Source organism: Mus musculus, chromosome 14 (genome assembly GCF_000001635.26).
Source record: "Mus musculus strain C57BL/6J chromosome 14, GRCm38.p6 C57BL/6J".
Taxonomy (NCBI): domain Eukaryota; kingdom Metazoa; phylum Chordata; class Mammalia; order Rodentia; family Muridae; genus Mus; species Mus musculus.
The window spans coordinates 86,207,795-86,351,973 of NC_000080.6; the positions used below are offsets into that span (position 1 = coordinate 86,207,795).

At 39.4% G+C, this 144,179-nt stretch overlaps 4 long non-coding RNA genes and 2 pseudogenes across 5 annotated transcripts; 4 read left to right on the forward strand and 2 right to left on the reverse strand.

The window, feature by feature from the left end:
- The first annotated feature begins 38,175 nt into the window (after nt 1–38,175).
- On the forward strand, nt 38,176–54,248 carry 4930529K09Rik (RIKEN cDNA 4930529K09 gene). Its single transcript, NR_040457.1, has 4 exons — nt 38,176–38,299; nt 50,977–51,220; nt 53,533–53,703; nt 54,166–54,248. It is a non-coding gene; the product is annotated as an RIKEN cDNA 4930529K09 gene (long non-coding RNA).
- Nucleotides 54,249–56,347: 2,099 nt separating this feature from the next.
- On the reverse strand, nt 56,348–92,124 carry Gm32815 (predicted gene, 32815). 2 transcript variants are annotated; one of them, NR_166899.1, is made up of 4 exons: nt 91,824–92,124; nt 86,835–86,974; nt 63,846–64,016; nt 63,040–63,232 (listed from the first exon to the last, which is right to left on the reverse strand). It is a non-coding gene; the product is annotated as a predicted gene, 32815 (long non-coding RNA). The 2 variants fall into 2 exon arrangements; NR_166898.1 differs by lacking the exons at nt 63,040–63,232; nt 63,846–64,016 and adding an exon at nt 56,348–58,020.
- Gm41220 lies at nt 57,972–63,840 on the forward strand. The gene is made up of 2 exons (XR_874874.1): nt 57,972–58,068; nt 63,734–63,840. It is a non-coding gene; the product is annotated as a predicted gene, 41220 (long non-coding RNA).
- Nucleotides 92,020–100,404, forward strand: Gm32860. Its single transcript, XR_383673.4, has 4 exons — nt 92,020–92,136; nt 95,024–95,167; nt 98,833–98,923; nt 100,096–100,404. It is a non-coding gene; the product is annotated as a predicted gene, 32860 (long non-coding RNA).
- A 3,090-nt stretch (nt 100,405–103,494) lies between these two features.
- Gm23926 lies at nt 103,495–103,591 on the reverse strand (annotated as a pseudogene).
- Nucleotides 112,491–113,069, forward strand: Gm4350 (predicted gene 4350; annotated as a pseudogene).

A 144,179-nucleotide genomic window follows, 5' to 3' on the forward strand; every position in this document is an offset into this window, starting at 1 on the left:
GCGTGCGCCACCACTGCTCGGCTCCAGCTCTACTTTTTACTATTGCTCTTTACATACATTTTTAGAACCAAATTTTAATTCAAATTCTTGTATACAAACATTGATGATTTCCATTCTGCACCCATTTTGCACAGTAAATATTTTAGTTTCTTACAACTAGTTACAACATAAAACCCAAACCAAAAATGAAGAAATGATGATAAACACTAGCCAACAGGTGATTTCACCCCTACCATTGCTCATTATGGATGCTGTTGGGGGTCTTTCCATTATTAAAACAAATTTGTCAATTAATAATTTCCATTATTCCCTTGACAGTAGTAGCCACCAGCTATCCATTTGGACTTAAGGCTCACTCAAAAGTAGGGAAATCTTGTACTGAAAACATACTGAAACCAGATACAGCTTCTGGAGCTAATGCAGTCATTGGCATTAGAAAAGAATCTACTACCACTACTTTGCTAGACCAACATAATTCTTTACTTCATTCCATATCTTGTCCTTTTACCCACAGATAAGAAGCCTCAGGGGCCAGCGACAGGTCCAAAGTGGATTCCAGTTCAAGGGAAAGTCCCAAGGGCTGACACTATTACTGAGGCTATGGAATTCTCACAAAAGGGGACCTAGCATGACTGCACTCTGGAAGACCCAGCAAGCAGCTGAAAGACCCAAATACAGATATTTGCACCTAACCGATGGACAGAGGCAGCTGACCTCTGTTCCTGAATTAGGGAAAGGCTGAAAGAAGCTGAGGAGAAGGACAATCCTGTAGGAGGAGCAGCAGTCTCAATTAATCTGGACACCTGAGATCTCTCAAACACTGGACCACCAAACAGACAGCATACACCAGCTGATATGAGGCCCCAAAAACGTGTACAGTAGAGGACTGCCAAGTCTGGGTTCAATCAGAAACGATGTGCCTAACCCTCAAAAGACTAGAGGCACCAGGGAGTTTAGAGGTCAGGTGGGGTGGGGGTGGGGGACATCCACATGGGGATAAGGGGGTAGGAAGAGGGTATGGGATATGGAACAGTCAGAGGTTGGACAGAGGGAGCATAAAATATGTGTAAAAAATAAATAAGTAAATAAAGTTTTTTAAAGAAAAGAAGCCTCTCCTAACAGCAAATGGAAGCCATCACAGAAAACCACAAGGCAGATATCAAAGGATCATGGGAAGCCCAGCCCTAATGGATGCTTCCACAGTTCTTGCATCTTTGACTCCTGAACATCAGGGAGTCTGGGTGAAAGATTGTAGGAGCTGGAATATGAGGAAATATATTGTGAAACACTCTGATAGCAATGGATGCATAAACAAGAACAGAATGATAGCTGTGTTAACATGAAAAGAGGGGAGATGATGTGAGCTCCGACTGCTAGACAAAGAATGAGAGGCAATTATCGATTGTGGGGGGAAAAAGAGTTACCTAGTTACCTTCTCCTCAGGATGAACCCCCTCATCAGTTATCTTATGCAAAGTGGGCAAACCTAAAATCACATAAACACAACAACAAAAACAAATACAAGGTTATATTTATACATTGGTACACACACACAAACCTAAGAATAATAATCAAAGAACAAGAGTTATCAATTTGAGTCTGGGTGTGGAGGTTACATAAGAGTATTTAGAGACACAAAAGAGAGGAAGTGAGATTATTCTATTTTCATTGTATATAATTGTAATATGTTAAATACGTATAAATACAATTATGTATGCTAACTATATAATATTGTAATATTATATATTTCATTACTATCATTAAATAAGTGATATGATGAATGAAATTTCTGAAAGCTCACACATGGACTTTGAGAACTGTAGCTATGATTTCTTGTAAGGGATGCTGAATAATGTAGGTTTCAGGTACGATGTCTCTACTTTTTGAAACTCCACTCCATCCCTAATATAAACTACAAATTCTTCAATAATCCGCATAACTGAAATTAATTTCATCTCATCCCACCATAAAATATCGTATTGTGTCTTTGAGACTTAAATATTGGTTAAATGCAAAGAATAGTGCTAAGCACAGAGATGGGTGCTATATGAATGTTTGACAAATGTATTAAATAAATAAGTGTGTTTTTTTTTAAATAATCCAGATCTTTTTTAACTACTCAAAGCACAGTAATGTTGACGGTTTAATTACAGAAAGGACAAAAAACACATGTCAGTAACTGTACCCTAAATGCCTAATACTATGAGATGAACATACAGAACTGTGAGGATTGTATAGCTGGGATAGCAATTACACAAGAGGAAAACTCAAATAGTGGATACCAACATTTCTCTATACATTTCAGGGTTCTCCAATAGTGCCAAGAAAGGGCTTCTTGGATTCTCTTTGAAGCAGGAATGGTGATGAAGATTTGAAGTAAGGAAACATACAGGATGTTGTCATAATCAGAGCGAGAAGGAGGAGCCATGAGTCAGCAGCACCTCATAACCCACTGCTGCACACAGTCTCACTTTACATGCATGTAAAAGCCCCAGACTTTCCTTCAGTAATGTTATTTGTAGGGATAAAGTCTCTTGCATTCTCTTCAGGCTTTTCTCAAAGTGAAGATCATTACATGTCTACTATCCCCTGAAAACATGATCATTCATTCCTAAAACAATGCTGTTGCTATGAAGTATATTCCTATTACCAAGGCAGGATTGGGTGGAAGATGAATCAAGATCTAGCACTGCATTTGGGGGGGGGGGGTATTTTATTTTATTTTATTTTATTTTATTTTGCTTCAGACTATATTTACTCTTGGGTTAATGTTAATGTGATGTGGTTTCTGCCATGGGCTTGTCTTGCTCTTGCTCCCCAAGGTATACATATTCTTATCTGTATAAACTTATCTTTCTCAGTCCCATTTTCTCCTGGTGTCTCTCCACTTTCGAGAAGTTTCTAAAATTTTATCTCTACATTAATAAAGAGGTCCATTGTTGAGTTTTATAACTACTATTAAAGCATAATATTAGATGAATAGATACTTCTTTTATTATAATTCTTAGGTTAAACTGCACAACGTACCAACACTAGTAATCTCTTCTTTATCTATGGAAGCCTTCCTTTAACCTAACACAATTGCTGGCTACTGGAGCAAAACCATTGGCCATGGTAATTATCTTTGCTTTTCCTTTGTTCCATTGTTTCTCACATACAAAAAAATCAAATTCCAGTTTCTTCCAGAATGGGTTGGTGAATTCTCATGTGGCCATTGAAATGTTCATCAGACTGCTTAAATCAAAGGACCTGGGATCATAAAATGTCTACTTTCCTATGAGGCTAAACACTCTCTCTGTCTCTCTGTCTCTGTCTCTGTATCTGTCTCTGTCTCTCTCTCTCTCTCTCCTTCTTTGTCAGAGTAACTGTGTTATCACATGATAAAGATCTAAGAATACTTTGAACTATCAAATATACTAGTTATATTGTGCCTAAGCCCAACTGTGCCTAGAGTCCAGCTTTATATAGTCATATTTGACTTAAGTAACGCAAGTATACAGTCCACATGACATTCAGCAACACTCCCTACTGCTGCCACAGAGGGATTCATACTATCAATAAAGCAAAAGCATAATGCAGAGGAAGCTATCACATTTATTTACATAAAATTCAGTAATACTCAGACATACTACCATCCATATGCAAGTGTGCTCTATTTCCATAGAAACATTACCACATTATTGCAAAATAATATACTGAAGGCAATGCCTGCATTTGCAAATTATACCTCCCATTCTTTTTACTCCCTCAAATAAACTATGGGCTGCCATATTTACTCATTTGTCATGGAAAACTAATGAGAGTATAAATGTAGCCAGCTATGAAAAATAAATGCCCAACAGCCCAGTGTAGGTTATGTATTAAGACAAGGGTTATATGCAGGCAGGTTGTTTCTGTAGGGAGTTTGTCCCCACAAATCTTCCAGCATATATAGTGTTACATAACAGATTGCTCTGTCAGGGCTTCTGCCTCTGAATTCCAGGTGTGCTCAATTTTGCATCTGTTACTTCGCAAATGCATCAGACATGAACGGCAAACCATATGGCTTCCCTTACCGGACCTACATTCAATCATGAATATGCACAAATTACTGGCATACAGGCCAGTGCCATCTGAAATTGCCAAGAGTGAATGGTATTGGGTTGGGTGAGCAGACATAACTCAACATGAGTACAACAGCCCTGAATGTACTGTCTGTTGCTTCCCAGCTGACCCTGATCTATAGTGTCTGGATAACAAATGTGCACATTTAGAATAGCCTGTTCAGTTACCGCTCTGTGCTGGGAATCAAACAAGTTACAAATAGCCCCAAGACCAAATACAGTAGTGACACACAGTAATGGTGTCATTATCAAGCAATAATTCTGAACCTATCACTGACTCCCACTAGTAGTAAAAATGATAGCCTGTAGCAAAGTGGTCACTAGCAAGGGTATAACAAATTATGCTTAATACCTTGGTTTTACCTTCAATTAGCTTTGTGTGAGTAGGTGAGCCATATTGTGTCTGGGTCTATATGAGAGTCCTCATGATGCACCTTGAATGTGTGTTTCTGGTCCCTAGCCCCTACGTAAAATAATAAGTTAAAATATTCATCAATTTAAATGTTTTTTTTTTCCTGTGTGTGAGGTCAGAGAACAACTTGTAGGAGTTGATTCTCTCTACTTACCATCTGAGTCCCAGGGACTGAACCTAAGTCATCAGATATGGTAGCAAAGTCACTTCTCCAAGCCGTCATGTTTCTTTGTAGATTTGTTTTCCTACTGTCCCAGCTGGTGAACTATTATAAACTAGGTCTTTACCGAGTAGCCCTCTTTTTGTACCACTGTTGTGAATCTCCAAACCTTTCTTTAGACCAAGATGCCTTTTTAAGAAAGGAACAGTGGACTGCCCCATTACATTTCCTCAAGCGACAAAGGGGCTTTTGGAGAAATGCTTCTACTTGACCTTTTCCAAGCAAGAAGAGAAAATTTTCTGACCATGCATATTCATGGTGCCTTTAAAACGTCATTCACAGAGGCCTTAGGAGTTGCTATTATAACCGAATATCTAGTGCATATTATAAACAATCCTTGACGTAATTGCAGATTACAAAACTTTTCTCATTCCAGGAAAAAAAAAATATCATGCTTGCGCTATTGGTGTTTTTATATAAATCTTTATTTATTTTATAACAACAAAATATGAAGAGAGCCAAACTGTAAAACTCAGCCACAAACAAAATTAATGAACACTATGTACTATAACATTATGTAACTATATAATAGCATTTAAAACCTGTTTGATTCTATGGTGATTAGGAATATTGTAAATATTAACCCCAATTTTAAGTAAAGGGAATTAGATCTGAAAGTCCAAAACTAGAACCATTGCTAACAGTTTTAGGAAAATGTGTGTATTATCAGTAGGACTTTGAGAGACATGATAACATGTTCATGTTAATCAGAACAAGTAATACAGCTCCCAAAATCACTGCAACATTTAGCTATCTCAGTTTCTCATGTATGGCAAGAGTGGCTGTATGTCAATGTTATTTACTTGTTATCAGTTTAGGCAATGAATTGTACAGTCAAGAGAATCATATGCTTTCTTTCTTTTGGCCAATTCTATTGATTTAGTTCTTTCTAGTTGGCAGATAAATTCAGCTTATGTAGCAGCAATTATCCAGAGGGAACATTAATAAGATCCAGAAGATATAAGGATCTTGCTTAGCCCCCCTGGACTAACCTTAAAACAGATTTTGATTCTATTTTTTATTTATGCAAGATCGAAATCTCTGTGGCCCCACCTCGTTAATCTTGGCTGCATTGTTACACTTTACTGCTACAAGTATAGCTTCCATAAGCATAGATTCATCCTTTATCTGAATGATTTAAAAATAGCTGTTTGTGTTGGGGAGCAAGGGCTTGACAGACTTACAGTTCTCATTCAGGTAAAGTCAAATAACAGAGGGAGTCATGTCAGAACTTTTGAAAGTGGGCATCCACTTCAGAGAAGCAGAATACTTTGTGACAGGGGTAGGTTGACCCATTGTAACTGATTCTACTTATTACACCACCTCCTGACAGTTTGCAATACTATAGCACTATCTTATACTTGCAATTAATTGTAAAAGAATAAATTGAACAGAATAGTACCAAATGGACTCTACTCTTTAGCCATGTTGTGAGCAAAATGGTCTATTAATCTAAAGGTCAAAGAGGGATTTGTTGCCATAGCACTAATAATGAGTATCATCAAAGTTCTTAACTATTTGGCCATTAGAATTTAATTCATGTGTAGTAGTTATTGCATGTCTTAGTATTATTGTGTTCCAAGTCTATAGAATTTATTTACCTAAATAGACAAATTTCCAGTTAATGCACCTTGCTGTTTAAGAATTCCTCCTAGAAAAGGGAGAGAGCAACAGATCATCAACATTGTGCAGCTTCCAACATAATTAACACTTCATTCTTAAATTACAAGGAACTCATCTTCTCTAGACATTTGATCTCCGTGGAGTTGATGTAATGAATACCTACATGATCCTAAAAAATGCTACAATATCAAAATTAGAAATTCTATTATTTTGATACGCTTTTTTGAAATTTGTAAAAATAATCTGCAAAGAACTTGGTAATACTTAGATGTTGTGAAACCAGAAGGAGAAAAGAAAAGAATTACAGGAGTTGTAAAGTGTAACATATTATTTAATCAAATTGCATTTAATTTTTATCTTTAGAGATAAAAGAACAAGATAAAATTAAAACAAGCTAACTAATAGATAGAAAACAAGAAGAAACTTTAGTCTAATGATGTGCTAAGAAAGTGATTGAATAATAAAAACAAAAACTTAACCAAAGATAAAAACCTGAAAGATAGATGCAAACCATGGCCCTTAAATTTTCAAATGCTTGATGGTGAATAGTCTGAATGCCTCAGAGGTGGTCACCTTTGATACGGTTATTCAGAATTTAGGAAATGAGAATTTTTCAATCTTCTGACAATTGTTTATGTGAGACTGTTAGGATTATACCAACGATTGTTCTTCTCTTTTTGATTTTTGATTTTTTTTTTTGGCTTGATATCCAGTTGTTCAGAATAGTTAAGTCCACCAACTTCCCTTACCCTTAGATATGTCCATGTTCCTCCATTTGTCCAATGTGATATAAGTAAAGGGTATATATAGAGAGGGAGATGAGATGCCCCAAAATACAGCCTTGTATTTCATGCTATCATAATGTATACATGTATGTCATGATGATCATACATGTATATCATGTAAGATCAGCTATGCAAGATCTATATATATATTCTCTTATATATATTCTTATATATTCATATGTATATTGACTATTTGAGAATATATATATTTGAATGAGGGGTACCTGTGCTGTACTTTGCTCTCTTCTGTATTTGCTACACCTTCTTGTTTTCTGAATATCAGCACAGTGATGGAAACTAGACTAGCCATTCTGAGCCATCAGGTCACCTCAAGAATAAAAGATTAAAGCAAATAACATATCACTGGGACAGAAGAAATCTGACTGTTGATACCATATCAGCCTTGAAATTTTCTTAGATTGAAAAACAATAAACACAACTCCATCTTGTCTAGGCCATTGCTATTTTACATTATGCTCTGTTTGCTTAACTATAAGCAAGAGCAGAATGTAATCTCTTCTGGAATATATCCATAATCATGCCAGTTGACATAGTCTCAATTTATTTATTCAGATTGCAATCTCAAGCAAAAATGTAGCTGTTGTTTAGAAGAAGAAACCCAACTTACAGAACTGCCTTTTCATCAGCATCTCTCTTCAGCAGTGCTTTTTTTATAGTAAGAAATTAGTTTTTATCTTTAGCTCAAAATAAATGCTTAACATTTTGCCAAAATGAAACCAAAGATGAACCCTTAAAAGAAGGGAGGAAGCACATTTTTCCTTCGCTGGCGAAGCCAGTAAGGCAGACATTGTGACTGTGACGTGGCACGTTTCTGCTCTCGGGACTAATCTAGGCAAACAACAAAAACAAAAAAGTCTCCCCTACTTTTGCTCTACTGCCAGCTGCATCTATCGGGGCTGTGGCTGGTAGGATAAAACCACAAACAACCATCCTCCCTCGGAGGCAGCATGGCTGAGGTTTTGTGGTGTCTGGTAGAGAGGCACTAGGGGGAATTACCCACTAGGCCCTGGGTGCTGGTCATAGCCCACCCCTTGCACTTTATCACAGGGACGTCTTAAAATTGAACTTGAGTGTCAGCAGGAATTTCAGATTCACCTGAGCAATGTGGTAGACAATGTATTCATGTATTCGTTATAAAGCAGGCAGGTGCCATTAATACCAGATGGGATCTCTGTTCCCAGTGGAACCTCTACACCTTCCAGGGTGATGCTGGCCGAAGGGTCAGAGGTGGTTTTTTCCAAACCTTTGACACTATGCTTGCCCTTGGTTAACTTGCTGATATGTGAAGCATGCTTGAGTTGGTACATGTTTCGAAGGGCAACTTGTCCCAACAGTATTAATCCAATCGGGTCTCCCTGAGATGTGTGGCAGTAGTTTGCACTTTTAGACACCATATCGGCAACGTAGAACCCTTTCCCAGACATGTAGCCTGTCACAAGAGCTTCAGGTGAGGCTATCCGCAGACCCTGCTACAGTCTATGTTTCTCAGTCTATGTTTTGATGTTCTCTGAACTACTAGAACATTAGAACAACTCTTTTACAACTGGATTGAATTAACAGTCATTATTTGGGGAGTAGCATGAACTTTGAGAAAGGACATATGCCTGGAAAAATTATGGATACTTAAACTCTCAGTCTTTGGATTACCAAGTAAGAATAATGCAAATCAGACTTTCCAGTCTGATCTTGCAATGGGTGAGTTAATTTGATACAGTAGAAATGGTGAAGAAAATGTATTTTGATCTCAGAACAATGCTCAATTCTGCAGTTAAGATAAACTATGACAGGGCATTATCTTAAACCCATCTTTTCCTGTGTGGTAGTCCTCAATAAGGGTGTAAGGCTGATGAGATTGTCTGAGATGCTCCACAATAAAGCCTTGCAAGATCATATCAAGCACATGAGTGTCCCTTACTTCTTGAGTTGTATGCATCAGTCCACATAAAGTTATTATGAAACTACAAAATTCTATGGGGCAGTAAGTTATATAAAATACATTAAAATACGGAATAATGAGACTTCTTTAAAGTTATTAAATGATCCTACCCGGATAGTGATATTCCAATTTTCCTACATTATAGGAAAACTGTGATTTTAAAATATCTCGAATATAACAACACAGAAGCCACCACTTCTGTCTATGAGGTATCAAACATAAGAACAGCAAAACAAAATACTGTCATTATCAACCCACTGATGGATCTTTTCTGTGATGTCCACAGAACTCAAGATTCAAACCAGAGTATTTGTGTAAGCTTTGAATGGGATACAACTTTGTTTGCTGGCACATTCCAAACCTTAGATATTCCTAAGAAGTGTGGTAGAGAATGAATCTTGCATAGGAGACAGTAGTAAGATGCCATCATCCTGGAGAGCAAGCTAAGATTCTAAGGTTAGTGCTATAGTGGAGGATCATATGAAGTTAGTGCTATACTGGACTCTGAGGCGCAAGGAAAAAAAATACAGTATTACTGCTTTAAAGTTTTTGGTATTTTCATCATTACTGAAGCACTTATTTTGTTTATATGACATTGGGATTGCTGAGTTTTGATTGCTGAGTTTATATGCTCATCCTTAAATCTAGCACTCAAGGTAAGAGTGTGTGAAGATCAATAACATGGTCTCACTGGGTCTGATCTGGTCTTAACCTGTGTTTCCAAATCAAGCCCACCATTTTGTATGACTCTGTCACTCATGTGCATTTCTAGATCTTATCACATCTGAAATACAATACCAGTTGATGCTTTCTTGCTTCCCATCATTATTGCGTAACAGGGCGGGCCTGTACCATGCACAATTCCTGAAGAGATACATAGCAGGTTCACAACAAACCATCCCTGAGGTAAGAGCCATATGGATGCTGCAAATCAAGCAAACTGTAAAAACAGTGCAGCCCTATGGAGCGGTTCATTTTTATAAAAGGAAAATTAGCAGAACTACTAAAATCTGCAGATGCTAATAGGAACCAGCATTTGTGCTCTGCTGGCTCTGGATTACACAGCAGCATCCCCAGCCAGGCCAGGGCTCACACACACACATTTCTGCTTAACTCAAAGCTATAGCAGAAGTCTAGACTGACGCTTTTCTTTGCCTCTAGCAACTGCTCAATGTTCTGTTGGATTTTATTTGGACTTATTATTTGGCTTTTGGCTGACCACCTTAAAAGAGCAGCCCGCAGCAACAGTAAACATTGCTTCCTGCATGAGACCTGTAGGACCATTCTATCAACCCTGAAACGTTCTTCCCTAGGGAGGACACTAAGCCAGGATGTACTTCCCGCAAGGATGCACACACAGACATGAGATAGCACACACATGCTTTTTCATTAAATGGATGCCGTCTGAAGAACCGAGATTGTTGCCACAGAACAGCAAGTATCTTCAGGGACAAAAACATTACTTAAATGTAAGATTTTTGTCAGGTAATGGCCTCGTGATTTTCAAAGCAGGTCACAATTGCTGCCATTGGTGATTATAGGGTAGGGTGCGCATGCTTAGTGGAAAACACAGATTAGGTGCATAAGGGAGGTTGAGTGTCTGAGAGCGCTGACATGCAATGAAAGGTTGTTTTTTAAAAACCTTGGATTTTTGGGCCTGACAATCAGCATAGTTAGAAAGGAACTTAATTGCACTATTTAAGATTAGGAAAGGAGGAACAAACTTATCAATTCCGAGCTTAAAATGCCATCACACCAATATGAGAATAACTATTCATACGAAGAGTGCAGCAAGAAAATTTAAAAACCAATAAAAGGAAATACTCTGCACACAGTGGAATTCAGGGCTCCGGGAGATCAGAGAGTCAAACGCAGCAGCTGTATATTAAAAGAAGGCTGAATAATTTTATGACCACCATAAAAGAAGAGACAGGATTAAACTGCTATAAAAGTTTAGAAATAAGGAAAAACTTCATAACGACAGAGGTAGGTGAGACCCCAAAGTGGGCACAATGCAAGAGTTTCAATTTGCCATAGTGTCCTCAAATTAATCAAGCTTTGTCACTCAAAGTGTTAAGCCAGCTTTCTTACCCTCTTACACATTGCAGACCACAATAACGCATCCGAGCATGTTACTTAATCCATAGTTCACCTCTCTCTAGTAGCCAACAATGAAGCATGATTTTCTCCCTGGTAACTGGTAACTATTAATTGCCTCACACTCCTTACTGCATGATTGTTGAGTGCTGGTACATTAAAATTGTCCCTGCATCTGTAAGAATTATAAAACCTACAGTGCCTCTGCATATCCATATGACTGGATAATCACAGACACTGGAGGAAGTCAAGGCACAGCAAATATTAATATCTCTCCTTGAAAAAAATGAGATGAGCTACTTTATTTCCTCTCACATGATGGTACACCCTCATGTACACAAATGATGTTCATCCACTAGGACAGCCTGGTGAGTCTAGTCATTAATCCATCTTCTTGTTCTGTCAATTGGCTTAAATATTCTGCCACATGTAAAATGGTGACCCTTTTCTTTATAATAACCTAATCTCTTAGAATGATAGGAGTTCATAAAAGTATCATTTGCTCACTTAAAACAATCCTGCATCCTAGGTCTACATTTTAACATCCTCTTTCCATGGGCTTCTGGAAACCATGTTGGCATCTATGATATACTAAGAAAAAAAGTGAGGAAAATTTAGTGTTACTTATTTGCTACTTCCAATCATCATTGTTATACCAGTGTTCAGAATTCCATCCATCCTTTTCAAAACGTTATGAGCACCTTGTATATGTGAAGATACACAGCAGAGAAGCAAACACTTACGCCTTCACTGTGTTTAGGTTACAATAGTGAATACATCAAATAAAATTACTAAAAGAATTTATGGAATGTTAAATACCTGCCATGTGTTAATTATTAAATGAGAAAGAAGTACACAGATTCATGTAAGGAAGTGAATTTGAATAAAGTGTTTAGGTAACCCATCCTAGAGAAGATGGTTACTGAGTAACATTTCTGATTGGTATATAGGAAATAATCATGCAGACATGTGAGGGAAGACCATTTCTAATAAGTCAACTGTGGATGCAAAGGCCTCGAGACAGAACCAGGACAGTGTGTTTCTGGTAAGAAGTAAGAAAACTGTTACGATTCATATAAATGATACCAGTAAGAAATGAAGTCAGAAAGGCCCTGGGAACTGTAATCTAGTGTCTGACTAGATGTGGAGAGTCACATGGGTAGGAATGATATGTACTAAGTTAGAAATTGCAAGATCTTTATCTCCTTGGTAGAAAAGAAGCCAATGGGGCAGGTGAGTCAAGGAAAGAGACAGAAAGATCTGTTAAGTGTCTACTGTACTCTTTGGAGCAAGTTCCTCAGGAGGTACAGCAAGGTGGCAAGAATTTAATGTATCTATACTAAATGCTGAAGGTCTAATCAGAACAATTTGAGAAGAATCAAATGTAAAATGATGGACCATGAAAGTCAAGGACAAAACACAGACTTTTATTTGAAACTAATAGGTGATAGATTTTGTAGTATTTAAGAAGTAAGAAGTATCTATAAAGGGACAATTGGAGGTGACAGAGTACAAGAAAATCTTCAGTGTGTAATGGTTAAAAGCCATCTCAATTGAATGCCTCATGGTCATTTGTGTATCTAGATAGGTGCATTTGGATATTGTAATTTAAAGGAGTGATTCAGGGAAGAAAAAAATGTAAACTCACAAGCATGTATACATGTTCAGAAAGTCATGGCAGACTTTCCTTCAACTGAAGAGAGAAAAGTAGTAGATGTTTAAAAAATGAAGTAGTCCACTTTCGCACATTTAAAGACTTAAGGAAGCAAAGGGACTCAGTAGAGAAGTGTCTAACAAGATAATAGGAAATCTAAGCCAATGGATGCCTCAGTCATCAACTCATCTCAACGATGAGCTGTGTCAACCACTTGTGAAAAATCAAGTGAGATGATGGCATCTGAGCAAGAATGTTTTGGTTTAGTGATGAGAATGTAAAGGACTTAACCAAGGCCAACTGATGATGTGAATAAGTTCCATCCAGAAGGGAAGGAAGTCACTTAAAAACTGAGTTAACAAATTCAGGTACTCTAAAGGAGAATGCTCAACATCTACAGGACAGAGTGGGACTCACAATATAATAATTATTTCTATCAAAGGTATTAGCACACCAATCACCAATATTTTATAAATCTCTCCCATCTTGTAAAATTTTAATATCAATCATTTAATCTCACCAAAATTCATTAAATATTTATGCAAAGGTAGCTGTTTTCCCAGAACTTGATAAACTGGAGAGACAGACTCCATTCCTCATACGCAACCTGACCCACCCCAACAATTTCATTTCCTTTATGCTGATTTTCTCAAACTGCTTAATGCTGAAAGACTATGGGGTTGTACTGCAGCCAATGGAGAAAAGACACAGACATAACCTGTATTAGAATATAAAGAAAGTGAACAGTCTGTACTGGTATACTTCCTAACTAGTTTGGGTTATTGCATACCCTTTGTTCAAATGAAATTATCTTGCTGAGTTACTTTTGCCTGTATTTCTTTGTACAAGACCAAGAATGTTTGTTTCCAGTAAAAGAAGGGTGCTTATAAATATTGGGGAAATAATAACATATGGTAATCTTATTAGATTATTTCAAAAGAGAGAGGAAGATGTTTAGGCAAAAAGAAAAAGTAAAAAGAAAGTAAGTAGGAAGGAAGGAAGGGAGGGAGGGAGGGAGGGAGGGAGGGAGGGAGGGAGGGAGGGAGGGAGGGAGGGAGGAAGGAAGGAAGGAAGGAAAGAAGGAAGGAAGGAAGGAAGGAAAGAAGGAAAGAAGGAAAGAAGGAAAGAAGGAAAGAAGGAAAGAAGGAAGGAAGGAAGGAAGGAAGGAAGGAAGGAAGGAAGGAAGGAAGGAAGGAAGGAAGGAAGGAAGAAGAAAGAGATGATGATGGTATCACTAAAGTTCTGTCTTTGAGTGGGGAAGGCATGATGGCATCAAATTATATCTGGAATGCTGTCTTCCTGGTACATCAAAGGTTACTTGCAGGGATGGTAGGTTATTCAGAGTAAGACATAAGTAGGTAATGAAAGCATGTGGAGGTTTTCTTCTGACTCTATTTATCTTATCAGTGAAATACAAGGATGAATTGTCAGAAGAAAGTAACTATATAAAGACCTTGCAGATTCTAAAGGAAAGTGTACGTGAGTGAGTGTGTGTGTGTGTGTGTGTGTGTGTGTGTGTGTGTGTGTGTGTGTGTGTGAGAGAGAGAGAGAGAGAGAGAGAGAGAGGGAGAGAGAGAGAGACAGACAGACAGACAGACAGACAGACAGACAGACAATGTAGTTTAGATGAGGACATTAAATACATTGGTAGGATGAAGGATAAAGTCTGCAATGATGTTAATGTTCAACTTTGCTATTATTTGGTTGATTAGCTTGAGGACATTGTTTGTCTGTTTTTGAGACAGACTGTGTGGCCCTAGCTAACCTGAAACTTGCTACATAGGCCAGGCTATTCCCAAACTCAGAGATCAGGCTGCCTCTGCCTCCTGAGTCCTAGACTCAAAGGCAAGCACTGCTCTATACAGCCCTGATCTCATTTTAGGCTAAATTGGCCACCCCTATGTGTGTTCAGAAGGATTATATTGTGATTTAGCTAAATGAGCCCTAACAAAAAGAAGGAGAGCAAGGGAGTTAAAAGTGTTTGCAAGGAAATGAGTATAATGGTTGACTACAAAATTCAAAATTGATCGGGGATTAGGAAAGGAGGTTAGGAATGAAGAAAAAATAATAGACTGTGGGAGGCATTGGACGATGACTGGGCGTGAAGTAATTGAGTAAACTGGGGAGATAAGGATGGGTGGTAATCAGTTAATGAAATGTTTGAAATTGAGTTAATGGATGTGTCTGAGTAAAGAATTCATCAAGATCAGGGCCACGGGAGGTTGTCTGGGGTAAAACTGGGCCAAGAGATTGAGTATGTGGAGCACTGGGAAAATCCTGTACACGGATTTTAAAATAATTAAGATTCTGACAAGAGTGGTGCTGGGTAGAAAGAAAAGGCTTGGAACTAAATCTTCAGAAAAAGGGAAGGGCTTCCTCAAAGGGATGAGTGTGGCAGGCGAGGGTCTTCACAACAAAAGGTACAATGTGGGACAACTACTACCTGACAGCAGGAGATGTAGAGCTGACAACTTTTAAGAAAGACAAATGTGGGAAACGTGATCTAGAAGTAGTAAAAGACCTAATTGCCTGCCCTCTCTTCACTGGGTGTGTGAGAGAAGAAAGCATTATACTGGAAGGAAGTGTGGCCAAAGTGATTATAGCAGAAGTTCACGTTCTGATTAGATGGAAAGAGTGAGGGAAACTTGCATAGGAAAAGCTGAGGACACAGGGATGTATCGGTAGCCCCTTTATTCCTGGAGAGGTGAAGTATTTGAGGATATGGAAAAAGAAGTGAGCGTGAGGGGCAGGGATGATTTGAGAGTCGATTCATCTCAATACTGACAAGTATATCATACAAGTAACTGACAGGGAAAGAAGTGAAGTTCAGAATGGAATTGGTCCTCCTGGTTCAAGAAACATAATGAAGGAAAGATGGGAGCTTTGTAGTATAAGAAATGATTTCCAGAGCTTGCTGAACTCCAAGTCTCCCACCCCCTTATCTCTTAAAAATGGAGGCAGGGAAATTGCAGAGAGGCAGTTTTCTTTCTAAGAAACACCTATACTCTTATTCCCTGCTTCTTTGCATCAGTGGAGGGACAGCCATCTTCACTGCTCTACCCCAGCTAGTATGACTTCCAGGTCCACAGGTTTACAGAGGCAATGAGGAAAGATCTTCTGGCCTCCCTGTAGTCCCTTATCAGTGCTCAGCAAGATCTGTCAAAGCTGTGGCCATCCCCGCACTCAGGCCCAGAGGATGCCCTCTCAGAAGCTGCCAAAAATGGTGACTCCCATCAAAATGGCAGCACCACGACCTCATCTCAGCTTGTAGCTGTGTCAGGAGCTGTGCAGTGACAATACCTTTCCCGCCTCAGCCAATTGCTTATGAGGAGCTGTCCACTGTGGAGACGCCTTCTCTCCTGCCTCAGCTTATTCCACATGAGCTATCCATGGTGGTATATCTCCTTTCTTTTTTCTTTCTCTTTTTTTCCCCCAATTTTTTATTAGGTATTTTCTTCATTTACATTTCAAATGCTATCTCAAAAGTTCCCTGTACCCTTCCCCTCCTGCTCCCCTACCCACCCACTTCCACTTCTTGGTCTTGGTGTTCCCTTGTACTGGGGCTTATAAAGTTTGCAAGACCAAGGGACCTCTCTTCCCAATGATGGCTGACTAGACCATCTTCTGCTACATATGCAGCTAGAGACACGAGCTCTGGGGGTACTGGTTAGTTCACAGTTGTTCTACCTATAGAGTTGCAGACCCCTTCAGCTCCTTGGGTACTTTCTCTAGCTGTTTGTTTGTTTGTTTGTTTGTTTGTTTGTTTGTTTTGTATATCTCCTTTCTGCCTCATCCAGGTCTGTGTCTCAGGAGCTGTCTACAGCTCCTCCTCCGGCCTCATCCCAACCCAGAGGCCCACCACAGAGATGGTGCCTCAGCAAAAGCTAGTTGCAGTCTGGAAGGACTTCCCACCCAAGACCAGGGGCCAATGGACGCAAAGGGGATTGAAAAAGGCGACCAGTCCCTAAACAGGAAAACCTACCAATCCCTGAGCTCCCCACAAAACCCCACCAATCCCTGAACAGGAAAATTCAGAAATCCCTAGGCTCCTCCAAATCAGGACTCAAATCCAATCAATTATCAACCTGGAAATTTCTGCCCCCAAAAACTCCACCACCCACCCACCCACTCCAAGAAATCTTACATAAACACTGCCCTTTTCCAATTCCTTGCTGCCCACTCCCAGGACCTGAGAGCAGCCATTCCAGAATTTGTCCCTCCACACTCTGGTCCCTCTAATAAATCTCTTTCAGAGGGTTTCTTGCCTGTCATGATTTTCATAGGAAGAATCCAAGAAGAAAAAGAAGCAATGGAAACACAAACGGGGGGAGGGGTAACAGTGCTGAGGCTCCTTAGCTCCTCAACTCCACTGGGGATATCCTCCCCTGAGAGCTGCAAGGCTTCTGATGGAGAACCTTCCTCTTGGAGTTAGGTGTTTCCTGAACTCCCGTGTCTCAGAATGCCTTTCCACTGTGACACTATCCTAACTCAGAGTTGTAAGGTTCCTGAGTCTCCATGTCTCAGAATAACTTTCATCAGGGCACTGTTCAACCCTAGAGTTGCGTTCCTACCCTACCCCTGTGCGTCAGGATGCCCTTTCACTGGGATACATTTTTAGTCCAGAGCAGTATGGTTTCTGAACTTCCAAGTCCCAGGATACCCTTGTACCTGAGCAGAAACATACTCCCCACTCCTGCTGACAGAAGCCAAGGTTTGGGGAGAGCAAAATAGTAGGAAAGCCTTGGGATGAATTTGAAAGAAAGTCCTTAATACACCTATAGAATACAACTTATGAACGCATCCCCAAACCAGTTTCAGTGAAATGGACTATTGAAAGCCTTATAACCAATAATATAGACTATGAGTCTTTCCTTTGACCTGGCTTGATTTGTTGGCTATTAAAATAATTTCTGGGTGATGACACATTAGTTCCCACCTGAGTACATGGGAGGGGAGATAGTAATAAACTCCAAAGGCTGCCCCAGATAAGATTGTTTAAAAAAAATCTACAGGAGAGGCAATGAAGTTTGTGCCTTCTTCAAACACTTTAATATGAATGTTTAGTGTTTTAAGGCAATTATGCTTCATGAGAAATTTTTGTTTGCTATATTTGACAATTCTATCACTGAAGGAATTTTAGAAAATCAACAACTGTTTCTATAGATAGATAGCTTTGTTCTATGAAAAGTGAAAAGTCCCAAATGAATATATCTGAGAAATACCGGGAAGTTTTCAAGCCTTCTTTCAAGTTCCACATGTCACAAATGGAGCTGTGAAAGAGAGAAATACACCTGAATGAAGTCAACAGCTAGCTAGGGTGTTCCCTCTCTGCATTGTGCTCTATGATCCATTATTCCCTGTGTCGTCCCAGCTTCAAAGGATGCTTCAGGGAACCGAGAGGAGAGCAGTACCAGCAGACAGGACAGATTCTGTCAACTTTAAGAAGGTCATGGAATCAGAGGGGACATCAGGGATGATCTCTTGGACAATATTTCCACGTGTCTGTAGCTATTCTCTGATATAGATCTTTGTAAGTATCTCACACTAATTGGCAAAGTTGAAAAACAGAAAATTGAAGAAATCGTTATTTTTAAAAATTATTTTAAATTTCTTATGTAAATACAAGAAACTTAAAGTAGTACATTAATTTTTGTCTCTTGCTTCTGTGTACTTAGAGGAAAGGTGTCATTGCCTGATGGTGGAGGTCACATATTACCAGATCATGTGTTATGCCCTAATACCTAGTTACACAAGTCATCCATGTGTGGCTGAAACATGAAAGAAAGGCAGTATATTAAAAATCCACAATCAGTCCAGTAGGGAAGAACCAGCTAGATAAACCAGAATTGTCTTCAAACAATCACTTATATGAGCCTGCACATTTATCCAACTCCCCATCTCAAAAGCTAACACATTCCATGCTCTCTCGTATATTTAAATCAAGATAAGTGAATTTCCAATATCCTTTGAGGATGCTGCCATTGTTTAACTCTGCGATTTCATATTTACACAGGTTCTCCATCATGTGATCTTTGACCATTTGTAGCATAATTCAGTATTAATACCAAGAAAAATAATAATTTCAGCTACATGATTCTATTGGGTAAGAAATAAGGAAGGCATTGATTTTCCTGGCCATTTGCAAGTTCTAGCTTTATCCTCAGAGAAAATAAAACAACAAAATCTACTGATTCTCTAAAGAAAAGTGAAAGAGAATTAAGACAGTCAACATGACAAAAAAAATGTTTCCAAATGAGTTTTACTCATAGAAATCTCATATTTTATTTGTTCCAGAAAAATTGTCTTGGAAATATAAACTTTTTTCACACGTACAAAAAAAAAGTAAAAAAGAAAGGACATTCTTACACAGATTACTGTTTAGACAAATTTGTGGTTTTAGATTAATGTAGAAAATCCCTTACAATGTGACTTTTAAAAGTCAACTCAAATATGTTTCCCATGGGAATGCAGGATTGGACCCAGTCTCCTCTATAATTCCTATACCGGTTATGATTCTATCCTCTATCTACAATCTATACGCTTACTGCCCAACAAATCCTCTATCTACAATCTATACGCTTACTGCCCAACAATGTGTCCAGCACAGTTACGGACTCGCTATTAACTGATGTCAGATGCAGTCTGTATTGGCTCCCAAATCCCTCGGTGACTCCCTCTTATCCCACTGAATAAATCTGATCCTTTTACTTTTTCTCACCTACTCTCCATTTACTTAATTCAGTCTCCAGACAGCTTTCTCCCAGGTTCTTACACATTCCTTTCCCCAATATTTAAATACAGGGCCATAAGTAAAATGGGCTTTGGCGCAAAGTCTGAGTTCTGAATCCGAGCATGGCCACTGAGAATTGAATTTAAAATTGATGGAGAACGAGGAGAAGAACTTCTGCAAGAAAATGAGCAAATGTACTCCATTCTGACTTATAACCAGCATCTCTGTGTGTTAGCTCTGCAAGCTGGCAATCTCTCAGCCGATGCTAACAATGATTCTTAAACAGTTCAAGTAAGTGGTACCACTATCCCTCATTAAATGACACTGTGCTTGTCAAACACCTTACAGTGTGGTTTACTTAGGCTGCTTTGCATATCAAAATATTGGGACTTGCATCACTTCTCTCACAGTAGAAGGAAGCATGTTTGAGGACTCAATTTTTTCTCTTCCTTTCAATTACCCATACAACCACCCCACCCCCATAAAAAGTACATGTCATTCACTCAAATTAGGTCACAAAACTGAAGAAGTAACATGCTGTGCAGACAGACTGAATACTGGACATTATTGCACACTGTGAGATTGCTTAAGCATCTCCATAGGAAGAAATTGCTTTTCCATGTCACAGTGTTCCAAGATGGATTTAGGACAAGACAAGGCAAGTAATAAGGATGTCTGTTGAATGTAATGAATCCTACTAAATCAATTAGTTGCTAAGATATGGGATGATTTTTCTCTAGCCTCCTTTACCCTAGTGCTACAAAGGCCTCAAAGTTATCAAGCACACAGTACTAGAGTGGCCTGGCAGAGTTCAGCTTCTGCGGGAGGCTCCTAAATGGAAAATTACTCTTATTGTGGCAGTCCAATTTCAGATGACAAGCATCATCGAGATGGAACCTAGCCACTGAATCTGCGAGAAAGACCCAAGTGTTTATCCCATTCTAAAGATACAATTAGCTATCGTTTTTATCTCCACATCTGAAGAGTCTAAATCAGACAAGTACTCTATGAGCATTTCTGGCCATGAAAAGGAGGCAATCTCACACTGGGTCTGGTTTCTTTTCCATTCCATTAACTGACTCTTTCAATAGACAGCAATTAATCACTCTCCTTTATGTACAAAGAAAAAATTATAGCTTTGTAGTCTAAGTCCAATTTGATGAAGAATTTAAGGGTAAAACTTCTCAAAAATGGTCAACACCTTCAACATGAATATAAGAACTTGTCAGAGTATACCGACTAAGCAATTTCTTTCTCCATGAGAGTTGGTCCTTTCAACACAAAGGAAAAATTAAGATAGTTATATAACCAGAAATATAAAATACAAATACAAGTATTGTTAGTTATTTCATAAAAGACTACATGACAAAAGGGGTGTGTGGTTCAATTGTGCTGCTGTGAAAAGATATGTCTAACCTAACCATTCTTTCATTGCTCAGCACCTTTCTGATACTTTGTTTTGGAATTTAATATAAGCAAAGAGTGCATTTTCTGTTTATGTTCATCTCTTTAGGCTAAACTTAATTTTATTTCAATTGTCCACGATTCATTTATAAATTCATCAGTCAAGTCTTATAAAAGAAATTCTAATAACGAATTTAAAATTGGCTTGCTGTGCCTTAATGAATGCAATATCTGTATCATCGACTAAAGCAACAAACATCTAATGATGGTGTATGACTCCAGACATAGAGGTACCAAAAAAGACATGGTGCCTCTCCACCAAACATCATGGGGTCTGTTGATAAAAAAGCAGAAGGATACTTGAACAACTCCAACACCTTGCAGAATTTCTAAGTAAAATGACATGAGATTTCTTCCAAAGGAAGGATTCTTTCTCACTGAGTTATCAGGAGGGTTGATGAAGAAAGCTGAATGTGATCTGAACCCTGAGAAATGAATTATGAACAAATGAAAAGTGACAAGGTCATATACATAAGTGACAGTCATGAGGCAGAAAGGATGCACAGAGCAAGAATATACATAGTAGGTTTATAGTAGTCAAGTATCCTGATATAACTCAAGGGATTTGTAAAACTTTCAAAGGTAGAACTGTCCCTTTGAGTAGGAAACTCAAAGGGAAACACCTATTACTAGTTTAAAGATGATGGAAGAAAAAGTATCCAGAGTGACTCACCAAGATGACAGAGATGACAGTGGTAACAGGAAATGGGGATGTGGGAAGAGTAAGTTGATGTACAGGCTGTGCACAGGAAGCAAAAGGCAGGAAAATTCTAAAGATTACTGATAGTATCCATCCCAGGAAGGATTTTACCTTCCGGGAACTCTAGACAGTCACCATTCCCAGGGCTCCCACCTGTGACTTTATCCTATGTGTTCTATTTGACACAGTAAGTGACAATGTCTCTACTACCTATGATAGTCATGCAACCCCTAGAAGTGCTTTTACCACCTCAGTCATGAGTTGCACAGCATCTCAGCTCATCTTTATTCTATGCCTGTAGTCTTCAATATTCCATTTAAATTCCTCAGTGACGAAAACCATTGTGCATTCTAGAGTGCATCTATCTGTATTCTACCTGTAAAGGAAGTGAGCTGTAAAAGCTTAGTTCTCTTTGATGTCGCCTGTGGTTAGCTTTGTCATTGTTCATGACTCCTCATTACACCACTCATGAAACTATGATGACATTTTAGCTGTAGGTTTGAAGAAGTCATTGATGTATTAAACCATAAAAATGTCCACTGGGAAAACAAAACAAAGATGAAAGTAGTACCTATTGCTAGCCAGAAGTGAACTCAAATGTCCTACCATCCAAACAAGTTTCCTTTGCACCATCCTAATATGGAGTATCAATATATTGTAAAAGGTGCCTCCTGTGAGCAATATGAGGAGCTCATTTTTCAGCCAGGTAATATGACCACATATGCATAGCCCTAGAACAAGAAGAAAGGCAATAAAGAGAGAAAGATTTATAAAAGTTTTTCTCCAGTCATCTGCTGGGAAGACTGGGTACATGAACCAGAATGGTGGTGCCTCACAAAGAAGGTACAAAATAGATTAGAAAATTGTGTCTGCTGTGCCCAGATCATGAGGTCCCCACAGAACAACAGTGACCACCAGGAATCCAACTTGTATGGAAAAACAAGAAGTCTTTATTCAAGCTTCAGCTCAGAATCTCCAACCTCTCCAGTGAAGTATTTGGGTGTGGCAGGTCATGAGCTGGTGAAGCTATGCCTTTTTATCACAGTTACAGCAGGGTGAGGGACTTTCCAACTTGGCAGTTACATAATTAGTTGACATTCGAAAATTTCACACTCACACATTTCTATTGTCTAGTAATGAGTTCAGATTGGTACAAATAATAGTACCTAGCTTAAGCAATCTATTTGAAGACATTTACAACATTAGGTACTTTCCTCCTAAGAGCTGACTGGCTCTTAGTACAAAGGGAGTGGCTGTTTGCTAGGGGACCTGTAGCTGTTGCTATGAGTGTCTTGTTTCCTGGAACAAGTTGGGCTTTCTCCAGTAATGGTAACTGAGTTCAAAGGGCAAGTTAAACATAAAATGGAGTCTAAAAGTAAAATGGAATTTGTGATGTTAAACAGGGCCCTTCAGTTTCAAGGAAGAAATTCTTTGGTGATAGGGTAGCATTAAAGATGATCTACAAACTTTAGAGCCAGAAGAGAGCAAATTACTCAATTACTCAAATTGAGACAGTGACAGGAAAATGAAGATAAGGTGTAAAGGGTTTTAAAATCTACTTCAGTATCTCCAGTTTTGCAGAATGATGCTCGGTTATTCTACTAAAGTCTGCTCTCCCAATTTCTGGCCTGTTGAGTACATATACAAAGGCTAGAGGCTGACATATTAGTAATTATTAATGGTTGGTAAATAACAATGACTAAAATAATGAGCTTTAGAACCTCAGTCTTGAAATCTTTTTTTAGTTATCAGACAAATTGAGAAGTCTGGGAAACCTTACAGACTGCACATTGACTTCCCAGGCCACATAACAGCAGTTATGTAAATAAATGGGCATGAAGGGGAAAAAGGAATGGTAGGCATATTCCTCCAAAAACAAGGCCTTGTCCTATGAACATGATGGAGACCAGGTACAGAGGAACCTTTTTACAATATCACAAGCAAAAAAGAGTGGGGAAGGCTCTTGCCTGATTTGTTATTTTGAGAACAACAGTCCAATTTGTCTAATAAATAATAAGCCAATGACTATCAACCTCAGACCAAGTCAAGGAAACAATTGTCTTCCCTTTGAGAAAGTAGAGAAGAGTTCTCAGGATGTTCTTACATAAGCCAAACTTACAGCTAAGGACAAAGGAAGAAAGGCATCCTTTCTTGTGTGTCTGAGTAGTTTCACTTACATGTGTGCTTGTGCATTACATCCATGCCTTGTGCCAGAGAAGAAGAGGACATTAGATTCCTTTGAACTGGAGTTAGCACTTGGTTGTTAACCATTGTGCAGGTGCTGGGATTTGAGCTGAGTTGTCTGAACACCCATTGCTCTTAAGCACTTATTCATCTCTCCAATCTGGCAAGACTTCCCTCTAGCTGCCTACCTCAGAAAACCGAGGGTCACCTTCCCCACCGTCTCTTTTCCACCTATGGTGAAGAAATTTGTAGTTCAACAAACAATTCTAATTCAGTGCAACACACCAGTGTTTCTACTGGCTGTCCCTCCCTGTTATATTCATCCTGTCTCCTAGATCTACACACTAGACTTTTAAAACTGTAGCCCTTATCTCTGACTCCCGAATACTCCATGTTCTTCTTCACAGTGCTTAAAGATTGTAAAATGCAAAGCAATCACATTGCCTTCCCATGTACAACACTCTTGGTACTCCCATATACTTCCAAGATAACATCCAAACATTTGCCAGCATTATACTTACAGAATCATTTATTGGCATGCCTTTTTATCCTGAAATCTGATTTTATCCTAAAATCTGAATTATTTTAGTGGAGACCAATCCTTTATCTGTATTATCATTCATCTGTACTCCCGTATCGTCATTCACTGCATTCCACCTCTGTGTGGTCAAAGACAGCAATGTATTTGTGTATCCAAAAACCTATTTGAACTGTACAAACTGCATTCACATATGACCTGTGTATATGCCTAATTCTTGCATGCCATATGAGCCCTACTAGTCTCTGCCTAACAAGTTCTCATTCCAGGCATACCAAGAGAAAAGCAGGTACTGAGCTAAGCCTTTATGCTTTCTCTTCTTAAGTTTACACCCTTCAGCTTTCTATTCCTGCAATCCACTTAGCTATATTTCTGACATATTGTCTGCATTTCAAAATGTCAGCATTTGCCCCACCAAATAACTTTTCTTATTTCCAATACTTTCTTGTTATTACAACACTGGACTGAGATCTTCTCTGGCATCTGTGTGTATTTCAAACACTAGGATCATCAAACTTCTTTTTAAATTTTTTTCTCCATTTTGGCTGCAAAATGCCTCAACTTGCCATCTCTGAGGAAGGAAGGGGTTCTTTTACATGTATTGCTTTTCTTTTCTTTCCTTTTTTTTTCAGCATCTTACTCTCTGTCCCAATATGTCCTAAGTTATGTAACTCAGATTACCCTCAAACTTACAGTGATCCTCCAGCCTTTACTTCCTCGGTGCTGAAATTATAGGCATGAGACCCTGTGCTAGGCTAGCTTATCTAACAGAAAATTCATCAGGAAAGGCCCAAAAGCTCTATAGCAGAGAAAAGACAGAAAGTTGATTATGTATTCCCTGTCCTCCTGCTAATTACTTTGCTTTAGCAGACCTTCAGAAACAATTCAATAACTAGAGGGTGCATTTTTAATTGCATTTTAAGTTATTAGGAGACAGCAGAAACAAATCTTTTAGGAAAACCCATTTTTTATTAAATATTTAGTTTTCTTCACTTTGGCTTAAAGCTTGCAAAGGTCTGTAAGTAGAGGGGTGAAAGTTCACTATTTTATAAGAGGCTTCATTCTGCAAAGTAAACAAAGTTGAACTAGATTTCATTTAGACAATGCTTGATACTTTCTACATTACCAGTAGAGTATCATGTGCCCTTTCTTATCAGGAAGCTGCATTCTAAGGCAATGGTCTCATTCATAAAACCATGGGTATTCTGTTTCATTTTGTGGCTTTTTAAAGGAAATGTAGAACTTGAAATGTGCTAGCAGCCACCCTCTAAGAGCAGCAAGGCCAGTGGCTCATCAAACTCTACGGAGAATTTAAGGAAATCTGTGTCATAGCTTGTAAACCACAGAAGATGGAAATGGAAACTCCACAACACTGATCTCTAGGTTTCTCAGACCTTTATATCATGGTACTCTCTCCACTGTGGGTCCTAATTATCATGGTAATGTAGACAAGCAGTCAAATAGTCCACTATATACATACATACATACATACATACATACATACATACATACATACATACATACATACATATATACATATATATATATATACACATATATATACATATACATGTATATATAATCATTTATATTGATACTTTAAGAATGCTGGGGGAAAATAGAACTTCCTATCTAAATAGTAAGTCAGTCTTCCTGCAGTTCTACCCACTGCAAAACACCAAGAAGCTACAAAAGCTACTTGCAAAAAAAAAAAAAAAAAGCATCCTTGGTGGAGTAAAAAAAGCCCTCGTATTTACAGACCTAGCACTGTGGCCATCCAGGAAATTAGATGCTATCAGAAACCTAATTCTCTTCCAGTGTGAGAAAATTACACTGGGCTTCAAAATGGAACTTCAGTCTATGAAAGTTTGAGGCGGTGAGTAAGGCCATTTGGAAAGAAAGCAACCTATATCTTGTCAAGGCCAACCATGAAAGAATCTTGGCACAAGGAAACCACAGTGCATCTGACATGGGAGGAGAATACATTCAACACTAGGATCATCAAACTTCTTTTTAAATTTTTATGGTGGAGAACACTAGGTTTGAATACTCCCTCCCCACTCCTGCCTTGAGTGAGAAATGTTTCCTCATAGGCTTACGACTTGGAACACTTGATTTCCAGTTGATAACACCATTCCTAAAGGTGATGCAACCTTTAGGAAGTATATTCTTGGTGAAAGAATATACTGAAATCACTGGAGATGGGTCTTGGTTATGATTTCCCTGTCTGTTGCTGTGCCTCTCTCCCCTGCCATGGTAGACTGTATGCATCTGGAATTTTAAGGTGAGAGAGAGAGAGGCAGACAGACAGACAGACAGACAGACAGACAGAGAAACAGAGAGGCAGAGAGACAGAGAGACAGAGACAGAGAGAATAAAACAAAAAAAGGGGGGAGGGGAAGGGGAAAGGAAAACTTTCTTCTTTACCTTTCTTTTGGCCACACAGCAACAAAATGTAATACTACAGCCCAATGGAGTCAAGATAATTAAACATAATAATTGTGAGTGGGGAAATTGGGTACAAAGAAGTGAGGCACTTCAGTGTTTTGTTGTTTTATGTGTGACTTTTAGTCTAAGGGTTGGGATGGAAAGCATTTGTGTACACCAAAATGATTCAGTGGGTACATTGTAACATTTCTGCTTCAGTTTGTTTAATAGTTCTTATTGGACAACATATCAATCTAATGGAAATGTAAAATAGCAAAAAGAAACATGCACTGAGCACTGCTGCCAGGGGTCACAGAGAAGCAGGTTTCTATACTGTCTACTAAAATCCAGATGAGCATAGCCCTGTTCTGCATGCATGGTCTTCCTCAGTGTACATTGGGGTCTTCAGGCAGGAAAAAAAAAGTGGTTCCATTTGGTCTAGCATTTGCACCTTGTTGCATGGCTCTTCTCTGCTTTGTTTGTTTGTTTGTTTGTTTGTTTGCTTGCTTGCTTGTTTTCTTCTCGCAGCTCCAGCGAGGGCTCTGTCACTCTGGAAGATCCACGTGTTCTCACCCTTGATAGGTGTTCAACTTCATAACCATTGTACCTGAGCTTTCCATTTTCCTGGTAACGCCAGCAGTTATGCTTTGTTCAAAGCAGTGCATTTCTTCTGATAACACTTAAATGTTGTTTGTAGCAGCTCACCCTACTACGTACTTCCCCACCCACCCACAACACTTTTCTGAGTGGTCCCTGCATGAAAGTGCTTTTAATTTAGTCTCCTCTGTTTTCTGCACGGACTCTGTAAGTTTGCCATTAAAATGCATTAAACTGGTCTTCAAAATAAAAATAAATGTAAATGTCCTTCAAAAATTCTTACACGAATCAACAAGAAAACATAAAACCATTAGAGTTAATTTATGGAAGTTAAAGCTGGAGGAAAAGATTAGGTGATGGCAGGTATCATTTATTAAGACCAATTTAGAGTGCTTCGGAGAAGTGAGTTGCAAGGAAATGAGAAGCTTTGGTTGTGCTGTTAACAGGCCGACCTCTTTAGAGAACAATGCAGAAAATAGGCTGGGGTTTGTGGATACCAGAAAATAGGCTAGGGTTCCTGGATACGACAATTCTGTTCAGTATCGATTTCATCTTTTCTTGTCCTGTTCTCATTTCTACAATAAGCTTATTTTAATGGGGCTTCTCTTGTGCACCCAGTAAATGTTTACTTCATTGCCTTTTGAGGAACACAAAGGGCAACACATGGTTTGTCAGGTGCATTCATCAAAAGAAAAAAAAAAAACAATCAAGGATGAACTTATGCTCACTGTGAAACCTGAAGAAAGAGGGAGGAAGAGAGCATAATTGAATCTGAGGGTGTGGCTTTCTAAAGATTGTAGGTGGGTCCCATTCAACTGAGATAATCCAGGTTCTAAAAGTGGGTGTGGGAGTCAGAAGAACAGGGACAAGAGTCAGAGAGAGAGAGGTGGTGATGCTATCCAGTCTAAAGTCTAACAGCATCTGCAAGGATCATATCTTAGGTGCTCACAGACATGTCAGTACAGTTTACTGTGCACCACAACAGAAGATATTGGAGGTGAGGTTGAAAAGATCCATGGCACTATCAGGAAATGTGACAGGATGAGCCAAAGAGATTTTACTTTGAGGCCTGTGTGCCTGCTGCACTGAAAGCTTTTAACTGAGTAATCCATTGATGCAGGTTTTAGAAAGAACACAGGCTATTAGGGAAGGAAAAGCAAAGCTATAGACAGTTCAGAATGTTTCTGATATGAGGTCATGATGGCCTAAGTCAGAAGACACATGTCATGTGGATAAACTGAAGCAGAATTAGGAGGCCGAAGACACTTAGTACATTGGTTATGGGGATAAGAACCTGACAAAATTGCCCTCTAGGTTCCTCATCCTTTTTATTGTGGGCTCATGATCTGGGAAAGCTAATTGCTATGGTAACTCGAACATCTTATCAAGTCACCCATGACGGCTATCCATCTAACTATTTACGTTGATGGTTCAAGACTGCTGGGAAAAAGAATGAAACGTCCAGTTAGTAGTATTTATTCTTGTTCTATAAAAAATAGAAACGTTCAACATCCTACCTAGGGAAAACAAATTAAAATACCTGTACACATAAGAACAATGATGGGAACATGCCAGAGTATTCCCCGTACCCTTTACAACTCACTTACAAAATACAGAAGGCCCCAGTGTACCTGATGTGTATTAGGTGCTGACTCTGCTCAAATTCTAGGAAGCTTCTATACTGATTATCACAAGGGTTCACACCCCCACGATTCTCCCCTGAATGTACAACGGAAGCATCTCATGCCTAATCATAAGCCTGGAGGAGTTTATTCTTCCCCAAATCGGAGAATACACTGATGCCTCTCTCACATCTGCATGAAGTCGGCAAGACACTTTCTGATTTCTGTTAAGAGACTTCTCCACAGAAGATGAATGGTAGCTAATTTCAGAATGTTTCCAGGATCTTCCAGTCTTTGTTCTTTACTGCATCCACCACTGAGACTAAAAGAAAAAAAGAAAAAAGAAAAAAAAAGAGGAGGAAAATAGTTTGTGCCCTAAGGAAACAAAGAGGAATGACAATGAAAATCTAAACATACCACCCTGAGAGTCTCTTTGAAAGAAATAGAAGTAGCGCAGACTTTCAAGGAGATGTAGATGCCACGGGGTACTGAAAATATCAATTATATAATGGGAAGGGAAAAGAGGCAAGGGAGTTGTTCATAAGGAAAAATCTCCCCCAAGTCCCACATAAGAAGCCAACCCACAGGATACTCCAGAGAACTGTATTTTTTTACTGCTTCTCTGAATGGTCAAATGTATAAATCCAGTAAATGTATGTTGATAGGTTTGAGTCTGGGAAAAGCAATATCCTTCCATTATTGCCTTTGGATATAGCCTGGCAAATATACAGCCAAGCCAGAAAATTCTCCAATAAGCATGGAAGGAACACCATGACAAACGCAATGAGTGGATTTAAAAACTCACTCCTGTTCATTGGGAAAAAAAAAAAAAAAAAAACGTGTAAAAAAGAAATTACCTGAATTATTTTAGGAGAAACCTAAAAAAGGAAATCCTGGTTTTGCAGTTTCATAGATTTATTTTTTTATTTTCATATATGTGCACTGTATTTATATTATTCTCCCCTTCCAGTTTGCTCAATGTACCCTCCCTCCCATTCAAACCCATAACCTCTTTTTCATTGTTATTGTTACATGTGAATAAATATATAAGTAGAGGTTCCTGAGTCTATTTAGCATTACTCACATGTACATGTTTTTACTAGTGACCGAGGCCCCCATGTCTAGGAGAAGAGCTACATGTAATTAGTGACTCACAAGGATGGAGAATCAGTCTTCCCCTAGGATGAGTCCCCTAATTAGTATCAGACATTTATATTATAAACTTCAGGTATTGTCATCTCTCATTCCCCTCTCTCTTCTCCCTTTTTCTCTATTGGAATCTTTTTCTCAGCAAGTTCCCTTCCATATTCATTACTTTCTTATTGTGATTGAACACCCTTGGGAAAACAACTTTAAGAGGAAAGGGTTTATTTTGTCTCACAACCCACAGAAACACAGTCCATCATGCAGGGAAGACATGACACTAGACAGGGTAGCCTGCCATTCTGAGGTAATGCCTAGCTTTGCAAAATGAGAAAATGAACTGTCTTGGTTTCCCTCTTCCCGAGCCTGCAGTCCTCTTATTATGGAGTGGGGGTCAGACATAATTCTCTGAGAGGAAAATAATCTTTGGTTATGTGGATGGATATAAAATGAAACATGTGTGAAGAAGACACAGAGGGGGGCTGGAGAAGGAACATGACCATGGAGGTAGAAGATTGAAGTAATCAGATAGCAGCCAAGGAGAGCCAGATGCACCAGAATTAAAGAAGAGATAAGAGGCCACCAACCAGGACTTACACCTTGATCTCAGCCCAGTGGTGTCGATTGGAGCCCTGACCTTCAGAACCTCAAGTGAGTGATTTTTGTGTCATTGGAAGCTACCTGAAGCTTGTGCAGGTGTGTTGGGTATGAAAAAGAGAAATGTCTCTGACTTGCTTATTTTACTCAACTCTGCAGTTCTTGCAATGTGCTCAGGGCCGAGCACATAACCCCACAAAGGCAGTGTAGCTTTAATTGCTTTAACCCAAAGGGTTGAACCAAGTCTCAGGAGAACCTTCACAATGGAGGAAATTCAAATCTGTGTGGAATCAGCTCATCTGAGCCCACAGAGACTCAGCTAGAAGGAGGATAAGTGACTATGTCCTTTTCAATGCAAATTAGGCTACCTGTTAAAACTGTGAATGTTTTGTCAGCACTTTGGTTCCTATGACTCAAGAGGAAAGTCAGCTATCAGTCTGTCATGGAGTCACAGGAAGGCTCCTGGAAAGGGACTCTCCTTCCTCCAGCCCAACATTCATAAACAAAGTGACTTTGGGCAAGTTGCTAGTCCTACTTACTACACAACCAAGTCATAGGTCAGCTTTGCAATTAATTTGTTAATGCCCTTTGGCCCACAGAAAATCCATTCAGCCTGTGAGATTTGCATCTCCCAGAGCTACTGATTTGCATAGCATGCAACTCTGCCAAGGAAGAAAGCATCTGGCTGCGGTGAGTTCACAAGAAGAGTGCTCAACCAAACACAGATTCCCTGGAAGACCAAACCAAACTGAAAGGAGAAGCAAGCTGATTACAGCTTTTTCCATCCTACCGAGAAAAGCCTGTTTGCCCCACTCTGCCTCTCTTTAGCACACAGGTATATTGGCAAGCATTTATTTCCTTGGACACCGTGAGATTGTGGGCAAGATTGTTCAGATGCTCAGGAAAAGGGCACTGTGTAAATCCAGGGCACTATCATGTGAGAGAGACAGAGCCTTTATCTCCCAGTCTTAATAAAGAACTAGGCATAAGGCCTATCTGACTTCTAGATCAGACACCAAATTGACCCCTCTGGGAGCAGTGAGAGTTTCATCTCGCTGCTGCCTTCTACAGCAGTGCAATAAGGGAACATTCACGGAGGATTAACTAAAGTTCACATACTGCCTCGGAGAGAAAAGTCTTGATTTAAGTGCTGGAAATTTATATTAATGGAATGGAAAGATGAGAGAATGGTTCTGAGAGTGGGAATTTACAAAAAGTCATAATGAGCCATTCAAACAAGTATGTCTGTGGGAAAAATGGAAGATCAAACACAAAGATGGAGTAAGGAGTCAGAAAGGGAGGAGAGAGAGAGGGAGGGAAGGGAGGAGAGAGAGAGAGGGAGGGAGGGAGGGAAGGAGGGAGGGAGGAAGGGAGAGAGGGAGGGAATGAGAGAGAGAGAGAGAGAGAGAGAGAGAGAGAGAGAGATTCCTTAGCCTGTCTTGGGTCTTGATTTCTCAATTTTAGAAGAGATGATGCATTAAGCAACAAACGAAAAATTATTTAAAGTACAAAGAAAAGTAATGAAAGAATATTATAGAATGGGAGAATGAAAGAATGAAAGGTTAACAGTGAAGAGGAATATGGTAAATCTGTAATAGATGCTATAAGAACAGGGCAGCCTTATTTATAATAGCCAGAAGCTGGAAACAACCCAGAGGTCCCTCGACAGAAGAATGGATACAGACACTGTGGTGCATTTACAAAACAGAGTACTACTCAGCTATTAAAAACAACTTCAAGAAATTCAGAGACCAATGGATGGAACTAGAAAATATCATCCTGAGTGAGATAACACAGACACAAAAGAACACACATTGTAAGTACTTAATAATAAGTTAATAAGTGCTTATTAGCTTAAAAGCTCAGAATACCCATGATACAACCCACAAACCATATGGAGCTTTAGAAGAAGGAAGACCAAAGTGTGTATACTTCAATCCTACTTAGATGGGGGAACAAAAATAATCATGGAAGTTAGAGGGAAGGAGGGAACTGGGATGGATAGAGGAGGAGGTGAGAAAATGGAGAGGCAGGATCAGGTGAGGGAAAAGACTGGAGAAAAGTACAGAGGGTCAGGAAATTGAAAAGAAATATGTACAGGTGGGGGTTGGGAAACTGGGGTTAGCCACTAGAAAGTCCCAGATGCCAGGGAACTGAGAAGTTCTCAGGACTCAAAAAAGATGACATTAGCCAAAATACCCAACAGAGGGGAGATAGAACCTTACCCAGTTCATAAGCACGGCCCTCATTTGAGGGGTGGGGCCACCCACCCATCTCAAAAATTTTAATCCAAAATTGTTTCTGTCTAAAGGAAACACAGGGACAGAAAAATGGATCAGAGACTGAAGCAAAGGCCCTCCAGAGACTGCCCCACCTGGGGAATCCATCCCATCCGCAGACATCAAACCCCTACACTATTGCTGATTACAAGTGTTTGCTGACAGGAGCCTGGTATAGCTGTCCCTGAGAGGCTCTGCCAGCACCTGACTAAGACAGTTGCAGATACTCACAGCCAACCATCAGACTGAGACCAGGGACCCCGATGAAAAAGTTAAGGGCAAGACTGAAGAAGTTGAAGGGGTTTGCAACCCCATAGGAAGAGCAACAATATCAAATAACTGGACCTCCTAGAACTCCCAGATACTAAACCACCAACCAAAGAGTATGCATGGAGGGATCCATGGCTCCAGCTATATATGTAGCAGAGTATGGCCTTATCTGACATCAATGGGAGGGAAGACCCTTGGTCCTGTGGAGGGATGCCCCAGCATAGGGGGATGCTAGAAGGGTGAGGTGGGAGCGGGTGCGTGGATGGGTGGGTGGACACTTTCATAGAGGCAAAGCAAAGGAGAGATGGTAGGTGGGGTTTCGGAGGGGAAACCAGGAAGGAGAGCAACAATTGAAATGTAAATAAATACAATTAATAATAATAATAATAATAATAATAATAATAATAATAATAATAATAATAGGTTGTTGCCTAACTTGTGGTGTGTGTGTGAGAGTGGGTATGCACATGTACATGTGTGTGTTACTGGAAGAAGGCATACATGTGTGCTTGAGGATCAGAAGTCAACCTTGGCTGTCATTATTCTCCAGGAGCCACCCATTCTTTTTTCTTTTTCTTGAGTTAGGGTCTATTTCTAGGACCAGGCCTTCATCATGGGCTTGGACCAGTGAGCTTCATCATGTATCTTGCCTTTGTGTCGCCAGTGTTGGGTAATAAAAGCATCGTTAGGCCCACCAATTTTTAACCTTCATAAGTGAGGCTTAAACTCAAGTCCTCATGCATATTTGGAAAGACTTTCCTGATGGAGGTACTTGCCATCCTTGTTGCTTGATTTCACAAAATCAGAACCACTCTAGCCCATTGCTTCCTGTTCCCAAAATAACAATAACTAATAATAACCATAACAATAATAATCATTTTCATAAATTCGGTAGAGATATGGTTTCATTTCTTGTCATATAGCATATGGTGAAAAGAAATGTTTTGTAATCATATTCAGAGCTTCTAATATAAAATACATTGACCACCAAAGCTGTATTTGCATACAAAAAAGCAATTTGGCAGAATGTAGTTGATAAGTTGAACATAATTAAATTGATTTCCACGCTACTATAATCAAGCAAATGGATAGTTCTTTGTTTATCAATTTGCTTGTTTTTTAACTTTTAATCATATAAACTTTACATCAACCCAGCAGCTGACAAGGGGGGCCTACAAAGGATGAACATTTTAAAATGTACCCAGATTGCTAAGGGCAAAGATATTACAATTTGTTTTGATGTTAAACATGGATAATTCCAAAAGCCATCTTGTGCTTTTATAAAAGCCTTGGCCAGAATCCATCGGATAATAATTGCATCTCTCTTTGTGATGTGAAGGGAAAGAAGAGAGTAGAAAGACAAAGTGACCAAGGTGCTGTGTTGTCCACACTCCACATGAACGGTACAATTTCCCCAGCTCGGTGTGAGCCAACTTCAGTTCACGTGGCCATTTTGCCAAGCTCTCCTTTGGAAGTTGTCAGTTTCCTTTCCTGTTCCTAATATATAACAAAGCCATTTTTGTCTGAGACACAGTTGGCTTTATAAACATCTTATATTTCTGACTCTGTCATTACTTTATTGAACAGAAATAGATATGATCTGGTTAAGGTAAAAGCACATTCACTATTAAGATGGAGTTAATGTTAGACTGGTAAGTATCCTGTAAATATGCAGGTGTCATAGAAATAATAACAGCAGAAAGCTATTGCCTGCCCTGGGGCAGAAGAACATGGGAAGCTGTTGGAAATGCTACATTTTCAATTGAATTGACCAATATGGCTAGAACTAGCCACAGGGGTGTTCCCAGCATGTGGCTGGTCAGCTGAGCTGAAAGTTAAACACAGTCTAGATTTCAAAGACTAAAGCACTAATTAGACAGTACTAATTTGGCTCACCCCCAATTTACTACCCAGCCAAGAATGGCCTCAAATTATCTTTCTTCCCGTGTACCCTTCCAAAATGCTGGCATGATAGCCATGTATCATTATATATAACATAAATGACATTTTTGATACACAGGGTTATGTACCATATTTTCTCATACACATTCTTTTATACTTTTCTACAAAAGGATAAATTATCATATATAACTGCATTTTGTCTTTACTGGCTCAGAAAAAGCGAACGGCAGCTCCAACAATCCTCAAAGGGGTTTTGTTGTTGTTGGGAAAGGGGACGCTGAGGCTGATGCTGAAGATGTGGAAACCTGGACACCGGTAGCAATTGCTGCCAAATCAACTTGATCTGCTGGGATGACGTAGTGTGGTCACAGAGGTATTGAGAGAAGAAACAGAAAACTGAAGAGCAAAAGATCTTTTTCTCCCCCAGCCCTTCAGTTTTCCTTGGTGCCTCCAATGGACAGAGGCCAGTAGGAAACCAGTTCTGAGAGAGAAATGCGATTCCTTGCACTAAGCTGAATTAAACAAATAGCTCAGTAAGCGGGGCAACAAATATTCATCAAGCAGTAGGTATAGTGCCAGATAGGAGCAGCACAGCCACAAAGCAGGCCTGTCTCTGTCCTCATGCCACTTTTCTTCCAGTGGAAAAAGCAAACACAGAACAAAGGTACAGGGAAGCAGCGGATTTCAGAGCAAGTGCCATGCAGCAAAGATGCTAAGTTTGTGGCTGTATATCAGAGGACCTACTTATCAACTGGACTCATTGCTGCAACAAAGTAACCAACAAAACCACAGGACAAAGAAAGGGCTTGCTTTCACTTTCAGTTGTAGCTGACTCCATCCCTGATGCTTGGAAAGTTCTGATGATTGGAGCTATATCCAGGTCCTTGTGTGCACTCAGAAAGCAGAGAGAAAAAAGGAAGCCTATGCTTAGCTTGCTATCCCCTTCTTGTTTGGGCCAAGTGTGAAATGTATAGATGGTCCTATGCATGTAGATTGGGTCTTCACACTTCAGCTAACCTTACATGGATACTCCCTCACAGAGAGTCAGTGATTCTAGATCAGTGGTTTTTGGTCTACCATTGGCAACTCCTTTGGCATACCCGATATCTTGCATCTCAGATATTTATAGTATGGTTCATAACAGAGGCAAAATGAGTTGTGAAGTCTCTGATAATAATTTGTGTTTGGGGGGGTCACTGCAACATGAGGGAGTGTATTAAAGGGTCACACAGCATTAGGAAAGTTGAGAATCACTGTTCAAGATCCTCTTATTGGACAATCAGTATTAATCATCACAGAAAGTAACGAGAAGAGCACAGAGTACATCTGGAATTTGTAAAGGGCCAAGGTCGCCAGGACAAGTAGTAACTTCTCAGAAATGTGGCTTCTGGTACTAGCATACCAGTAGGCATCTCATAGTGATACAGAGTCATAATGACACAAGTGTGTTGTGCACTAATTTTCCATACAAACATCAATAAAGATACTATTGTTGCCTTCTTACCCAATATGCAATTAGTGTTTATCACTGAGTTACTTAGAAAAAGAACTGGATCTTTCATTAAAGGATTTGTGTTGAAAAACTGAGAAGAATTAAGTGCAGTTTCCATTGATTTGATAGATTTATACATTAACCTAGATTCTAAAATGTAAGAAAAAATATTTTGGTCCTTCAAAGAAAAGGTGAGGTTCATGTTTGATGTCTTTATGGTTAGCTAATCCTTTCAAACAGACCCCTTTCTATTCTCAGGCAAGGTCAATGATAGCAGAGAGTGTCCATGTTCAATTCCTGGATCCCTACATCTAATGATCTATCTCTTATGGATAGCCGTAGTTACATTGATGAGCAAAGTCAGCTCTATGGATTCTCTTGACAGATCAATGCTTTCAGACAACCCTGATTTATTGGGAGAAAATGAACATGGTTTTCAAATAGGAGAGGATCAGTTTAATAATTCTATTGGCTTCAGGTTGCTCTTGGAATAAATGATGATGATCTTTGCTGGGCAGTGGGCGTCGGGGAATAAAGGGAGTGGGAGAAAACTCGCATCCCACCAGAGTTCCCATGCTCTGAGTGGGTGGACGTGGGAGGACTGATTCATGCGTTCCACTCAGTTCTGGGTGGGTGTCTGGCTGTGTGAAGCTATGGACTCAGCCCACTGGGGTTGGACAAGAGGCAGCCCGAGGTCTCTGGGCCTCAATGAAGCCAGAGATAACAGGTTCTTAGTCTCTGGCGTCCCAGACACCACTGGACACCTCGGAAGACCTGAGAACAAAATGGAGGCCCTAGGGGCGGCTCAGTCATCCCTGTGGCTGAAGGGAAGAGAGGGCAGGGTGGAGAGGGGGCTCTGGGTGGTTCCCAGGCAGGTAAGAGTCCTTGGCCCGTGGTTAGAGTGTAGAAAGGCCTTCTAGCGGAAGGTTAGATGCAGCTCTTTAGGGGAAAGCCTATGCCATGGTTTAAGCACTTTGGGCCTTGATGAATAGAGACAGTCTATGGTTTTAGAGATTTATTGTAGAAAGGCAAAGAGAAAGATAGAAGGTAAAACAAAGAGAGAGGCCGGCCATGCCCACGTGGAGAGAGGGGGGAAAGGAGAGAGAAAAGGAGGGTTAGAGATGAGAGTAAGAAAAATGAGAGCTTAAAGAGAGTGAGGAGGGGCCAAGCAGCCCCTTTTATAGTGGGCCAGCTACCTTGCTGTTGCCAGGTAACTGTGCGGAGGTGCATACCTGGCTATAGTCAGGTAACTGTGGGGACGGAATCTAGCCAGAATGTCAGAAGCTTGGGACATTGTCTGTGTAACTTATAGTCGCAGAATTATGGTGATGCGGGCTTTGTGGTGTCTCTGGGAATGTGGCTCACTGTTCCATCCCTTGTAGAGTTTCCTACTGGGTCTCCACTGGGTCACCCACTGGAGCAAGCCTCATTCAACCAGAACAGGCTGCCTTTCATGGCCCCACAGATCTGCCATAAGCACAACATTTAACGTGAAGAGAAAAAGGTAAGAAGATGAGAAAGGGAGGCTCTGAACTGATTTGGAAAATGACTCCTTTCTGAAGAGATCATAAGTACTGTATGAAGGGAGGTAGGAGAAAGAAGAGGGAGGCTTCAGGGCAAAGGGAAGAAAACTTGCATCCTCTAAAAAAACAACATGAACTGGGACACAGACAAAGTATAATTGTCTGAAGGAAAGATGATGAGAGGTGGTTGGAATGGGATTACACAGGGTCCCTGCAAGTCATGGAAAATAATGCGGATTTTACATAATTGCTATGGGAACCACTGTAGGATTTCAGGCAGGAGACTGGTATGATTTGATTTACATATGTAAAAGGTCATTCTCTCTTCTGTGTAGAGGGAAACTCGGGGGGGGGGGGGGGATCAGAGGGAGACTGGAGTACAACCACAACAGCCCAGGTAAGAGATGCTACTGTCTGGGATTCTGCTTGAAGCAATGGAAAGCCTTAGAAATGGATGAATTCAAGATGTAGATTAGAAGGTGAGCCACATCACCATTAGAGAATGCGATGATTCATGTAATTCACAAGTAAATTTTCCAAATACCTAACAGTTAACGTCAAACACAAAAATTTATTTTTTTGAAAAAGAAAACAAAATATGTTTTCATGGGAAATCATTCAAAATTGAACAAAACATTTCTTGAATTTTTTTTTATCCTTCTTTAGAAGATTTCTACCAAACTCACAAGTTATTTTGACTCTAAATCCTTCTCTCCATTTCTGTCTGCCATCTGACACATTTCTCTGTCAATTTCTTGAGTTCCTCAAATTCAATTACTTTCACTCCATATGTTAAAGATCTGGTTGTTTTGAGGCAAGTCTTAATTAGGATGAAAAGATTATTTTTCACTTAATCTAATCCACACGTTGGCTACACCATTTAGATGGGCGCCGCACCTGGCTGACTCGGGGCAGCATCTGCTGGCCCAGACTGCTGCTCAGCCTGCGCGCACTAAGGCCTCCGTCTAACCAGAATTATCTTTGCTTTGAGTCAAGAATCAGATTTAACTGATATAACCCACTAAGGTTAAAATCAGCATGATCCGTACTTACTAATGCCACATATGCAGACATTTGCAAGAACGTGTCTTTCCATTTAGTTCCAATATCTGTTTATGCTTATTTTCCAGTGTTCTAGATGAGTTCGTGGAAATGCTAGATTACAAAAGCTTAACAGGTGATGTTCTTTTCTTCTCTTCTCTCTCTCAAATAATGAATGGGAACCTAAATTAGAAACCAAATTCTCATTTGCTGAAGGATTGGAGACGGAGCTGATGAACTGGATTTTTGAGCAATGGCTTTCTGCGGTTAGGACTACATGACTGAGTTTAGCTGACCTAACAATAAGGTTACCAGCTTCAATGAAATAGAAGGTAAACGCAGATCATTGAGGGATGGAGACTGTGTAAAGGAGGAAGAGGCACAGGTAGCAAAGAACATGTAAGCATTCAGAAAAGGAGACTGTGAAGACACCTAGAAAAATCTACACAGCTGAAAAGGGAAAGTCAAGCTAAAGGAAGATGGCATTTTAAGAAAAGATGTATATGGACATGTCTGCATCCTCATGAAGACGGTGGGGCTAAAGGGAGCCATTCAGAAAGCAACATCAGGAAGTGCAGTGTCCTTGAGAGTGAGGCAATGGGGCTGAGAGCATCAGGAGAGAGATTGGCCTCCATAGTAACAGGTGGGAACATAACAGTGACAAAGGCGAGTGAACCGGGTTTTCTAGATTTAGTTGTGGGCAGATGGAGTTTTCATTCTGTGTTTTCTATTTTCTGAATGAAACATGAAGTGAGGTATTCAGTTAAGAATGAGAGGGTGGGAGGTGTAAAACTTGCAAGTTTGAAATTGAAGTCGTGCTGGGTGGGGAGGCACGGTTTGGTTACTGAGGAGACAATTTCTGAGCAATGCCAAAGACCCCTTGAGGGGTGTGAGGATCTAAAGTGAGAGAGCTGGCTCTGTGCTGGAGCATGCTCAGGCAGTGCTTTAGTACTCAGGGATAAAACTCGGTGGACTCATTGTAGGAGAGGTGGCTCATTGTAGGAGAGGTGGCTCATTGTAGGAGAGGTGGCTCATTGTAGGTCCTGATGGAGGAGTGGATGGGGTTAAGGAGCTGAGGGTATTAGCAAGAGCATTGTTTTGTCCATTTAGTCAACAATGATCGCCAAACCTATCAAAAGCAAGTACAAAATATGGTAATGTAGGGCTAGGTTCTATGTTGAGTTTCCCCCAAAACTTGGCATAGGTTTGGTGTTTTCCTTTAATCTATCCTTCCATTTTCTCTCAATTCTTCTCATAAATAATTAATAGGTTTCAAAATAGTGATATATATTTAGAACTTGCCGTGTATCAAGTACATTTGTTTTTTTGTTTTTTTAATGTATCATAGCATCACTGCTTACAGCACGACTCAAGGAAAGCACCTTTATCAGCCCTGGTATACACGACATTATACACGACATGTATGCATTATACATGACAAAGGCATGAGCAAAGGTGTGGGACAACTCACAGGAACAACCACAGTACGTTCAGAGCACTGTGACTGTGCCTACAGATTCAAAGTCGTCATCAGGTAGTGAAAATGCTCAATGGCTTTTACTACAAGATTCAAAAGCTCCCATTTAAGACATATAAGTCACCACTCTTATCAGCAGACTCTTCTGCAAGGGATAAGAGCTTTAAGCTGTTGTAAAACTGAATAAAATTAATATCCCAAATGATGTGTGTTTACAAATGAAACAAGCATGCCTATGCAAGCTGTGATTGTCTTACATAACAAAAGGAGTCTCTGTTCTTAAACTCTCAGTGGTTTATATGGAATAAAGGAATTACTATTTTATTTCATTTATTTAATTAATTAATTTATGTATTTAATATTGGCTATGGAAAAGAAACACTTCTAAAACTGAACTTTGAAAATAAGCAATCTCTCTCTCTCTCTCTCTGTGTGTGTGTGTGTGTGTGTCTGTCTGTCTGTCTGTCTGTCATCTGTCTGTCTGTCTGTCTCTGTCTGTCTGTCTGTCTGTCTCTGTCTCTCTTTCTGGTCTTTCTTTTTTTTTTGCTTCCTTCCTTCTTACCTTTCTTCCAATTAAACTGAGATAATTCCTCAGCTTTAGAAACTACTCAACATCTAAAAAAAATGCTGTTATGAAGACAATTTTTCCTCTCATACAACAAACAAAACTTAAAATGTATCCTCTTTTCCAAAACTGAAAGAAACAATCACAAAATCAGATGGCAAGAACTTGGGCTTTTAAGAGAGGATGAAACTCATCATTAAAAAAGTGGAGAGTGTTCTCTTAGTTCCTCCCTTGGGGTGGGGGAACACAGAATTCCTGCTACATCATGCAGACATCTCCTTTGATTACTAATACTTCTCAAGACCCCACTCTTTGAAGATGCTCACCCTCACTATCTCTAAAGACACTCCAAGGTCAGAAACGCATCACGTTTTCTTCACAGCTTTGGTCATGCATGACGTGGCAGCCAGGTTTAGTAATAGACAGCTTCTGTTGAGGATTGAGCACATCTTCAGACAGAGTGCTTACTCTCGGCTGCATAGGAGCCTGTTTGAGTTTATTTAAGCGCTCATTTTGAAGTTCATTTAGATTCATGGAAGATGTGTGAAAATAATATAAGAGTTCTCATTTATTCCTCGCTTGCTTCCTAGGAAAGCTCTCTTTTATCTGACCAAATTACGGAGATGAGACTCGGGAAAAACCACACTGCTACAATAATCTGAACTGCACTGCTCATCCTAACACCATGTACCTAGGCTCCTCACTACTGTTATTTGCACAGTGGAGTGTGTCATTTAACTGATGTTTGTCTTAGTTTCCTCTAATCTGGGATAATCTCATGGCCTTTCTTTGTCTTTCATATCGTTTGCCCCTTCAAAGAAGGCTGGTGGGGTTTGATGCTGTTGTTGTTTGTCTGTTGGGTTTTCTGTTTGTTTGTTTGTTAGAATTCTTTCAGCATGCATTTTTAACGTTGCCTGCTAAGAAAGAAGTTGTACATTTCTGTAACAGCACTGCAGAGGAGGAGCCTCAGTGGCTCTGCTGGGTTGAGTGGGTAGCTTACACACAATAGCACGGAAGTGGCTTGTTTCTATATCATTATCTCAGGGGTTGATGATGCCCATGCCTTATTCACAAATGACATCCAAGGCACATGCTTTGTTACGGTCACTTCGACAAGGTCTCTCTAAGAAAGTTACTAGCTCCCCTTAGCTAATATGTAGTTCAGGGGTATGACTGAAAAAGTACACAAATTTCTTCTCAAACTTCTACCCACTAATTTTATCTTGTAACAAAGATCCTGTCCAAAACAATATTGACTGTGGTTTCTATTTCCCTGTTTTCTTCCACCTGATGAGATTTTCTTTTAAATGCTGATACCTTGTTCCTACCACTAATTAAATGAGAATTTACTGAGTATTCTATCCCTTGTCTTCCAATAAGGCTGGAAAGGGGATACTGTTGTTAGCATTTGATTATGAAGAGACTTGTTCTTAGATTGCCATAATAGCTTTTATTCTTGAGCTGCAGAATTGCAAAGGCAATAAAGAAGCTCCGAGCTCCGAATCATTACCCCTTCCTCCCTCCTTACATTTACCTCACTCTTACTGCTGTTAACCATTGCCCACATTTAAAGCTGACTCTCTTTTAACTCTTTTAACTGTTGTTTAGATTTGTTTGTAGTCAGAAATGTCTTTTACAAAGAAAAAATATATTATACTGAGTCTTTATCTGAGGAACAATTGTTGGAGAACATATGAATGAAACTAAAGATATGAAAAATGCTCCCCAGAACGCATCCCAAGATGATATCATATATCTCATATTTATAAGGAAGCCTATCTATTTCAGTCACTTTTCCGTCCCCAAACCACAACTTTATATACACTTGTAAAGCCGAGATGCTGGGCTAGTGGAAAAATAAATAAGAACATGGATAGTATTGAAAGGTCACATGAAAAAAGATTAACCCCTACAGAAAAAACATATGCCCATTAATTATAAATCTTCTCTGTAGAGTAGGGGCAAATCAGGCAGAGGCTGAGCCACTGCCACATCTGTTATTCAGTCATTCCTCCTTCCTTGTTGTGTTCAGTGTCTTTCTTAGCTAACTGTTGCACAAATAAAGAATAGTGGCCTTTGTTTTTGTTTTTTTTAAAGAATGTGAAGTTATGCATTGGGTCAGAACATCTATGAGCCTGTGGGACTTTGGCTGAATGTCACTGAAAATTATGTATGCATTAGAAAACCATCATCATTTGTCTAGCTGTGGAGACACGAAACCTGTTGCCTAATGCAAAGACAGAAAATTTCACTTTGTGTTTTCCTTTTTTTTTCCTTTAATGTTTAATAAGAGAAACCCAAGAAATGTATCTTGGGGAACTCTACTTCCAACCATATAGGCGAATAGATGTGCTCACTGGGATAAATGAAGACACCATAGAAATTTCACTGCCTCTCATTTTTCTTATTCTTGCGGTAAATGAAGAGAGGTTGTCCAGACTTTTAAGAATCATCTTATGATTTTTGACAATATTGGAATGGAAAGATATTAGGAAACTAGGTTTTTAATTAATTTGAGGACCTCTAGAGTTGAACTGTGTAGCAGGAAATCAAATCTCCTCTTTGCTAAAATGGTGACAGTCAGATGGGGTCTTATCAGTGTTCTGCTAGTGGTGTGTCCCACTAAATGGGGAAGTGTTGAGTCAGGGTATACTAAATATATACCTTTTGGAGAAGAGGAGCAAAGATAAGCTTTCATTGGCAATTTTTCTAATGACTAGCATGGCAGTAGAGAATCTGAAGGACAATTTACAGAAAAACTTATTAAGAGAGTACTGGTAACCACTGCAGTGTTAAGGAAAGGAGCCCATATTGTCATAAGTGTTTTTGTCAATAATTGGCACTTTCTAGTATTGAAAAGAATTATTAGTCATCTAGTCTAGTTACTCATCTGATACTCAGCTCTTATCTGGAGTATTTAGGTAAGAATCTGTCTAGTTTTTGCTTGGCTATATCCAGTGAGGAATAACTGTCTACTTCCCACACCAGCCTGTTTTTATCATTGGACAGTTTTGGAAGTTAGAAAGTTGTTTCTGACTTTAAGCTCAAATATGTTTTCCACCAGTTTCTGGCCACTCATTCTCATTCTCGCCCTGATCTTCAGAGCCATGAGTACCATGTTCAATCAGTGATGGCCATGATGAACAGCTTGACATCTCTTGAGGCATCTGACCTTACCAGAAAGTCATTCTCAATATTCCCAAATCCATTTGTCCAAAATCAACATAACATGATGACCACACCAACCTGCACCTCCCCTTGGTATTGCACACACTGAAAAGATATGGCTCCATCCTTCCCAATCCCAATTTCCACGTTATAAGATGAATATTTGTTATTCAAATATAACTACGACATAAGTGTTATTGCTCTCATATTTGAATAACTCTGCGAAATATATTTTAAGGCAGCAGGTAAAAACACTTGTCAGACATTGCCTGTTGGGTGAATAAAAGCTCCATTTAGATAGTCCCCAATTTTCCCTCAGTTTTTAAAATTCATCTTTTTAATATATATTCTAGCCGTTCACTTGTATGGCCTAAATTACAAATAAATCATTTATGCCTTCTGCAGAGCCAGGTGATTTTTAGTACATCTTCACAGCATTATTACATCCGCTCTTTCCCCTTTCCTTCACACTCCACTGATCTCCAGGAAATTCTCCGCTTAGGATTTTGGATCTCTGAACAGACATAAATGATATTGACATAGAAGATTATTGTGACTTTTTTCACTAAACAAAATCTGTTCCTACTGAATTGGAGCTAGTCTCCCATTACCATATTTCAAACTTACTCTACTTACTAAGCTTCGGTGACACCAGCGAGATATTTACCATCTGTGTTATGATATCTAATTCACTTGGTTACCTGCTAGAGTCAAATATATTGAGCCCATAGGATGTGATAATCACCAAAATAAATGTAACCTAGGATCATTATTTTTAAAATGGAAAAAGGAGAATTGAAAGAAGCAAGGGCATTGTAACTTTAATCTACAACTACTCACTGGGTTTGACACGTAAGGGCAGATAGTGTAGAGGGAGTTTCCACTACTTTTCTCTGCTTCCACAACTGATGTTATGTCAAAGGTAAGATGAAAATGGTCAAGAATTGCAGTTACCCCAAACCAGGACAGCAGAAGTCATTTTTCAGACTTGACTTTTAAGAGTATAAAGCCAGGTTTACAGTTCAGGAGCAACACAGTTTCTCATTCACAATCTGTCTTCCAGCCAACCTCTTCTATTACCAATATGAGGAAGGTACAGAGATAAAATACAGTTTCAACTTCAAATCCCTCAAACCGAATTGTGAGGAAGGGGAGGGGTCTGATGCTGACATGCTGGATGGAAGGGAAGCTGATGATGACCACAGTAGGGCTATCAGTTTTTCCACTGATAAGTATGAATTGAGTTGGAATAGGCAGAACATGAGAGTTAGGTTATTTGAGGCTTATGCTGCTAAAAGTTTGCTACAGATGTGCCTTTTGAGGGCTAGCTGAATAGAAAACTCCTCAATACATGTTCAAAATTGAAACAAAGCCACCATGATCTCTGAGACTCATTCCCTCATTTTTAAATGCTGCAAGAGGTTGTTTTGGCTTCCCCTTCAAAGGACTCCTTTCTCTGGTCCTAGAAATTTCATTCCACAGACACAGGAGGCAAAGATGCATTTGGTCTATACACTAATGTCCCTTCACCGACTTTCACTAAAGCCTGTATCTACTTTTCCCTTTCATAAAAATAATGTTAGTGAATTCCCATTCACAGGATGTATGATAAATAATTGTCTAAATTAAGCAACAGTGTATGGGAGATAATTTTTTTATTAGCTGTAATAGCTAGAGTTGACAATTTTCATGCACACTGAAGAACAAACAGGTTTCCTCAGTCTTCAAGATCCTCACAGAGTGGGACTGAAGATAAAACATGCATTCATACCTGATATATAATCTAGATGTTGGTATGTAGTGAAAGAGATATAGATAAAGAGCCTCAGAGGTTTTCAGGAAGAAGATATTCCTTCTGAGCTCAAGAATGCTACAAGCAAGGTGGAGTGCCTAATGGTGAAACAACAGGCTGCAAACACAAGGACTGTGTGCACTAATCTCAATTTTCCTGCCCTGCCTGTGTCCACATCATTTCACTGTACATTAGTTTCTTCAACCATTAAATGAGAAGGGAAAACAGCATTCTTGCCCAAAGTACTCACATCCTCTAGAGATGACTCAGAGATGAACACATCAATAGACAGATCCCAACCCAAGCAAAAACATCGGATTGTTCATGGAAAGCTTCACACTGCCAAGAATAGAGCAGAGATGACCTTGCTCTCCAGTGTCAGAACCCCCCAAACTCTACATTCTCTAAGACAGTCCCTCAGAGCCAAGCTCAGCTTGAAGCAGGCAGCTGATTGTTCACATAGAGTCCCTATGAAAAGGTTAACTTCTGTTAGCAAACTATCAGTAACCTGCCATGCCTAATTATCTTTCTTTATACACATTTTATTTTTCCAAAGTAATAAACAAATAGGAAAATATTTCTAGGATCCTGTGAAAACTAATCTTTCAAGGCTACTTTGTGGCTTAATAAATAAAAAGAAAAAAAAAGGAAAAGTCAAAACATTGCTTTTCACTGGGCTGTGTTTATTCTCTTTGGAAAAAAAAAACACTACAAAGCAGTGCTCATCTAAGTTCAAAGCCAAGTGCTTTGTCCTTTACACTTTTGAGTTAGTATTGAATTCACTTCACTCATGTTTTTACTGAACAGACAGATAAATTCTGGTAAATTCATGAAAATAAAGACAAGTAAGAAGTGCTAATTCATATAAAGACTAAGACAAATGCAGGGGAAACAATGTAGCCCTTACTCTAGACTACCCTCCAACCCAGCCTTTAATTAACAGCATGCATTAGTTACATCATTTAAAATTATCAATGTTACAACTAATGCATCCAAGACTGACTTTACAAAATAAATTCATTGTCTTTGGTACTTTTTGCTTGACTTTAACAGGGTCTTACTCTGGAATCCTTGCTACCCTGGAAAGATATAGTCCAGACAGGCCTTGAACCTAGTAATTCTTTTGCTTCTACCTCATAAATGCTGAGATTACAGGTGTCTACAACCACACCTGGCAACATGCCTATTTTGAAACTGGATTGTAAAAGAAACACTGTCTCTAGGGCCTACCTTCTAACATAACAATCATTCCTATAAAAAACCCAAGATTCAGACAAAGTGCCTAAAATAACTATCTGAAAATAAACTAACTTAAAGAAAAAAATCCTCATAAATAACACAAAATAAATCATAGTATGATGCTTTTGTTTTAAATAAAAAAATATGTATTTAAAATAGTTACCAGGGGTTAAGATTATTCAGATTTCTAGAGTAGTCTTCATTTTCAAAACCCTACTGACATAAATTTCTCTTAGAAATTAAGTCTGTGTTCGTCCCTTTCCTCTTCTCCCTCTCTCCCACTGCCTTTCCTCTTCCAGTAAAAAGGAGCTAAAATGAACCTCGTAATTGGTCTCCGCTCAGACTGAACACACAAGACAGAGGCCATCTATCTATTAAGAGGGTTTTCACACATGATGACGGGTCATACCTGACTACCCTAAGAGAAATGGAAAACCAATTCTCAAAAAGTAATTAGGCACAATGTTTTAGAGGAGGGAGAGAAATTTGGGGATTTAGGTTATTTCCAGAGCCATTTTCAGTTTCTAATCGAACATGTGACAAGCTTGGAAGTCATCACTCCCATCAAGATGAGAGGGGAAAGCCCAGCAAACTGAAAATCAAAAGCTCTTAGCCAGATGCAGTAGCACTTACCTGTAAGCCCAGTGCTAGACTGAGGGGGCAGGACAGCAAGACTGAGACAATCAGCAGCAACAGAGAGCCTCCTGTCTGGAGGAACAATGCATCAGATTGAGGTTACAGGGAAAATTGACACCCCCATACTTAAAAGACAGACTGGTGTTAGGTTTTGGCCCAGAGAGCTTGGCAGCATCAAGAACTGGCAGTGGACCAATTGCTGAGGAAGGGGCTTGCTGAAAGCAATCCCTGAGAGGCTGAGCCTTGAGTGAGCCCCTACAGTTTTGTGAGCTTTGCCTGTGTAGCTACCATACCTTTGTTCCCTTCAGAGTAACCAGAGAAAGATCTCCCCTTACTTTAAGTACATGTCAGAGGTGGTGGTGCTGGTGTTGGTGCTGGTGCTGGTGCTGGTGCTGGTGCTGGTGCTGGTGCTGGTGGTGTGGTAATGGTGGTGTAGTCATTTGAAGCAATACACAGGGTTTTCTGCTCTCCTTCTCTAAGGCTTCCATAAAAGGAAATATTCAACAAAAGCCTAAATCACTTGGGACCAACTGGATTCTCACAAACCCGGAGAAAGGAAACCACCCAGTTCTAGAACCCTGTAGCATCCCTATTTGCTACAAGAAGGAGATACCAAACAAAACAAAAATAAAGAATTAAAAAGTTGATAAATGCTTGTGCTAAGGAAAGAGGCACATGGAGAGGTAGATAATCACACACTATGCTGTGACTCCCACACCCTGTGTACACATCAATAGGGATCCTGCATAGCAATAAGATTGCAACTAGATAGAACTGCACCCTTCAGATATTGCTCATGTGGAAGACTTCTAGGAAACTAAAGACAACTGCTAAGATAAAAAGCAGTACACCAAATACAACTTTAACTATAAATACAACCTAACTGTTAACCAAACAAATAGAAAACCTCACACAAATACTCCAATGACATTAATTCTTCTTACCAGACAGATGTCAATGTTTCAACGAGAAGATACATTCTAAAGCATCCTTGGTGGCAAAAATAAAGTTTTGAAGACCACAGGGCAGTATCCACTAGACTTGGGAAATAGCAAACCCGAAAATCAGTCCTGTCTAATCTGCTGAGGGAGCTAATGGGAAAGGAGGGAAATATGAAAGAGAAAGAACAGATGACTCATGGAGCAGAGAGCCAGGGACTCTAAGAAAGAGGAAAAGAGAGCTACAAGTAAAAATTGGTGTGATAAAAATGGAAAATGACTTTGCTACCTTAGTTTGTAAATTTGGGACACAGCCGTTGGGGTGGGGGGGTGAAAATCAGTGAAAGATAGGTAAAGAGCATCAAAGAACTTCCTATAAGTAATAAAAATTCCATGAAAAGGAAGAAAGTAGAAATTAAACATAAGAAATTGAAGAGCTACAGCTGAGACTCTTTCACCAGTAGGACTTTGAGTAGGAAGACAGGGAAACTGGAGAGCATCAACAAGCATTTTAGCTCTCAGTGGACCAGTTTCATGAATAATTAGTCTGTAAATATCCACCCAACAAAATCTCACAGTCATTCATCATCCTATAGACAGTGCATCTTCAGATTGCTTCCTTCGTTTTTTTTTTTTTTTCTATTTCTATGCTCTTTGCTTACATGGCTTCTTCTACTTCCAAGTGTAACTTTTGACCTTTTTGGCAATTCAGTATTCCCCTCTCTATGTTACTATCTGACTCAATAAATGTGTGTGCGTGTGCACAACACACACACACACACACACACACACACACACACACACACACACACACACTACAATGGAGTTAAAAATAATACAATGAGGTTAATCATAACCCATATATGCAATTCCTACTCAACAGATATTATTCATCACGATGCTAGATTACCAATGGGCTATTTACAGGCTGACTGTATTAGATGGAGGTGTCAATTCTTGATCCAGTTATCTCTGACCTAAGGGGACAAGCTATACAGTAAAATAAAACTAGACAGATATTTGCTCACTAATTCACATTTGAAAGAGACTAGTTATAAGGTTATCTGTTCATGTGTTACGAATGTATCTAAATATCCATTTTTTCAGAATGTTACTTACATAAAAGCAATCTTCCCAAGAAAGTGATTTTAATTTAATATGTCACTTTTTACTTGAGCCTAATTTCTAGTTATTAGATAATATATCTGAAAGTAGGTTACATATCTCTTACTAATGATACCTACAAAGGGAGGGGGAAACCTCCCTGGAGAGCAGTATTGCCTATGTGTAATAGGATATGGAAAAGGAGTAAAGAATAACACTGTAAATATCAGCCCCAAGATAAACTCTGAGCAGGACCGAGGCCAGAATCCTCAGACTACTCAGGTACTATCTTGGTGACCAAAAGACACATGAAGATATTGAACCATCCATCTGAAGAGCTTGCATCCCCTTCCTTGAGTTATTTCACAGTGTCTCCTGTCCCAAAATATCTTTAGTTGTGTCTCAAATAAAATATGACTTGATGAAGCAGAAAGGAAAATGTATATTGAAAGCCAGTGTGTGTGTGTGTGTGTGTGTGATTTTCCTCTGGAGAGCACAGTTTATTTGAAGAAATGTGTCTTTCATCAATTTGATTTCAATTCAGGATGCTAATTTTCTGAATAAAATAAAAATCAATGTTAAAAGAAAATACAGCATTCTATCAGTTCTTTCTCCAGGAGTCCATTTTACATACGACTTCACTAGTTTGCTGAGGGTCATGGGAAGCTAATGTCTCTTTTCTATGGGTTTTCACACAGCAATGAAGGAAAATCCCAGGGTACAAGCATCATTCCGTATAGTGCACAGTTGTGTTTGACTTTTCTGGGGACCTTTCTTAAGAAGGAGTAAATTGTTTTGCTCCAGCTCTGCAGAGAGAGCCACGTACGTGTCACTGAGGCGTAAGGAGAATGTGACAAGAACTTTGTTCTTTTACTAATTCTGACCTCAGAATCAAATCAGCTGCCCTCGTGAATCGTATCTCTCCAACTGCATCTTGGCAAGGTAAACTGGGATGCTCTCTCTTCCTACTAAATGTTTCTATTTTAGAAAGATACACACAATATGTAGTAGTAGTAGTAGTAGTGGTGGTAGTGATGCTGATGTCCCACTTTGCCAGTCTCCTGTGGTCTCACATACCTTATGCCTTTTACTTTTTATCTTTTTCTTTATATGAATTTTTATCAGGCGTGAAGTAAACATTGTCCTCCACAGCACCTCTGTCTTAAAAAGGAATCCAACAGTGTTGTCACTGTTCAATTTGCAAAAGAAAATATCAAGATTATTTATTCATTCACCAAAATGAATTCTGAGTGCCTCAAGACTCGAATGACATTTAAAGGTGTCCCTGAGAACTTAAAATGGTCAGATGCTTTTCTCATTTTAAAGATGAAGAGACAAGATTCATACAGACCTTCGGTGCTTTATCTAAACTTAAAAAAAAGCAACATTGCAAAAATTAAATCATGATCTTTGAAAGGGGATTCAATGACAATCATCCAAATCAGATCACTTACACTTTCAAAAAACGGTAAAATGTTGTCTTCCTTACAGCACATGGAATACAGAGATGAACAGATGAAATAATAGAAGATAGATTATAGGTATAGAAAGATCAGCAGAGAGATAGATATCAGATAGTGATAAATAGATGACAGAGAGATAGAGAGGTATATAGATAGATAGATAGATAGATAGATAGATAGATAGATAGATAGATAGGCAGATAGATGACAGATATAAGGTAGATAGAGATAAAGACAGTTATACCGTAAGTAATAGGTGATAGAGGAGAAATAGATATCATGTAGTATAAAATCCCAGTATAATGTTTCATCAAATATTCTGTTATCTCCTTATATGTCACTAGATAGAACAACATGGCCCCTAAAAAAAGCAAAAGGAAGGAAGGAAGGAAGGAAGGAAGGAAGGAAGGAAGGAAGGAAGGAAGGAAGGAAGGAAGGAAGAAAGAAAGGAGGGAGAAAAGAAGGAAGGAAGGAAGGAAGGAAGGAAGGAAGGAAGGAAGGAAGGAAGGAAGGAAGGAAGGAAGGAAGGAAGGAAGGAAGGGAAGGAAGGAAGAAAGAAAGGAGGGAGAAAAGAAGGAAGGAAGGAAGGAAGGAAGGAAGGAAGGAAGGAAGGAAGGAAGGAAGGAAGGAAGGAAGGAAGGAAGAAAGGAATTGTCCAGACCCCCTTGGTTCTCCCTTCTAAGACTCTCTAATGCAAAAATTCGAATAATGAAGGCAGTGAGTTGAGTGAGCTTGCAATGCCTGTAGAGTAAAATAAGACCCTACTTATGAAATTTAATTGTATACCCATGATGGAATCTCTGAAGAGAGGTATATTCTGTACTCAAACAGAGATCAACAAACAAATCCAGAGCTTCTGAGGGCCTGACTTTTTTCTAACAATGAGCTCCTCTGAGGGCCAGAGGTTCTCATTTCCCAACTTAGCACAGCAGAGTCACGTAGGCAAACATGGGCATTTTGACTGCAGTCTCCACACACATTAGTTATTTCTGGCTGCCAGGAGCCACAAATAGGCTCGGTTGTTTTCAGTTTAAACCTCAACTCTCCCTCACTCAGAATCACAACAAATAGACACACAAAGTCCCCACCTCCAACCAGTTATTTTACCTTGAGTATACTTTTCCAAGGAAGACCTTTTATTTTTCTTTCCTGTATAAAAAACATTAAAAAAAGGAATTCCAAATCATGTTTCTCCTTCACTAGTATATTGCTAACTGCTAATTAGAGAGGATTTCTTTTACTAAATGATTTAGTTCTTATGTCTTCTTTAACACTTGAAAGGTTCCAGCTTCAGGAAAAGAAGGAAGTGCCTTAATTAAAGTATGAATGATTAAATATTCAGTTTTAATTGATGCTGCCCCATGCTATTATTTTGCATGTTTTCTGTAATTCTGTTATCAGAATCACCAAAGAGAGAGACATCAACTACTGACTAGACCTAAAATGTGGAAAGGGCTTCTGCCTGCTCACATTTAGGCATTTAAGTTCAAGAATCAACTGAAGAGTAATTTGTGGTTTCCATGGCAACATCACTAATTGCTGACAAACTGAATAAATGAATAAATAACAAATAAATAAATAAATAATCAACTGTTCCTGCAGCCACATGGATAATATCTAATATTTTTTAAAAGAGTGAAATAGCACTTTTTCTTAGGTAATTCAAGTCACTTTCCTGGTAGGAAAAAAAGCCAAGGACTTGAAGGGTTAATTCTTGTTTGACACAGGTGTTAGCTCAATGCTGCCCAGGTCTGTCAGGCTCTGGCTGCCAGCACTTTGTTTCTGTTACAGGTAAGGGAATTTGGCTGCAATGAAGAGTGAAGGATTTTTGCATCTTCCAACTTCAGAATAGCAAAGAGAGCGCGGAGGCAGATGGATGAGATGAAGAAATGGCACCCAACTCTGGATTTGAACATCTCTTAGACAAGAGGTGGGGGGAAATAACAAGCCGAGATAGAAAAGGTGAGTTCAAACCTGAAATCAGCCACTTGCCAGGGAGGTCAGCCAAGCGTGATCGCTCACTAGCAAAGGTTTCTGATTTCTCTGCCTGGCAGATTTGAAAAAAACATAACAAAAAGAGTGAACCCTTTGGGACTTGGGAACCTGTTCAACTGATACAATGTCACCATTCAAAACTCACCAATTTCTGAACTGCTGTGCATCATTTGTTAAAATTGCTTCAGCCCGAGTTACCTTCCCCTGCTCTCTAAGTCTCCTCACTGGGTCACCAGGACTAAGCAGGAACATTTTGATAAATTCTGTTTCCATGACGATGAATTAGAGAGTGAAAGGGGGGAGGTGTTGAGAGATCTGTATTCTGTAGAATACTCTCAAATGTTTGCCTGTTTTCATTTTTAGCCATTTAGTTCTCATGGCTCTGTTCCAGGACTCTTTAATTTGCCAGTAGCTGTTTTTCCTGCACAGATTACAGGAGTAATTCATCAGCGAATGTTTCACTCGGCGGTCTCATCTAATGTAAGGAAACATAAAAATGAATTTTTCCAATTATGCCCTTTGTTTGTTTAGAAAGAGTGTACTGCGTATCCTCCTCCTTCTCTTACCATCTAGCCTTCCTGTTTGTCTTTCTCTCTTATTTATTGACCATTACCTTACACGCACTACGACTGCAATTTGTAAGATGTTGGGATCTGCTTTTAACTACCAATAAATTCTCAAAAGGCAATGATTTTTGAATTTACTGGACTGAAACCCAGAGGGGGATGTAAAAAGAGAAAGAACATTAAAAGAGTGAAGCTGGGTACATGCTACAATGAAACAAAATGTTTGCAAATTTTAAAAAGCAATAGAGTCTTTTCTTTACCAAATTACTTTAAAATGGCTTATTTATATACAGTGGAATTTGTTTTTGTTATTTCAGAATTTATCTGTTTCCTGAATGTAATGATAAAGCTACTACTTCCTTCAGGGACCCCCAAAAAGTGGTTTTGATGGTTTTGTTCTTTCTAAATGCTGAGACTACCCACAGATTGCATCTATTTGCACCAGGAAAGCCATGTGCATGCAGACAATGTAGTGTCTCTTCAGAGAATGCAAATCCCATCCAGTTTGCCCTTGCATACCAACAAACTGATAATCTAGTTCCTTCTAAATGCTGAGTTCAAATCATGGGCTTTCCTCTCCTCTTCTTTCTTTTCCCTTAAAATAAATCAAATAACCAGTTCTCAACAATTATTTTCCTTTCTTCCAAAATTGTATGGGTACAAATCTAAAGACTACTTACAACTTTCCCAAGTTCACTTATCTGTTGTTTAAAGCAGGGAGACAGTTTGCCAGAAAATGTCTGAATCCTCACACAATAATTAAAGAAGTGTTTACCACTAGTTGTGCAAAGCTCAGTCAATCAGTACTTTTAATTTTTTCAATAAATAGTAATGCAATAATATAATTTGTCTGCAAAGAACAGCTCTTGGGGGTCATATTTGCTCTTTGGGCTTAGTTTCTTCTCCAAAAATAGAGAGAATTTTCTCACAGAAAAGGATATAATTTTCTCCTGCACGCAAAATATTACTAATATTAGTGGCTCTCAGAGAATGTGCATGATTGAAAATCAAAGTAATTGTTTTAATGAATAAACACAAGTTGTTTTGCAGCAGATGTCTAGAGACCATTAGAAAAGAAAACCATACACTCCACACTCAGTATGTTGGTGGCTCTGAATTTATTCATGCTGATGTAGAAGAGTGAGGGCACCAGTGTCAGCTGATGGGACATGGACAAGGGGAAGGCTAATGACTTCTTTTGTTCACCTGCGATAGGAGGGTCATTCTGTATTTTATGGGTAACATACGTGGAGTCTGCTAGCAGTGCCCCGCTTCTCTTCCTAGACCTGAGGACATAATGCAGTAGTGGCATTTGGGTCACATTGATGTTAATAAGGTGAGATCTCTCAGCCAGCTGCTGTCTGGGAAATAGAGATGGCATGGCCAACCCCAAGGGGCAGCTGCCTTCACACCAGTGCGACCCACAATTGGCACCAGGCAGTGCAGAAGTGAGCTTGTTAATGCTAATGTCCCCAGTGAGATATGGATAAATAGCCACACGTTCAGTCCTGAAGATTGTAAGTGTCACAAAAATACAGTTGAGCTCAGTTGCTGGTCATTAAAAATGAGTACAAATGAGAGCAATAATGGCTTGTTGATCCACCTCAGTCACATTTGACAGCCTTGTGACACTATACTAACACCAAAAGGACATGTTACAAGTACTTCTACTTTAAAATGCTTCTTATTTTATATATAAAGAGAAATCTATAACATATGTCATACGTATAACCAAATTTAATCAATACTAAGGGTATATTTAATATGTATTTATATCATCCTTATAATTGTTCAGTAATTTATAGAATAGCAAATCTGGAATAGTGTTTCATTTTTCCAATCCTAGCAGTTGAAAAGTAGAGGGAGGGTGATCAGGAGTTTAAGGCCATCCTTAGGTACACATAAGTCTAAATCTAGCCTAGTCTACATGATGCCATGTCTCCAAAACCAGAAATAGAGACTCAGAATGCCCACAAATGGGTGGTAGGTATAGAAGAGGACCCCCAGTGCTCTCCTGGAAAGAGTGAATTTAGTCAAAACACAGAGACAGTTTAACCAGAAGTTTATTCTTAACAGTACAGTTTAGTTAGTACATCTAAGCAGCATAGCCCCCAAGAGATTGATGTGGCCTCATTCAAGAGGGGCAAGGGAGGCTAGTAGGTTCTGTGTTAACGGATTCTGAAGACATTTCTAGGAATATTTATGAAGTCTGCAGCATATTAATGGAGTAAAGTGGACCATTTTATCTGTTCCAAATCATGGCAGGTGAGACCTAGTTTTTAGGGTGCTTTTTCTCATGATCTCCACCCAAAAAGGAAAGTTGTCAAAACACAATGCAAGTGGTAGTATAGTAGATCAGAGCATTCAAGGATGTAGATCTTTCATTGTTGTACATAATTAGGTGAATATTCTGGTACACTATTAGTTTTTATTCACAGAAAACAATCCAACTGCAGATTCAAGTCTAGTCAGTCACAAAAGAACATGTCAAGAGACACAGCTACCACGATATATCTGCAGCTTTCTTCTGTTACTTTATTCAGCTTTGGCTCAAAGAGCCTTGGGGTGGGCTCCCTCTTGCCACAGGTTAGACTTTCTTTTATATATATACATACATAAATACATATATATATATATATATATATACACAAATATGTATACACAAACACACACATATTGTTACTGTGTTGATTATAACCTGCAAAAATGAAGATCAGCTTTATTGATTCCCCCCAGAACCCTCTCTTTTCCTTATCTGGCCAGTGTAGCTGTCTCAAACCTAGATGTAAGCCCTCTTATTTATGTTCCTCTCAGCCTTCCTGACCTCACTCTTTCAACTCTAACATTTGGTTTTTACCATAACATTAAGACCTATGCTGAAAGCCCCAGAAGTTACACAAAACCCAGGCAAGGTAAGATAACAACTGTTCTGTGCTGCCAGGGAGGACTCTCTTCTTTCTTCTAACAAAGACATATAAGCCTTTCCCATTTGCCTTTCCCAATGCCCCACACAAACTTTTACACAGGCTGTCCACACAGTGGTCTGCTCATGAAGGATCAGTGAGACATCTGACCTGTCCTCAACCTCAGCTGCACCCTCATCTAACACACCCTAAAAGGGAAAGTTGATAAAGATCCATTGGTCTTGGTTTTACCCACTTAGGACTCCATCAAGCCAGTCAGCCTTGTGTCCCACCTTTATAGACTCTCTACTCACTAACACAACCCTGGTGCAGGACATAACTCTATTAGTTCTATTGCCTAGCATTCCTTAAAACGGCTCAGTATACTGTCCCAAGCAGGGACTCTGATTTTGTGGAATAAAAACTCATGTAAAATAAGTGAATTTAAAGAAAAGCGTGGAGACATCATGAAGTAGAAATTTCTGGTTGTGTCATGTGATACGGATTCATGCAGTGTTTTTCTGAGGCAGACTAACATGATAGTTTGCTGAGGCAAGACCCATGGGAAAACATAAGCTTTTTGGAGAAAGTATTAGTGAGACTCAAAGGAAAGAGACAGGGTGCCTGCATAGCTCGCTGTATAGCTCTTTTTTGTCTAGAGTCTTCACTGATCTTCACTTCATTGAGAGAGGCATGGCAGAGAACTCCTGGTGTTCCGGCTGGCTCTGGTTGTCCTGGATGTTTCTGCTGGATTGTGCCACCACTGCTGATTCGTGTTTGGTATCATGACACTACTGAATTGGACTGCTGGTATCCTGAAAAACAGAGATTGGAATCGCCCCTAAAGAATGACTTCTAAACAGGTCCACATCCCCTTGTCCTATTTACCATCTTTTCTCCACTACCTTTGGATGGTGGGCTATAGAAACGGAGAGGGTGTCAAAGCATTTGAAAACCCTTATTAAAGTAGGTTTTGAAAAAAGTTAAGCCTCCACCATCACAACAGGAACAAAGAAATTAATAAAATAAAACTTCAAAAATCTATATGTCACTAAGTTAGGAAGCATAAAGGAAATACGGATTCCAAGATACATCTAACTCAACAACAGGATGGAAGCACAGAGGAGCTCAGAGAATGTGGCAGCATGAACAGGGCATACATAGGCCAAAGACAGATGGGACTACAGCACTGAGAGGAGAAGTGGACATAAGCCCTCATCCCTGACCCAGAAGTTTTCTCCAGTGGATAACCATTCAAGTTGGTAACAAAGGAAAAATTTATTTTCTCAAACTGAGTCTCTCTAGGTATACAAATCACACTTAATAGCAGTCCCCAGGCCAGTAGACAACCAACACAAAATGAACTCAATGGTAAATTTGGAGGTATTTTGTCTCATAGTCCTTTGGATATTCTCTTTAACTTTAATGGTGTTTTCCTTATATAGTATGGTTCCCAGTTTTGTGTGTTTATGAGATTTCTATGTATATGAATGTGTGTGTATCTGTGTCTGTATTTGTTTCTTGTGTCTTTTTATTTTTCTCCTTTTTTTTCTGTTTGTTTGTTTGTTTTGCTCTATTGTGGTTTGTTTTTATTTTATCTGATTTTATTTTTAGATGTTTGTTAGTGAGGTGTGCCCTTCCCCCAGCCTTGAGCAGGCTAAATAGACCTAAAGTGTTTGCCATAGATGGACCTTAACAACACAGGTGAAGTCCTCTGCCTTGCCACACCTGCAATTTCCTACAGGAGTAGACTGCCCATTGAGCTTGCTTTGCAACATAATCTAGCTGAAACAAAGGATGGGGCCTGTAGGCTCTCCCTATATAAACACAGTGCTGAATATTAAACTTTGAGCCTTGATCAAAACCAGGGTTACTCTAACATCAAAACCAGATAAAGGCACAACAAATAAAGATCTATAAACCAATATCCCTGATGAATGAAGAAGCAAAACTTTTCAGCAAAATACTTGCAAACCAAGTGCAGACTTATCAAAGTGACCATTCAGCTTGATCAATTTGTTTTAATCCAAAATAAACAACATATACAAATGGATAACGTTACTAAATCATCTGCATGGACTTCTATAATCATCTCAATAAATGCCCAATCCAGAGTCCTTTCATAGTCAAAGTTCTAGAAAGAAAGGAGTTGAAGAGAACAAGCCTCAACCTCATAAGGGTCTTAAATGACAGACTCAGAGCCAATGTCATCCCAAATGGAGAAAAAGCACAAAGGAATTTAGAGAAAATCAGGAACAAAATACTATTGTTCATCATCTCTACTCTTTGTACTCAATATAATGCTCAAAGTCTTAGAGCAGAAGCAAAACAAACAAACAAACAAACAAACAAAAACGGAAAATATTTCTGCCTATAGATGACATGTGTTATGTGGTTATAGATGCAAACCTAAAATCCCACAGCACAAACCTCGTAGAACTAATTAACATTTTCGTGAAAGAGACAAAATACAGAAATAACATAGAAAAATTAGTAGTCTTCCTATATATTAATGACAAACACACTGAGAAAGAAATGTAAGAGACATTCTCAATCATAATAACATAATAATCATAATAGAACACCTTGGGGTAAACTTAACCGAGAAGATGAAGCACTTTTATACTGAGAACTTCAAACCACGAAAAAATAAATTAAAGAGCACACTAAAAGATTGAAGATGTCTTGTGCTCATGGATTGGTAGAATTAAGATTGTAAAATTGACTATCCTACTAAAACCAACTACAGATTTAATGTAATCCTAATAAAAATTCCCATGCCTCATAGGCCCCAGTACAGGGGAATGCCAGGGCCAGGAAGCGGGAGTGGGTGGGTTGGGAAGCAGGGTGGGAGGAGGGTATAGGGGCTTTGGTGATAGCATTTGAAATGTAAATTAAGAAAAGATCTAATAAAAAAAAAGAAAAAGAAAAAAATTCCCATGCCATTTTCACAGGAAAAAAAAAACTAACTAAAAATTAATATGAAAACATCAAAGACACCAGATAGCAAAAGTAATCCTGAGTAAAAATAAAGTTGGAGGGGTTAACAAGACAGATCTTATTATTCTACAGAGCATTAGCATTCACACACACACACACAAACACACACACATACACACACAGATTAGTGGAATAGAATAAATGTTTATATTTAAGGCCACACAAGTATAGACAATTACTTTTTTACAAAGATATCAAAAACACACATTCAAGGAAAAGTACCTTCAACAAATGATATTGGAAAAATTGGGTGTTAACATAAAGAAGAAAAAACTAGAATGAGCCTCATTTCCCCAGATGCACAAAAATGAACTCGGAGTAAATAAATCAATTCAACTTAAAGCCTGAACCTCTAAAACTCCTAAAAGAAAAGGTACGGGGGTACACTATTATATCCAGGCACAGGTCAGCAGTTCCTTCATAGGAATGTGGTTGCTCAAGAAATAGGAGCAACAACAGGTAAAGGGAACTTCACGTAATTAAATAGTTACTGGGTAGCAAGGAAAAAAGAAAATAGTCAATCTGACAATTTACTCAAGAGGCAACATTAAGAATGGCCCAGGCAACCCCATTAAAAAAAATGGGGCTCAGAGCTAAACAAAGAATTCTCACCTGAGAAATACCGAATGGCTGAGAAGCACCTGAAAAAGATGTTCAGCATCCTTAATCATCAGGGAAATGCAATTCAAAACAACCCTGAGATTCCACCTCACACCAGTCAGAATGGATTATATCAAAAACTCAGGTGACAGCAGATGCTGGCGAGGATGTAGAGAAAGAGGAACACTCCTCCATTGTTGGTGGAATTGCAAGCTTTTACAACCACTCTGGGAATGAGTCTGGCCATTCCTCAGAAAATTGGACATAGTACTACTGGAGGATCCTGCAATACCTCTCCTGGGCATATATCCAGAAGATGTTCCAACTGGTCAGAAGGACACATGCTCCACTATGTTCATAGCAGCCTTATTTATAATAGCCAGAAGCTGGAAAGAACCCAGATGCCCTCAACAGAGGAATGGATACAGAAAATGTGGTACATTTACACAATGGAGTACTACTCAGCTATTAAAAAGAATGAATTTATGAAATTCCTAGGCAAATGGATGGACCTGGAGGGCATCGTCCTGAGTGAGATAACCCAATCACAAAAGAACTCACACAATGTGTACTCACTGATAAGTGGATATTAGCCCAGAAACTTAGAATACTCAAGATATAAGATACAATTTGCAAAACACATGAAACTCAAGAAGAATGAAGACTAAAGTGTAGACACTTTGCCCTTCTTAGAATTGGGAACAAAACACCCATGGAAGGAGTTACAGAGACAAAGTTTGGAGCTGAGACGAAGTTATGGACCATCTAGAGACAGCCATATCCATAATCAGCTTCCAAACACTGACACCATTGCATACACTAGCAAGATTTTGCTGAAAGTACCCAGATATACTGTCTCTTGTGAGACTATGCAGGGGCCTAGCAAACACAGAAGTGGATGCTCACAGTCAGCTATTGGATGGAATACAGGGCCCCCACTGGAGGAGCTAGAGAAAGTACCCAAGGAGCTGGGGGGATCTGCAACCCTATAGGTGGAACAGCATTATGAACTAACCAGTACCCCCCGGAGCTCGTGTCTCTAGCTGCATATGTATCAGAAGATGGCCTAGTCGGCCATCACTGGAAAGAGAGGCCCATTGGTTGTGCAAACTTTATATGCCTCAGTACAGGGGAACACCAGGGCCAAGAAGTGGGAGTGGGTGGATGGGGGAGTGGGAGGGTGGGGGGTGGGGGGTGGACTTTTGGGATAGCATTGGAAATGTAAATGAAGTAACTACCTAATTAAAAAAAAATGGGCCAGGCAGTGGTGGCACACACCTATAATTCCAGCATTTGGGAGGCAGAGGCAGGAGGATTTCTGAGTTTGAGACCAGCCTGGTCTACAGAGTGAGTTCCAGGACAGCCAGGGCTACACAGAGAAACACTGTCTGGCCCCCTGCCCCCCCCAAAAGAATTGGAGAAAACACTTGTCAGCTATACATCTGACAAAGGATTAATGTCTAGAATACACACAAAACTAGAAAGAAAGAGAGAGAGAGAGAGAGAGAGAGAGAGAGAGAGAGAGAGAGAGAGAAAGAGAGAGAGAGAAAGAAAGAAAGAAAGAAAGAAAGAAAGAAAGAAAGAAAGAAAGAAAGAAAGAAAGAAAGAAAGAAGGAAGGAAGGAAAGAGGGAAAGAAAGAAAGAGGAAGGGAGGGAGGGAGGGAGGGAGGAAGGAAGGAAGGAGGAAAGAAGGAAGGAAGGAAGGAAGGAAGGAAGGAAGGAAGGAAGGAAGGGAAGGAAGGAAGGAAGGAAGGAAGGAAGGGACAAAATAACTCAATTAAAAACTGGCTATACATCCTGGAAGAGTTCTGAAACAAATACAGGGGCTAGTAAACACTTTCAAAAGTGATCAACATAAACAGTTTATCAGGGATATGCAAATTAAAACTACTTTGAGATTCTATCTCACCCCAGGCAGAGTGGCTATCGCCAAGAAATCAAAGAAAGTAAGTGTTAGTAAGGAAAAGGGGAAAGAGCAATCCTTATTTACTGCTGATGAGAATGCAAACTGATGCTTTCATTATAAAAGCGTCAATGTGAGGATTCCTCAAAGAGACAAAAGTAGAGCTTGTATATGACCCACTGACCCAACACTGGGCACATTCTGTGTTGTTCTACAGCGGTATTTGCTCATGTATGTTTGTTGCTATTCTATTTACAATATAAAAATGGAATCAGCATAGATGTTCATAAATGATGAAGGATTTACAAAAATATGGCATGTACACATAATGGAATTTATTTTTATTTTTATTTTTATTTTTTTGGTTTTTCAAGACAGGGTTTCTCTGTAGCCCTGGCTGTCCTGGAACTCACTTCGTAGATCAGGCTGGCCTGGAACTCAGAAATCCTCCTGCCTCTGTCTCCCAAGTGCTGGGATTAAAGGCATGCACCACCACGCCCGGGCATCATGGAATTTCTAATAGGCTGCAAAGAAAAATGAAATTATAAAATTTACAAGTAAATAGAACTTGAAAAATTATATTGAGTGAGGCAACATTCTGCTTCATACATAGATCTAGCTTTGAGTCTTTACCTTTGAAAGGAAATTCCTAGCAGGTCTAGAAAAATATTGCCTCTAGAAACCATAGGCTATTTTTTTAAAAAAAATAAAAGGTTCCCAGGCTGGGATAGCTCTTCATGAGTTGTTCAGAGTGGCCCAGAGGCTCTCTCTATGAATACTGCCACAGGGTCTGTGAGTTCATATGTACATTGGTCATGCCGTGTTTAAAGGATCTTGTTTCCTTGGTGTCCCCCCATGCCCTATGGCTCTCGCAATCATTCTGTCTTCTCTTTCATGGGGTTTCCTGAACCCCGACTGGAGGTATTAGTTAGAGATATTCCATTTAGGATTGAATGTTCCAAAGTCTCTTATTCTCTGCACACTCTCCAGTTGTGACCCTCTGTGTTTGTTCCCTTCTTCTGCAGGAGAAGCAAGGTGCAAGACAGGCCAAGCGCCTAGGGAAAAGAACCAAATACTACTGTATTGCTAAAGGAATTAACAATAAAGTGACTCCCAATAGCTGTCTGCTATACTCACAGATCAGTGCCTTGCTCAGCCATCAACACTATACATTTTAGACAATACTTTCTGAATTCATTCTTCTCAGCGAAGCTTGTAATAAATGTTAGGCAAAGGCAAGTTCAATGTGACTCCGGAAGACAGGAAGCAGCGGTGCAGATTGTATCTGTTGACAGTTTTAATGTCAAGCTGTGTGTGCAAATGATATTTTGTAAGGTTTGGGAAGTCACAACCATCAGTTAGATTTCAGCAGCAAGATATACTATCGTTCTTTGAGGCAAAAGTGGAAAATAGTAGCAAGTTGTAAAGAAAAACGAAAATGGGCTATAAAGACGGGAGAGTCTTTTGAGTTAGGGAGCAGAGAAAGTGGGATAAAATGTTGATTTCTTGGCATTTTGTGCACGAGCGACCGATCAACTAGAATTATCACAAGGACTATCTAAATTTACATCAGTACAAGCTGCACAGCTTCAAAGCCTGGCTTTCAGGGCAGGCATGCTTAGGTTTTATTATCAGCTCAGTCCTCAACTATGACATAGCACATACTTAACATCCCCACAGTCTGCTTTCATTAGTTTAAAAATTGAGTAAAATTATCACCATCTCGTGAGCCCGGTATAAAAAAGAAACGTGATAAATACATATTTGGTGTTGATTTAATACAGTGGTTTTCAATATATTGTGATTCTCCTTCTTCCAAAGGGGACATGAGAATGTCTAGAGATACATTTTTTGTCATTCCAGGGACAGATGGCAGGGAAGTGGCTGGTACTGGTATCTAATGAGGAGAGGCCAGGGATGCTGCTAAGCCTCCTAAATCCACAATACATTACTCTACAATAGGGAATCATCAATCCCTAATGTCAATAATACTGCTGTCAGTAGTGGAGACAGAGCCTGGATTAGGGGTCATGGGTATATGTTTTAGCTGTTATGTCATGAGCATTCAACAGCATATTTAGCATTTTCTCCTCTATCCTTCACCCCAATTTCATGCAAACGGGCCCAGGATTATCTTTAGTGTAGACATTCACAAGCTGACACCCCATAAAGTTAAGTAATTGTACTACATTGGGTCATACAACTACTAAGAGTAAGAGAACTAGAACTCCATGTCCGCTCTTGTAATACCTCCAAGAAAAACATGAAACAGCTTAGGGGACCCAATTCATCACTATGGCAAAAGTTTGATTTATTTATTTTCATAGAAACCTTGAGAGACAATATTCTAGCCAAAGAGATATGCAGCACCTGTTCTTTCATGCCCGCGTCATTCCTGAATGGTGAACTAAGCAAGAATGAGGTAGGAATTTATCAAGTAGAAACTTTAGCATTTCCGATGCATGTCATGAGAAGGCTGTTGCCAGGACTAGTTGAGAAGAAATCTTTTTCTGTTAACAATCAGTAAAGTCTGACTTCGATGACCCCATTAGGTTCTCTCTAATGCCGGGGTCAATAGCTCCTTTTGTAACAGTGTGCAGCTTTGAGCACTGCTCCAGGCCTATGCTAAACTTGAACCTGTGATCAAAGAGATGAAAGTCATGTGGCTCTATCACTTTCACTTTATGGTCTGAAATTCTTCGGATCTGTACATTTACCAGATTGCCAGCTATGTGTCATTGATTGCCTGTTTTATTGTTGTTGTTTTGTTGTGTTGTGTTGTGTTTTGTTTCTTTCTTTCTTTTTTTTTTTTTTTTGAGCAATCTTTTACATTGATTACATTGATTTGTTTTGTTTTTTTAATTTAAATCTTCCCCTCACCCCCAGGAAAGCAGATATATAAGCAGTGGAATGAATATGTTTGTAAACTTTTAAAGCACCCTTGAAAGGCAACACAAGCTGAAGTGAGTATTCACACACGTATTCTGACAAGTTAACCAAGTATTTATGGGAACTCTGGGGTCTTGAATTTTCAAGCTAATTGTGTGTTGAGTGAAGATGGTGTGACATTAAATGGGGGGAAAGTACAGTAGAATAGCTAAAGGAGCAGGTTCCAAGAGCAGATCTGTTTTTGAACCTACATTGTAGGGATTTCATTATTGTGTGTTCTTGACAGAGGATAATAAAAGCAAAATCTTTTATTTTATATGCATGCATGTTTTGCATATATGTATGCATATATACATATTATACATATAAACATATGCACACCCTGTATATATGCCTGGTACGTGAATGGGTCAGAGGCCGTATCAGATGCTATTAATCTGTAGTTATGGATGATTGTGAACTACCGTGTGGGTACCAAGAAACAGATACCGGTTCTCTGCAAATACAGCAGGTGCTCCCAATGCTTGGCTGTCTCTCCAGCCCTGAAATGCGTTGGTTTTTTTGTTTTGTTTTGTTTTTTTGGTTTTTTAGGGTTTTTTGTTTTTGTTTTTTTGTTTTTACTTCCATATGCCCAGTATGATTATAGACAACAAAGATGTGCTCTCATGTAGCTTATAAGAAAATATTAAAATAAAATGAAATCTTGGATAGAAATAAGAATTTCAATGAATATAGTTATGTGAATGTTAACAGTGATCAGCCAAGAGTAAGGACTCTGCTGCAGAGGGCTGTTAGAGTTTGGATCTTAAATGTCCCCCACAGGCATGTGTGTTAAAGGCACTATGGAGGTGAACCTTTAAGAGATGAGGCTCCGCACAAGTCCCTTCCAGTCCAATGCAGCACCAGGGTCTCTGGCCCCGGGGAGTCTCCAGACACAGAAAAGACCTACACAGGATCCGCGATGGGATCCTAAGACCTCTGGTGAGTGGAACACAGCGCCTGCTCCAATCCAATCGTGCGGGACCTGAGACTGCATTAATTAAGGAAGCAGAAAACCCGGCCTGAGCAGGGTCATAAGTCCCTTCTGGTCAACACCAGCACCGGGGTTCCTTGCCCACAGAGTCTCCGGACCCCCCACAGGACCCTCCACGGGATCTTAAAACCTATGGTGAGTGGTACACAACTTCTGCCAGGAGGCAGGTTCAAACACCAGATATCTGGGCACCTTCCCTGCAAGAGGAGAGCTTGCCTGAAGAGAGTACTCTGACCACTGAAATCTCTGAGGTCTGCTGATAGAGGCTAACATAATCACCTGAGGAACAAGCTCTAACCAGAGACAACTTTAAAAACTAGCTCCAGAGAATACCAGATGGCGAAAGGCAAACTTAAGAATCCTACTAACAGAAAGCAAGACCACTCACCATCATCAGAAAGAAGCACTCCCACCCCACCCAGTCCTGGGCACCCCAACACAACCGAAAAGCTAGACCCGGATTTAAAAGCATATCTCATGATGATGGTAGAGGACATCAAGAAGGACTTTAATAACTCACTTAAAGAAATACAGGAGAACACTGCTACAGAGTTACAAGTCCTTAAAGAAAAACAGGAAAACACAACCAAATAGAAGTCCTTATAGAAAAACAGGAAAACACATCCAAACAGGTGATGGAAATGAACAAAACCATACTAGACTTAAAAAGGAAAGTAGACACAATAAAGAAAACCCAAAGTGAGGCAACGCTGGAGATAGAAACCCTAGGAAAGAAATCTGGAAACATAGACGCAAGCATCAGCAACAGAATACAAGAGAGAATCTCAGGTGCAGAAGATTCCATAGAGAGCATCAGCACAACAATCAAAGATAATACAAAACACAAAAAGATCCTAACTCAAAACATCCAGGAAATCCAGGACACAGTGAGAAGACCAAACCTACAGATAATAGGAGTTGATGAGAATGAAGATTTTTCAACTTAAAGGGCCAGCAAATATCTTCAACAAAATTATAGAAGAAAACTTCCCAAATCTAATGAATGGCATGCCTATGAACATACAAGAAGCCTACAGAACTCCAAATAGACTGGGCCCAGAAAAGAAATTCCTCCCAACACATAATAATCAGAACAACAGATGCACTAAATAAAGAGAGAATATTAAAAGCAGTAAGGGAGAAAGGTCAAGTAACATATAAAGGCAGGCCTATCAGAATTACACCAGACTTTTCACCAGAGACTATGAAAGCCAGAAGAGCCTGGACAGATGTTATACAAACACTAAGAGAACACAAATGCCACCCCAGGCAACTATACCCGGCCAAACTCTCAATTATCATAGATGGAGAAACCAAAGTATTCCACAACAAAACCAAATTCACACATTATCTTTGCACGAATCCAGCCCTTGAAAAAGTAATAACAGAAAAAAAAATCACAACCTAGAACAAGCAAGAAAGTAATCCCTCAACAAACCAAAAAGAAGACAGCCACAAGAACAGAATGCCAACTCTAAAAACAAAAATAAAAGGAAGCAACAATTACTTTTCCTTAATATCTCTTAATATCAATGGACTCAATTCCCCAATAAAAAGACATAGACTAACAGACTAGCTACACAAACAGGATGCAACATTCTGCTGCTTACAGGAAACCCATCTCAGGGAAAAAGACAGACACTACCTCAGAGTGAAAGGCTGGAAAACAATTTTCCAAGCAAATTGTCTGAAGAAACAAGCTGAAGTAGCCATTCTACTATCAGATAAAATCGACTTCCAACCGAAAGTTATCAAAAAAGACAAGGAGGGACACTTCATACTCATCAAAGGTAAAATCCTCCAAGAGGAACTCTCAATTCTGAATATCTATGCTCCAAATGCAAGGGCAGGCACATTCATTAAAGACACTTAAGTAAAGCTCAAAGCACACATTGCACCTCACACAATAATAGTGGGAGACTTCAAAACACCACTTTTACCAATGGACAGATCGTGGAAACAGAAACTAAACAGGGACACAGTGAAACTAACAGAAGTTATGAAACAAATGGACTTAATAGATATCTACAGAACATTTTATCCTAAAACAAAAGGATATACCTTCTTCTCAGCACCTCACAGGACCTTCTCCAAAACTGACCATATAATTGGTCACAAAACAGGCCTCAACAGATACAAAAATATTGAAATTGTCCCATGCATCCTATCAGACCACCATGGCCTAAGGCTGATCTTCAATAATAACATAAATAATAGAAAGCCAACATTCACGTGGAAACTGAACAACACTCTTCTCAATGATACCTTGGTAAAGGAAGGAATAAAGTAAGAAAGACTTTTTAGAGTTCAATGAAAATGAAGCCACAACATACCCAAACCTGTGGGACACAATGAAAGCATTTCTAAGAGGGAAACTCATAGCTCTGAGTGCCTCCAAGAAGATACTGGAGAGAGCACACATAGCAGCTTGACAACACATCTAAAAGCTCTAGAAAAAAAGGAAGAAAATTCACCCAAGAGGAGTAGACGGCAGGAAATAATAAAACTCGGGTGAAATCAACCAAGTGGAAACAAGAAGAACTATTCAAAGAATTAACCAAACGAGGAGTTGGTTCTGTGAGAAAATCAACAAGATAGATAAAACCTTAGCTAGACTCACTAGAGGGCACAGGGACAACATCCTAATTAACAAAATCAGAAATAAAAAGGGAGACATAACAACAGATCCTGAAGAAATCCAAAACACCATCAGATCCTTCTACAAAAGGCTATACTCAACAAAACTGAAAAACCTGGACGAAATGGACAAATTTCTAGACAGATACCAGGTATCAAAGTTAAATCAGGATCAAGTTAATGATCTAAACAGTCCCATATCCCCTAAAGAAATAGAAGCAGTAATTAATAGTCTCCCAGCCAAAAGAAGCCCAGGACCAGATGGGTTTAGTACAGAGTTCTATCAGACCTTCAAAGAAGATCTAATTCCAGTTCTGCACAAACTATTCCACAAAATAGAAGTAGAGGAATCTCTACCCAACTCATTCTATGAAGCCACAATTACTCTGATACCTAAACCACAGAAAGATCCAACAAAGATAGAGAACTTCAGAACAATTTCCCTTATGAATATAGATGTAAAAATCCTCAATAAAATTTACACTAACCGAATCCAAGAACACATTAATGCAATCATCCATCCTGACCAAGTAGATTTTATTCCAGGGATGCAGGGATGGTTTAATATATGGAAATCCATCAATGTAATTCATTATATAAACAAACCCAAAGACAAAAACCACAGGATCATCGCCTTGGATGCTGAAAAAGCATTCGACAAGATCCAACACCCATTCGTGATAAAAGTCTTGGAAAGATCAGGAATTCAAGGCCCATACCTAAACATGATAAAAATCAATCTACAGCAAACCAGTAGCCAACATCAAAGTAAATGGTGAGAAGCTGGAAGCAATCCCACTAAAATCAGGAACTAGACAAGGCTGCCCACTTTCTCCCTACCTATTCAACATAGTACTTGAAGTCCTAGCCAGAGTAATTCGACAACAAAAGGGGATCAAGGGGATACAATTTGGAAAGGATGAAGTCAAAATATCCCTTTTTGCAGATGATATGATAGTATATATAAGTGACCCTAAAAGTTCCACCAGAGAACTCCTAAACCTGATAAACAGCTTTGGTGAATTAGCTGAATATAAAATTAATTCAAACAAGTCAATGGCCTTTCTCTACACAAAGAATAAACAGGCTGAGAAAGAAATTAGGGAAACAACACTCTTCTCAATAGTCACAAATAATATAAAATATCTTGGCATGACTCTAACTAAGGAAGTGAAAGATCTGTATGATAAAAACTTCAAGTCTCTAAAGAAAGAAATTAAAGAAGATCTCAGAAGATGGAAAGATCTACCATGCTCATGGATTGGCAGGATCAACATTGTAAAAATGGCTATCTTGCCAAAAGCAATCTACAGATTCAATGCAATCCCCATCAAAATTCCAACTCAATTCTTCAACGAATTAGAAAGAGCAATCTGCAAATTCATCTGGAATAACAAAAAACCTAGGATAGCAAAAACTCTTCTCAAGTATAAAAGTACCCCTGGTGGAATCACCATGCCTGACCTAAAGCTTTACTACAGAGCAATTATGATAAAAACTGCATGGTACTGGTATAGGGACAGACAAGTAGACCAATGGAATAGAATTGAAGACCCAGAAATGAACCCACATACCTATGGTCACTTGATCTTCGACAAAGCAGCTAAAACCATCCAGTGGAAGAAAGACAGCATTTTCAACAAATGGTGCTGGCACAACTTGTTGTTATCATGTAGAAGAATTCGAATTGATCCATTCCTATCTCCTTGTACGAGGTCAAATCTAAGTAGATCAAGGAACTTCACATAAAACCAGAGACACTGAAACTTATAGAGGAAAAAGTGGGGAAAAGCCTCGAAGATATGGGCACAGGGGAAAAATTCCTGAATAGAGCAGCAATGGCTTGTGCTATAAGATCGAGAATTGACAAATGGGACCTCATGAAACTGCAAAGCTTCTGCAAGGCAAAAGACACAGTCAATAATCAAAATGGCCACCAACACATTGGGAAAGGATCTTTACCTATCTTAAATCAGATAGGGGACTAATATCCAATATATAAAGAACTCAAGAGGGTGGACTCCAGAAAATCAAATAACCCCATTAAAAGATGGGGCTCAGAGCTAAACAAAGAATTCTCACCCAAGGAACACCGAATGGCTGAGAAGCACCTGAAAAAATTTTCAACATCCTTAGTCATCAGAGAAATGCAAATCAAAACAACCCTGAGATTCCATCTCACACCAGTCAGAATGGCTAAGATCAAAAATTCAGGTGACAGAAGATGCTGGCAACGATGTCGAGAAAGACGAACACTCCTCCATTGTTGGTGGGATTGCAAGCTGGCGGTTCCTCAGAAAATTGGACATAGTACTACTGGAGGACCCCGCAATACCTCTCCTGGGCATATTTCCAGAAGATGTCCCAAGCGGTAAGAAGGACACATGCTCCACTATGTTCATAGCAGCCTTATTTATAATAGCCAGAAGCTGGAAAGAACCCAGATGCCCCTCAACAGAGGAATGGATACAAAAAAATGTGGTACATTTACACAATGGAGTACTACTCAGCTATTAAAAACAATGAATTTATGAAATTCCTAAGCAAATGGTTGGACCTGGAGGGCATCATCCTGAGTGAGGTAACCCAATCACAAAAGAACTCAAATGATATGTACTCACTGATAAGTGGATATTAGCCCAGAAACTTAGTATTGCGAGATATAAGATACAATTTGCAAAACACATGAAACTGAAGAAGAACGAAGACCAAAGTGTGGACAGTTTGCCCTTTCTTAGAATTGGAAACAATCACCCATGGAAGGAGTTACAGAGACAACGTTTGAAGCTGAGACACAAGGATGGACCATCTAGAGACTTCCATATCCAGGGACCCATCCCATAATTAGCCTCCAAAGGATGACACCATTGCGTACACTAGCAAGCCTTTGTTGCAAGGACCGTGATATAGCTGTCTCTTGTGAGACTAGGCCGGGGCCTAGCAAACACAGAAGTGGATCCTCACAGTCAACTATTGGATTGATCACAGGGCCCCCATGGGAGGAGCTAGAGAAAGTATCCAAGGAGCTAAAGAGATCTGCAACCCTGTAGGTGCAACATTATGAACTAACCAGTACCCCGGAGCTCTTGACTCTAGCTGCATATGTATCAAAAGATGGCCTAGTCTGCCATCACTGGAAAGAGAGGCCGATTGGACAGGCAAACTTTATATGCCCCAGTACAGGGGAACGCCAGGGCCAAAAAATGGGAATGGGTGGGTAGGGGGGTGGGGGGGGGGAGGGTGTGGGGGACTTTTGGGATAGCATTGGAAATGTAATTGAGGAAAATACGTAATATATATATTTTTTTTTTCACGCTTTTAGGGCAGTGAAAATCAGGTGAGCTCGTGGAAACTCAAGATCAGTAAGCTTGGTGCTGGAGTTCAGTGACTCAGGCCTTATTAACATATCTGGGAAGCGGTATACCATGGGAGGCTTTAGGTTTACTCTGTGTGCTGGAGTCAAGGCAACTCTGTTGGGTAGGGAAATGTCCCTTTTGTATTTTAGACGACACTTTGGTTGGTATGCAGTGGATAATTTTCACACAACCAACAGTAGATATGGGATACCTCTGTATAGGTCACTGCAATCATGAAGGCAAGAGATGTGGAACATGGAACATGAAGAAGGCACATGGAACCAAGTGAAGTGGCTAAAGCTATGATGAATTTAAAGTAAATACAATATAACTTCTAGCTTGATTATAAGTTTTAAGAGTTAAGAATGATTTGCATGGTTTGGGTGTAACTCTTTGAGTGTATGGAGGTGTTATTCAAGTATTTCACAAAGTTGAAAAGATTGAATAGATAATAGGGACAGAGAGAGAAAGGGAAATTTTACTTAGATATAATTGGATGTCCCTGTGAGAATATTGAAAAGCACAATACTCAATATATTTAGGTATTAATATGCACTCACAAAAACGGAGTCAAGGATGGATTGATAAACTTTGACCTTATCAGGTGTAAGTATACTTAAGCTATGAGGATGAAGTGGCATTCCTATAGAAGCGTGTTAAAATACAAAAGAGATCCAAGACATGGGCTTGAGGAATCTCTATATTTATCAAGAAGTTGAGAATAATAAAAAAAACCCACAACATATGACGGTAATATACTAGAGACAAAAATAAAGTGTGTTTTTATGAAAGAGGGTAGAGGCTAATGTCACATGACAAAAAAAAAAAAAAAACGATTGAATGAGTGTAGAATTGAGTATTGACCGTTGGCCTTGGCAACATAGAGAGCATTACTGATCCTAAAGCTAGGAGATTCATTAAAGTGATAGATAATGATTCGCCTTATTGAGTGGGGAAGATTTAAGAAAGAATGAGAGCACTGGAGAGGGAGAGGTAGCTTCATGGGTAAAGAGCATATCAGAGAAGCATGAGGATTTGAGTTTGCATCAGCAGAAAATACACAACACATATGTAATCCCAGTGACCCCTCAGAGAGATAATAGCTGCAGACAAAAGAAACATTGGAAGCCTACAGTCAGGAAGGCCAGACATACCCAGTAGTAAACAACTCAAACAAAGTAAACTGTCTCAAACAAAGTAAAAAGTAGACAATGCCATCTCCAAAGGCCTGTCCCCCAACCTCTACATGCACGCTGTGCATACAAGCTTTCACCATGAAATGAATGAGCAGGTGTAGCACACATGGGGGCAGTGGTAGGGAGAGGGAGCACTAAGATAAAGGAAGGGAGGGAGGGATGATAATGAGATAATTGAGATAATAATGACAGTTAACATATTTTTGTGAGCAAATGAGAAAGCATGTGATTCACTTAGCCCAATGATTGGCCATGTCAACATACAAATGAACAGTTGTCTTTATCACTTTGTTTATGTTTTTATGGTTCACTTCCAAAAGACAAAGAAAAATATTGTTTTCATCAGAATTTGGATATTTACCTATTAGATAAGGTAGCCCTTTAGTCTCTGATGAGGATGACAACTAACAAATAGTAACTAAATAGTAACTATATATACAACTGAGGGAAAAAAAGAAGTGTGTGTGTCTGTGTATATATACAAGCATAATGTTGAATACGTTTATTTTAAAAATACATATCTAATTACTATGTCTTATCCTCACAACAGTCTGTAGACAAAAAGACGGTGTTATGAGGTCTTTTCCAATGTACAGTTGACAAGGCTTCATATCACCGTATTCTAAGTCACATATAAAGGCAGGAATTAAACCAAGATCAAACGATACAGCATTAAGTCAGCTTTACTTTACCACAATGAAGCATCCAGGAAATTAGCTTCCAAAAGACAAAAAAAAAAAAAAAAAAAGGATGTTTTCATCAGAATTTGGACATTTACGTGTTAGATAAGGTAGCCCATTAGTCTCTGATGAGGATGTCAACTAACAATGGTAGAAGCATATGTTGAAGCAAATGGTGATAGCATCAAGAGCTGAGGAGCAGGGAGAAGCGACCCGGGATCTTTCTATTCCTCTCAAGAGTATGGCTCCAGAGACCTTAGGAATAGCCCCTGGCCCTCACCTCTTTTCTGTCCAGAGTAATTCTCAGTACTGCTAACCCAGATGTTCTTTGCACGTGGCCTATGAGGCAGCCTGATCCAAACCATAGCAAATGCTTCCTGTTCTCTCTCCCTTTATGAAACAGTGCATACTTAAACTCCAGACATAGGGCCAAAGAGAACAACAAAACAGCAATGAGGACAATTAGACAATGCAAACATCTGACCCAAATAATGAATCCCCAAAAGATACTTTAATTCATAAATTATGTACACATGCCCTACTAACCACCCTGAACCATTTGTTTTTTGCAGACACCATGGTCATATTACCAACCCAGGAGATAATGTGTTCTGCCTTCAAAACAGATTAAAATGTATTCTTAGAAAATATATTTAAAAAAAAGATAGAAATGAGCCAAATATTTCTTTAAGCATTTGTTTAACCTGAAAAGAAATATATTACTTTGCAACTACTCATATACAGTACTGAATTTGAGACTGGGGATATGAGAGGAGATGGAATGATTGGGACTGTTACTCTCTGGAAAGCTGCACTCTAGTGAGATACAAACATTAGTCAGACCTGCAAATACTAACTTCTTAAATCACAAGAATGTAAAAGAATGGGAGGGGAAACCAGAAACAATATAACGCAATGTCACTGTGACCCAGTACACGTGAATTTCCACAGAGTAGGCACAACCTCCTTCCAGGAGCTTAGGGTGAAAAAGGATTCTCCAAAGAGAAGTACATTTAATAACACACTTGGAAAAGATATATGAACAGGAAATATATTTGATTTCCTAAGGAATTCATCTTTCCTATTAACAGATGAGGTAAAACAAGACGTGTGCTTCCTTCTCCTCGTTCACAAGCAGCTTGCAGAGGACAAGGTGAAGCATTAAAAGACTGAACAATGCTGAAACGCTTCGGAACTGTGCAAGCTGCCCCAAGACCCAGAATAATCAATGTGGAACCCTGCTTACTCTTTTCAAAGGGCTGAAATTTCCAACTGGAAACTGAAGCAACGAGGATTCCTTCCAGGCACTAATCAGTGGGAGTCCTCACTACTTTCTGAGAAGAGTGAAATTCTCCATCAATGAAAGAATCACTGGAGTAAAACTGGCAAACTTCTAAACAGCTTCTTCCCAAAGTGGTGTAAGTTAGAGATTAGATAGTGTTCCTCACTCACCCAGTCCTCTGTCCTCCAAACTGCTCACTATTTCTTATCAAAAGCTAAGCTGATCAATTCCCCCATCTCTCAATTCTCTCAGTTCTGGTTCCTGGTACCTCAAATGGATCAATTCTTAACATTTTTCAAATAGTTCCTGAACACTCTGCCTTCTGTCCTGGTTAAGAATCAGAGATTTTTAACTTGATGTCTTAAAAATCATATTTCAAGGGCCAATGAAGTGCTTGAAAGGATAGAAGTTTTCTCCTTGACTCTGTGAAATACAGCTTTGTAATTAAAAAGGAAATTTGACTGGATGTTTCACTATAATTTGCCTAATTTTCTGGGTACATATTGATCAATGATGCACAACATGTTTAAAACCATGAGAGATGGGGAAATTGAGCAGCTTAGCTTAATAAGAAATAGTGAGCAGTTTGGAGGACAGAGAACTGGGTAAGTGACAAACGTTATCTATATCCCTGGCACCTGTTGATTGTGTTCTTCTAATGGCCTTTAGCCATCTGGTTGTCCTGATCTTGCCTGGGTGCTCCTGCTATGGATTGGACTCCTGGGGGAGGTAGACAGAGCCTTGGGCCTTAGTATGGAGCTCAGGAAACAGCACGCTGCTCACTTGTGCAGGCTGTGTCCCAGGCAGACTGGCAGGCAGGGAATGGGTGGGGAGGAGTCTAACCTAGATGTTCCTTGGGTCAGACTGGCTTCTTCAGGAGGGAAAGCTAGGGAGTTGGAGGGAGGGGGTAGCATGCAACTCACCTCTGCTGGCTTTACCCCAGTCATCCTTTCATTTCCTTTATGGATTTCCAAGACTTTTCCTCCATTTTCCTTTTTAGGATAAAGTCTATAATTTTTTTTTTGTATCTCTCAACTTCAGCAGCTCTCAAAGAGTCAGCTTCTAATCTACTATCTTACCCAGACGCTGTACTATGGAGATATTTCATGATGAAATTAAATTTAAATAATGTCTATCTACAAACTCAGTCTTACAGAAGATAATAGAAAGAAAACTCCAACCCAAGGAGGCTAACCACACTAAGAAAACATAGGAAATAAATAACCACCACCCCTCTCCCTCTCTCCCTCTCTCCCTCTCTCCCTCTTGCTTTTGCTCTCTCTCCCTCTCCCCCTCAATCTGTGTATTTGTGTGTGTGTGTGTGTGTGTGTGTGTGTGTGTGTGTGTGTATATACCACCACCAACATAAAAATAATAAAAATTGACAATCAATGATTGTTAACATCTTTTAATATCAATGGACTCAATTTCCTAATAAAAAGAAACAGGCTAACAGGATGAATATGAAAACAGAATCCATCATTCTGCTGCATACAAGAAATATACTTCAACAACAAAGATAGATATTACTTCAGAGTAAAGGGCTGGAAATAAGTTTTCCAAGCAAGCAGACCCAAGAAGCAAACTAAAGTAGCCATCCAATACCTAATACTTTCAACCAAAATTAATCAAAATATGAAAGAAGGACACTTCATACTCATCAAAGGAAAAAATCCAGCAAGATGACATCTCAGTTTTGAACACCTGTACCCAAAAGCTTAAACCACACATAGAAGTCCACACGTTAAACAAGGGAGAACTTAACACTCCACTATCGATAGTCTAATAGATATCTACAGAACATTTCACCCAAACGTGAAAGAATATATTTTCTTGGCACCTCACAAGTCTCAACATTTACCAAAAAATTGAAGTAACCCCTTGTATCTTATCAGAGAACAATGGATTAAAGTTGGATTTCCACAGCAAGCGAAAGCCTACAAACTCATGGAAATGAACAAATTTTCTACTGAGTGACCATTGAATCATAGAAGAAATAAACAAATTAAATACTTTCTAGAAATCAATGAAAACAAAGGCACAACATACGCAAACGTATGGGACACAATTGAAACCAGTGCTAAGAGGAAAGTTTATACCACTAAGTACCTTTCTAAAGAAATTGGAAAGATCTCACACTAGCAACTTGAAAGCATACCTAAAAGCTCTAGACAAAAAGAAGCAAACACACCCAAGAGGAATAGATGGCAGGGGGAAAAAATCAACCACAGGAATGAAATCAAAAATTTAGAAACAAGAAGAGCATTACAAACAGTCAATTAAACCAAAAGCTGGTTCTTTGAGAAAATCAATCTGAAAAAAATTTAAATGAAATGGCAATTTTTCTTGATAGACACTATTTGCGAAGTTAAATTAAGATCAGTTAATTAACTTAAGTAGGCCCATGAGGAAATAGAAGCAGTTATCAAAAGTTTCCCAACCAAAAATACTGCCAAGGGCCAGATGGTTTTAGCACAGAATTCTACCAGACTTTCAAAGAAGAGGAAATACCAATTCTCCTCAAACTATTCCACAAAACAAAAACAGAAGTAACATTCCCAAACTCACAGACCACAGACACTCTGACACCTAAACCAAACAGTCAACAAAGAAAGAGAACTTCAGATCAAATTTCCTTGTGAAAAATACTCACTTGCAAACCTAATTCAAGAACATATCAAAGACATCATTTACCATGATCAAGTAGGCATCATGACAGGGATGCAGAGATGGTTCAGCATATGAAAATCTATCTATATAATCCACCATATAAACAAACTGAAAGAAAAAACCCACATGATCATCTCATGCTGAAAAAGCCTTTGACAAAATTCAATACCCATTCATGTTAAAAGTCTTGGAGAGATCAGGGACACAAGATTGATACAAAAAAAGGCAATACACACAAAGCCAATATTCAACATCAAATTAATTGGAGAGAAACTTAAAACAATTCCACTAAAATCAGGGACAAGACAAGCCTCTCTCTTTCTCTCTCTCTCTCTCTCTCTCTCTCTCTCTCTCTCTCTCTCTCTCTCTCTCTCTCTCTCTCTCTCTCTCTCTCTCTCCAATGTAGTACTTGAAGTTCTAGCTAGAGCAATAAGACAACTAATGGAGATCAAAGGGTTACAAATTGGAAAGAAAGAAGTCAAAGTATCTCTATTCACTAATGATATGATAGTATGTGCAAGTGACCCCTAGAATTCTACCAGAGAACACCTACAGCTGATAAACAACTTCACCAAAGCAACTGGATACAAAGTTAACTCAAGAAGAAAAAAAAGCAGTAGCCATCCTCTATACAGACAATGAATGGGCTAAAAAAGAAATTAGGGAAATAATACCATTTACAATTCCCACACTTAATGTAAAATACCTTTCTGTAACCCTAACCAAGCAACTGAAAGCTCTGTATGTCAAGAGCTTCAAGTCCCTGAAGAAAAAAAAAATTGAGGAAGATATCAGATGGAAAGATCTCCCATTCTCATGGATCACAAGATTAACATACTAAAAATGGCCACCTCACCAAAAGCAATATGCATTTCCCACCAAAATTATAACATAATTCTTTACAGAACTTAAAAGAACAATTCTCAACTTCATATGGAAAATAATAAACCCAGGATTGCAAAAACAGCCCAGTACAGTAAAAGAATTTCTGGAGGTATCATGTCTCTAGTTTCAAGCTATACTACAGAGCAATACTAATGAAAACCACATGGTAACTGTGTTAACACAGACAGGTTGATCAATGGAATAAAATCAAAGACACAGAAATTATTACACATACCTAGAGACACCTGATGCTTGACAAAGAAGCCAAAACCATACAACAGAAAAAAAGAAAGCATCTTCAACAAATGGTGCTAGCCTAACTGGATATCTGCATGTAGAGTAATGCAAATAGATCTATATTTATAATGCTGCAAAGAACTCCAATCCAAGTGGATCAAGGACCTCAACATAAAGCCAGATACACTAAATCTAATAGAAGCGGGGAATAGCTTTGAATGCATTGGCATAGGAGACAACTTCCTGAACAGAATACTACCAGCACAGGCACTAAAATCAACAATTAATAAATGGGACCTCAAGAAACTGAAAAGCTTTTATGAGGCAATGGAAGTCATTAATGGGATGAAATGGTAGCCTATGAAATGGGAAATAATCTTCATGAATCCTACATCTAATATTTACACCCAACCAAAGGACAGAAGCTGTTGACCCCTGTGGTTGAATCAGGGAAAGGCTGAAAGAAGCTGAGGAGGAGGGCAAACCTGTAGGAGGACCAGCAGTCTCAACTAACCTGGATCCCCAAGATCTCTCAGACACTGAGCCACCAACAAGGCAGCATACACCAGCTGATATGAGGCCCCCAACACATATATAGCAGAGGACTGCCAGGTCTGGGTTTAGTCAGAGAAGATGCACCTAACCCTCAAATGATTGTAGGCCCTAGGGAGTGGAGAGGTCTGGTGGGGTAGGGGGTGGGAGGATGGGGACATCCTCATGGAGATGTGGAGGCAGAGGGAGGTATGGGATGTGGAAGAGTCAGAGGGTGGACTGGGAGGGGGATAAAATCTGTAGTGTAAAAATAAAAAGATTAAATAAATTAAAAAAACTCAACAGAGAAATCTCTAATGACCAAGAAGCCCTAGTCATCAGAAACATGCAAATCAAACTATTTGGAGATTGCATCTTACATTCATTGGGATTTCTAAGATCAAATACTGATGTGACAGCACATGCTGGCAAAGATGTGGAGCAAGGGGAACACTCCTCCATTGCTGGTGGAGTGCAAACTTGTACAAGTACTTTGAAAATCACTTCAGTTATTTAAAAATATTTGGAATAGTTCTACCTCAAGACCCAGCTACACCACTCCTGGGCATAAACCCTAAACATCCACCATACTACAAGGACACTTGTTGAATTATGTTCATGGCAGCTTTATTCATAATAGCCAGAAACTGGAAGCAAGACAGATAGCTCTCAATTGAAGAAGAGATAAAGAAAGTGTAGTATAATTAACACAATGGACTACCACTCAGCTATTAAAAACAAGGACATCATAAAACGTGTTATGGTATATACATACTTATAAGTGGATATAAGCTATATAAAGTACAGGATAGCTAAGCTAAGACCCAGAGCACCAGAGACACTAAGTAGCAAGCAGGGGCCAAGGGATAATGGTTGGATATCACACAGAAGAGGATATGGATGGAGAGAGGAAACAGGGTGGGAGAGGGAACAGGGGTGAAGAGAGCAAGGGGGGTCAGGGGACTGGGAGAGAGACATAGGGGATATCTCTGTGACAAGCCTGAAGCCTGGGATAGGAGAGGCTGCTGAGAGTATATGAGGGTGACCCTAGGTGAGACTTAGAGTAGCAGGGAATATGGAGCCTGAACTGGTCATCTCCTATAGCCAGGCAAGTCTTCCAATGGAGGGAGCAAGACACCAACCCATCCACAAGACTTTCAACCCAAAATTTGTCCTGACAACAAGATGTCCAGGGATAAAGATGGAGCAGAAACTAAGGGAATGGCCAATCAATGACTGGTCCAACTTGAGACCCACTCCATGGGAGAGAACCATAATGTGATCGAAAAAGCTAACAATCTAGAATCCAGGAGCTAGAATTAGGAGATGAGATTAAACACTAGCAATGTAGGGGGTTTATTCAAGGGAAATACACCAGAAAAGTTCCCCAACCTAGAGAACGAAAGTCAAACATAAGCAGCATTTAAAACCTCTAGTGGATATGATCAAAGAAAAACTGTTCTATGACATATTGTAGTCAAGATGTCAAAAATACAAAGTAAAAAAGCAGTTTTAAAATTGTAAGAAGAAAACACCAATTCACATACAAAAAAAAAATCAAAATAACATGAGATCATACAGCAGCAACCCTTAAAGCCAGGAAAATGTGGAAGGACAGATTTCAAACCTTGAAAATAAAATAAATTCCAACCAAAACTACTTACCCGGCAAAATACCCTTTTTAAAAATGGCAGAGAAAAAATTCAAGACAAGTACAAACTAAGGTATTTCATGACAAGAAAGCTATCATTGCAAAAGATACTTAAAAGAGAATTGCATACAAAGGAACACGACAGTCCCATTCATGAGGATATAAGAAAGAATCAATTTCAGGAGAAGAGTGGCTGACCAAAGAAGAAATAGGTAAGAATACATAAAGACCAACACAGTAAAGCAGCAGCCTCCAAATACCAATAGGAGAGAGAACAAAGAATAAATACTGATCCTACCAAAGAGTAAAGTGGAAACAATATTGAATTACTAACTGTCTTATAGCATCTTTAAATGTAGAAAACCTCACGTCACCAGTAAGGACATATACATTGATTCACTGGATCTAAAAACAAGGTTCAACTTTCTTTTACCTTCAAGGAACATATCTTGGAAACCCAAATATTGGATGTTAAAAGATGGTAAAAACTTCCAAGTGAACAGTAACTGAAAACAAGCTCACATAAAACTATGATATCTGATAAAGTGGCCTTAAAAAAAGTCAAAAGATATAAAGAAACTTACTACAAATTAATAAAGCAAATAATTCATTAGAGTATAATGATCATGTGTGTGTTCAAAGTACACACACACACACACACGTGTGTGTGTGTATATATAAAACTGTTATACAACCTAATACATATATATACATACATATGTATATATATATATACATATATATATATATATAATTTGGGGGTCTACTAATTTCATAAAATCAAACACTAGTAGACAAAAAGAAGCAAATTGGTCCTGACGCAATAATATTAGGTGACTTCTATTCCCCACACTCATCTCTAGAGATGTCACTCAAAATAAAACTCAATTAAAAAACTTCAGGGTTAAACCACACCATAGATCAAAAGGACTTACCAGATAGCTACATAATGTCCAATCCAATAGAAATATAATACGCATGGTCCCTCTCTAAAAAGAGACAGCACTCTTGATCACAAATCAAACCTTACCTATCACCTAAGGATTGAAATGATGTTCTCCATCAAGGAGGAATGAAACTACAATAACCACTTGGCTAACCACTGAAGAAATCAAGTTCTTTCTAAGCCAGCTCTCTCCAAGGACAAAGCTGTGCTCAGCTCACATGCCAAGATATGAAGCCAAACCGCTAGAAATCAAAGAAGTTGGAGTCGGACATCTGCCAGGTGCTTCTCCTGCTGGAGATTCACTTGGACCTCAAAGGTCTGCTCGGCATCACAGCAGTCAAGGAAATTAATGTTGGTAGAAGCAGTATAATTTTTGTTCTGGTTGCTCTGCTGAAATCTTTCTAGATAAAAGGAGCAAGCTTAGCTACTATGTGAATTGGAGAAAACTTTCAGTGGGAAGAATATGTCTTCTGTTCAGAAGAGACTTTTCCACCATAGCTAATTCAAAAAGGCTTGATGAAAATTAACCACAAACTGCACCATGGCATCGTTGAAGACTCAGTCTATCCAAGTGACAGTGGGCAAAGGGTTCCATGGGAAACTTCAAGTTCATAAGGTTTGGCTAGACAGAGTACAACAGACCAATATGTAACACGGGGCTGAGATTTTTTCTGGTATGTCTAAGAAACTCACGGACAAGGATGCTAAATTTAGACTCCCCAGAGTGCCAATCGCAAACTGAAATGACTAAAGAAATATTATTCACAGTGAAAGAGAGAGAGGCGGTAGGAGGAGGAGGAAAGAATAAATAAATAAGTCGGGCAGGGATTTAAAAGTTGCTAGGATCAAAGAGGAATGTGCAATGATAACATGTACAAAGTCACCATGATGAAGTCTGTTACTTTGTGATCTATCCTAAAAATTAATTTTAGCAGCTCGTATTACAATTCCTTGAATAATTGCCCATCGACAAACATATGAAATGTCTCTGTCTTGTGATTAAAGAGATCAGTAATGGTTACTTTGTGCATACATGAAGTAGCAGGATGCCTCAAAGATTATAGGGATGCGTCTGAAGCCTTTGATTGTACTTTCATCTTTGAAAGGGAACACAGAAAGCCCAGTCTTCCTTGTATTGAAAGGCTTATATAAATGGAAGCATGAAGTCGACAAATATAAAGATTGGCCTGGAATTTGTAGACATCCTTTCAAAAGAACTCTTGACTTGGAAATATTGGAAGACTGTAAAGTTTGTCAAGCTAGAAACAGATGTGTCCTTGACTCATTAGTATCCCATTTTCTTACCATGAAGTTACCCCAGCTAGAACCTCCTAGGGAACTCTGAACCCACCTAGTCTCCATTTCAACTTTCTACTTGTTATCTCTCCTCTCTCTCTCTCTCTCTCTTTCTCTCTCTCTCTCTCTCCCTCTCTCTCTCTCTCTCTCTCTCTCTCTCTTCCCTTTTGTTATCTTTCTATTAAAGTTATTGTAGCATTTTTCTGTGTTACTGTAGTTAATTGGCACTGCCTTCATTTTTAAATTCAGGCAAGGTGATTCTTGTAAGGCAAAACAGGAGCAAGAGGGGAGAAAGCCTGCATTCGACTTGTTTTTTGAAAACACAAGCATCTGGCCATGTTGTGAGAGCTGTGGTGGAGAAGCTTTATGAAAATAATAGGCAGACTTAAGCAATCCTTTGTCTATGGAAGCCTCAAGTTCCTGGGGCAATTTCTACTATAATCAAAGTATAATATACTGCAGAATTACTTTTGGGGACCAAGAGGTTGTTGTTGCACTTTGGTTTTGCTTTATACCTAATGCCCAAACGTTTTAACCTGTCTCCTAGAAGAACAGAGAAATAACTTGTTTCTTTGTTTTGTTTGAGTTTGGGAATCATGGTGCAGAAGTGGCTCGGTAAAAGGAGAAAGTTGGGTAATACATTCCAGTGGAAGAAAGGCCTGAGATGAGGAAATAAGAGATGGGGCTAAGATCCTCTCTGTGTGATGGATAAGGGCAGGGAAGCTAGAGAACCAACAACAGCCACTTCCCTGAGCCAGAATAATTTCTACCTGCATTCAGTATACTTATCCTTTTACCCTCAGATAAGTGTAGCTCATAAAAAAATTATTTTGTAGCAGATGGATTCTGTGACAGAACACCCTAACTGGTTAAGACACAGAGAACAATGGACTGTGGATAACAAGCTCCCATTGGCATGCCTACAACACAACCCCTGCACCCAAGGCTCAGGGAACAATAGAAGACACTGTCATAGAAGACAGTGTGGAAAGACTATAAGATCCAGAGAGCCAGAATGTCTTTTGCAAGATTGTGTCTTCTATACTGAGCTGGGAAGCTCTTTCCTTGAAATTGTAACTATACAGTCACTTGCACAAGATCTACACAGCGACACCACCATCTGACATGCTAACATGGATAGGGGATATCTCACAACATACCATCCTTAGATGAAGAACTACAGGCAAGGAATGACTGAGTAGAGAGGAAAATCCATCTTTCCAGGGCATGGGCCTCCTAATTTGTTTCCTAATACTAAATGGTCAGCCTTAAATAGATATGAGTAATATTAAACATACACACAAGGGTACTTATGCATTTACAAGCACGTACACATGTAACAATAATAAGTAAAAGGAAAATAGAGATAACACACTAAAGTAAAAAGAAGGCATGAAGGTAGGGAAAAGGAACCAGATAGTGGGAATCAGAATATGGTAATAGAGGATTGAAACTGATCAATGTATAATACATACACATATGAATGTCACATTGAAAATGATTGTTTTGTAAATTAATTGATCCTAATAAAATGGGAAGAAGAAACCTCTGTGGTTAATGAGAGATAAATCCCTAGGATAGCCTGCCATCATCAGTACCATGCGGTACTTTAATGTAGGAGAAAGGAATAGGGAGACTCTATTTTGTATATGGTATAACAGTGTGAGGAGAGGAGAGCAGCTGTGCAGTAGTCATGGGAAGACTGGAAGTGGCCCTGAAACACTCTGGCAGGAGTTAGCAGGCTGCAGCACAGGGCAACAGCTGGGGAAAATGCTTCATTTTCTGGTGATCTTTGAGTCTACTCTGAGCACATCTCTGTTGTCAGCACCTGGCTTCATTCCAAGTGCTGCAGAATGACAGACAGAAACGAAACTGAACTTGCCTCAGTTGCATAGACCCTTGTGGAAGAGGCAGACAAAGAGCAAACGATGTTCATTGTGTCATATGGTGGAGATTGTCATGGTGAAAAGTGAGGGAAGCAACAGAAAGCAGCAGCTGGAAGGAGGGACTGGTGACATTTTATGGAAAGAGGCAGGACAACAATTCTCAGAAGATGACATATGAGCAGGGACCTGAAGGAAGGGTGGGTGATCTATACAGATGCCCATGAAAAGATTGCCCAGGCATAGGAAACAAGGAGAAAAGATTTTAGCCCAAGTGAGCTTGGCACTGCTGACCAGCACGAAGTTCTATGTGACTGATGAATCACTATGGTCTGTGTTGGTGTACATTGGTATAGAACCTAGTTTTCCATTAACTTCATCAGAAGCCAAACACAATTTAAATTAGTTTTTGCAGGGCTGGGGAGATGGTTCAGTGGTTAAAGCATTTGCTGAACAAACATAAGTGCAGATCCAAAAGTGTGCATCCCAGCCTGCCTGTAATTCCAGCCTCAGAAGAAAAAGATGGGGTCCCTGGAGCAAGGTACTGGGGAAACTTGCCATAACATAAGCTCTGGGTTTGACTGACTTAAAGAATAAGGTGGAAGAACGAGTGAGGACAATTCCCTATCTCAACATTAGGTCTCTGTGTGCAGGAGTGTGTAGCACACATTTATGTCCAAATGAAGACAAAAACATAAAAAAGGGACATCACACATACATACAAAAAAATGGAAAAATGAGGAGAAAAATAAATTAGATTTCTTAGGTTCTCAGCAAGAAATGCATACAGAGTGTGAGTCTATCTTTTTATTAGATATTTTCTTTATTTACATTTCTAATGTTATCCCCTTTCCTGGTTTCCCCTCCAAAAAACACCCTCTCCTTATCCCCTCCCCCTCCCCCTGCTCACCCACCCACGCACTCCCACTTCCTGGCCCTGACGTGAGTCTTTACCTAGTGATGCTGGGATCTTCAGAGCGTCCACATGCCCAAGCATCTGATTAATGTCTGGGCAGAAATCTTATTTTTCTTCCTTTTCTTCTCCTTGGGTTTGTTATCATTGCTGTTTGTTTATTTGTTTTATTTTGTTGTAACTGAAAGACAGAAGGAAAGACAACCTGAAGACTTACAACACACAGGCTCACTTCCTCTTTCCTCATCATTACAGCTTCTGGCATCGGCCCCAGAAAGTTGAGCTTCCAGGTTGACATCAAAAGCTGGCCTCAAAAATGTCTTTATTTGAGCATGAATATGTAGCTCAAGGTTAATACACAAGACATATGCAAAACTTCGGGTTCAGTCTCAGCATCTCAAAGTTTTTTTTTCTATCGATATTTCCAAAATGACTTCTACTGCCATTCTAATTTTGCGGACATGTCCTTTGGGGTTGTCCAGGTTCCTTTACACTCACTTGCAATTATTAGAAGTTGCTGTTGTCTAATCTTAGAACTTAAAGAGTGACAATCTAACAGCCATTGCGTCTGTCTTTCCAGTTTTCCTGCTCTGCTGCTTGTTCGATATGTGTTGTTTCCAAGCAGTTGGGTGGTTAGAGCCAAGCAATTAGACCTGGTTCAGGACAAGTGAACATGAGCACATTTCTTTCTCTGCGTACACATTTTGGTCTTTTCTTATGAAAATAATGGTGTGCTTAGGAGGATAGCAAAAGCTCTAACATTTCATGCATATTGTTACTGAACCTAACCAAGACCTCTAATTGCTTCACTCCTCTACTGTCTTCAATATCACCGATAAGGGAAAATTTGACTTCAGTCACTCCACATCCAACATCGTTGATTACCACCCTGTTCTCCATTCATGCAAAGCACACTTAAACTCAAAAATACCCATTTATTAATGAGGTTTTTGGTTAGGATATATGTTCAGTGAATGAATGAATGAATGAATGGATGGATGAATGAATGAATGAATGAATGAATGAATGACAGGTGCTACAATAAAATCAAGGTCTCTAGACTCAATGGGACTCTCAAGTCCAGCAGCTTTAGTTCTGTGCATGTGACACATAGCTTTGAAGTTGAGGTTTCAACTCTTCTCTATTCTTCCAGCTCATACCTCCTGCCACCCCACTTATGGATGGCCACGCACATATTTCTCCCTCACCCCTGTAGTCTAACTTTACTGACTCCTCACTATCACTGAATCATGCATGTTCTTCAAATGCAAGCAAATATCTCAAAGCTAAATATGTCACTCTTTACCTTAACTGCTTCCTTTATCACCTTATCTCTCTCCTCCTTTTTCCAAAAAGGTTTCCAAAATTACTGTCTTTGCTTACAATCCATCCTTTCTTATCACTGACTCCGTGATACAATTTTGACCCACAACACACCTCAGAAAGAAATTTTGCCAGTGCTACCTGTTGCAAGAAAAGCTAGGCATTTTGACAGCAATTGGGATGCTGACCTCTAGCTATTTTTTGAAAGCCTTCTCCCACTGAGCTAACAGACTAAAACACCAGTTTTATTGAAATGCAATTCACATGACATAAAGTTTACTCTTTTAAAGAGTACAACTCAGTGAATTTTACCACGTTGAGTAAGTTATGCATCAATCACTTCTATCTTTCTATAAAATATTTTATCAGGCTGGAAAGAAGCTCTATACTCATTAGCAGTCATCCACTCTTCTTTCCTTCCCTGACAAATAGTATGTTCTTTGTGTCTTTGGATTTTCCTATTCTGAGTAATTCATTTAAATGAAGTCTTATATTAATGTAATTAACATTATACTTAGCATGTTTTAAATATTCATGAATATTTCATGATATAAAAAACTTTTTTATGTCTTAATATTATTGGTAATTTATATATTGATTCATCTGTAATTAAATTATTTCCACATTTTTTTTATCTTCTTGAGCAATACTGCTATGAATATTTATGCATGCGATGTGTATATTTTCCTTTCTTTTGGATACATATCTACAAATGGAATTGCTGGGTCACATGGCTTCTCTATGTTTATGTCTTTGAAGAATTTCCAAACAATTTTCAAAAGTGACCACATAACAATGTGTGGAGGTTCTCCTTTTTATAAATCTTGACAATATTTGTGGTCTACATATTATGGTCATTCATGTGGGAATGAAGTGGCATCTCATTATAGTTTGTATTTGCAGTTCCCTCATAATTGATAATTTGAAGGATCTTGCAAGTATTTATTAGCCATTTGTTTACCTCCTTTGAAAAAGTGGCTATTTTTGCCTGAATTTGAGATCATATATTACTGGCTTTCTTATATCTCTAGTTAGGGTTGCTTTTCATTCATCTGTTTTACATATTGATGTTTCTCATCATTTTTAGCATAGATCATGTGGCACCACTCAGTCATTTGGCAACTAAAGCATCTATTAAACATAGTTAAATCTATGTTTAACCATTTAATAAACATAGTTAAATCTAAATTTCTTGTCTTCATTTAAGCCTTTAACTAGTATTACTAAGTTGAATGGTCCAACAAATACCTCAGACCATATCTGGGATGGCTAGTTTTATGTCAACTTTATATAAGAAAGCGCTATCTGGGGAGAGGGAACCTCAGTTCAGAAAGCACAACTACCAGAATCTTCTGTAGGCAAGCATATGGAGTGTTTTCTTGATTGGTGATTAATATAGGAAGGCCAAGATCACTGCGCAATGTGTCATCCCTGGGGCTGTCTGGCCTAGGTGCTTTAAGAACACAAGCTGAGCAATCCAGGGATGGCAACCAGTAAGCAGCATTTCTCCATGCCCTCTGCATCAGTTTCTCATTCTGAGTTCCAACCCTGACTTCCCTGGATGAGGGGCTTCCCTTCCACCTCAAGTTGATTTGCCAATTCCACCTTAACTGCCCCCCAACCCCAGCAAATAGGTTACTTCATGTTTTTCTTATTCTTGGTGCCCTACTTCATCATCTTTCATTAATTATCCTAACCTCTTCTAAATATCTCTACCTGATTCACAGCTATCTTATAAATGCCCTTCCACACTGCACTGTCTCAATGAGTAGAGGCTGATATCATTAAGAACCATATTCACCATGTTTCCCATGCACTGTTCATAAGCAGTGCCATGTTCTGAGTTAGAGGACAGAAAGGGCATCCACTGAGGTCCCTGAAAGCACTGTAAGGCTAACAGTTTGCTTATCTTCACAGTGTGTCTCTTATGGAGGTCCCTTTACAATTATTCTTAGCCTTAAGTTTGACCTAGCAACACCCAGAGGTTTTGTGATTTGCTTTCAATACTGTGAGTGGGCCCTACTCCAGATCAATTAAATAAAGTCTCTGGGGTGCTGAACAAGTTTTTGTGCTTTTATAAAGCTCTCTAGGTGATTGTTGTATACAGACAGGATTGGAAAGCATTACTCTGATGCCCAGCTGGTCTCTAACTTCTCAGGGCCAAAGCCAAAGTCATGCCAGAAAAGGCAGCTCCAGATCCGGTAGCTTTCTTGAGTTTGGACAAGGCACTCTGGCTCTTGAGTAGAAGGTAGTGACTTCAGCTGTAGCAGTTCCTTGGCCAGCCACGGTAACAGTGTGACTTGTATAATTATTGTCTGAGAGTCAGCCTGCAGCCAGATTCCTGCCCTTCTGAACCCTCCCTAAGCTGCTTAAAACCTGTAAAAAAACAATTCCTTTTCTAAAAAAAATAAATAAATAATAGAAAGAAAGAAAGAAAGAAAGAAAGAAAGAAAGAAAGAAAGAAAGAAAGAAAGAAAGAAAGGAAATGAAAGGAAAAAGAGAAAGAAAAGAGGCCAGACATTTTTCTGAGCTCTGACAAATATTCAAGTATGACAATATCACATTCTCTTGTTAAATAGTTAAATAACTCATTCATTAAATCAAATATGCCTTCATGTAATTTTTATACGGCCCCTTGTGATCTGGTGTCTATCTTTACAGAAAGCATGTTAAAATGATGTATTGATATTATATCAGGCTAGACATGGAGGTATACCTATGTAATCCCAAGCCTCAGAAGGCTGAGGCAGGTGGATCACAATTTGAAGGACAGGTTGAACCAAACATCAAGTATATTTAACAACAGAACGAAGTCGCTGTGTTATAATCCCAATCCTGTGAAGTGGGATCAGAAAGACTATGAGTTCAAGGCCATCCTGAGCTACATAGCAACCTTAAACTACCAAAAGTAAAAATATGTATATATGTCAGAAACCCACAAATTAATTAAGAAATTACATGTATAAATACTTGTTGCAAGGGAAAACTGTGAATATATCAGGTAAAACTGTATGTATGAGAGTACATGTCAGTAAATATTTTTTATAAACTAACTTCAGAGTATTATGGTTATGCTATTTTTATTAATTGCTTCTCTCATTTCTCATTTTTTTCAAGCAACCTGTATTAAGTCTATCCACAAACAAAACAAAAGACTCAAAAGCTAAAAAGCATGTTCACTTTAAAGTAAACATTATAATATCTATAGTTGACAAACCAAACCAAATTGTCAGCGTTCCTTGAAGAACAAGGACCTTGAAAAGAAGGACCCTTTCTGTGGGAGCTGGACTCTTTCTCGCTGGCCATTTCCTTTCATGCAAGCCATTGTGAGCATTGGGATGTCCTTTCTGGTGGAGAAAGAGGTGACAGGAACTGCTATAAAGCAGAGAGAAACTTGGTATCTTGAAAAATCACATCTGTTTGCTGCCTTGCAGGATGAGAGTGAGAAAGAGCGAAAGAGAGAGAGAGAGAGAGAGAGAGAGAGAGAGAGAGAGAGAGAGAGAGAGAGAGAGAGAGAGAGAGAGAGAGAGAGAGAGAGAGAGATCAAAGCAGGCCGCAGGGAATTAGGAGACATTTTCAATATTCTCCGGTAGCTCCTGCTTCCTTTGCTCCTCCCTCAGCAGCATGTGTTGTGCAGGAAGAGAAAGTCATTTGATATTGACTGAGACACATACAGATAAGAAATCATCAAAACATGTTAGCAGTACCTCGCGTCACCAGGAGCTTTAGCGAGCAGATAGATGTCAGGATTCTCTCAAGAGTATCTTACCAAGTTCCTTCAATAACTCCGCATGATGGCGATTTCTGCATCATTATTTTAGGTTGGGAAATTGAAGCTCCGGGAAATTAAATCCCTTGCTCAGATCAGCACAATTTATAAAGTGGCAGACCAGGTTTCACAGCCTGCTTTCTCTACCGATTGTCAAATAAAAATTTACAGAAACAACTCAGCTTTCAGCCAGGTCTACCAGGAAGAGAATGAGTAAGAAGAGTCCAGCTGAGACACACAATAGCAAGCAGGTAAGTACCTTGAAAAGAAAACAGAGCCTATTAATCCCCCTTTTAGCAAAGTAAATTTGAAAAGAAACACTCCTTTTAGAGATGGAATTTTTAACGCAGGAGACTGGTGGCTACATGGATCCCTGTAGTTGAGATCCAAGCAGGACCCATGATGCTGAGAGGCACGCAGTGCTCCTACCCTCTGTGATATACTCCTGTGAAACACTTGCACACCACGTGATCAGCAAGATCCAGCGTATTCTCATCTGCCTCTCCAAAACCATTAGCTTCCTATATACTGCTGACTTAAACATAAAAAAAAGTACCACAGAAAACTTCTTTAAATAAATACTATTTATTTTTGCCAAAATGTGCAATAACTGTAAGAAAAGGAAAAGTCCTGCCTCCAATGTCTTTCCCACTTTACCATCCTCATCTTTTCTGTATAGCTGACTCTTGAGAAGATTAATATTGATCCTGACAGTGAAAAGACCCATGCCCCTAACAGAATTTTTCTTCTATTTGCAATAATACTCTTTCAGAATGTATATAGGCATACACTGTACATTGTGCTTATTGAAACTCATTGTAACAATATTGAACATAATGAGGAAAAATACATAGTGCTGGTCAATACAAGTATTCTCAGATAAACTATGATAGAGCACACCTCAAAACAAAATATGCAAAAGAAAACTTAGCTAGACATGAACAGAAATATTTAAATAACTGCCTACCAACCCTTTCTCCTATGGGACTTTATGCTTGTCTAGGAGGGAGGTGAAGTTCAGAGAGTTCTAGGAAAAGGCAGTTTACTCTTCACCCCCAAATAATTACTGATTAAATGAAACTCTTCAACCCAGATTATTAAAGGGAATTGTAAAAAAAAGCAGAATGAAATTGCACCTGACAATATTCAAAGTAAAAGCCCTGCCTGGGTTGAAAGAGCCCAACACAATATAGCCAAGCTTGTAAGACATGTGAGTTATTTTTGCTACTACTTCTAACTCCATCCAGGCATCCAAAATTTTCACGCTCTCTCTACCTTCCTGCTATCAGCTCAAAGACTGATCTGAAATCAATCATTTACAGCTTACTGGGAATACCTTTCAGAGCCAAGGTAGACCTGGCTGAATTGCTCAAGAGCTTATTCCCAGAAGTTACTGGGGTAGAGAAACACATGCAGGTAAAATACTCCCTATCTTGAATAGTAAAATTGCTTTCTATTTCCCCCATTTAAAAACTATTTTCATTTTAAATGGGTAGTTTTCATCTATAAAGGGCCAACTGTGTAGGTTGTGGGCTGGCATGAAGAATGACCTTCTTAATACTGTTCAATAGAGAGATGTGACCTAAATTCCAAAACAATTGATATCCATGCATTTAGAAAGCATTGTTTCTGCTTCAAATTACTCTGGTGCTAAATTAGAAATTACAAGTTTTAAAGCAGCACTGATTGCTGTTGAAGGGGCATTTGTCTTAAGAGCTGGGTTCTGAATATTCCACTTGAAGGTTAAGAGGAAGCCACTGAGGTTGTGAGCAAGAGTGACAAGTGACACTGAGAAATCAATTTGTCACTGGTGTGGAGAGTGTGGCAGAAAGGACAGAGTTGAAGGCAAGAGACTGAGAAAGCTTCTGCTGTATGTGTGCCACTGAATGTCTCACAAGTCTAACTTGACTTACTCTTCTTAAAGTAAGAAGATGATCCCTGTATTTGCATATTCCTTTGACAAGTTAGAACTCTCATTGAGACACATGGCCTTCACAGAATCACGCTGCTGTTAAACATCTGCCCATCTGAGAGAAGAGAGTATATAGTATTAACTTATGGGACTTTAGACATGTCAGAGACCTTAGATCATCCGCAGTGAGAGCTCTCTAGGAAGTGTTTCCAATTTCCCTCATCGGGAAACCATCTGATACTTACAGTACTAAGTCCAGGACTGCAAGCTAGAATGTGTCTGGTCGCCAGCCAGATTAGAAAAGCACTGCTGTGATCCTTCGGATTACTGAGTCATCTGGATACAAGAGAAACAGACTTCAGTGGCTGAGGGTTTCCAAGTAGACCTTTGGAAATCTGAGGGGATGACAAAGCACCTGAGAACATTGACAGATAATTTAAGTCTGGAAACATAGCTCATAGCTTAGTAAAGTGCTTGCAAACATGACATAATGAGTTTAGTTCCGCAGAATCCAAGTTAAAAACAGTAAACGAACAAAAAAAAAGCAAGCAAACAAACAAAAACTGGGTAATTGCTTAGAAGGTGGAAGTAGGTAGAAACTGAAACTCACTCGGCTCTTCACCCTTTTCTACTAAGTGGGCTCTAAGCTAGAGAGAGACCCTATCGCAAAAATAAAAGAAATGAATAGATTTATCACATAAGGAAAGATACCTGATGTTTCTCTATAACCTCCACATGGATTCACATATTTACATACATGGACACCCTTACACATGTGTACCCCCTCATACACAAACTAGAGTATATATGAATGTGCATATACAAAACAATAGCAATAATAAGTATATTGTGTTAGTATTGAGAATAAATGTCAGAATGAAAAGAATTAATTGTGGCATTTTCTGCATGGAGATGATAGCATAAAAGAGCTGTGCCCAAAAGAACAACAGTAGAGACTAAGGGCAAAGAGTAAACACATACCCAGGGAATTATGATAGCTAGAGAAGAGGGCTATGAATGGAAGTGAGTAGTATTTAAACTGACATGGAACTAGGAAGATTCTGTGCCTCAGAAAACAAAACAAAAGGAGCCTAATCCTATAACCATTAAAAGTAACAAGGACCAACACTGGGGTATTGGGCTACTACTGCTAGGTATGAAAACATAATGACTTAACTCTGCAAGCCCAGTAATATCTACCACACTTTTCTCTGCACAACTGATAGAGGCAGACTGTCCTTGTAGGAAGAAGATATAGTGCAGGTAAAGGCCTGTCCAGCATCATTGATTGGGCTCCACCTCCTGAATGATGCTTCTGCCATATGGGGCTGCATTGGAACAGACAATCTGGAGTTCTTTATGACTTACAGGTAAGCCAGGTAGGTCTTTGAATGAAGCCCGGCTAGCTTGTCTAAGACATTAAGAACACATGTGCTGTATCATTTAGCCCTAACCTTTATATATGGCCACCTGGAATGAGGAATGGTCTAAAATTCAAGTTTGCTTTTTGTTTATTTTGATGACCGAATTGGAAAGAACATGATCTTCGGCCTCAGGGTCATATGCTAGTCTAGAGTCTATCAGAATTCTTCCTGGTAGAGTATGGGCTACTCATTATTTTTAACTTCCTATTGAATGACTACTTTGCTCAGAATTAAAGTTCACGTATTTCTGGGTATCCTGATCCTTTGGCCACCCCCCAAGTTCATCCAGATTTGTTCCAAGACTGCATTCGGACTAAAGTAAGAACTCTTTAGAGGTTAGAACAAAAAGAACAAAGCAAGCCAAACGTAAGGGTAAGACTAAGGTTTAAATAGCCTAGACACCCACTTATCCTATCCACAGCTTCCATCTCTATTTTACAAAACAGCCTCCACTCCTATCCCCAGGAGGAAAAATGAGGTACTACTCAGGAAAGTGTTCTTTTCCACTGCCTGCATCTCACCTTTTTTCTGTTGTACATCAATCCCTTTGCACACACATTGCATTCCGTCCCATTTGTCTATCTAAGGCCCATCCTTTTCCTCTAAACTCAGGTTTTTACCTTCTGTCTTTCATATATCTTCATCTCTTCCCTCTCAAATGGACCCTTTTAATCTTTAGTAAAACCCAAGGTCATCCTTCAAGTGTAGAAGCTTTCCAGGGCTGCTTCTCTCTGGGTTCATCATGTTCCCCTCAGCTTCCCTCCAAACTAACTATTTTTCAGTAAAGACGTTCTGCCTCATTTTGTCTGTTTTGCCATTAGCCGCTCTAACCTTCTCCAAGATGTCTACCACTCACCATACTACTAAAGTGTTTCTGGGTTCCCATTGTGGTCAACCACCTTAGGCCAGAGTCCATAGGCATTTTCAGTTTTCACCTTACTGAACTATTAAGAATTATTTTTAGGAGTGATCATGGCTTCACTTCAGAGACTTTTCCTCAGACTTCAGTAACAAAGCCTACATCATTCTGTGCTTTCTGTAGAGTTTGTTTCTCCAGATTCTTCCTCCCTGATCAGCCTGCCCTACTTGGCAACTATTTAGTTAATTTAAACACCATTTCCTAGCTGTTTTCTCAGTTTTATTTTTTGTCCTTCAACTGGTGATTTCTATCTATCTAATAATGAACTCCAGTGTATACATTCACTCTAATCCTCTCATCTGAACTCTAGACCACTAATCAACTTCCCATTTTATTATATTCTTTAGTGTAAAAGCTCTTTATCTTCATAGTGCTCCCAAATGAACTCAGGTTCTCACCCCAACCTCTGATTTTCCTCTATGATCCCTTTCTCATGGCAACTTGCCACCCTCTCCATTCTCTTTCTTACTTTTTTTTTATTATTTTATTTATTTGCATTCCAGCTGTTGACCTCCTCTTTGTCCCCCTCCCACAGTTCCTTCTTCCCTCTTGCCTCTGAGAGGGTGCTTTCCTCCACACATACCCCCCACCCCAGGCAGCCTCTTTCCCTGGGGCCTCATCTCTCAAGGATTAGGCTCATCTTCTCCCCCTTAGGCCAGACCAGGCAGTCCTCTGCTGTACATGTGTTGAGGACCTGGTATCATCCCATCTATGCTGCCTGGCTGGTGGCTATCTCTGGGAACTCCCTGGGGTCTAGGTTAGTTTAGACTTCTGATATTTCTTTAGGGTCACCCTACCTTTCAACTCCTTCAATCCTTCCTCTAATTCAACCATCGGGGTCCCTGACTTCAGTCCCATGGTTGGATGTAGGTATCTGTGTCTGTCTCAGTCACCTGCTGGTACTTAGGATATACAACCCATTCTCTTTCTTAACTCACACACTGTCTCTTGGATTTTTCAACAAACAGACTGTCCCGATTTCTCTCTCTCTCTCTCTCTCTCTCTCTCTCTCTCTCTCTCTCTCTCTCTCTCTCTCTCTCTCTCTCTCTCTCCTGTTTCCATTCATGCACTTCTCTTGTTCACTCAAGCATTGTTATCTTAAAATACACTTGTAGAAAAATACCTTGAGACATTTCCCAGTCTCTGGTATTCTAACATTATAAAACAAAATGTGTAATTAAATATTTATTAAAGATTAAATGACTATACCCATCCCAGTATACTATAATCACTATGAAGTGGTATCCCTTATATAAAACAAATTTTGCCCCACAATAACCTCAAGTATTCACTTACTTTTCCTATTAAACTAGACAAGAGGTCATAAGCAGCATTCAGTTTTAAGCTTAATAATAATCTCCAAAAATCAAGTTAGAGTCAAGCTAATGAAGAGGTAGTCTCAGGTTCTATTACTCATAGTTACAGTCAAGAGTGTAAGGGGTGCATCAAGTAGACTTAAAGGACCAGCCAAGGTGGAGTTGTCACCTTCCAGGACTACTCCAGAAAGTAAAGAAAACCATACATGCAATTTTTAATTTATTTCTTTGATTCATATACAAATATACGTTTATTTGTATTGTTCATATGAAGTCCAGAGGACAACACATGGAGTTGGTTCTCTTCTTCCATCAGGTAGTTGGCCCCAGAAGGTGAACTCCTGTCATCATGTTTTGCAGCAAGTGGCTTTACCTACTGTATCATATCAACACCACTGTAAAATGTTTATAAAGCAAAACAGCAATCGATTGATGGGTAGATATGGTATAAGTCCATAGAATGTGGCAGCAGACTTAAAGCAGGGGAAGTCTTTAGCCACAGCTCTAACCCCAGTACCCAGAGGTGTGTCTGGCATATAAATGACTCCATTAGTGGCTTGTTAGTGAATAAGTGGTCCACCCTCTCATTTCTTAACATTAGAATTTCTAGACGATATTTTTTGAATGACTAAACTCTTCTCTTTGAAGAGTCAGGCTGCCCTTAGAGGGATTAAAATCAAAGCTGCTAAAAAAAAATAACATAGTCTCATATATGAAATGGATTCTAAGATGAAAGTGGTGGGTTACTCAAAATAACCCCTTGCAGATAATTCCATATCCTATTTCTTTAGTTAATTGATATTACTTCTTGAAAATCAACTACAGGGTCCTTCACAAAGCCCTCCCCAACCCTGATTCCCATTGTTTATAACTCAACACTCCCCATAGTACTTCCAAAAGAGTGTAATACATTGTGAATATCTTTCATGATAGTGCTCACATTTTTAAATCCACTGATCCTCTCCTTGAGCCTCTAACTTCATTTAGGAAAGTAACATTGTCTTATTCTTGTAATAATTCTTAATTCCTAATATAGTATCTGGCACCTAGTAGATGCTAAATATGTTTCCGTCAAAGTGAACTGAATTCTTGAAGACTTTCATAGATGCTATCAATTTTATAACCTGATTCACTCATGCATTAGCTTTCAGCTAGTTTTTTTCAACTAATCCCTGTTCAAACCTGGGAGGAATGATAAGGTATCATTTCATAAAGACTTTCAGGACTACTTTCAAGGTACCGAATGTCATTTTGAAAGAATTCTAATCAATAATAGTTTAAATTAGATATCAGAGAATCCAATGCATACATAAGTGCTTGCAATATTTATATAAAGCTAAACTCAACAGCTTTTTCATTCCCTTTCCTTCATTTAGCGTGACATTTTAGCTGATCTTCCTGAACTGCTGAGTAGAGCAAGAGCATTTCTATTACAGCCTCTTTTCCTCTGTGGTGTTCTACCAACAGGTGTGTAGGATTCTTTATTTTATGTATATTTTTTCTTTGCTTGCTTTATTATAAAAAAAATTTACTTTGACTGGTTCTATTTCAATAAAGGCTCACTTGGATTGCATGTATAATTCAAATACAGGGCTGAGATGTCTCAGCCTGTGAAGTTGTCTGCCACCAAGTCTAACAATATTAGTTCAATCCATACATGATAGAAGGAGAAAACCAACTTTCCCAAGTTGTCCTCTGTTTTCTACACATATACTGTGGTGCACGTGCATGCGCACACACACACCACACACACACACACACACACACACACACACACACACACACACACGAATGCAGACAAACACACACAAATAAATGCAATTTTTAAAAGTTAATTCTAATGTGGGGATCAGTTATTCCCTCAGAACTATCTAATGTGTGATTAATAAAAAGGGTTTTCTTTTTTCCCTCAACTTTCATTTTCCTCTGGAATTCGGGGATTAAGGAGAATGTAACCCATCCTTACACTCACAGCAGTCAGGATATAGAGTACTGAGGAAATGCCTTACCCTAAGAAAGTGGAGTTCATGTGATGTATAGAGGGATGTGACAGCATGAGTCCATACACTCCATTGAGCACTCTTCAGGAAAGGTGAACGTGTGTTTCCTGGCTGCCTACTTGCCATAGATATTTAAACCACCACCATTCACAGAAACATTTTCCTTAAAAAATAAACTATGAACAAAGTATGCAAATGTTTAAGTAAATTCTCTTTAAGGTGATAAATAGGGAAAAAATGTCTGCAAGGTCTTTAACTTGTGAGATTTATCTTCAGAAAAAGAAGTAAAAGGTTAAGAGGGGGTCATTTTTCTGTTTTTAACATCTGTTAGATTTGTCAGAAGTATTTGTGTTTCTCACCATTTTACAGCGTGTTTTCCACATGTTTCTTCTCTAGTATCACATCTTCTTTCTCAAGAACAGTGCCCAGTGCTACAGACACACACACACACACACACACACACACACACACACACACACACACACACATCTGCATTCACATCTCAACATATAGTTCTAACAAGACTTCTTTAAAGCGTATTGTATTTTCCTGACTGATTTCAGTTGTATTCATTTCATTATCTCCAGTCATTTCCCATTTCCTAAATTTCTTGCCTCAATACATCTGACACTCTTCCAGGTTCTACTTTGGAATAACAACCTGCCGATCCCTGCTCTGCAGCAGCCCCTGCTGGCAAGAGACACATCTCTGATATGCCTGGGCTTTCTCAGCTGTGCCTGTCAAACCTGGTCCTTCATCCCCAGGGAGCCATGCCTCAGTCTAGCCACAAGTGACCATAGTCTAGCCAGGAGTGACTTAACAGTCAGAAGATCCTGGAGCCAGGCTGTGTGCCATCTGCAGGGTAGCAGCTGCACATTGTTACCAGGATGGAAGGAGAATGCCAGATGAATGAGGAAGTTCAGCACGACTTTTTGTTTGTTTCTCCAACACATAAAAAAAAAATTGAAGCTGTGACTAAAATGATAAAAGGAAATCAATGCAGAAAAACAGACCACCTGAAAATCTTCTCTTGAAGCACGCGTGGTGACATGATGTCAAAGAGACATTCTTTTCAGGGAGAAGGCATATTAAATTATGTTCGCACTGACTGCTCTTCCAAGGACTGTTGATAGATGCTTAAGAGAGGAAAATATCCCTCTCTGCTTGACCTTAAAAGCTGTCTTACCACAGGCCTTAGACATTCAAATAGGAGCATAAAACATTCTTTCATTGATCCCATAAAGTATTTTCAAGCTGTTCCCTTTAGCTTTTCCTTATCATTTGCCAATGCATAAAGACAAGGCATGGGTGCACATAGAAAGACAGATAGATAGGTAGGTAGGTAGAAGGATAGATAGATAGATAGATAGATAGATAGATAGATAGATAGATAGATAGATAGATAGATAGACAAATAGGTGGAGGTATAGATATATTGATTCTGAGCTGAAGAATAAATATATTCATCATTCAGTGTGACAGAAGCAGAGTGGAGTATACTCAGGTGATTGCAATTTGCTTTGCCTTGTACCCATGAAAACTCCTGGCAGTGGAAAGAAAACCGAGCAGGCAGGTTATGATAACAGAAAATAGCTGCTTTTTCTCACATTTATCATTATATGTAAGCCAATCTTTCTAAAGACTGTGAAATGCATACATTTGTAATAAATACACTACTCCTCTAAGGCTGGATTGAAAAGATAACAAGACTGGAGAACCAATCTACACGAACTCAAATTAAGTTGTGGGGAGAAAAAAAAAACAACAGGATGTTGATTGGGAGAAATGAAGGCCATAAGAACAATAGGTGACAGGAAACAGGGACCAGAAGACTGGCTTCAGGATTTGTAGTATGTGTCTATTTTAGTACAAGGAAATGTATCCTTAGGAGGAAGGGCGAATAAGCATTAAACAATGGAAGAAACGTTGTATTTTTGTACTCAATCTCAACAGGAACAGCATCCTTCACTAGAGTGACCTCAGAGGTCCCTCTACTCCACGTTGATGAATGGTGTCATTTTACCTTATATTTAATATGGAAAATCAAGTGTTCTTGTTCTTGAGAGATTGTTATGCAGGAAGGGAGTCCTGTAGGTCAGCCTGTGTTTGTTTAAGGCCCCTTGCTTAGCCATATCACATGATGGGCAAGGCCGAGTACCAGTGGCCACCAAGGCATTAATGATGAGACAGGATACGTAAGCAAATCTGCACAGTGTCACTTTGCTTTCCCCATCTGAAAATAAAATTTACCCGAAGAGCCATATAATGTCACAATTCAGAATGATAAAACTGAGCACCCTCTTAGGCAAAGTGTTCAAGCTGAGATTTGTAAAGAAAAACAAAACAAAACAAAAAAGACAAGAAGCTAACACAAAACACTGTGTGTTCCCTCAATAGACAACATAAACTTTCAAGTAGTGACAAAAGGCTTTGCCTTATGTTACCATAAGTGAAATCTGAGCTTGGCATGTCAGCGCACAGTTGAGAAACTGTCAAATCATCTGCCCTTCCTATGTAACTCAATTTGGTAGGCTCAAAAAAAAAAAAAAAAACCTACCCCCAAAATATCACTTCCATAAAACCATGCAGAAACATCACTCATATAATATCATCTCAGCAAGAGGAATGCTCCAGAAATTATTCATTGTTAATGAATTAATAATAGAAGTAGTATATTTATGTGCTTTTGTGTGGTTAAAAAAAATTAAGTAAGGTCTCATTATGCCAATGAGTACATGTTCCTTTGACAACCTCCTTGGCAGCGATTTTAAAAGTTGAATCTTGGGGGCAGGGGGAAATGTCATGAGATCTCAGCTTATTAAATTTTGTAAATCATAAGGCTTGTCTGCAAATGCAGAGCACTGAAGCTGATTTAGTTGTTGGCCTAGAAACTCTGCTGTGGGGACCATTAAACAGGTCCAGAGTTTAAGTCGCACAGTAAATTATACTCCAAAGACACAGAGACTTCACATCCTGTTTCTCGCTATATCTCAGAAGTCCTACGAGACAGGGTCAAGTTTTCACAGTGAGCCACCAGTGTAGCTGCTCTTGATGGAACTGAATCCATCGGGGACTACTGTCAAGTTCTGTGAGTTTTAATATCAAAAATGGAAAACTAAATTAAATTAGGCTTTTTCTCTATTTGAACAATCTTCACAGCCGGAATGGATAGAACCAATATTCTTTTTAGGTGATTCCAGCTTATACAGTCACTTTCAACAAGTAGCTATGATTAGAAACAGCAAGAACAATGTGCTTGGCAGTTTAAAAATAAATGTTTATCATTTTTAATCTTTTCCCTTAGAAGGAATAATGAACTGTCTGTAGCTACTATGACAAAAAAAAAGTTTAAGACCACAAATAAATGAGCCCATAAAGAAAGCAAAATTATATGATTTTATAGAGAAATATACTTATTTCGATGAAGTAGCTCAAAAAGTAATTAGACTGGCAAATACGCAGTCTGCGGGGTAGACAAACAGCTGATGGAGATCAAGAATAAGCTGGTCTCACAGCTGGAGGCCAACATGCAAGAGTGAGAAGTTGAAGACTTCTGCTACACTTGGATGTTTGCTTTAGTGAGGCCCTTTAACTCACTAAAATGTCTCACTTGCATTCTGGAGGGCACAGAGATCAATTCAAGTATACAGGCTTAAATGTAAATTCTGCCCAGAAACATCCTCACAGAAAACACCTCCTATAGCATGTCCCCTTAAAACTGAATATCAGCTTCACCTTAACAAAATGGCTTAAATTTTAAGGCATTTTGAAGTGTAAGACCTTAAGTGTTCAGTGGATTTTATATGTTCAGCTCTATGTTTGTCATTAATCTTAGTGACCTGAGTGACTCGAACAGACTGCTATAATCACTGAGTTTATTCACACACACACACTGTATAGATATGCATAATACCACATTGAAACTTTCATGTATATAAAAAAAGACCCCCTCCAGTCTTTGCACTCAGTGACAATTATACATTTGGAGGTAAAATGTTTTTTCTCTTTGTTATTATTATTATATTTATTTATATTTCAAAAATTATGGAATGCTTCACGAATTTGCACAGGGGCCATGCTAATCTTCTCTGTATCATTCCAATTTTAGAATATGTGCTGCCAAAGTGAAAGAAACATGATGAAACTAATCACTCTTTGTAGTAATTCTGCCATGAAACTTTCTAATGTTCTGTTTCTGTGAAATGTAAGCTGTTAACTGGTGGGTAAGAGCTTACTCGGTTATTTAAAGTTAGACTAATTCTTAAATATATTTCCCTTAAAAGCTAAAGTTTTGAAAGTTTCAAATATTCAACTTATAGCCAACCATTTCTTTAAAACTAGCTAAGAGATTATCTTAAACACATAAAGAGAAATGGTTTAAATTCTGCAGTATAGGTTTATCTTGTTTATATTTTGAAATTTTCCTATTCTATAGCTGGTAAATAGTCATACCATTAAAGTGACTGAAAACAAATATCCAGATTGCCCCTGGGGTTATGTTTTTAAATCATCATAAGAAGAAAATCATCGTATTCAAGATGACTATGGATGGAGTGCTCATCATAGCAGGCATTTTATAAATTACGGTCCATGATCAGCACAACACAGCCCATTCTGTAGACCTCATAAGCATGAAATCTTCACATAGTTTTCATGGCAAATTAGCCTCAACCAATTACTGTTGGTAATTCAAAATTTATGAAACCATTCTCACAGCAAAAGAAAATTAATGTCAATCACTTATTGAGCCCTCCCTATTGCCATTAGAGATTCTTAGTACTCAGTACTCTCACAGTGTTATAGGACTCAACAAATCATTCTCAAATAATTTTTTTCTAAATTCCCACTTGGATTTTTTATGTTAAGATACAAGACTCAAGTCTGGCAGATATGATTAAAATGTGGCTTGATATCAATAGAAGAAAGAAAGGGCAGAAATCAATACTGTGAAAGCTAATAAAGACAAATGTTCTCTGATTCACTAGGGAAGAAATAATGGATGCAAAATTGAATATGATTCAGCAGTGTAACACTGTCACCAAAAGGCAAGTTATATCGGATTGCATTAATAGATATATCATGTAAAACAAGAAGAGTGATTTTTCAACAGCAGCCCTTCCACACCATTGGCCCAAACTGGAAAGTTCCTCCACTTTGAAGCTCAACGATCACATGAACTGGGTACAGTTCATGAGAGGAAACTTTTGAAAGCACAAAGATAAATAAACAAGTAAGAATAGATAGTAGACTGTTAGAAAAGGAAAACCCTACTAAGCACAAAGTTCTCTTCATGTCTGACTTTCAGAGGTAATGGAAACTGAATCTATGTTCAGTTCAAGAAAAGTCCACTAAAAGAGGGCATGATCACAGAAGCATGTGATGTGTACAGGAAACAAGCCTTGGAAGCGAAGATGGGATGCAGCCATCTTGACAATGAATGATAGCATCCGTGAAAAAAAAGATGCATTGCATTTTTCCCAAGCAATGAATTTCATTAAACAGAAAGAAGAATATTTCACAGATAGCCCAGAAATTATTCAATGGAGACTCTGGGTTCTTGGCCTTGGATATACTCAAACTAACCAGGATAATTGCCACTTTCAAAGGTGATTTTGATTAATGAGTATATGATGAAGGACATCTTCAAATATTTCTTGGTCCATATGACATTCTCTATATTCAGACTAACTAGAAGAGCAAAACTGAGAACAGTATGTGTGGAAGAGCAGTCCAACATTACAAAGCACATGAGCCACTCATCCCCCACATTTCCATAAGAAACTCCTTAGATTGAAACGACAGAGGACAACTATGACTACTTTTGTTGAGAACCTAGCCTGTACTAAGCCATTTCCTACTTTTTTTTGTAATTAAAACTCAATTTAGTATTCCAACAGTTTTAAGAGATATGCCCTATCATTCTATTAATCTGTTTTACAAATCTAAATCTCAAGAATAGGAGAGCCCAATTATTTTTTACTTATACGTTTGCAGACTCGAGATCAAGATTCAAAATTCCTGTAGACTAGCCATGCATCTCAGAAAGCTACATTGTCTGTTAGTCACCTGTGAGCATATGACAAAGTGTGAAATGAGCTAGTGTCCACAGCTAGGATGGCACCTTATGTGACAGTAGATAATAGCAGCCATTGACCATAGGAAAAAAATTATGAAGCATAAAGAGAAAATTAGAATATATATTTAACATATATATATGCATATGCCAAGAAACATTACCTTTTCAGACTTTCTAAAATTCCAAGTAGTTTTGATTTTTGCCTTTCTGTGATAATTTTAGAAAACTTTTTCTGAGTGTGGAGTATTAAATTAAGTTCTACAAACTCTGAGAGCAAGTGATTTACATAAATCACAACACTGCTTTGGAAACATCACACTAGGGGGCTTCAAAGTGAGTATGTAATTTCTCTCTAATATAGATTAATTTAATGTTTAATTTCTGATTAATGTAGATTAATCTCATTAATAGGGGCAGCTAACTAAAAAAAATCATATCTCCTCAGTTTTACATCTCTTGTGTCTCATGGAAAGAGCAGACAATTGGAAGTGGGAATTGAAAATCAATCCAGAACATGGCCACAATTATGACAATTACCTAAATTGTCTCACTTACGGTATAAACGTAAGTGATTCAGAAACCTTATTCAAAGATGCATTCATGACATAAGAATATCTAGCTGGAAAACACACTTTGCATTCATATTGCCTCATAAAAATTCAATGATTTTAACTAAGTTCCCCTGGCCCTCAGAGCTTCCAGATAGTTCCATGTGCCTTGCTATCCTCTTTTGCTTCTTTTTCTCTATTATATGAACTAGATTCCTTGAAATCATACTTCATTTATTTCTTAATAATGGGACAAAATGACAAAAGTGGGATCTTAGAATAGTGGAAAGGCTCTCATCTCCATCACTGCTGTACATGGCTAACAATAGTGGTACTGGGGGTATTTCCCCAGTTTCCTTGTTATTTTATGCTCCACTGTCTAAACCTTGGAGATTGATTTCTTTCATAATGGTTCATTTATCTGCCTCTTGTAGATAAAATTTTACAAATAACTAGTTAGACTCATTTTTCTCAAGGTATTTTTTTCAAAAGTCCTGTATGACAGATAAAACTTTTCTCCAACCAAACTAAATGCTCTTGCATGTAATACTAGGATGTGGGTGGATTTAACTTTACAGTCAGAAAATAAGGCAATTTCTCTGAGTTCTCAATCTCAAGGCTTCCCAAAGCTAAAATGAAGCAAAACCAATTATAATACTTTCATTCAAAGCCTGCTTTCTATTGTTCTTCATGGTATATCCAGGATTGACAAAACACTGTCCAAACCTAGGCGCATATCAACTGTTAGTTCTGATACTAGTTACCTATATACTTTGCCAACTTGATCCTGTGTCCTTTCTATGTATTTAATCTAATAATTTTATTATTGCAGTATGACTATGAAGGTTAGAGAGAAAATCAAGTTATTACAATGTTGTATGTAGCAGATACCCAGTGAATTTTGTCTTTTAAGATTATGTACATAGACTTGGGAGATAGTTCAGGCAGGAAGCTACTTATCTTAATGACATGGAGATCAAAGTTTGATTCTCAAGAACTCATGTAAAGAAAAAAAATTAGTCATGGTGGTACACACTTGTGATGCCAGTGTCAAATAGGCAGACACAGACAAATCCATGGCGCTTGCTTATTGGCCAGCCTAGCATATATGGCTTACTCCAGGCCTGTGAGAGACCATATCCCAAAAATGAAGGTGGCAGTTTCTAAAGAATGATACTCTGTGGTGATGCGTGAACCTCCCTCACAGCATGCACAGACATGTACAAAATGCCCATCCACACATGTGAAAACAGAAGGAGATTTATATGCATATTTGATAAGATGTTAAAGAGATGGTGGAAAGACAAGAAAATACCAAACTAAAGCAGTGATTCTTGAACAGAAAAAAATGTAAAAGTTTTTATTGCAAAGAATCCTGCCATGCTGCTATGCTTATAGGCCTCTTTCGTGCCTCTGAGACTTCTGCAGTGATAGTACCGATGAAAAAAGAGTCCAAAGCACCATAGTTTCCATCCTAGATTCGTGGCTTTGATTTACTTGGTACATTGTGTTTCCAAATAAGACCTTGTTTAAGGGCTAGGGAGAGAGATGGCTAAGTAGTTAGAGCAAAATGTTCAGAGCTTGAATTCTCAGAACCATCTTAATGCTTCATGGATATTATGGCTTATTTTAATTTGATGCAATTTAGGCATTTTCTAGATCAGGTGACCTATGGGCATGTCTATGGTGTTTGTCTTGACTATATAATTGATGTTAGAAGACAGTCTAGTGTGAATGGCACCATGCCCTTGGTTTGGCTCCTAGACTATGAAAAAGAGAAGGTAAACTGAGCAGTAAGTACATATGCAATGATTTTCTCTGAGTTCTTGACTGTGGATGTGACTACATGTTTCATGTTCTTGCCTTGACTTTCTTGTAATGATGGATTACAACCTGCAACTGAGAACTAACAGAAACCCTTTACCTCTCAATTGCCTGTTATCCAATGAATGCTATCATAGCAACAAAACCGAAAGTAAGACAGTGGGCATGGTAGCTGACCTGTAATTCCAGCCTTGAAGTCCAAAAGAGTGAGAATTCCCAGAGCAAGCAGGCCAATAAAATCAGCCTTATTGGTGAGCTCTGGGTTCGAATGAACCAGCCTCTAAAGCAATAATAGGAGAATGGTACTGGGGAGATTATTGATATCAAACTTGGACATCTGCATGCTCCAGCACACGCATAAACATACATATGCACAGAGAGGGGGGTAGGGGGAGAGGGAGTGGGAGAGGGATACTGGATTACATCTGTGCTACACGGTGCATGCTAGGCAGAAATGAGGAACCATTAGGAACTGATAACTGACTCACTAGCTCCAGGGTTGGTAAGAGGCCCTGCCCATCGAGAAAAGCAGCTGTACTTCCACCTAACGTTTCCAGAATAGTTTAATTCACCAAGTGAATTCTCAAGTCCCTTTGAATGTTAAACACAGGATCACGTGATCCCTCCTGATCACGGGAGGGATCAGGGAGTGGACCTGAAAAGCAAACTAATTACTTAACTCTAAAGTACACAACATGGAGGTTCATGCCATCTAACAAAAGGATCATCTTATTTTTCACTTCTCCAGCACATTTGACTACATCTTCAAACACTCTATTGGTATATTTCCTAGCAGACAAATATATAAATATTTTATCCAGGTAAAGATAATTCTCTGAGATTTCAAAGATCCACTTCTACATTAAGTTGGGAAAATACTAGAATGCCTCAAAACAGATATCCATAATTTCTCCCACAATGAAACTTTCAGTGAGCTGTCAGTAAGAGAGCTCAATGGAAAAGAGCGCTAATTTCTCTCACAGAGGACCAGACTTGAGTTTCAAATACTTATATTAAGTGTCTTACAACTGCCTGTAACTGAAACTCTAACAGTAAGAAGACACTATCTTCTGGCCTCCAGGGGCCCCCATATGCATATGTACATGCACATATGCACATTTTAAAAAAGAAAAGAGGAAAGGAACTTTTTAACTGATTTAAATATGTATATTTATCAAACCCCCAAGAGCTTAATTTTATTTCTTGTTTTTATAATACCTATTATATTCCCTTTTCCATAGAAACATAAGCTTTGTGTTCTGTTTTCAATGCATAACACAAATTCTTTGATTTCTCCCTTTTCTCATAATTATTCAGTCAATAGGCTCAATTCCATTGAATCTAATTATTCTTCATTACTTAACTGCCTAATTTCCTTTTTATCTCAGTTATATTCATCTAAGACATTCATTTCTTATTATTTATATCAGCACTTCCCTTTTCTCATTACCCAACTTATAGTGCACAGTGGATACAAGAATCCAATAAAGCATCCAAAAAATTCTACAAACACTTCCATTAACACAAACCTGTCATCATCATACCAAAGTCTTCCAGAAGACTGCATTAGATGTCACCAGCAGAAATCAACTGCAGCTTGCCAGCCACAGCAAAAAAAAAAAACAACCAAGCAAACAAACACCTAGAAGAGTATGGGCATGCTCAACAACAGAACAGTGAAGCATGGATGGGTTTGGACAGCAAGCAGTAACTATCCAGCGACAAGAAACGCCTGTGACCAACACCACCTTCCTTTCAGTGTTCCAGGAGAAAGTATCCATCACGTCAGGCTACCTGCTAGCACACAGAGCTCAAGTTGAGAAGATGACATGGGGTTAGGTACCTATGTTTTCTCTATGAGACAGCAGAAATATGGGATCAACCAGTGAGATGTCATGAGGTGGGAGATAGTCTTGCCAATGTGCAATTAAGGGTCTCATTATCTTGACAAGGCACACATGGACATTTAATATATACTTGAGTCAAACTAAATTAAGCTTTGGAGGGAGAGAGGGAAGAAGGAAAAGAGGGGAGGAATGATAGAGAGGAAGAAGAAAGAGGAAAGGAAAGGACCATGGATCTCAGAGTAACTCATGGTAGATTTTACTGAAGAATATCAGTTAAGCATCACTTTTTATTTCAATACAATGAAGGAGGAATGTCCACTCATCAGCTTTTGTGGTGGCTTTCATACTGACTTTGAAGGCAGTTTTTAAAGGAAGTTCAACAATGATCATCCAAAGTAACCTTGATGTTGGTATAATCTAGAGTTTCCCTATGGGGCATGTTCAAGAGGTTATTTGAATACTTGTGTCCTGATAGATAGGCTTCCTAAAACCTCATTTATGATTGTATATTTTACATTTCTCCTCAAATTAATTCATTTGTAACTACAATGTAAGGCAATAGGAGTGCCAAGAGAAAGGCAGGAGGAATATCAACTTAATCATAACAAGTTTAATAATATTTAAAGATCAAGTATAATTTTAAGGACCAATAGAGATTTTCAAATATATTTTCAAAGGAAGCTAAGAACTACAGCAATAGTTGCCATATATCTGACACTGGCTATAATTAGGAATATGCATTTTGCACTAAATCTTCCATCATACTGGTAATGACTGGCTGCATACAAAATTGCTCCAATTTTTCAGATTAGAAAGCTGAGGGTCAGAAAGGTTGAATTGCCAAATGTACAATATAGCAAATTCATGATCTGAATCCCAGTCCCATCAATGCCACCTGTGGCCAAAAGCAGAAGAAGAAAACGAAGCCAAGCATCCCTTCAAAGACATTTATCCTGTGTCTATATATCCAAAGTACTCACGTGTGAACCAGTCAACGCATGTTCCAACTGATGCTAATCTCAAAAAGTAATACATAGTTAAATCATCTTTTAAAGTTTTCCTTTTTAAAATATATGTATTTAGCTAAGTTTAAAACAACATAAGTATCTATCATCAGAAGATGAAATAAAAAAAAATGTCTTCTATAAACACAACAGAATACTTTTGAGCCTTAAGGAGGGAGGGGGTATCTTATCATTTGAAACAACATGGACGAAGCAGAAGGACATTATACTAAGTGAAATGAGACAGGCCTAAAGAGACACGTTACCATGATCTCACTTGCAAGTCAGAGCTACCAAAAAGTTGAAGTAGAGAAGCTAGGAATGGTTATGAGAAACACTGATACTCTCTTCATAAGAAAAGTTCTGAAAACTTGGTAGCAAAAACATGACAGATTTATGTCCAGTTCTGCAGAGGGCGAGCATCAGCTTAGACTAAGGCAGGAAACAGTAGCATTATATATCTAATAACATGCTTCTGCCCCCTGAATTCTTGGTTGTCTGAATTCTTCTGGAAGGTAGATCCTTCCCATTTGTCTAGCGTAGACTCTATCCCAAATCTCGAGTCCTCTTGGGCCTCAAGAAGACCGTTGAGAACAAGTGGGATTAGTTAAAAACAGATTGTATTGAGTAGTTTTTTTTTAAAGATTTATTTATTATTATACATAAGTACACTGTAGCTGTACTTCAGATGTACCAGAAAAGGGCATTCTTATTACGGGTGGTTGTGAGCCACCATGTGGTTGCTGGGATTTGAACTCAGGACCTTGGGAAGAGCAGTCAGTACTCTTACCCACTGAGCTATCTCGCCAGCCCGTATTGAGTACTTTTGCATTGATAATTCATAATCGAAATTGTTCTAAAATTCTCTTTTTTTGTCAGGTCCTTCTGCGGTTTAAGTACTATCAGCATGGACATTTCAATTAATACTTAAATCTAGAAACTGAAGAGATGGCCCAGCAGGAAAGAGTATTTCTTGATAATGCAGAGGACTTGGGTTCATTTCCCCATACACACATGGCAGCTCACAACAGCTGCAACACAACGTCTAGGAAATCTAACACCTGCTTCTGGCATCATCAGGCAACAAGCACACAAGTGGTGAATGCATACACGTGTACACACTCACACATAAAATACAAATAAGTCGGTTTTAATTAAAATAAAATGTAATCGTGTGTCCATAAAGAACAGAAATTTCAGCCGGGCGTGGTGGCACACGCCTTTAATCTCAGTACTCAGGAGGCACAGGCAGGCAGATTTCTAAGTTCGAGGCCAGCCTGGTTTACAAAGTGAGTTCCAGGACAACCAGGGCTATACAGAGAAACCCTGTCTTGAAAAACAAAACAAACAAATAAAAAGAAACAAAACAAAGAATAGAAATTTTAAAAACTTAAAAACGTACCCCAAACATTGCCAAGTAGAAAGGTAATGAGAACTTTTCCATGAAAAAAAGGCAATGTTAATCAATGCACTTGTAGGATGCTCCTTTCTTATTTATGGAAGCAGAAGCCATGTGTTCTTTAATGACCGGAGACTAGGCCTATGGCATCCTTATTTCCGAGGCTTGATTTCCAAGACTCTCTGAATGAGAAACTAATAAGAGATAGCTTGGAATGAAGAGAAATAAGACAGGACTAAAGATGCCCCTCTTGCAAAGAATGCTATCTATTTCTTGAGCACAAGGCTCAGAGTTTGATTCTAGGCACAAGACAAAGCAAAGTTTTAGAAGAAACCGCTACAGGAGCTGGAGCTGTATTCTCTTTGCCTAGAAGATTTGGCTTTTCTTAATCCCTACCTGAGACAGATGGACAATCTTCTTGAACTCACACTTGATCATGTCACAGATTCCCTCAGTATGGGTGATTCTGAAATGTGTGAGGAAGAAATGATCACATTGGTTTCTCAACTTCCCACGTTTCCCTGTCTCCAGAAACTCTGTGTAAATGGTGTCTACTTTATATATGGCAACCTGAATGAAATCCTCAGGTGCCTGAAGAAGCCATTGGTATCATTTTGCATCAATAACTGTGAACTCTCACAGTCAGACTTGGATTGCCTGCCCTATTGCCTGAATATTTTTGAGCTAAAATGTTTGTACCTTATTGATATACCTTTAAATCATTTATGCCTTGATCCTCTCGGGTTTCTCCTTGAGAGTGTTAGACATACCCTGGAATGCTTGGAATTAAAGTCATGTGATATGGGGGAACCTCAATTCAATGCCCTGCTGCCTGCCCTAAGTCAATGTTCCCACCTCACAGATGTCAGTTTTTGGGAAAATGAACTCTCTCTGCTGTTCCTGAAACAACTTGTGTAATTAATGACTACTTCATAATAAGAGTTCCCAGATCGCAACATAGAAAAAAGAAATCCATCCTCAGAGCATAGCAGGCACTAGGCTATGAGGTAATTCCGGGCCTTCCTTCTGAGCATCACAGGACCTATGAACAGGGTGGAAGTTATTCAGTAGCATTTATTGAAAGGTCTAGTTCAGTGCCTTCCACGGGTGGGCAGTCAAAAAATCTTATTTGGAGATAATATTTATGCAATGGTAATCAGACTCCTTCAGTGTAGCAATTTTGGGGGAGAATATTGTCTGTGCTGAGGTTAAGCTTTGTGAGGTAAAATAATAAAAGGAAGGGCAAAGACCAGATGTGGAAAGTATTCAGAAGAGAAATTAAGGTTTAGGCAAATTTTACATAAACATTGTCAATTACAATTCAGAAAAATAAATGCATTTACAGAAAAGTTTGAAACAAGCTTTGCTCGGTGTGGAAAGTGCATCAAAACTGCAGGTGCTTTCATTCCTTCTAATTTTATCAACTCATGCACACTTACTCATTCAGGAGTGAAGGGGAGGAAGCAGACGGACTCTGACCCTTGTTCCAGGGCAACTGAGATCAATTACCTATAATTGAGTCCTTTTGCCTTTGTTTCTTGAGGGCCATGGATACTAAATTAACAAATATAAACACTTTCCCTAGAGTTTTGTCGCAGGAGAAATCGAACTGCATAATTTTGTAAACTGTTTTAATGTTGCAGCTCAACTATACCAATGATTCAAAAGTTTACAAAGTGTAGGAGGCTTTTGAGTTGGGAATCTTTCTGAATTTCCATTGCTGAACGTGTGGTCCAGCAATGAAGAGAACTTGTTGCTGTTGCAAAGGCTCGAGGTAGAATTCCCAGGACCCACATGGTGGCTCCCAGGTCTTCCCATCAAGACCCTTCCTCTGACCTCTGAGGCACTAGGTACTCAGGTGGTGCCCATACATGCATGCAGGCAGAAGAGTCATACTCATAGTCAAATCACTCATAAACACATCTTTCAGGCTGTATTTCTTTTTCTATCTAGGATAGAATACTTATTTTCAGGGATGGTTTATGGGAAGGCAGAAATGAAGGCAGACAGAGGAGCAGAAGGTTCTGCCAGTCACACGTGTCCCCGCAGGTGGCATGATGGTGTGCTCTTCCAGTGCATCCACTAGGAAGATGCCTGCTTTAGAAGCTGGGAAGGCATTCGGACTCAAAACCAAGATTCCAAAGTTAAGGAAGCAAATATCTGGAGTCTAATCAAATCCATTCACTACTCGGAGATCAGAAGAAGGCTGCTCAGCCCCCAAACCCTCTCTTAGAAACTCATGGGAACTGGAGTTTTGTGCAAACTTCAGGTTAGTGAACGACTGAATTCATTTCCCTATGATTATCCTGTTTCGGCATTTTAGAATTCTCCCGATCCCCCTTTTCTCCCATTTTGTCACCTAATTTGAAACTCATCAGTGGCATAGCTTGAAGATTCCAGTAACTGCTTTAAGGAAGGTTTCACCTGATGTCTCATGAAGTTGGAAAACATTGCCTGTACTGCCTGGTTAGCAGAGACAATCAAACTTAAATTAGAAGTTGTTTTCTTTTCTAGTCGAAGGGATTTCATAGACGGGCCAGGCATCGGAAGTGTGAGAGGCAGCTCAGTTCCCAGGAGCAGCAGTCACACAAACATCCAGAAAGGAAAGCCTAAAAATAAGAACTCCTTCCTCTCCCTGGCTGTTTTCATTTCACACAGATTACTCTCGGTGTGCATACCCCAGTGTCATCTTTGACTTCCTTTCGCAGGAAGGTCTGTTTTCAAAATTTAAACACACCGGAGCTACAATAAATCTTTGCAAGCTGACACTGAAGCCTTGGGAACAAGTCACTCTGAAAACTCGGAAAGGACAAAATTCCAGTCTGTGTGAGACCAACTTCAAAAGTATTTATTTTGTAGGGAGATACCAATCTCTCTCTCTCTCTCTCTCTCTCTCTCTCTCTCTCTCTCTCTCATACACACACACACACACACAAAATTAAAGTCATAGTTTGACATCCTTTGCTTATGAAGCTTATGAGTGTAAATACAAACATGTGTACACACATACACACACAGTTAAAGTCATAATTTGTTATTCTTTTCTTATGAAGCTATGAATGTAAATACACACACACAGAGCGAGAGAGAGAAGAAGAGAGAAAGGGAGAGAGGGAGAGAGAGAGAGAGAGAGAGAGAAATTTATCATAAAATCCACAGATAAAACACACAGAAGAGACCAACAACATTGTTTTCATTCTTTGCAATATTTGAATACTTAAAAATTACTAAACGAGAATATACTCTACTCATAGGAAGATATTTTTAGCAGTGATATTCTAGGAGAACTCTTTCATAATGGCAGTGTGTGCAATAAGTTGACTTAAAGATAAACAAGTAAAAAGCATGAATCAAGTCCTGTTATGGAAGGTTATCTGAGACAAAACACCGAATGGAAAATACCATTCTTTTTAAGCAAGAAGGAACAAATATTTAGGCTCTATTCACTTAATCTGAAATTTCTAGTGAGTACCCATAATACTCTGAGTCACAGCTTTGTTTTCAAGCAAGTTTCAGGATAACCTCATGCAGGAGGTGATGAATCTGAGAGTCTAAGAGCAGAAAACAGAAATTGAAGCTGAAGAGAACAAAGACAAGGACAGAAGCCAGGGCAGAGCTAGAAAATGACAGAAATGTGTGGCCATGAGTCCTCAGGTCCCTGCATCTGTCTAGTTTTGCATAGAGATTCTCAATATCAGTTCGGCAAAGATCTTGTAACAGCAAAAAGGGAATCCGGGGGCGGGATGGTGGGGGAGAGCATGAAGACTCTATATCACATCATCATGATTCCCATCTTCATGATTTTCTACTCAAATCCCCATAGTGCAGAAAAACTTCCAGAAGCTTCCTTGCAGCTTCTTTGGGCATTAGTCTGTTCTCATTCACCTCCCCACTATGACCTGCTCTTTCTTATGATCTTTGTTTGATGTGCTCAGATCAGCATCTTTATTGATGTGTTCTCACAAAAGCTAGGTATGGTGTCTCTGTAGAGCTAAGGGGATGGGTCATTCAGTAAAATACTTACCACACGAGCATGAATACCTGAGTTCAAATCCCCAGCATCCACATAAAAACTGGGTGTGGTCATATATAACTGTAACCCCTACTCTATGAAGTGGAGGAGGAGCAACGGAGGAAGCAAGATCCCTGAGGCTTACTGAACAGCCACTCTAGACAAGACAATGAAGGGAAACAGAAGACAACTAATATCAACCTCTGCCCTCCACATCCATAAGTACCTATGAGCCTGCACACACCCCCACATACATGCATAGACACAAACATGCACACATGGACATACCCCATGCATCATAAAAGAATTGAATAAATCATCTAATAAGTCACAGCTTTAATAATCTGCATTGATAGTAAAATTATTGAAATTTCCCCTTGAAGTCTATAGGACCCTTTATTTTTCCACCTCCTGCCTTACTGAGCTAATTCATACTTCAAATATCCACCCACTCCATGATTTGTTCAGATGCTGCTCCCTAATGCTGAATAGCCTGCCTTCTGCTTCATCACAGCACTTAGCACGGCCACCCACAGCACGGGATTTAGTGGCTTGTCTTCCCTTCAGTGTCCAGAACAGGCTCACAAAACCGTCTCTATGCCAGGGCTCAGCCCAATGACTGTCATAGCAAAAGTGTTCAATAAAATGCCATTGAGCAATCACGAATAAACAAATCTCAGATCGCTTTAAAATCACAAGAAGTAAAGGGACTGAAAACACAAGTCAATTCTAACTTCAAAGGCATTCTTCTTCCAGAAAGCACCCTGGTGCCAAGCAAATCATGGATAAATGTCCTTTCCTGGAGATACAGCTGAATACTCTGTCTTCCCTAGTAAATATCAAGGGAGAAACAAAGTTTAAATGCAGCCTTCCCTATGCCTACATCAGCAAACACTAGGAGCTCGATAAACGTTTGTTTATTATCCTGGTAAGGTAGGTCCTGCTTTGTCTCTTCTTGGCTATTCAACTGTTCAGGCTATTGAGGATGCTGCTATAGAATTTTGTCCTTAAGATTGTTGTCCAGGAACCAGGAACCTGGGTATCACAGGAAACCAACCCATTATAACTTTAGAATCCCAGGCCCTCCCTAACTCTTCTAACTTCGCATCTGCATTTTTGTCATGATAACCAAGTAACTTGTATACACAGTGAAGTTAAAGAAGCCCCGCTCAGGAATATTAAGTAGGGATGAAGGTGCAACTCCTCCCCAAACACTTGCAATTGAAGACAGAACTCAAACCCTTCCCGTTGGAAAAAAAAAAGCAATAAATAAGTACTGTAAAATCAAGGCTAGTGGAAAAGAGGACAGCATTAGTCATTGTAACTTGAAAACATACAAAGAATAAAATAATGCCCATTCCAAGAAGTTCAATGCATCTGGGAGCCACTGAGCTTTCAATGAAGGTGCTGTCTTCTAAACGTGATGGGTTCACAACCGAGTGTCTGGATAAAAGGAGACAACATCCAAATTCACATGATGAGACTTATATTAGAACTAAAGAGGAGCTTCCATGCAGTGAGTCATGGGAAGTTCAACAGCCATAAGACCTTGTATACACTGCAAATAGCTCAGTTTCCATAGGGGAAGTGCAATAAGAAAGTACTCCAGTTACAGTATTGCCTTCAGCGTGAGTTGCAAGAATACCATGCAAACACTCAATACACATACTAATTGCCATATCATAATTACATCAAAAAACAGGCAGTTGGATATTTTGGCATGGTTTCCCTCCCTGCCGGGCTTTAGCTGCCCCACATGTCTTCCTTCCCAAGCCATGGATGTTGATAATTAAGGGCATAGGTGATCATAATCTCTTCATCCTGTATAAGAATATGCAAGTGTTTTCTTACATTTCCTAGGTGGTCCTTGGATCTTTATCAGATTTCAAATCCCTACTTTCCGTGTGTAAGATGGAATAGCACAGAGCAGGTGCCATAGTAGGACAGATTCTAGTTCTGCCTTCCTCATTGTGTGACTTCCAAGTGGGGACAAGAGTGTCGCCACAATCAGTGCAATAACTGGATAGGCTTTTGTACCAATCAAATGAAATGTTATCCGAAATGGTACTTTATAGTTACGAAGGGCTTCCAGATTTTAGTACAATTATCATTAAGGGACATTTAAAACATCGTTTCCTATAAATAGCTCAGTAGGACACCCTCAAAAAAAATCTATACCCCTTAAAGAGCTATGGGATTGTGGAAATGGCCGAGAGGCTTGCATGCCTATCACCTAAGCCCCTGACATATGAAGACGGAGGTGACTGAAGGGTATAACCAATACAAATAGCAGCAGGGGTCTAACTAGAAAGAAACTTCAGCTGCATGGTGACAATGAGAGGTGAATGGTGACAGCTTCTGGGTGGGCTGCTATGGGCCATGGTACCTTCTCTCTAGGCAGATGTCTGAAGGAGATATGCCCAGGCATGTCTTCCAGCCAGCAGGGTTTTCTTCTCAGTAAGAACAATGAGAGACATGTAAAATGCAGAAGCCAAGAGGTCCTAATTCTTTACTTAAAAGGGTCAAACCAATACAACATAAAGATGGGAAGAAAAGACAGTGAAGAGCAGGAATTCCTAAGCCTCCCTGTGGAACTAGACATCTCTATGTTATGAGCCAGTCCACGTCAGGTGCCAGGTGGAGCAGGTGAAAATGACACAAGGCGGGTGTGATTGCAGCTCTAGTGGCACAGCTACAATCTCCTCCTAATATGCGGGTGCCAGTGTCCCCATCTTTCAGGCAGGCCCATAATCAGAAGACTGTACCACAGAAGAATGAGGATTGTCAGTTTTGCGTCTGCCCGTTGGCCAGATGTGGTCCAGTGCCAGGAACCCAGAGAAAGGAAAGGCTGCCTTGCGGGTTTGAAAGATGTGCTAGTGTCTTCCCTGAGCACCTGAACAATTCATTCCAATCCACCAGCAGTCCTTCCAGCTTCAAATCTAAGAGAGAAAAATACAGTCTCTTAGTCTGTCTCCCTTTTATCGCTTCCACATCAGAAACAAGGAAATTAAATCAGCTCCTGGAGAAATGACATCGAAAGCTATTTAAGACTTCAAATTCCTGATGATATGGAAAAATAGAATACTGTTGGGTGTTTCCTGTCTCCGTCTAAGATGGAATTATTGTATGCATTAGCCCATGACTGGATGTAACTGATTGCTTCCATCCTTATATTTGTTCACATTTTCTTCTCTTTGAGCTTTACTGCTTGAACGATGCCAGTAATGAGGGGGAACATATTTGTCTCCTGGAGCTGTCAGCGATGACACAGGGAACTAAAATGAATGTGGGAGGTGCTGTTTTGTTTCTAATTAGCAAGGGTTTCAAGTATTTATGTAAAGAAAAGAAGTCAACATCCACGGGGTTGGAATCTATGGCCCTTTTCAATGGTTTCCCTTTAAAAAGAAAAAAAAAGATAAATTTTTATGTAAAGGAAATACTGTGTGTGCAATTCAATGGAAATGATAGGGACAGACAAAAAAGAAACATGAAAAAAAAAATTAAATCATGCAGGTACCGGAAAGCAATGCCTAGCTGAAGGCACCTTATTACTTTATATTATACTTTCTCCTTCTGAATAACTACTGTTATATAATATGAATCATTGATGTTTAATAATAGAAATAACCACAGTCAGATGCCAAATCAAGAAGAAAAGATCTGCACTTTGAAAAAAATAAGAAGTCTTTTAATGTACACGCCATATAAGTGCTGAGGGCTCAAGGTTTGAAAGGGATCCTGCCGTGGGGAGCTACTGAGAAAAGCTGCTCTGGGGAAAGGAGGGGGGAGCTAGTTACAAGTCTGCAGCTCGACCAGCTGAAGTAAGTGACACGAAAGTCTGCCTAGGCCTGGCTCTGCGTGTGTGAACACCACCGCACACTGACACCCTCTCTGGTTGCCTAGTAGCGGCTGGCGGAATTCACCATGTGGTGTGTCCATCCATCGAAATACCTACTGAAGTGTCTAATGAGAAGAGAGCTCTGTATTACACATTTCAAGGGAATCTAAAAAAAAAAAATTAAATAAATAAATAACAGACTCTGTGACTCACTATTCATCTGAGAAGACAAAAAGCAAAACATAAAATGAAGAATATCTCTACTGTGTAGCATAACAACAAAGAGACGGTGTTAGTATGGCAAAGCACAGTTTATTAATAGCATAAGATCACAATGTAAAAATTCCTAATGGTAGTGTTCAATTAAAGGAGAGGGAATCTACTCGGGTTGGGTTGAGAACATGGCTTTAATCATTTGTGCTTGCCAAAAAAAGAAAAAAAAAAGAACACTTTTTTTTTCTTTCAGAAGAGTAACTGATGGAGAACAGCTATGAAAATTCACAGGCGAGTGGAGTGTGTTGCTGAGAGGTGCCACATCAGAATGCAAGCAGCTACAAGTCGAAGGGAAACATCACTGACAGAAGCTCAAAGCAGTGAGAAGAACGTCAGCCCAGTGGACAACAAGATATCTGGACAGTCGCTGTAATTCTCTTGGTATGCATGTATGTATGTATGTATGCATGTATGTATGTATGTACGTATTTATTTATTTAGACAGGGTCTCACTATGTAGTCCTGGCTATCCTGGAACTTGGTGTGTATAACATGATGATGGCTAGGTATTAAAGAAGTTCACCAACACACCCAGATTGGCTCTTCCTCTGGATTCCAAGACGGCAACTGTAGCTCCAGTCCTTAGAATGCCATTGAAGTTCATTGTTTTAAAGAAATAAAAATAATAAATAAAAGTATAGGGAGACAAAATTAAGAAATTAAGCTTATTAAGGGTCTCTACCTCGTGTGCATGTCCACTTGTATTTCATTGGCCAGAACTGTTTCTCATGCCTGAGTGAGGAGGCCAACAGGTAAGCCAGGAGCTTCTCCAGTCTAGAATAGGTGCCCGACCAAAGGAAGGAAAGCCTGGCTGTCTCCTAGAGACTATGTCTTCCACCACTGGACAGGCGAGTGTAGAATAATACAGATGACAGGGAGAGGAGCCTAAGGGCAAAACTATCTAGACAGTACTTTTGAAAAATTTTTCAAAGCACCCGCACCAAGAGAGCACAAAAATTAAATTGTGAGCAGAAATAACATCTCCAATATCTTGTTTACAAAAACATTCACACCCTTATAATAAACTTTCACACTTTTATGCACTGGAAAATTCCCTGTGTGACAGAAGAGCAGCCGTCTCTGAAGCAGGCTACGGCAGTAATTTGCCATGCTATACACAGGAATTCTCTGACACAGGGGAAGCAAGAAATAGAAACCACTCTCACCACAACAGAACTCCGTGAGCGTTATAAGGAGAGAATATATCTGCTTAAAGAATCTCACACTACTGTTCCCCATTGCATTCTATCTCTGCTCTTGTCTGTTATCAAACCAGTAACATCTGTTTTATGAAGCACCAAATCATTTTGTCTTGTTTATGGAAGCTTTAGAGACCTTCAGACACACCCTGCCAGCCCTGCCAGATACTCCAGGACACCATCCCTGCTACGCAAAATAATGGGAGTGAAGGGGGCTCTACTCTGCTGCCCCCTTGTCAAGTGAAGTCTTCACATAGAGATTCTTTCAGCTGCTCCCACATGCCACCATCTGAAGTGTCCTTTGACTAATCTGGAAAATACACAGACTGGGGGCGAGGAAAGGTGAGATGACTGTGAAGAAAAGTACCCCAACGGACAGCAGGGTGCTGAGAGAAGTCTGGCACACAGCAGAGCCTTCAAGTGTGGCCCCGGGATTCCCCCAGAAGAAATGTTGTCACAGACTCCAGTCACAGGCTACTGACTGGATTATGTTAGAAGGTCAGCAAGCAAATGAAACCAAGGGGAGGGTGACCACAAACATAAAAGAAGAAGAGGAGAGTAAACTGTTTCTATATTTGAGAACCTCAGGTCAACTATTCAAGCCATCAAAGCCACCAGAAAGCCTTTCACCTGCCACCAAACTCCAGGACAAAGCCAGCTTGCTGAGGTGTTCCTAAGGACTTCAACCCGCTGAGGCAAAGGGTAATGTAGTAAACCGAGTTGCTGAAACTCGATAGCTTTGTCAAAAATGTATTGCAGATTTATTAATGCCTGGGCACTAAGGCTAAGGTGCGGGTAACACCCTGGATGGTGTGCAACACATATGAAGAAGAAAGAGATCCAAGTCATGGTTAGAAGCTTCTATTTGCACCACTGGCTACAAGAGATGCATTCTATGAATCCAAGAAGACACAGCTTCCAAATAGCATGCAAGTTCCTAACCCCAATAGACTTGAACAGGTAATCCAGGGCTCAGGAGGTCTAATATAAGCCATTAACCAGTTAAAACATCAATAACATCTGAACACGCAGAATTGGGATTGAGAGATGGTGGTGACAAAAATGACAACTTTCTAGAGAACGGGAAGATGATGGAGATACAGGAAAGAGAATAAAAAAAAATGATGGAGTGTGGTGAGAGATAAAGACAGAGAGACAAGACAGATTAAATGCTCCACCACTAAAGAACGTGAAGTTCATGCAAAGCTTTCACAAGGTCTTTTCTCTCGATGACCAATGACGAGCAGGAAACGGGTAGGAAGAATCAGAGAGTGAAGGTAGATAAAGATGAGGGGGAATGACAATGGATTGAAGTCTCAAGCAAGCCGTGAGAAGTATCAACTTCAACCTCCTGACATTTGGAGCCAGATAAGACCTTGTCTTGTGAACTGACCTGTACTGTGTAGCTTTTTGCCCATGCCTCTAGCAGCTATCCACTGGGTGTCAGAAGCTCCTTCGGCACCAAGTTATGAAAATAAGATACATCTTGAGAAATTGCCAGATGTCCCAGGGGAATGAAAGGAGTAGTATGTCCTCCCTCCTTAGATGAAACCCACTGTTTGGAAGGTACAGGTCTGGGTATGTTTGAAGCCACAAGAAAAGAAATACATAAATAGTTTCAATTTCTTGTCACATCAAGTTTTTCTTTTTATTTCTTTTTCTTATTCTTTAATCTTTTTTTTATAATTCATTCTTAATACCCCTCCCAGTCTGCCTTTTGACTGTCCCTCATCCCATACCTCCTCACGCCCCCGTGTCTCCAAGAAGATGTCCCCACCGCTGTACCCTCACCCCACCAAACTAACCCATTCCCTGGGCTTCAAGTCTCTGGAGGGTTAGGTGCATCTTCTCTCACTGAGTCCAGACCAGGCAGTCCTCTGCTGTATATGTGTTGAGGACCTCGTATCAGCTGGTGTATGCTGCCTGGTTGGTGGCTCAGTGTCTGAGAGATCTCAGGGGTCCAGGTTAGTTGAAACTGCTGGTCTTCCTATGGGGTCACCCTCCTCCTCGGCTCCTTCCAGCTTTTTTTTAATTTACCCACAGGGGTCCCCTGGCTTCTGTCCATTGGTTGGGTGTAAGTATCTGCATCAGACTCTTTCAACTGCTTGTTGGACCTTTCAGAGGGCAGCCATGCTAGGCTCCTGTTTGTAAGCACACCATAGCATCAGTAATAGTGTCAGGCCTTGGGGCCTCCCCTTGAGCTGTATTCCAATTTAGACCTGTCACTGGACCTCAGGCTTTTCTGTTTCACATCAATATATAGGGAGAAATGCCAAATTTTTCAAGTGGCAAGTCCAGGAAGACAAGATGCAGTGACTATCAGGTGAAGCAAGGACCAGGGGTCCTTCCTAATTGATGGTTCAAGTAAAGATAACTAGTTTCTAACTATTCTGGAATTTTACTTAATTTCAGGATATGACCAAACCAAGAGTATACTCTCTATTTATGAAACAGAAAATTTTCTAATAATTTGGGGAAAACTTCCAGCCAAGAGTTTTGAAAGGGCTCAAAGAGACTTATAGTACATTTATTGTAATGATAGAAATGGATGAGGCAGGAGCGCTTTTCAGCTTTTGCTTGTCTTTTGGTTTTCATAGACTTGACGCATTTAGTCTTCCAATTGTTCCTACCGCCCAGCTTTCTTTCAGTATAAAAGCTCTTGCACTCCATCAGGAAATACTGCACTCTGGTTAATTCTATTTTTAAACAGGGTCTGCAGAATTGATATTACTATAGTTTAATGTCTTAGGCAAAAGCTTGAAATAGAAATAATTCAACTCCATATTTTTTTACTAAGTCCCATATTAAATAAATATAATTTATAATAAGCATCTGCTTTCTAGCCATAGCAGAACAGACTTGGAAGAAAATTGGGTGTGAGGAACTGTGTGCACTCATACATGTATGTAATTAATTGGTTTGAGAATGATGATTTTTTTTCATACCAGCTTAAAAATTAATAAGTTCCATGTGAGTGTCAGGCCCAGTGAAAGTGCAACCTTAAGCACAGCAACCTGGTCGAGGGGCAGCTCCTGTTAAGGTCTCTTGAGCTGTGCAGAGCTCTGGGATGTAGATTCTGACATGGAAAGCTGAGAAACAAAACGATGGATCAGTTTCGAGAAGGTTAAGTCAATAAATTGCTTATTTGGCATTATGAACACATTTCTCAAAAAGGAAAAGAAAAAGACAGCCATATTTCATTTTCACTTTTCATATGTTTGTCTTAAAGAAGTTAAATAAGAACCTGCAGGAAGTTGATATAGACTCTTCTCCATGCCATCTTCATACCAAAGACATAGTGCTTATGCCCTTAAAGAAATGAGGGTTATTTGAAAAACCAATTGCTGGACCTTCCTTCGAAAGAACTCCCCACAAGAGGACTTTAACTTTATAAACAACAAGTAAGTTGATGCCGATGAACTTACCTGTCTATTTTGGTTTACGTCTATAACTAGGTAGGGACAATAGCTTCAACTAGGTTAAGAGGGACTAGTATAGCAAAGCCAAATTAAAGCCAAGGCCATTATTGGAAAACTATCTCAATGTTTTTAGAACAAGTCTGAAGCAAGGCATATGGGGGAAGAGGAAGGGATTAATGAACACGTGCTGCCTTGTTATTTATCAACAACCTTCACTTCACTAAATAGAAACAAAACTGTCTGTCATTCTTGATCACAATAAGGGGGCAGAGGTAATACAATTAGCCCAAGTCCAAGATGAGACCGTAATCATGGAGCCTCTGTCTCTATCCACCAGTCAGGCTCACCATACACATGGGTTCACATTTACAGTTCCATTGTCATCGGGATCAGTACCTACTTCAAAGTTATTAATGAATAGTATTTGAAATGATATTTGTTTGAGCAATAATTCTGATTATTCGGTTCATACCAGGAAGGATGGATGTTTCAATAGGTTGAGATAGTAGATACTCTATAGGAAGATGTTGTAAATGCCCAAAGTTTTTATGAAAATCAATATTGTATTTCTCCTCATTGTAGACATTACTTCAGATATATAGTTCCTGAAAACTGTAAGTCCTAGAGTAAACTGAAAAGAAGTTAAAATGAGTTGTTTCACTGTTGGAGGCTGAAACAATACTGTTCTCTTGAACACTATGAAAGGATAATGGTAAAATCAGGAAACCTTACTGGTGGTTGCTGCTTGTGCCTTGGACAGCCTGATGCCCAACCCTACTGGATTGAGGTGGTGTAGAATCAATGACACAGACTCCAGGAGCAGGTGAGAAACACAGCAGCAAGCTCATCTGAATGCTGTTGCAAGCTCCTTTAATACCCTCCACCCATGCCCCACTGGTCCCAAGAAAACATCTCTTATAAACAGCAGCTCCCAATTGGCTGGCATTGTCTGTGCCAACAATCCTTGGTGTCTCAGGCAGTTCTCATTTAGGTCCTCCTGCAGGATGCTTTTGCAGCTGTGTGGCCCCTGGCATTTATGCAGAGGCAGCCATGCCATTCCTCCTGCAGATGGTTAGAAAGCAATTCCAAGTGACTTCATCTGTTAATGAACTTGGCAAAAATCCAACAATACTATTCTACCTTAGAGGTCCTGCACTTGGCCTTTCTCCATACTTCTTCCATTAAAAGGAGATTAGAAGAGAATAAAGACTGGTTTGGGGGATTCCTTTGAAAAGTTATTTTAGCATCACTACAGTTTCAGCCCAGTTTCCCAATTTACTACATTTACATCGTCAATATTTACCATAATTGGTGTTTTATATATTTAACTCTAGGCACTATAAAAATCTGAAGTCAATTTGGGTTTAATATACCTTGTTTATTAAAGCATAAAATTAGAAAATACATTTTCAAAAGATTATTCAAAAGGTATGATTGAAGCAAAGAGACAGAGGTTGGAATGGTAGATAAGTAATCATCTGACTTACGCTGAGCCATGCTCGAATACTGAGCTGTGACCAAATATGTATAATTCTCTTCCCTCACTGTTTTCCATCAAGCTTCTAAAGAGTGCACTCGTCAGTTGTCCCACCACCCTGTGTGTGTGTGTGTGTGTGTGTGTGTGTGTGTGTGTGTTTGTGTGTGTGTGTGTGTGTCCATGCATAAATGCATGCATGCCCAAGTGTAAGGGTGTCTGCAGGAAGTGAAGACCAATGGGAAGAATATGTCAAGTATCGACACAAGCGTACTTGGATTCTCTACATCAGGGTCCCCATCTTAGTTACTTGTCTATTGCTGTGATGAGTTGTCATGTTCAAGTCAACTTAAAAAAAGGAAACCATTTAGTTGTGGATTACAGTGACAAGAGGATTAAAGTCTGCAGCCATTATGGCAGGGGCCATGGCAGCAGGCAGTTAGGCATGGCACTGAAGCAGTAGCATAAAGCTCACATCTTGATCCAGAAGCACAAGGCAGACAGAACACATTAGAAATGGGGTGGGCTTTTGAAACCTAGAAGCCCCTCTCCAGAGACACTTCTCGAACAAAGACACCCTTCTCATCCTTCCTAAACAATTATATCACCCGGGGACCCACTATTCTAACACATGAGTCTATGGGGACCATTCTTATCCAAGATACCACAGGAGCCAAGAATCACTTTTTACATAACCAAGCTGCTTTATGCAAATATGGTTTGTGAGTACAACTTTGAGGGGCCATGTGCCTTCATTACCTTTGCCTCACAACCACTCTAAGACATGTGTACACCCTATGAAATGTTCCTACCTGTGTCTTATTTCCTTAAAGTGTCTTTCCAGATTCTGCTTCCAAATGTTCTTCTGCATCTAGTCTTCTGTGTCAGACAACTTTCCATCACTCAGATTAATTGCCTGAGAAATTTGACTGAAGTGGAGAAAGCTTTCACATCTGTCTGCTCCATGCTCAGTTGCTCCCATAGTTTGAGGCTGTAGAAAAGGAGGACAGACATAGTGGTGTGTATATTGCAGAAGAAATCACTTTGTGGCCAGTTGGAGGCAAAGAGAAAAGCAGGGCCAGGGTTCTATGGTTCCCTTCAACAGAATGTATTCAGTTACCTAATATTCTTCCACTGGGACACATCTGCTAAAGGATTCACCATTTCCTAATAGTACCACCCACTGTCAAACAAACCTTTGCACATGTGCTCTTAGAGGACATGTAGTGATGACATTCAATCATTTCAATCCACTGAACCTGGTGCTTTGGGTTCGTCTTTGCTTCCTGACACTGAACTTATCTACAGAGAGATACAAGTTTCCTGTAAATGCAATTTTCTGCTGGGTACAGACAGTTCCATTCTTCTCCAGCATATCTCCTATCAAAAGTGTGTGACATTCTTATGCTGCAAACAGCGGAGCAGTGTTAACATAAGGAACCTGGCAACTGGAATCTGCAGACTTAAGTTTGTATCTTGATGCTCCTGGTTTCTGAGCTGGGAATCAGAAGTATCAATTAGGCCTCTGAGCTTTGTTTTCTCACCGGCAAGCTGAATAAAATAATCTTTCCCTCTTCTCCCTTTAGTTAGGATTCCATGGTTTCCTACAGGGGTGCTAGGCTGTTATGTAAAATTATAAATATTTTTGCCAAGCAAAATTCTATTATGAAGTGTAGGGAAGTCTTATGTGGATTATATTTCAGGGACTGACTCCTGGATGTCTCCATCTGAGAGAAGATTGCCAATAGAAGCAACAGTAGGAGACAGAAGACCTGAGAACGCTCAAGAGATTGATTCCAATTCTGCTTTGACACCACATCCCTGGCAACAAGTTTCTGTGCATTCCCCCACCCCCACCCCAACTCCCCTTGTCTCCTCAGCTGCAGTAACACTCTTCCCTTCATCCCTGGGTAGAGCAACTCAGCATCCTCTGATCATTTCCCTGTTTGTAAAAGCACTTGTATGTACTTTCATTAAAGTCTTATTTGAGGCAGCTGGACTGGATTCTGTTTCCTGTCAGACCCTGATTGATACACTAATATTGTCCAACAACAGGTAGGAAAGGCTTGAAACAGAATGGGAATCGGAGTTCACTGTTATGATCATCATTCTGTATTATTGTAGATCACTTTACACATTCCTTGTCTTTGTCAAAAGCAGGCATTACTGTTAATATTGCCCGGGGAAACATAGTATAAACAATGGTTAGCCTGAAGCTGAATAGAGACAAACGAAAGCTGAAGTTTCTCGTTACCAGAAGTTATTATGGCTCTGGGGTGTTTGCCTTTTCTTTCTTCCTCTGTTTAAATGATGCATAGCAAGTTTTTCTGGTTAAGCCTGGCATTGTTTCCTATTATAGATGGGATATGAAACAATTTCACTTTTTAAATATGTTTATAAGTTTTTAATGTGAATTAAACTCCTTCCATATTTTTATGGAGAGAAAATTAATGAAGAAGTTATTAACATTGGAAAATAGGCTATCTCAATTACACAGTAACTTTTCCCAATGGTTTTCTTAATATTTATATATTATCATCATAAAGGCTCAATACAATTTATATAATATGGAGCCATTATTGTGAAAAAGATCCATTAAAATAATATCTCCATTCTACAGACAGACTTAATACCCCATAATGGCTCAGAGGGACCCAAATGCAGGATTACATGATAGGCCAGAAGCTGTGTCATGGTCTACCAGGCCAGGTAAGTAATACACATTTCACAGAAAGCCAAGTAAATAGTTACAGAAACAGGAAAGTCTCTGTAGGGTACATGTGCACTCAGGCAATTATTAAAATATGGATTATGGAAGATTCTCTTTTCTCATTTTTTTCTAGGCTTACCATTTTAATAAGAACAAAAGCAAATCAAATATGTGTGCACAAAGACACAGAATACATGCTAATAACTTCAGAGACTCTGCCTTAATCAACTAAAGGGATCTATTTCAGAGTCGAGAAATGACATCTTGAGACCGTTCATTCTGCCTGGGTGTTTCAACCGATATGGGGCTGTGTCAGGCGAGCTAAGAACAATGTGTGCTACCCTGATGCCTGGATATTATGGGTGCAGCAATAACTAGCTTGCAGAGCTTCAAAGAGCAAAACCGATTTCCACCTTAATAACCCCTGTGGCATTTTTCAATTTTCCAGGCTGCCAGTCAAATGAATGCATGTCTGGGAAGAAAAGAAGACAAGAAAAAGAAAAGATTAACCTCTAAGATCCATGATATAAATTCTATTGGCTAAAGCTGGTCAGGTGTTAGAAAACAAACATGGGCAAAGATGGCCCTGTGTGAACACTGAGCACAAGTGTTAGAGGAAAGATTCGAGGAGAAAATCGGTTTCTTCAAAGTCGTCAGAGTGAAATAATCCTGTCGTGTTTGTTAATCATATTTATTTCCTTTTTCTCTATGTAGGCTGCAACCCCATGGCTTCCATCTGATCTTCCCACTAATTAGCCCGAGTGATGTTTCTGGAAAGACCTACACGGTCCTTTCAGATGATGAAAGCTTGCAGAAAACACATGTCTGCCCCAAGCTAAACGTGTGGATGTCAAGTACAATAAGTAAACAGGATTCTTGATTTTACTCTTTCCTGACACCCACTCTGCAACCTGTCCTTAGGCTCGGCTCACCTTCTCGCCACTGGGAAATTAAACATCCTCTGCAAGGAAGAACCACAACTTACAGAACCTAGGATCGCTTCTATTGACGAAAGGGCAAAATGCAGATGATACACAGCATCTTGGAGGTAAGGAAGAAGCCTTAATACAAGTAAGTAGTGCATTTTACCTTGTTCATTCCATTTCCAAGTATCAGACACAAATTGGATTTTTCTCATGGTTTTCTTTTCTATGAACAAGTGTCCTATGTGAAACTCTTTGCAAATCCTAGGTATAGCAAACGTAAGGTGGGGAGTCGTTGATTTCTAGAGAAAGTAACTCTTTAAACAGGTAGAAAATCTACATGGCCATTCAATGGATTCTGCCTATAGTCAACATTCCTTGTACCAGAGTGGTGGGCAGGGCCAACAAAGTGGCTACTGACTCCAAATATTACTTCAGTTGCTCTCATTCTTTTCCTTAATTTTTTATTTGTTCATTTATTCATTTATGCAAGAAATATATATTATGTAGATATTACATGCAGGATTGTATGGGAAATACCAAAACTGAAAACATAAATGTAGTCCAAACATAAGCATAGTGCTAATATTATTTCATCTTTAAATTCATTTCTTGTCTGAATATGACAGAGTGTCTAACTTGGCTTCCTTTGCCCACCTAAGTCCTACTCCAATCCACTGTCTGCGGTATCCTGAAGGTTGTGACATTTTCAAAATCAGCTCTGCTCTATCACCTTAAAAAATCATCACAGTCATCTCCTGGCTCTAAGATAAAGATCAATATTATTTAAAATTATTAAAATTTTAAAAAAGTTATTCAAGGACCCTAAAATTTTTGGACAGGTCTTAATTAATCCCAAGCCCTTCTTTTGAATATTCTTTATGTACCTGTCTACTGGGCTTCACTTTATTGCCCACTCCCCTTTTATTTTTTTTTAAATAACCCCCCTTTTTTTAGAATAATTTTAGATTTATAGAAAATTTGCACAGATAGTAGTTGTTTCCCATAAGCCGCTGACTCAGTTTCAGTTTCCCCTGAAGTTATCATCTTCTATTTCTGTGTTTCTCTGTCAAAACTGTGAAACCAGCATTGTTGCATTCGAGCAAACAAATACCATCCATTATTGAGATTTTTACCAATTTTTCCATTAGAATCCTATTTTCCATTGATGGATCTAGTCATCATTGATGGGTCTTGACCTTCTTCTGAATCTTTTAGTCCATAGAGTCACTAGGCACGACATTGCACCACTTAAAGCACTCTCATTCTCCCTGACTCCTGCCCCGGACCTCTTTGATGTATGCTTTCTGCTCATTGTTTAGATCTTGGCAGCAAGGTCACTTCCTCAGAGAAGCTTCTTTGGAGTCTGAGTCTGGTGATGGATCCTGTGTTGCCTGACTTTATATCAGGTGCTTCCTTCGCACAGCTTTTCTTAATCTCTGACTACATTTCCTTCCTGAGTCTATTAACTTCCATTTCTGCAACTAGACAATGGGGGCTACAAAAGCACAAACTTGCCTGTTTTGTTAATCATTGTAATCGGCAGGACCAAACGGTGCAAGGTAGACAGTGGCTTTTGTTTCATTTTGTTTTGTGCTTTGCTGCGGCTGTTATTGTTATGAGGAAATATGTTGAGTGGACAAACGAAGGCTAAGAAGCAGTTATAGAACATCACAGGAATGATAAACCGAGTACCTCAGACTTCCAAAGGAAGAGAAATAGAAGGCGGGATAGAATTATTGGGCGAATGGAGAAATGAAGGCTGAGACTTTGCCTGCACCGTTGTGTGGTAAAGTTAACAACCAACCACCGAGAACCTATGAAATGGCAAATTATGTTAGTGTTGTATGTTTTAACTAAAATGATACAATCAATGTGATTTTAGAAAAACAGTGGCGTGATATGGAGGATGACCTGGAACAAAAAGAATCTAGACTGAAGAGATCATTGAGATAATAATCCACCTATAAAATATTCAAGTGGTCATGAATTATAGCATACAACTTCAACCTCATCACTGAGAAAACATAGGCAAGTGCATCTTTGTCTGTTTGAGGTGATCTTGGTCTGTAGTGAAGATTTTAGACCTCTCAAGGCTTCATAATATGACTACAACCCCATTCCACCCACCAGAAAATATTCAACAGTGAAGTAAAGTAAGTCTGATAAAGATAAGAAAATTCTGGGATCATTGACACAACAAGAGCTTGGAAGCACCAAATAGTAGGATAAGCCATTCTCGTTAGAGGAAACTGTGAAGAGAATAAGTTCGAACATCTAGGTTGAGTTAAAGGCTTCATGATGGATGCAGTGGAATAGAGCCTTGAAGAGATGAATTCTGGATTTGAAAAGTCAAGGAGATTGGACTTCATTAGTAATGAGTCATTAAGCAATAATGACAGGATGAAAGTGAGATATCTATCAAATGAGGAGAAGCTAGACAAAAGGAAGATGTGTTGGAAAACTCCAGCAAAAAACTGAGCAATTCTTTTAGAATGTTAATGTTAAAATCATAATGAAAATGCTATGACAGACACTTTTGAAAAAAAGATTGTTTTAAAAGTCCCTGAACTAGTGTCCATTGCTATGTTTAGCACAGGAAATTTTATCTTCAGTTCTTAGAATGGAACGAGTCATTTCCTAATCACTTTTATGGAGAAAACATCCAGGATATCTAGTAGTTTCTCAATATCCATAAATGTTTACTGACACCCCTTTGTCAATAAAGAAGAACATGGGGCATGTTTAAAAAAATAGTATGCATGGTGCTTCTTTCATTGCATATCCTGCTTCTTATACAGTTAAGGGGGTGACTAATACAGGAGATGTGTTTCTGTGATAGCACTCTCAAATTGACCCTCATGTCTTACAACTCCAGGACACACACAATATTTGATCTCTCTGGCCCTTTCCCAGGGTTGTTCACAAGATCTAGAGTATTCACCAAAGGTGAGTGCCTGTCTTTACAACATATTTTATAAAAGACCGCAAAGTTCATCATGACTCTTGCTGAGAGCATTTTCACCCTGAGAAGCCAGCTGCTATATCAAGAGGACATTCAGGAGGCCCATTGAGAGACAAGATGCATATGGTAGGAAGAAGGCTTGGGGACTGGACAGCAGTGCGGAGTTTGGACCATCTACAACCAAATGAATGCACCTAGAAATGGAGTCTCCAGATCCAGCCAAGTCTTGATGAAACTAGAGCTGCTGTTTAACCGCTACCACATCAGAGTCTCTGACCCAGAGCCACACCAAAACACCGCTCTCTACTTTCTGCTCTCACAAATTGGGTGAGATAATTAATGCTTATAATTTTCAACCTGTTAGATATAGAGCTTGGTTGTTACCCAGCAACATAAAATTAAAATAACTTTGTGCCACTAAGCCTGGGATGTTGGCTAGGAACTTGTAATTTCACCTTTGTTCTGGTTGCCAATGTGGACAAACTGTTAGGATCTTCTTCCCTAGTTCTGTCTTTATTTTTTCATTCCCATTCTCAATCTTTTATCCATTGATTTGAGCTTCATTCTTCCAATACATTTACCACAAACTTTTGAAGACCTTTATGGGGAAATGAATGAGTTAACAGTGGAATGAAATAAAAATGGTAAATAATAAATAATATTATAGTATTATTGAGTCATAGAGATCTCAATCATATATATTAATAAGTATTATTATGTTATATGTATTGCATATATTATATGTAAGACCATATATATGTAGATTATATGTGTGTGTGTATATATATGTGTGTATATATACATATATATACACACATATATATATATATAGTCTTTAGGATGAGCTTCCTAGAAGCAAATCTTGAAATTGGATGACATGGTGAAAGTTCTCTTAAACTATGAAGGGAATGAGGAGAACAAGATGGTGAACACTAAGAAGCTTGGCTTTGTTGATACTGCAATGTCTCCCACATGATCATTTAGCTACTTCTTTTTTTTCTCTGATAAGACACTAAGACCTAGGCAACTTATAAAAAAAAAAACCTAATTTATTTGGGGCATGCTTACAGTTTCAGAGGGTTAGAATCTATGGCCATCATGGCTAGGAGCAAGGCAGAAGAAACAGCTAACTGCTCATATCTTTTTTTTTAATATTATTTTATCATTATTTTTTACTTACTCACTTTACATCCCACTCACTGCCCCCCATCCAGTCACCCCTTCCCACAAATCTTCCCCCATAGCCCCTCCCCTTCTCCTCTGAGAAGGGTATCCCCCTACCTGGCATTTCAAGTCTTTGTGAGGCTAGGTGCTTCATCTCCCACTGAGGCCAGACAAGGCAGTTCAGCTAGAAGAGCATATCTCATTTACAGACAAGTTTTTGGGATAGCCCCCACTCCAGTTGTTTGAGACCCACATGAAGATCAAGCTACATATCTGCTAAATATGTGTGTGGAGGTTTAAGTCTAGCCCAGTGTGGGGCAGTAGACCATGCCTGGAAACTTGGTAAGATTGGGTGGGTTCAAAGACAATGCCTCTGAGGACAGTAGGCATCTCCCTGCTCCCTACTAAGATTCCTGTCCCAGAACAGGAGACCAAACTCCCCACAAAGTGATATGGCATGTTGCCCAGAACAGAGTGCTCCATGCTAATGAGGTATCTAGAGGCCCTAAGGGTTTAGCCAATAAGCTTCCCTTCCTAGACATTCCTTCCTATAATAGGTATTTAATCTCTGGATCACCCTGAGGAGGTGGTGTGTACCTATTTTCCATGATGAACAATCAATAAACAGTTTAGAAGCAAAGGCTGTCTCTTTCATCAAGAACCACTCACTGTAGGGAGCTTGAAGAAAGTCTTTGTCTACAGAGATTCACTGCCACCTTAGTCTCCTATAGAAGGCCCCCTCCATACTCCCAGACAATAGCTGATAAGCTAAGGACAATTACTGATGAGCTAAGCTAAAGTTCCCATCATCCCCTACCCTGGGCTAACCCTCCGCCTATGAGGCCCCTTCATTATCAACTCCTCCTCGACTTCCAGCAGTGTCTTAGTGTCCAGGAGTTTGGGAATCCCTGGCCCATAGTCTGCTACCTTGTGAGTCAGAGACAAAGACCGCAGCACCCTCTCAGGCTTATAGATGTCTCCCTGCTCCCTACCAAGATTCCTGGCATGGTCCACTGCCCCACAGTCCAGTCCATGTATGCTCTTTGGTTGGTAGTTCAGACTCTGAGATTCCCCCAAGGGTCCAGGTTAGCTGACTCTGTTGGTCTTCCTGTGGGATTCTTATCCCCTTCAGCCCATAATCCTTCCTTCCATCATTCCATAAGAGTCCTAAAACTCCATCCACTGTTTGGCTGTGGGTGTCTGTATCTGTCTGAGTCAGCTGCTGGGTGGAGCATCCTCAGAGGACAACATACTCCTGTCTGCAAGCATGTACTCACTTACATAGCCATAAAATGCAGGTACCATGCTATATTCTACAGACCCAAAGAAGTTAAACAAGAAGGAAGGCCCAAGTGAGGAAGTTTGAATTTCACTTAGAAGGGGGAATAAAATAGTCATTAGAGGCACATAGAGGAACGGAACTGTGAGGCAGATGGGGAGGGGAATGGGAGGATACAGGATCAGGAATAGGCAAGGACAAGAAGATAGCTAGATATTCATGAAAATGAATGGAAATATGCAACTGACTGGGATTAGGATGTAGGGGGCATCTCCGGGACAAGACAGAGACCCAATTTAAGGCAGGCACACAAGAATCAATGGGGGTGGCTTTAGCTGTAATTCACTGCATTGGAAATATGGAACCTGAAAAGGCCACCTTCTGTAGCCAGGTAGGAACCCAGTAGAGTGAAAGAGACACCAACCCACTCACAAAGCCTTCAACCCAAAATTTAACCTGTCTACAAGAAATGAAGGCACGGGGAATGGAATGAAGATTGAGGGAATAGTCAGCCAGTAACAGGCCGAACTTGAGACCTCTCCCATGGGCAAGAGCTCACATCTTGATCTGCAAATAAGAGGCAGAGAGAGATACCTTAAGCCTACTCTCCCAACCACACCAACACACACACTCACAGTGACATACCTCTATTAAGGCCAAATTTTCTAATCCTTGCCAAACATTTACATAAACTAGGGACCAAGTATTCAAACAAAAGTCTCTATAGGTCATTTTCATTCAAATGACCACAATAGGGAATATGGAATATACAACAGTGCTTCAGATGGTGATATGGGACAGAACAAATGGCCTTCCAAATCTCCATGCAAGTGACCCACTGGCCACAAATAGTAGGGAGGTATGATTCCAAGTACTCTATATATTCACACAGGCACTTTGTACACACACACACACACACACACACACACACACACACACACACACACACCATATATATGGAAGGGAACTAACAGACTCTGGGTAGAGACCTAAAATCCACTCTGTCTTGGAATGATCCCCTGACAGTGATGCATGCCTCTGTGCTTAGCCTTATACACTACAGGTACAAACATGAAAGAGAAAATACTTGACAAAATCTACCATTGAAAGACTCCATAATTGTAAAAGTAATAGACTATCTCCCCCAAATTCCAGCAAAATTAGCAATTTCTACCTAGACATTGAACTTTCTCTAATTCCCAGGAGTTCCAAACCCTTCTCTCACACAGGTTGTCAAGACACAGTCATTTGCCTTTAGAGAAAAGAGTGATAAGAGATGCAAATGCTGTTTCAACAGCTCTGGGCCCAGACTCCAAATACTGTCTAAGCACTGCCATCAGTCTTAAGTAAGCAGAGAGCTTACATAAGAAGAGGGTGAGCATCCACTTCTGTGTTTGCTAGGCCCCGGCATAGTCTCACAAGAGACAGCTACATCTGGGTCCTTTCGATAAAATCTTGCTAGTGTATGCAATGGTGTCAGCGTTTGGATGCTGATTATGGGGTGGATCCCTGGATAAGGCAGTCTCTACATGGTCCACCCTTTAATCTCAGCTCCAAACTTTGTCTCTGTAACTCCTTCCAAGGGTGTTTTGTTCCCACTTCTAAGGAGGGGCATAGTGTCCACACTTCAGTCTTCATTTTTCTTGAGTATCATGTGTTTAGGAAATTGTATCTTATATCTTGGGTATCCTAGGTTTTGGGCTAATATCCACTTATCAGTGAGTACATATTGTGTGAGTTCCTTTGTGAATGTGTTACCTCACTCAGGATGATGCCCTCCAGGTCCATCCATTTGGCTAGGAATTTCATAAATTCATTCTTTTTAATAGCTGAGTAGTACTCCATTGTGTAGATGTACCACATTTTCTGTATCCATTCCTCTGTTGAGGGGCATCTGGGTTCTTTCCAGCTTCTGGCTATTATAAATAATGCTGCTATGAACATAGTGGAGCATGTGTCCTTCTTACCAGTTGGGGCATCTTCTGGATATATGCCCAGGAGAGGTATTGCTGGATCCTCCGGTAGTACTATGTCCAATTTTCTGAGGAACCGCCAGACGGATTTCCAGAGTGGTTGTACAAGCCTGCAATCCCACCAACAATGGAGGAGTGTTCCTCTTTCTCCACATCCTCGCCAGCATCTGCTGTCACCTGAATTTTTGATCTTAGACATTCTGACTGGTGTGAGGTGGAATCTTAGGGTTGTTTTGATTTGCATTTCCCTGATGATTAAGGATGTTGAACATTTTTTCAGGTGCTTCTCTGCCATTCGGTATTCCTCAGGTGAGAATTCTTTGTTCAGTTCTGAGCCCCATTTTTTATGGATGGATCACAGGGCTCCCAACGGAGGAGCTAGAGAAAGTACCCAAGGAGCTAAAGGGATCTGCAACCCTATAGGTGGAACAACATTATGAACTAACCAGTACCCCGGAGCTCTTGACTCTAGCTGCATATGTATCAAAAGATGGCCTAGTCGGCCATCACTGGAAAGAGAGGCCCATTGGACACACAAACTTTATATGCCCCAGAACAGGGGAACGCCAGGGCCAAAAAGGGGGAGTGGGCGGGTAGGGGAGTGGGGGTGGGTGGGTATGGGGGACTTTTGGTATAGCATTGGAAATGTAAATGAGCTAAATACCTAATAAAAAATGGAAAGAAAAAAAAAAAAAAAAAAAAAAAAAAAAAAAAAGAAGAGGGTGAGCAGCACCCATGTGCTTCCTCCTTTGTATCATTATCCCTGGACTACTGATATTCAGGAGCCATTTTACATACACACTATTTAATAACTTGTCTCCATTTCCCTTCTTTCTTTGTAGAATTCATCACGGATAATCTAGGTATAGCAATAGCTCTCTTTCCATGCACGCTTGAGGATGTAGCCTAAGTTTATCTGACATTGGGCATAAAGGCATAAATTATTAAGCCCCGCTTGCCTGATCAAGAAGCTATCTTTCAGAAAAAAAATCAGGCTTCTGGGAACTGCCACTCACAGGAGCTCTATTTTCCAGCTCTCTGTCAGGGCTGCAGACACCTCTCCCAAAAGATTCATCAACCGCCAAACAAAAAGGGAAGGCAGGTCAATGACACCCAAATCTGCAGTTTCAGCAGCTTCAGAAGTTTCATGGAAAAAAAAAAAAAGAACACACAATCTCAAAGGAACATTAACAAAGAGTTTCAGAGTCCATAGGCTACCTGGAAAAGAGGCTTTCAAAACCCTGTATCAAATAAGCCTCTGATGCAGCAATGATGGACTACCAAGCAGAGCATTTGTGGGGATATGTCTTCTTTGTATTATTAGCTCATGTGTAGGTTTATATGCTATTATTTTTAGCAGTACCATTTTACCAAAGAATTGATTCATGATGGTATACATGTTATTTTGACATATATGTGAATGAAACATACTAAATGATTGAAATCTATAGAATATAGATAGTGTCTTACAAGTAAAAAAAAAAATCTTCTTTCAATACATCCTCAACTATTCCTGTAGCTTGACCCTAAGTTGTATAAGATGACAGGAACCATTGTATGTTGTGGCTTTGCTCACTTCATATGTGCAGACGTTGAAATTCTGAGAGGTTAAATCCACTCTCTCAAGAGCACATACAACCTATTGTAGAAGGCCATTCACCTATCTCACTCTCTAAATCAGTTCTGGTGATATCATAGTTCAACTAAAAAGGTTATAGACAAATTTAAACTCCAAAGAGGTGGTGTATAAGATTTGAAGACTCTTTTGAAGATGAGACACAACACAATGAAACTCTAATAGATGAAAGGCTTTATTACTTACAGCTCCAAAAGACAGAAGGCTGCCAGACAGTGCAACATAGAAGGCGCCACCAAGGAAGGCAAAAGCAAGCTGGAGATAGAAGAAAGGGCTCAGCAATCAAAGCAGGCTAGGTTTTTGGGTAGGTAAGCTAATTGGATAAATTGAAGCACTTGGATGGAGGCTGGAGACAGGATCACTAACCTAGCTGTCCAATGTCTTGCCCTAGTGTGATTCAGATGAGTGACTAGCACGGCTAGACTGCACATAGTAACGTAAGTGAAATGGCCAAGGTGTGACTTATCCACGTGCAGAATGAGCAGCCAGCAATTGTTAGCCATGGTACTATAACTGGAGGAAGTAGCATCCCCTCACAATTAAATTATGCTTTTATTCTTTTTTTACATTACTGTAACCATAATATTGACAAAAGTGATGTAAAAGAGAAGAGCTTCCTTTTAGGAACTTGTGGATTCAGAGGGGTCCAATGTAGTAGGGAAGGTATGGTAGAATATCTCAGTTCTTGGTAGTGGTGGTAGAATCAGGTAGCCAAGTCTGCTTACATCACACTAGACCAAAAAAACAGTGGAAACTAAGGCTTATATATAACCTTTAAAGGCTCACCACTAAAGATCTAGACCAGCTAGACCCCACCTCCCAAAGTTATTTCCAGCACTAGCTGGACAACATGTATTCTAAGCACAAGCCTAATGGAAGACATTTTAAACTTCATCTTAGTTACTTTTCTATTGCAGTGACAAAACGACGTAACCAAGGCAACTTATAGAAGTTAGCATTTGTTTGGGGTTTACGGTTTCAGAGGGTGCATCCATGACCATTATGGCAGAGAGAATTGCAGCAAGCAGTCAGACATGGCTCTGGAGCAGTAAATGAGGGATAACTCCATATATGATCCTCAAGAAGGAGGCAGAAAGAGCTAACTGGGAATGATGTAGACTTTTAAAACCTGCAAGTCCACTCTCAGTGACACACCTCTGCCAATAAGACTACATCTCCTAAACTTCTTCACCCAGGGACCAAGTATTCAAATACCTGAGCCTTTGGAGGCCATTCTTGTTCAAACAATCTTAACATAGGTATATGGAGAGCCGGGTCCTATGCCAAGCCACATACAGAGAAGCAACTGTGAAAAACATCAAATGATAAAGACACTTGGTTGGAAGATGGGGTATTGAGGTCTTCTCTTACTCCTCTAATGTGGGAATCTTGTTTTCTGAGCAGGTATTAGGAAAAGTTCCCGTTATGAAGCCCAAATTGACTTTGAACTCATGACCCTCCTGCCTCAGCCTCCCCAGAGCTAGAATATACAGCTATATAACTTCATTTATCCATCAGGTTCTTCATCTGTAGACTGATAATCCACATAATTTATCTCCAATGACTTTTATGGAGATTAACTATAGTAACATATACCAAACATTCATAGCTTATATGTTTGCATTTTATATATGTATATATGTATATATATATGTATATATATATATTCATGAACAAACAAGTTTACATACTAATTGCAGATACCACCCAAATTAAATAGAAAGATCTTTTTAAAAGATCATGTTCTGATCATTACAGTTAACACACCAGCTTCCTAGCTCTCAGGGAGAATCTTTTTACTACCACAAAGACTGAGGTATAAATTATGAATTCTTGATACAATAGCTCATGATAGCTTCTTCCAACATGCTGTATTCTATTGCCTCAAAATAATAAACTGCTAAGACAATATCATGCATCATGTTAGTGGTGGAGAATTCGGTGAAACTCCCAAGGCAAGGAACTTGAGGCTCACAGGCAGACACTAAGTTTCATCCTTTGTTGCTTCATCCTTCTTTGTAAAGTCCTGATTTTTACAGAGCAAAAGAAACCTTAACTTATAATAATCAGAAAAAAATATATATGGATCATGAAAACTCCAAATTCTTGGAGAACACAAAACTTTAAAATTATCAGGGGCAAAAGCAATACAAAAATAAATCAATTCAGACTTAGAAAGACTACTTTTTGGAAAAGATTTATAAGGGGGATCAAGGAATGGAAGTCTGAATATAAAACATTCAGCAATCTTTCCCCGGCTTTCAGAGTCCTCATTTCTCACTTCATGTGTCTCAGGAAGCATGGTTCTTTTGATGTGAATAAAGGAGCCTCAAATTGGACTCAGCCCTGACTCTGTCTCATTAATGTTTCTTCCCTTGTCAGAAATGGGTGGTCTGGAGCAGACACCACAGCTAAGGATGGGACCTGCCTGTTAGAGTCCTAACTTGGGTTCTCACCTGTTTCTGAAGAGCTTTCCAGAAGAACTCCTCATCAATTCCCAACAGATAGTTGTTCTTCTGTGCTTTTTCACCACAGGAACATGACACAGGTGAATTATTCAACTCCATATATTTTCAGACATCATAGTGCATACTTTATGAAAGTGCTGAATCCTAGCCACTAGGAGATCATCAGGGAAATAGTAGCACATACTTTAAAGATTCTTAGCAGGATATTTCTTTGGTTTGGTTTGAGCTTGGGTTTAGGTTTAGGCTGTTGGCTTTGTTTTGGTTTGTTTGGCTTGTTTGTTTGTTTGTTTGTTTGTCTGTTTGTTTGTTGAGACAGGAGCTCACTATATAACTCAGGCTAGGGTTAAACTGGTGATACTTGTTCATCGGCCTTCCAAGGGTTAGTTTTAGAGGTATATACTACCACATGAGATTAAAATGTTTAATACTTTTAAAGCACAGTAGCCTGTGTGGTCTACTTCTAGAAGAATATCATCAATAAGGAAGCTAGTTCAACCCAAAGAAAAATCCCCCACCGCTACTCACTCACAATTTAAAATACTTTGGATGCCTACTTACTAATGCATATATGTACTTTCTTGTAATTTTAAGACTTTTCCTATTATGTTACTCTAAATTATCCTTTATCTACCAATAACCCGCCTTTGAGAACTGTCCCTTCTATCTGACTGGACAGAACAAGGTCACTTCTCCATCATAAGGCAGGCACTTGTGAGGAAAATCAGACATTGCACTAGGCTTAAACAGGTAAGGGTTCATTGTCAGGACAGGTGGGAAAGGAGGACACAAAATACATTTACGATTCTGAAACTTCACTGAGCTGGAGCTGCGTTGGGTGCAGTAACATCATCAGTTCTAGAGCATATGGTTTAGCATTTGAAATACATTATCTTACTCAGTTCTGAAATACTGTGACACTCATTAATAACCATACTTTAGATGTGAAAAAGAAATGACTGTATGAAGGACCAGTAGCATGGCCAATGGATCCGTAACATACAACATCATACTCCTTTTCCTGATGGTGCCTGAACGTGGCAAAGCCAATCCAATTCCAAAATCCTTTGCATTTCCCCAGTGTGCTGAAGTAAAGACCTCAATGGCTGTTGTTTCTGTTGGGCTGTCATAATCAGCTGCTGCTATATCACTGGTTAGTTTTCTTTGGAAGATCCTGGCAAAGAACAGGTCAGAGATGCTGTGCATAGAGCTGTTTTGTTTATTCCAAAGCCACCTAAATCAAATTTAGCTATGTTGGGATTATTCAGCAAAACGACCACACAGAAAAACAGAGAGAGAGAGAGAACAAGAGGCTTGCCAGGAAGTGCCAAGAACAATAGAGTTATTAGAAGATACCAAAATAACATTGATTTGCTGGGGAAAATGTTCCTGTTGTGATCTGCACACACTGATACCACAGATGGACCCAGCTTAGCTGAGGCAAGCTCTCTGCTTCAGCTGTTTACTTAAGCAGCACAGGGGTTCTCAGAAATAGTTGCTATGCCAACCAGTCCTGGGACTATATATACATTCATGACCAGGGCTTATTCCTAGGGCTTTGTTACCTCTCTTTCAAAAGTTTGAATCTCTCACTGCTAAACTGCTTACATTCATGCATTACTGCCTCTGATAGCCAGCAGCCTTTCCCCCAGCAGGTGAAAGAAAAAAGATATAAAGAAATAAACCAAGTGGAGCTCTGCAAGCCAGGCTGAGCCACCTTCCCACGTCATACTTTTTATAGTCAGGAACCAGATTATTCTCTGGACCCAGGTCTCTAAAGACAGGATGACTCGATGGCAAAGGGCAGCAACCGTGTCACATTTTTTTAATGATTACACGTGAGTATCAGCACACACATTCTCAGCGGATAAAACAGAGGGTGCTTTTGAGAAGCCAGGATGATGGTGTGTTTTGAAATTTCTTTACCACAGTTTTAATGGGACACATTTCAGAAATAACCATTAGCCAACAAATATGGTCAATCAATCTACCTCTGGTCTCCTGCTAGAGCCGCATTTAAATAAAACAGTAATGTTGAAAGCTGAAGAGCGGATGCTCTTTAATTACCTTTTCTCCTGTTTATGTTACTTTGATGGCTTTTGTTCAATTGCATCTGAATTTTCAGTCTGTTTATTTTATAATTATTGGATGACTACATGCTGCACAGCCACTTCAATTAGATTTTGATGGCTGATAAAACCATTGTTGACAGGGAATGCACAAATGAATTTGGAGAAACCAGATTAGTGATGTTTGCATTGTTGCATTTAAATAAAATAAAATGTCCTGGCAGCAAATGTGATTGAATCTGGAGGAAAAAAATTAGGAAGAAAGAGAAATCGGTTCCATGAGAAATGGTGCTTTCAGGGAAGCTGTTTCTTGATAAGCTGTCGTTTTAAACCTCAAGTGTCCGGCTACTTCTTCTTCAGACAGATTATGAAATTGAAAAACAATCATATAATCTCTTCTAACAAGAGGTTTTCCAGTAGACAGATTGTTTGAAAGGAGAAAGAAGCAGAAAGAGAAAACAAGACCTAAATACTTATAATACATGCTAAATCCATTTGAACTGGGAAGGTACAAAAGCATCATGGTAAAGCATAAGGGTTAAGACTTTTTTGTTCACCCAGAAAATCAAGATTCAGGGAGGGGAACTCGGAAACACTTCTATCTTCTACTAACAGCTCAAACATGG